General features: G+C 37.2%; 3 protein-coding genes across 10 annotated transcripts in view; 2 read left to right on the forward strand and 1 right to left on the reverse strand.

Annotated features, from left to right (window-relative positions):
* The window catches only part of GSPT1 (G1 to S phase transition 1), a 19,298-nt gene extending 15,899 nt beyond the window's left edge, over nucleotides 1–3,399 (reverse strand). Inside the window, exon 1 of the mRNA XM_079320678.1 lies at nucleotides 2,932–3,399. Within this exon, the coding sequence (XP_079176804.1) occupies nucleotides 2,932–3,232 (301 nt within the window). The 5' untranslated portion in view covers nucleotides 3,233–3,399. The remainder of the gene's footprint in view (nucleotides 1–2,931) is intronic.
* A 1,703-nt stretch (nucleotides 3,400–5,102) lies between these two features.
* Nucleotides 5,103–17,400, forward strand: TNFRSF17 (TNF receptor superfamily member 17). Of its 6 annotated transcripts, XM_079320679.1 has the most exons (7): nucleotides 6,573–6,817; nucleotides 8,795–8,876; nucleotides 11,128–11,309; nucleotides 13,365–13,424; nucleotides 15,425–15,559; nucleotides 15,703–15,834; nucleotides 16,576–17,400. In XM_079320679.1, exons 5-7 carry the CDS (start codon nucleotides 15,445–15,447, stop codon nucleotides 16,830–16,832), a joined length of 504 nt encoding a protein of 167 aa, XP_079176805.1. In that variant the 5' UTR covers nucleotides 6,573–6,817; nucleotides 8,795–8,876; nucleotides 11,128–11,309; nucleotides 13,365–13,424; nucleotides 15,425–15,444; the 3' UTR covers nucleotides 16,833–17,400. The 6 variants fall into 6 exon arrangements, 2 of the variants coding, with proteins under 2 accessions (XP_079176805.1, XP_079176806.1); XR_013776206.1 differs by lacking the exons at nucleotides 15,425–15,559; nucleotides 15,703–15,834; nucleotides 16,576–17,400 and adding exons at nucleotides 7,040–7,149; nucleotides 8,004–8,094 and having other exon boundaries at nucleotides 13,365–14,958; XR_013776208.1 differs by lacking the exons at nucleotides 6,573–6,817; nucleotides 15,425–15,559; nucleotides 15,703–15,834; nucleotides 16,576–17,400 and adding exons at nucleotides 6,832–6,958; nucleotides 7,040–7,149; nucleotides 8,004–8,094 and having other exon boundaries at nucleotides 13,365–14,958.
* Nucleotides 17,401–18,127: 727 nt separating this feature from the next.
* On the forward strand, nucleotides 18,128–120,970 carry SNX29 (sorting nexin 29). 3 transcript variants are annotated; one of them, XM_079320707.1, is made up of 21 exons: nucleotides 18,128–18,289; nucleotides 23,787–23,851; nucleotides 24,742–24,794; nucleotides 25,227–25,351; nucleotides 26,468–26,648; nucleotides 28,110–28,180; nucleotides 29,004–29,252; nucleotides 31,008–31,377; nucleotides 32,070–32,188; nucleotides 35,336–35,417; nucleotides 35,904–35,986; nucleotides 43,045–43,108; nucleotides 44,343–44,471; nucleotides 51,457–51,539; nucleotides 54,441–54,547; nucleotides 57,652–57,768; nucleotides 58,577–58,632; nucleotides 59,585–59,666; nucleotides 72,061–72,201; nucleotides 86,229–86,368; nucleotides 120,934–120,970. In XM_079320707.1, exons 1-21 carry the CDS (start codon nucleotides 18,283–18,285, stop codon nucleotides 120,953–120,955), a joined length of 2,346 nt encoding a protein of 781 aa, XP_079176833.1. In that variant the 5' UTR covers nucleotides 18,128–18,282; the 3' UTR covers nucleotides 120,956–120,970. The 3 variants fall into 3 exon arrangements, with proteins under 3 accessions (XP_079176833.1, XP_079176831.1, XP_079176832.1); XM_079320705.1 differs by lacking the exon at nucleotides 120,934–120,970 and adding an exon at nucleotides 112,684–116,439; XM_079320706.1 differs by lacking the exon at nucleotides 120,934–120,970 and adding an exon at nucleotides 91,732–94,622.
* Nucleotides 120,971–140,456: the final 19,486 nt, after the last annotated feature.

A 140,456-nucleotide genomic window follows, 5' to 3' on the forward strand; every position in this document is an offset into this window, starting at 1 on the left:
TGGACACAATTTGATAAAAGCAAGTCTTCATAGCTACAACATTTAGAACATACTGGTTTTAGTATATTCCTTAGGTTCAAAAATGTAACTAATATGCTTTTCCCATATAATCAAATGATAATTTCAGAATTATTTTGGAATTAAATTAATTCTGAACAGAAGTTATATTGGTGGGAAACATCAGTCAGCTTTCTTCCTAACAAAAAATTAGCAATCAAAAGCAAGCATGTGTAAACCAGTTCTAAAGTAATCTATTAGGAATGCAGGTCTCAGGAGCTTCCCAGTTTTAGAAAGTTAACATCTAATTCCATAGATGGCTTCTGAGAGTGCTCCTTCTGTGCTCTAAACAAAATGACAGAAATTTTATTCTAATTACTAGAAATATTAAGTTAATGTGCATGAAAGGAAACACTATTAGACATTGCAGCTACACAATGGAATCAGTCCTGTGGAATTTTTATATGCCATGCTGCTACTACACACTTATCCTGATCTAGAATGGCCTTTGAATTACTAAGGAATTTAGACTGGAACAAAACCTCACCAAGAGAAAGTTCCAAGAAGAAAAGTACTACTAGAACTTTAAGCCACTGAAATTCTTAAAGTGACACCCAACCTTTCAGTTTTCTTAAGGTTTAGATTAATCAAGGCTAATTTAAGTTCTCCCACTATGAACCATATAATGAAGAATGAGTGTCACAGAGCACCTAATTCCCTATTGGAACAAACACAAACTGGGCTGCTAAAAAGTAACCAATTCAGCACTATTGTCTAATCACATGTTGTTCTGACTTATTTTCAGAGCAACCTCCACCTAGTTCTTCCAGCCAGGAAAGTAGTTGTCACCTTACACAAACATCTGCAAGGAGAAGACTGTCAATTATCTTCTGTAACCATGCACATCAGACCTGAAGGAGTACAGTATCCCAGTTAGGAGAGAAATTGATTTTTTTTAACTACAGATTTTTGTCTGTCAAATCTCAGGGGCATTGAAGCTACTTAGAGAAACTCAAAATCCTAAACCTTAAAGAAGATCTAGTAATCAAGGTGAATTCAAGCCAGGTAAATCATAGCACTATGTTGGAAATGTACTGAGCAACAAAGACCCAAAGCAAAGCTATCCTGATCACTCCAGATGATCAGACAGCTTTCAATCATCCCTAATTTCTGGAAAGAATTTTTCCAGAATTCAGGCTCATCACAGGCTGCAGAAGTAGCAAAAGAGTGAAGAAAAGAAGAGTGAAGAAATAATGAGTAGTTGAGGAGATGCAGTTTAAATTCCTACCAAAAAAAAAAAACCCAGAAATTATAAAAAGCTTTCAATGACATCTTACAAAAGCAGTCAAAATTTAAAAAAAAAAAATTATCCTAATAATATTCAAAATACTAAGAAAGTTTTCAGTTATAGTATTGATTACATAGTTAAAAAACCCCAAACCTTCAATTCAGATACCAATAGCTGAAAAATACAGGAATGGATTTTGAAGATTATTCAAAGGTGCACTATGTGTTCATCACAGGCCCAAGATACCCACTCTACCTCTACTTCTGTGACCTTTAACATATACATTTATTCTAAATGGAATTTGAGAGTTTGCCCATACCTTCTCTGAAGTTTATTTTAATGCACTTAGACACTGCTTGCCTGCACAGTAGATGAGCTACACTTCTGCTAAAAATCAGGAGTGTTGAACAGCTCTAACATAAAATATAGGTTAGTATATTGTTACAAAAATATTAAAGCACCATATAGAAAAGTTACAGATCTTACTTGTTAAGAACTATTAACTTTAGATACTAGGGAGATCAAGACCACTTAATATATTAAGGCAAAATATAAGAAATAATAAGACAGCCAAAAGGAAATCATGCCAAACATAACGTAACAAATAATGTCTTTAGTGAAATTAAATTACTAGATAAATACCTGAAACACTAGATTGTTTCATATTACACTAATAGGGATACAGAAAATTATAGGAAAAGTTAGGAAGATCTCAAACTCCTTAGCTGCAGGAGTGACATTAAAACACCACCACAAAGTTAAGCAGTATATCTGATGTTTGAAAGAACCTTCAGTTTAGAGCTGGAAATGGAAAAGTAGCTCTCCTTTAATTTCCCATATGCAAAGTAAATCTAGTATAAACATTGGTTGCGTACACAAAGATCCTTTTAAATTAAAAGCAGGGTAAATTTCAGGTTATTCCATTAGCTGAGGCCAGCTGGACCAAACTCCTTTCCCTACTAATCCTTTATCGGCATTATGTTAGGAAAAAAAATTACTTGATATAATCTTCAAAAAGACATTTGAGATACATCTGAGCCACTGGTGGCTGAAGCAGTGCTTTTCTCCCCAGCAACACTAAATTTATTACCTCCAAAATCTTCAACAACTCCTAGAGTATTTAATGTTGCATATTATATACATTACATATATTGTATTTATTTTATATATTATAGGAAAAGCAGAGCTGTGTGTTTTTTCTCATCACGGGTGACCCTTTGCGAGCAAAGGTCCCAGCGAGAGGCAGAGGGGCTCCCCGGGGAGCGCGGGCAGCCCAGTTCTGCTGCTGCCCGGGCAGAGCACCCGCGCCCGGCGCGGCCTCGCAGCGCAGCCCGCAGGGCCCGCACCCGCCGGGCCCCCGCCTCGGGGGCCGACAGCCGCTGCCCCGCGCTGCCCCGCCGCCCCTCGCCCAGCCCCGTCCCCGCAGGGCTCCCCCGGCCGTGCCCCTCCCGTCCCGGAGACCCTGCCGCGGCCGGACCCTGCTCCCGCCCCGGGCCGTGCCCCCCGCGCCGCCCCGGCTCCTCGCCCGCCCCGCGTGGCCCTTCCCCGGCCGCCGCGGGCCCGGCACGCTCGCCCCGTTCCCTCCCAACATGGCCCCCATCCCTCCCTGCCTCCCTCGCCCTCCGCGGTGCCGGCCCCGCGGTTACCGAGCAGCGGCGGCGGCGGGAGGCCGGGCGGGGGCGAGGGCGGCGGCAGGCCGGGCGCCGGGCCGCCCCGCAGGAAGGACGGTACGAACTCGGCGGCGTGGACGTTGGGCACGAAGGGCTTGGCGTTGACGTTCAGCTGCCGGCTGAAGGCCGCCCCGAGCAGCTCTTGCTGCGCCTCGGCCTCCGCGGCCGGCGGGGCGCAGCCCGGGCCGGCGCCACTACCCGGCTCGATGTCCGCCTGGTCCCAGCAGTCGGGAGCCGAGTCGCTACTGCTCCCGCTGCCGCTCCCGTTCGCCTCCATTTCGTGGCGGCCCCACAAGGCTCCGCGGCCCCGAAGCGTCTCCCGGGTGAGGGGGGAGCCGGCGGCGGCACCGACTCAGCACTCGCTCCGCCGATTCCGCGTGTGCTCCGCCGCCCCGACGCGAGCGCAGTGTGGCCTCTCGGGCCGCCGTACCCCCTCCCGGCAGCCTCTCCTACCGCCATCGTAGTAGTTTTTATCTGCCCCGGCCCTCCTCCTGCTGCACGTCCGAAGTGCGGCGCAAGAACTACAATACCCGTCATGCTGCGCGCACGCACCAGCGGCCCGCCTCCCGAGGACAGACGGGAAATGGAGTTGCCTGCGTTCCTTGCGCGCTCAGGAACTGCAACTCCCGGCGGCCCCCACGGGCGCCGTGCGTCCCTGCCGGTCCCGCCCCCTCTTCCAGGGAGATGCGGGACACGGAGTTGGCGCGAACGCCTCAGGCGAGACTCGAACCGCCCGGGTCAGCTGCCATCGGTGCGAAACCACACCGAGCCCGTCCTGCAGGGCAGAGCTGCGCAGAGGCGGGACAGGAACCGCCCGGGTCAGCTGCCATCGGTGCGAAACCACACCGAGCCCGTCCTGCAGGGCGGAGCTGCGGAGGGACCGGGCTGTCTGTGGTGGCAGCAGTGCTCCCGGGAAAGCTGTGGGATCACACGGCCTCCCACGGGAGGCAGGAGGGAACGCTGCCCTACCTGCCCAGCTGAAAGTGGACAGGCTGCATGGAAAGTTCCACTTTTGGTAATTCTGTAGGACACTGATTTCGTTGTTACCATCTAAATAAACCATCCACTTATGCCAGAGCCAGTAGGACTTTCCAAACACTGAGGCCCTCCCTCCACTGTACGACTCCTAGAAGTTTTTTAAAACGAAACCTCGACAAACAAACCCAAAAATCATTGCTGGAAATTAAGTATATTTGGAGTAAACAGCGTGGAACATAGAGGAAACAAGAAGATTTTGTTACGGGATTGCAGGAGGCTGTGGCAGCATTTTTTCTTGTAAGGTACAGTGTGTTTATAACTACACAAAGCTAATACTTGGGAGTTTCTTGGAGTGCTGACATGCGATGACTGAGCCATCTGCAGCATTATTCATATTAGAACACTGTGGGACTGCTTACAGAATTGTTTTGAGCAGGTGGTCTTAGAACTAAAAATGAAAAGTCTCCATTTGGTACAGAACCCAGGGCAGTTTTTTGGTTGGAGAACAAAAGTTCTCCTGAAGGGACACTGGTGTAATGTAATCCTGACACAAGAACCAGAGAGTTTCTGGCTGCACACCAGCAGCAACACGTGAGCCATGGACAAACAAAAACTTCTACATGTGTTAATGGAAATACAGGCTTCCAACAAATCACATTCAGGGAAAACATTAGTGTGCAGGGTAGCACTTACAAAAGAAAACAAAAACAAACACACTCCCCAAAAAACCCAAAACCCCATTAACACCATAGAAAGTTCATTTTGGAAGAAAAAGTACTGCTTATAATGAGAGACTTGAAACCTCTGCCTGAGTGGAAGCCTTCCCTTGAAGCACCACCAAGAGGTTAACTCTTACCCTATTCTCTGGCACAGAGGTGCTCTACATTTTTCAGATATTGTCAGTCTCTATTTTTCAAATTGAGTATAATAAAGGAAAAGTCTCACCTGTGCTACTGTTGTAATATTTGGAATTTTGTAAAGCTACAAATAAGTCCCAGCTGTATGTGGTAATCACTTTTCTGTTTAACAAAATGGAAAGAAGTATGCAGTGCATTGTTTGGGTTTGTTTTCTTTTAGTCCTAACCTTTGCTGGTTAGGTGACCTTTACTAACCGAGAAGTGTCTGATACATTTCATATAATATGGAAACAAGGTAGCACAATTATGTTGAATTATAGATAACACTCCAGTGGAGAGCAAGCTGCATACACTCTGCTGACAGACTTGCTACTGAAGACATTTTACTGTCATTATGAGCATTTAACAGCTCAGGTTTATGAGTGCAACGCCGTCCTGCAAGTTTGTGTTTTGTCTGAGCCCTGGCACAGCCTACAGGTCTGGAAAGCCTTAACTGGAGGCAGGTGCTGCCTTTTCAGAGCAATTAAGACATACCTTAAGATGACCAACACACAGAACACAGACACAGCAATTCTTGCACATATTTTTACATCTTCTTAAAGGTGTTTGAAACTGAGCTTCTTTCTGAAGGCTTCTGAAGCACAGAGTTGTGATAATTTTTTGTGTTTCTGTGTGGGGAGTAGGGCCAAATATGTGTTTGATGACAGGTGCAGAAGTGCACATTACCACTGAATTCAGGGGGAAAGAATTAATTGTGTTTCAGAGCCTCTCCTTCCTTGACAGGTACTTATTCCTTAGGCACTTACTAGGATATAAACAATTAGTCCACAGAATTTCAGAAGATGCCAGATGTCCTTCAGAGTGCACAAACCTGTTTTGCAGGCTGTCACACATAGGAATTGTGTAAACTCAAACACTAACTTTTTAACAGAGCTAGTAGTTTGTTTTTCCACTTTGGAACATCTGGTAATCAAAACAAAAGTGGAATTACGATAATTTTACTGGCAAAATAACTACTGGGGTGTAAATGGTCCTGTTTGCTTGAGGTTTTAAACCCTTATAAAAGCTTTTCTTGTTTAAATCTCTTCTGTGTCAAAATGTTTAGAATAAATATATCAGCTCTTCATTTAATAAATACTAAAATACTTTTCTTATTGAGAAACACCCATATAAATCCATCCTCACATAGTGACTGACTTAAGTTATCAAGACTGTCTAGAAAAAAATCTGGCTTAGGGTTAACCTATGATGATTGAGGAACAAAGAAATTGTTCTCCCACAGCTGCAGTTCTACCATCCTTGTGCTGCTTCTGAGCTGTTAGATTGTGCTGATTCTGTCCAGCTTATTAAATTTAGTGACAGAACAATCCACTTTCTTTTTCCTCCTGGGCTACTCAGATGAATCAAATAAGAGGCAATTGTCAAATGCCAGGGCTGGTGTAAAGTAGGAATGGGGTACAGGACTTACTTTTTGGTGAAAGCAAGTTATTGATACAATAAGCTGTCCCAAGGCAGCTTCACCACTAATTTGCAGCTTGTGCTGAGTCAGTCCTGCAGCAGTGACATGGAGGCCTTGTTGATATGATATTGTGAATAGTGGTCTGTACTTTGGTAATAAGTTGCACCCAAGCTCTCATAAGCACTTTGTAGCCTGGCAGGGACACCCATGAAATACCAATGCTTTAACCATATGAAGCAGAAGAGAAAGTTGTATTTTACCAGAAAGCTCCAGATAGGTTAACAGCTTCAAGAAGTTACTTACTCACCACCAGCAGGTAAGTTTTTAAAATTCCATAAACTACCAACACCCTTAAAATGGAAAGAGAGTTGTTTTAGGGTGCTGAGTTACAATTGAATTGACTCATTTTACCTTGACATCAAGTAACTTCCTGAGCTAATGCAACATGGGAAAGAAACATTTTGACTGAGACTGGGAGGAGCAGGAAAGGAATACAACTTCCCTTTCTGGTGTGGCAGCCAGCTGGGATTTGAGTGACGCACCATGAACTGTGCCCTGAAATTTAAAGGTATTCAAATACATACAGTAGTTATGCACCTCAATGAGTAGCCTGATATGTTAAATTTCTTTGAAGTCAGAAAGAGCCTTTAAAACAAAGCCGAAGGAGCAAGTTATTTACTTAGGAGAAAGAGAAGACAAGAGGTAAGAGGTAAATTATTAGAAGTTTGAGTAGGTGCCAGGAATTTATAAATTTATATTCTTAAACCCTGGCAAATTCTTTTCTGGGTAGGCTGTGGAGATGTAGCTGAGAACTAGAGAATAGAAAACAACTATGTTTCAGCATGATGTCTTCATTAAGAACTAAGTCAGCTCCTAAGCTTTACTTGTGCTCCTGGAAGTGTAAGTGAATAAAGAGGCTTTTATATTTACACAAGACCATGTCAAATCCAAACTAAGATATCTTGCCCTGGTAACATCTTTGTACTTATTTGTTGTTCCAACACTGCTATTAAACAAATGCTTTTTCTGGCCTGCTCATCTCCCTGTGCTGGACATTGGCAGAACTGTAGTCCATGAATTCCCTCACAGAAATGTATTTGAAGCTATTTCATTGGAAGAATTTAAAATAAAAAGATTCTTTGGTTCTCCAAAAGTAGCAGCAGAGCATAAGCTCTATTTCACAGTCCAATCATAGAATTACTCCACGTCTGCAAAGGAATTTAGAACTTGTCTCACATTTCATTGTGGGTTGGCAATGAGTACTTTGAAGCTGGATTCTTCTTTTGGAGGGCTCCAATCTAGAGTTAAAGCCTTTTTCAATCACTCCTTTGGAGCAATTAAACACATACTGCAAGCTTCAAAAAGAGCATAAAATTAATTGCTTTTGCTTTAGATAGCAAAAGAGCTAAATTAATTGCTACACCAAAATGCCAGTTTATAATTCTCTGTGTCCATCTTCTTAGCTCTCAAATCCCTCACATGCTCAGCTCATTATTTTTAAAAATAGTCATGTGTGGTTTTCACTTCTGTGTGTATATGCAACCCTTATTCCCCTTAATTGTGTGTCTCTAAAAATAAAGATGGAAAGGTCCTTTTTGCGAGTCCCATCCCTTCTTTCAGGTGACTAATTGGAAGCTCAGAATTCTCAGCTGTGTGATCTATTGCTTAGTTACCCTGTATTGTTTAGATCTCAGAGATCTGTAAGGTGGGTTCTTATTAATATTTGTTCATGATGCCTTTCTTTGAATGCACAGGCAGTGCAGTTCCTCCTTAGACAGAATTTCTTCTGTGCTTTGTATACCGTGAGACTCCTGACTGAAAAACAGGAGAGGTAGAGTAGTTTAGGTAAGTAGTTTTTCTGTCAAAACTGTTATGCCTGTGGGTTTCTTGCTATCAGTGCTCAAAAGAAACAAAGATGGAGATTTAGGTGTGCACATTGTGAAGAACCTGTGCATATTTATAAACCTTATGACAGTTAAAACATAAATAGCAGAGGGATTGCTTAATGTGGAAGGAATGTGCTGAGCAAAGAACACGCATCCAAGGAAGGGAAGATGAGATCATTTAAATGATGTAAACAGTGCCTGAGTTAGGACTGGGAAGATTAGAGAAAAGAGGGAATCTATTTTGAAGAAAGGCAGAGACTCTGTGGTTTCAGAGAGCTGAAAGGCAGGTGTAAGATTGGTGGAAAGATGCATCATGTCAATCAAAATACTGAAGCAGCTGAAAAGAAATCTTGTGAAGTACAATGCAGACCTCTAATTATCTATTTTTATGCTTTCTTTTAGATCAGCAATATTTTGATCAGAAATTTAACCTTTTGCTTCTTTAGAAGCAGCATGGCCAGCAGGACCAGTGCAGTGACTGCCACTGCTGAGGCCACACCTTGACTGCTGTGTCCAGTTCTGGGACTCTCATGACAAGAAGGACATTGAGGTGCTGGATCATGTCCAGAGAAAGGCAACAGAGCTGGGGAAGGGGCTGGAGCACAAGTGTGATCAGGAATGGTGAGTGTTAACATGCTGTTCACTCTTTCTGATTGCAGGGACTCTCTGACATGGAGAAGCTCAGAACTGCTGCTGGATACCATAACAACCCTAGGCCAGATCTCCTGCTTTATAAATATGGTAGGAGTTTTATAACACTTCAGTTTTATATGGAAAGTTTTATATGCTGTCTGTCTCAAGGGAGGGGGGAATAGAAAACTGGTTCCATGTGGGATTTTCATGTGCTTTCTTTTCACCTTACTAATTCTCTGGAATTCCAGTTGAGGGAGCATGTTGTCCATTAGAGATCCCTTAAGATTTTAGTTTCAGTAATGACTAAAACAGAATGGCATTATTGTTAAGAAGAAAGAATAACAGTGTCATGGGATTTTTAAAGCTGTTCTTCTATGGCTAGTTAACATGTTAACATTCTTGCAGAAAATAATTACTTCATTATGGAATTTTGAGACTGAAATAGTGAACTTGCTTCTAAATAGACTTAATTACTCTAGAAGTATTCTGTGCCAGTGTTCTTATTCCAGAGACAGCAATTTGCAAGGGGAATGATTCTGGAGTAGTGGTGGTTAAATCAATTACAATTTCTCTCCTGTCTTGAGAGAGAGCACACATTGGCACTGTGATGCTGTACATGAGAATTTGAAAAATGTGAATGTGTGTTACTCAAACCTTTGAATAGCTAGAGAATTTGGCTAAAATTACCAGAACAAAATTTTTTGCTAGACTTTAGTGTATGCCAAACACTTCACATAATTCAAAATTTTTCCTGCACATTTATTTTTGTTGTAACTCCAATACTCCTGTCTCCATCTTACCACTGATGATTTTTAGTTTATTTTGTCCACCTGCAAAATCACTAGAATAGTGGCATGTAGGAGATTATTTTTCCAATACAAAATGTAAGTGCTTACATTATGAAATAAATTATGTTTACATTCTGTAAAAACTATTGTACCAACATGAAAATAAATGTCACTGGCATTCTAATAAGCATTGGCTTAATTCAAATTTGCTTGCACAATTCCTCTTTCATGCATTGTTCTTAGTAGTTACATAACTATTCTGGCACATGTAGAATGTCAGAAAAGTGAAAAGGTATCTTCTTTCCTCCAAGGGTTTGCAGTCTATTAGCCCAGCTTTCCTGGGATGTGCACTTCCTCTGTGCCATAAACTGGTTCCAAGCTAAGTCAGCTTTAAACACAGTGGGGGATACAGAAGCTGTCTGTGATTTAATTGACTGTGTTTATACTATTGTTATTTCAATCACTATTTTAAAGGAACATTTTTCTCCTCTGTTGTTTTGCTCTTTAATCCACTTTGGAAATACTCAATGTAGCAGCAGCAACATCACTCTTTTCAAAGCTGTGGTCTAATTAAAATGTGCTGAACCAAACAGGCAAAATCCACATTGTTCTTGTTTTTGCTCTGTGTGCAAATGACATTAAACAATATTTTGTCTAAGAGCTGCATTGTTCTGTGCAGCTTGTAAAAGTTAACATGATGAACCCTTTAATAACTCCATTCTTTTATTTATTTGTACCCCATTCCTAGAACAACTTATCTCCTCCCTGCCATACAGTCAAAATATGCACTTCACAAAACATGGATTTCTGAAAATAACTGTTTTGGAAAGTTTTAACACTGTTTTAGGAGATGACTGTCTGTAAGACTGCTCTTCCTTGAAGTGCAATAACTTTTGAGAAGAAAAAGTAGTGTCTTTTTGCATGTACATTGGTCTTACTGATTTTTAGGATTGTTGAGGTGAGGTGATTTTTACAAAACTTTTTTGGGGGGATTTATTCTGTAAATAGCTTTAGAGAACTGGAGAGGATCAGAGCAAGCCTGTACTATAAGATTTGACAGTGTAGGTCAGTTGCTTTAGTGAGTGGGAAAAAAAGAGCTGTGCCAGCACAAAACCATCAATGTAGAAGCAACTATACAACCAGAAGAATTCCTTTGTCAGCCTAGCTAATGTTGTTTGTGAAGGGAATGTTATAGTCCTAGCAGAAAAACCTCTTTCTCTTGGTAAGTGCTATGTAATTATGCCAGCAGAATTTCTGAAGTACAGTCAGGCAAAAAAGCTGGCATGAGCTTGAACAGAGAAACCCTGAAGCAGTGCCAGAACAAAACTTTGTTGTTTAAGTTATGTGTGGTAAATAGACCTCAAGTTATTGTTCTGTCACTGATGAATTTCAATCTTTAATCATTGACATGATGATATTATTTACTTTGATTTTCAGTCCAGTGTTTTCATTTTATTGTTTTGACTTAGACACAACAGCTTTTATCAAATTAAATGGTGAAGAATAAAATTTTTCTTACCTTTTCCAGGTGACTGATTTCTGTCACATAATATAAATTCAACATGTTACAGATAAGAACTGACAAGGATTTCTGGAAGTCTTCAGTTTCTCCAGATGTTTAATGAAACCAACAGTCAAATGTGGGTTCATGGTGGGAAATGCTCTGGCTGGATGTTCAGTGCTTGCTGTGCCTGTATTAGGCTAGAGCAACATGGAACTGGAGGTGTTCTGCTCCCAGGGGAGAAGGCTGTAAGTCTAAAACATTTGTGCATGTTTGTGTACAGCTGGAAAGCATCAGTTCCTGCTGTGTGCTGGGCTCTGCTCCCTTCACCTGTGCTCCCTTCACCAGTAAAAACAATTTGATTTCTTGAAATCCTGTTCAGCAATTTGAACTATCTAGAACTACTAGAACTAGCAGTGCTAAAAGCATTATTGTAAACAACAAAAAGAAAATATAGTTTCATACTGGTCTTTATAAATTGTTCCCAGATGTCACTCCTGAGTCAGACAGAAACATTTTAGAAACAAATCTAAGAATTGGTTTTCCTTTTTCTTCCTGTTTTTTCTGCAGGTGATACTTCTCTTCTTGCACTTTCCCCCCACTGTTCTCTGTAAGGATCAACTCCAGCAGGCCAACTTAACTTGTCTGAATTATTCTTAGGGGATATCTTGGGGAGTTTTTGAATTACAGTTACAGTAGTGTAACTGCAGAAATACTTCCCTGGCAATCCTTCATGATTTATGGTTAAATGATTGTTGTAGTTGATAAACACTTTCTTATTTTGTCCAACTCGGCTAATTTCTGCCATACTTTTGAAGCAAAATGAAATTACAAGAAGAGAGCATTTATTAGCATCAACATGTAATTATTTGGAAAGCCAGTGCAAGCTCTGTAAGTCCCATAACTGAACAAGAACTGAAATGTAACTTTACTGGTAAATAAGACATATAATTATTATTCCCCAAAGGTAAATATTACTGTAGGAGGACCATAATTTCAGTAATCTAATTTTTTTGTGTCTTTGCACAATCTACCTATAAAAAAGCAGTGTTCTGCTTAGAGGATTTAATGTGTATTACACAAGTCAATGGATCAATTATTAACATAACATAACTACAGTTTCTAAGTAACAATATCCTTTTCTTAATGTCACTTAATGAATTTATTCTTAATGCCACTGTTTATTGTTTAATTTGTTGGCTGAATTAAATATTTTACTTTACAAACAGCTTCTCAATTGAGGTCTAAAACATCTCATATTAAAGTCAGTTGGTATAGTACACTTCTCCCAAAAAAGTAATTGAAGGGTTGCTTGTCTGGGTTTTATAAAATATTAACTTCCTTCTATCAAAATTACTCAAAAATGAAGGTTGTACAAGAACCTTGTTAAGCCAGAAAATGTCTTCCTTACTCCTGACATAGATTTTGAAATAACATATGCATTAGTTGTGTAGTGAGATCTGTCAGTGGGAACTATTGCTTATCAAGAGCTATTGACTACGTTTGCTTTCACACCCTTGAGAGGAACTTTTGGATGTTAAGATGTGCAGAAAACAAAGGCAAAAGGCCATGACAACCATAATTCCTCATCATTTTTTGAATAATTTGTTGCCTGTGTTTTGTCATTACATACATCACTGGCACTGTGTATAGCTAAGGGTAAAAGGCTGGGACTTAAATGGTGGCTGCTTAAAGGAATGACACATTAGAGACCCTTTACTGTCATTGCTCTCCAGTTTCCAATGTGTGAAAAATATATTGCTTAATTATCAAGAATTTGTGGTTTGGGGTACATCTGTCAAAAAATTAGTTCATCCTTAAAGGCTGTAAGCTTTGGGAAATAGCTGTCCAACCACAGAGTGAGAATTATTGCTGTAAGAGACAGCAACATTCTCCAGAGCTCTGATGAAATTAGCAGTATTGTGCCTTTTACTTGGGGGGAAGTTTCCTAGAGTTTGACTAAAAATATGAGAGTACTTGGTATTTACTTTGTGTCTTATGAGAAATATGTTTGAACTCTAAGCAGCCATATAGGAAAATGTTCTGTCCAACTGAGAGAGAAAGCATTTTTGCCACAATATCTTATCATCTTATGCATACAATTTCAAATAATTATGCATAAATTAATTTCTACTGTACTTAGAGTTTTACAGGACTTTTCAAATAAAGACATTGGTGCATTAGTTCATCAAATGTGGATTTCTGTGGTGGACTTAGTTGCACATCCCCCATAGGTGATCATCTGTTTATCTTTTTTTTTCTTCTTTTTCCCCCCGTTTTGTTTCTGGCCTTTTTTCTATGCCCCAGGACATAAAAATCCAGGAACCGACTGGATTGATGAATTAAAGCTGCTTGTCATGTGGTCAGGTAAGCCCTCCAGCCCTTCCTCACACTTGAGAGTACAGAGAGTGAAGAGCAGGACTATCCTTTTCATGAACATCAAGACATTTAATCAGCTTATCTGTATATAATTTAACCACATCTTTGGTGACATCCAGACATAGGCATGTTTTGTTATTTCCTTGCTTTTAGATCAACATTTCCCTTATAAAGTCCCTTTATAGTTTTGATCAATAGTACCAATATCATATCAAGTAGATATCAGTTATAGGATACATCACAGCAACATATAGAGCAGGAGAGCCTAACACAGTCCACCAAAGACAAATGTAAGCTATTGCACCCCTGAAAAAGTAATCCAGGAGTGCAGCAAAAGCTGGGATCTTTCACTGGAGTCAGTGGATAAAAGATGGAAGAATTGGATCCAGCTTGCCTATCCTGAAATTCACTTACTGTACCTGTGGATACCACGAAGATACTTTCATGAGTCTCTGCTTTCTTGAGATCATTGTTGAGAATCTGATTGTCCTCTCCATGACTGAAAAGGCTAAACATCATCTTAAATGCAAAACCTGGAACTACTCTGTGCATAAAGTACCAAATGGTGCTTCATCAGAAACATGGATGATACTGCAGCCCCTGAGGTTTCTTGCCCCAGAGTGTGATTGTATGGAGCAAGGCAGAACCAGTTTTATGGCTTCAGCACCAGCACTGACTTCCTAGTGAAACTTTTGGCATATCCCACAGTCTCTACCCTTATTTTCTTTTATCACACCTAAATCAGATTTCATCAATTCCTATTTATCCACTAATCCTGAAGAGGGAGAAAAGCCTGTGATAGCCTTGAGGGGTGCACCTGGCCCATAGAAACAAGTGCAGAAGCCACAATAAGCATTTCCATCTGCTAGAGACTAGAATACAGATCTGTTAGACTGCTCCACTAAAAACAGTTTCTGAATTCCCACATGGTGCATTTAGTGGGAAAATGTCTCATAGTAATGTGGTATGAAATTACAACTCCTTATACAATGTTTTCCTTTTATATTTCTGTAGTCAAAAAAGTAACTAACTTAAATATGGTAAAGAGACAGCCTGTGATTCTGATCTGTTTGTTGCAGTGATACTGGATAGAGGCAGTTACTGCTACTTGCTTGAAATTACTTATTAACTTTGTATTTAAAATAAACTCTTTTTAGAATAAAGCACCAAGACACAAGTTAGCTGTGTAAACTATTTTCATTGTGACAATCTGTAGTCAAAGCTTTTTATTTTTCCTGTGAGGAAACCAAATACATTTTCAGAAATGTTACATTCACTGTATATATATCTTCCTGGCTGGGAAGAAGATGTCCTATAAACTTATTTTTCCATGCTGTCTACTTCAGTTTTAGCCCAATGACAGTTCTGTATTATGGAAAATAAGTGAAAAATGAAGATAATGTTTTGGATCAAAATTGTAAAATATTAATATAGCACTTTTTAAATGATTAGAATGTAATCTTATTAAATTTCTCATAGAAACATGAAAAGAAAAAAAAAAAAGAAAAAAAAAGAAAGAAAAAAAAAAAAAGGTAAAACCCCCAAAATGAACTGCAAAAATGGCAACCAAGTAGATGATAGGCTAATTCAGAATTGAGAAGCAATCACCATGAAAAAAAGCCCCAAAGTTTTAGAGACAAGAAAAATTATTATGGACTCCTGTTTGGAGATCTGTCTTCTCTACAGTTTGTAGTATTTAGCACCTGCTCCAGAAACATCTATAAATAACCATTTTCTGTTTCAGACAAAATTTACATTGAAAACTGTCTTGGTGCAGCTGCTTAGTTATTCTACAATTGTGAATTGCCAAAAAAGGAACAGCAATTCCTTGGGGACCTCAGAGTTAAATCCTTTTCCTGTAACATGATCCAATGTAGTGGAGCTGTGATGGAAATCCATTCTTACTGCTAGCTCTTCTTGGAGTTGCTCAGACTGAGAACCCTTTTGTAGATGATCCTCACTATTTTACAATTTCTGTGGCTTTGTAGTTCCATAATTAGTGTCTCTGATGGCACAGTGCCCCAGAAATGAATACTTTGATAATCTGCTGCTCTCTTGTACTCCTTGTCACCTCTGGTGTTCCAGTGCACCTCCACCCTCATGTGAAAGCTACTGTGAGAAGAGTAAGTAGATTTCTGCAATACTCTCTGCCCGTGCTGGGCATCTTCATGCTGTATTTTACATTCAAGTTTGATGTGTTGGATGTGTTTACTGTACATTAGTTATTGTTTATGATTAATGTAATGCATCTCTTTTATTTCATAAGGTACTGATTCAAGTGGAATTCTTTGGATTTGTTTGGGCATAGGGTTGATTTTAATACTCACTCTATTCATCTTAATGGTCTTGTTTAAATGGAAGCACCTAAAGCAAGTAAAAGAAAAACTGGATAACACAGGTGAATAAATAAGATTCTTCATCAAATAATTTCAGATCATTGTACATTTAAGCTACTCTTACCATATAAAAACAGTGTATGTAGTCCAGATTCTGATGACTGTCTTCATTGGATTGTTTGGTATCCCTCAAATATTCTCCATGAAGTTATCATAGTTATTAGGGAATAAATATCCAGATGCTGACTTGCAAAAACAGCAATTTTTCTTTGTTTCCTGTCAGGGTTGTTGTATATTCATACCTGGCTTACTTGCTGCTGCTTGAGAAATCATTTATGTACACTCTAAAGCAAAAACTTTATAAGGGTTTCACCCTCATTGAATGCAAAAGAAATTCTTCCCAGGCAAAGGATACACATTCAATATTAGCTTTCTATTTTATAGTACTTTAAATAATTTTATTTAATATTGTAATCTGTGAGAAGCATATGTGGTATATTTTGTGAAGGTGAAAAAAGTTTTTTTCCATTTTACAAATAATATATTTGTGAGTTTTCAGACAATAAATAATAAGTAATTAGAAAATGTGTAGGATTATTTCAGTGCTTATTCTGAAATAGAGGGTTATATTGTCATAGAACAAAATATTATCATATGTAGCTACATCTTAAAACTTTCACTATATCTTAAAATTTTCACTGAGGTTAGAACATAGTTGGGCCATAATGAAATTTGGATCTTTAACAGCTCGTTGTTTAGTATAGCATGATGTATGTACTAAATGAACTTCTGTATATTTACAGACTCCTCTGTGGAGCCGAATAATACTCTCAAGGCTAATACTGAAAGCAGTGTGAATACAGAAGAAATTAGACACACACTCCCAAGTGAAACATTAATGTATTCAGTGGAAGAATGCACTTGCAGTGACTGTGGCTTGGTAAAACCTCAGACTGGCCGTGAAACTTCATTTCCATTACCAGCTACTGAAGAACGAGCTACTGTTCTAGTTACCACCAAATCTTTTGATTATTGCAACTATGTTCTGGGTGTTGGATGACTGGGAGAGAAGCATATTTGTACTGAGTATTAATAAATGAGTTATTCCAGAATAGCTGTTGACCTTAATACTTGCAGTCAGTGGAGAAGGTAGTACATCACCCTTAGAGATCTCCCATTGTGCTTGCATTAATATTGTCATATTATTTCTAATTCTATTATTTAATTAGTCAAGTATTTCTAGGCACTCAACTAGTTACTGGAATCCTAAATTTCAGAAAATCCTTACATAGGACAGCTTTTTTTTGCCTTTAGAGATTGTACCTACTTACAGCAGATATACACAACATAAACAAGTTTGCAAAAATATATATTCATGTTAGACTCAGATCTTGTGCCACAAATTACTTGATGGTACATGAGGATTGTTCAAAGAGGCATAAATAAAGACATACAGTACATCCTCAGTCTTGGAAACAGTAATTTCAAGACTAGAAACAGGAACATTCTAAAGATGGATACCTTGTAGAGCACGGAGGCGCCCGGGCTCAGACGGTATCACTGGGTCACCCTAAAGGAGGCTGCGGTGCTGGGGAGCACAGACCATGGAATGACAGATGTCCTGAGTCAGAAGGGCCACTGAATTCCCCTCCTGGCCTTCACTGCAATCCCTGCAGTCACATGGATCTCCTGCTGCTGCAGGTTTCCTTTCAGCACCAAGTGTTTTCAGACTGAGGTTTATTTCTCTTTTGCTCACTGTTTTTACTTATCCTTGTTATATTTACAAGGATGTGTGATTAGTCATGCTAGATTACTCTGTGGCTTAAAATTAGCAATACATTTCTGTCACCTTGCCTTCCAAGCATTGTTACTTTCCCAATATTAGGCCACAATTTTATTCCGGGAAAGCTGTAACAGAAACAACAACTACACAAGCAATCACAACAATGGTTTTTATTTGTAGCTAACATTCTACTTCAGTTCCTGCATGAATGACGAATTAAATATTTAATTGCACCAAATCTATGACTGATCAGTTACAGCATCTTTAGGAGGGTGACACAAAGTTTGGGGTGAGTAGGGAATTAGGTACTCTGGGTGGTTTTGGCCACACAGGGCCAACACCTCCCAAATAGGCTTACAGACTTATGACATTTCTTATTAGCATCGCTTTGTTTTTTTGTTTTTATTTAACGACCCTTTCCGAGCTTTCCCCTGTGCAGCACACGCGGCAGAGAACCCTTTGTCCCACCTTTCTCACCGTTCCTTTCGCGGAGTCGCGCTGCTGCCCCGCAGCTGCCTCAGCCGGTGGCTCCGGGTGCGCGCTGAGGGCTGAGGGCAGCGCCGGGGCCGCGCGGAGCAGCCCCGGGCCGGGAAGCGCTCCGCGGCGCTCCCGGGCCGTGTTCACCTTCCGGGGCGCCGGGCGGGTTCCGGGGCGGGCGGTAGCTGCCGGCCCGGCCGTGGCCGTGCGGGAGAGCGGCGGCTCCGGCGGACGGAGCCCCGCGGGCACCATGAGCGGTGAGTGCCGGGCCGGGCCCCTCCGCCCCGGGCCCGCCGGGCGCTGCGGGGGCTGGCGCGGGCAGAGCGTGCCCCGGGCCCGGGCGGGAGTGGCGCTGCCCTCGTTCCCTCGCGCTGCTCCCTGGTGCCGTGCTTGGGACACCCGGGTCTCGTATCACCGCATCCCGTTCCTCATTCCGGCTCCCCGAGTCCCCCCGAAGTGGCGTTTTACCCCGTTTTAAATCCTAAACCCTGCCCTTGAGCGTGGCACTGGCTTGCAGCACAATTGATGCTGGGCTCGGGCATTTGTGTTGCCTCAGCTCTGAAAAATCACAGGAAATACTCCTGGGGAAATAAATGACCAAGAGAAAATAAGAGTTAAAAAACCCCTAAAAATATGAACTCAGAAGCATGCAGTCGGTGAGAGAGGGGAGAACTACGGCTTGTGGAAAAAGGGTTCCTGTTGCTGTGTCCCTAAGTGAGTCCCGGTGAGGATGCGTCTGTCAGCATGTTGTCATTTCTCTGGTACAGGGAAGTGGTGCGGAGGGTGTGCTAAATCTTGAGGATAAATGTGTGCTAAATCCTGAGCTTTTTGAGGTGTTTGTCAAGGAAATACTTGAAGCTTTGCATGAGAGCTGTGACCCATAAACTGGGTCACAGGGCTGGAGGAAGCAGATCCTCTTGAATGGGCCAGCGTGGAGAGTTACTTGTTAGCACAGAGTTGAAAAATTAAATAGACTTCTTGTAGATGTAAAGGATAAGTGATATTTATTTCATATGCATTAAAACACATTGGCAAGGATTTGTTTGGGGCTTTTTGGGAAGTGAGGTTCTTTGGTAAAAACTTAGATGTGTCTCTTCGTATATCTTCAGCAATGCAAGTTGCAGACAACACTCTGCACCTGAGAATTGGATCATGTATTGATCTTCTCCTGATCTAATACATAGTGATCTTTGTTGCTAAAGGCAGTAAGAAAAAACCTGATGATTTAACTGGAGTAATTAAATGCTATGTGTTTTATGGGGAACAGTCATTTCTGAAAATGAACTGAAAAATAAAACCACTTCACTTGTATTTTCTCTGTTTTGTTCTCACCTTTATGGTAGGAAGAAAATAGAAGATTTTTGTGGAAGAGATGAGGCAAAAAAAAAAAGATTATTGTGGAGAAGCCTGTTGTGAAAAATGCAAGTAACAGTGAAATCTTTTAAAGCATGGGAAAAGAAAATTTTTGCATTTCTCGAATGCTTCAGATCTTGACACAATATAGACTAAATCATAATTGCAAAATTTGTAAGAGTCATTATTTTCATATGGAAAACCTTGGCCCTTCAATGATGAATTCAAACTGGGAATTGCCTTGTGCAAATTTATGCAAATTACAGCCTAAATCTTCCTAGGAGACTAATCTTTGAGAGCTCCATTTGGATTCTGTGACTCAAAAGTCAAGGTAACACCTCATGTGGCCTAAAGCTTCATCGTGTAGTTATTTTTATTACCTTTAATACTTTTTAAAGACAATGAAGAGATACATGTTTATGAGAATAGAAACATTTAATTACTTAGAGTAATGCCTGGGGTGACATTGACAATAGTGGTTCAATTGCATGGTAACCACCCTTGTATAGCCCCTGCCAAGAATTATAAGGTTTTTGCAACAATTTCGATTAGACAGCAAGGTAACAAAAAAAACCCTTAACGTTGCACTTTGACGAACATTAATGTTATGCAATGCTGAGCAGTATTTTTCTAGAATAATATAAGTTAAACTGATCAGAACAGAGAAATCTATCATTATCGTGCTTGGTTCAGATAAAGGAGATGGCTCATGTTAACATCTCGTCAATTTTAACCATATCATTCTTTTAGTGCCTGTTATAGCACTGTCTGTACTTCTATTCCCAGTTTTAGCCCTTTTAACTAACAGAGCTGTTCCTAAAATATAGATGAAAGAACTTCTTAATGTCTATAATTATGTTTTATGTTTATTTTCTTTAGTTACAGTGTATTTCTAGTGGATGTGAAGGTATTTCCTGTTGATGTAAGCATCACCTTAATATTACTAATGCTGCTTACTAATTACATACTCATATTTTATTGTGCAGTGCTGAGTAGGCTAAACTTTAAAGGCAAATAATACAAGGATACAAGATTTATGTGATTGTCAAGAATTGGGGGTGTTGTCATTTGTTTAATGATGGTTTAAAAAAAACTTGAAAAAGCAACTCGTGGTGGGGGGGGTGAGGCAGTAGAATCATAATAATGTAGTATAAGGTAGCATTTAAATTAGGTCTGTGTTTGTTTTATCTTAAACTTGTGCTATCAGAACCTGAATTAGAGCAAGCAAAAGGGATTGCATCTGAAATGTTGCATTCAGGACATATATAAGAGCAATATGAGATTCATTTGTTTTACTTATATGCTGCATGTGGTGCTGGAGAGGGCTTTATCTAGAAAGAACTGGATGAAAATCCTGCTTTCCTTTACTTGTATGCCAGTTTGCTGCTGCTGTAGGTGTGGATGTTTGTGTCAGAGTATGAAGAGAAGTTTGTTTTAAAAATAGGAAAGCATGACCTTGAACAACAGAAAATGAGGAGGGTCAACAGAGGCAGGTGCAGTACCTGAGCCTATTTTAAACCCTTTTTGACTTAGTAGATGTTGGTGGGAGGAGTCTCTTTAGGTTTCTTAGTTTTTGCAACCTTATGTTTCCACAATTATTTTTAGAGTCACGTATGAACTTCCTTTTTTATTGTTATACTCTAAATACAGCCTTTTTCTGAGTAATTCTGGTTTTAAGCATTCTGTATTTTGTATTTGTATGTTTGTTTCTGCAGTTTTTTACTGTTATTCTGAATCAGGAGAAGGATATTTTAGTCAGTTTGTAGTACACTTTTAGTCTTTAAATCAGCTGGAGTTGATCACACTTAATTGGTGCTCTTGTCTGAAAATATGCTTCTTTTTTTGTTTTCTAAAGACTTAGTTTAGAAAATGAAAATGTGAAAGAACTGAGTCTTCAATAGAGCTAGTAGAGATTTATTTTTACCTTCCACCTACTTGAAACAAAACCATTACTAAATACTACCATATTTTCTAACCTTGTTACAAAGAAAAATATACCCTCAGCATAAAATAAGAGACAAAGAAACTTTTTTTTTTTTTTTTTAATTAGACTTTGTGAATATTCTTTTTCTTCTACCTGTAAAACTTCTGTTAAGCAACAGCAGTAGAAGAATTTAAGATGTGCATTGAAGAGAAACCTCAGCAAAGCCCTCAGCAGGCACATTACATGGACTTATAGCCCTGTTAATGGTAAGGGTGATCTGAAGGGCTTCTGGAATTCTTGGTTGTTACCTCCTCCAGTCATGATTGTTAGTAGTGCAAATTTACAAGTAAAGAGAAAATGCACATGGCACTCCCCCTGTGTAAAGTTGAGGTTGTTTGGTATCACATGCTTTAGTGGTTTAGAGCATTAATTAGTATAGCGAACATCAGTAGGTATTCTGTTTTTATGCATTTTTTTATGTTGATCACAGTTTGGAATCTAGTTGCAAATCATTTCTGTTACTAAATAGATACAAAGGGTCCAACGAAATGTAAATTTAAAAACTTGCATGTATTGCATTTGGATGACAAACTTGGCTCACCTACTATTATTTTCATTTGATAGATGTTTTTCTGGTCATGACATTATTAATTGTATGCATTTGTTCTGATGTTGTCTCAAGCTATTAATATAAAGAGAGATATTGTGTTATGCCTCTTCTTGCAGGTAGGTGGGTAGTGTAAGATTGTGTAGATTGTGTTAGATAGTGTAAGAATAATGTGTTTTGAAAAACAGAGAAAATCTGTAGAGTTGTGTATATTCAGTGTTACTAAACATGAGGAGTTACTCTAAAAGTTGGGATTGTTATCTTTGTTGTACGGTGATGTGATTTATTATAAAGCAAGTGGATACATAGGCATATATACATCTTCATTTTGGCAATGTATGTGTGGTAAGAACATTGAATATTGTTTAATAAATTGCATTCTCTGAAGGAGCATAGTGTGGAATGGTAGGGATTATATGAATTTAGCCTTATCTTCACACTGGCATAACTGGCATAGCTGTTAGGAAACTAAAACCCATTTGGTGTGGGGTTTGTTTCTGGAGTCCTGGACTGGCACTGAACATTGTTTGTGTGCACTGGAGTGCTTGACTAACTACCCCAGACCTCACATATCACATGTCTGCACAGTTTGAGTCAGAGTTCAAAATGGGAAGCACAGCTTCTTGAAAATGCACTGTAGTCAGCAAAATCAGCGTTGGGAAGCTTAGTTAGCAGCTATGTTTGCACGTTTTTCCTGTTGTGTTTATTATTCTGCCATACTGTGGGGGGTTTCTTCTATTTAATGAATATATGAAACCATATGGAATATGAATTCTATTAGTATATTTATAGATGAATATGGATTTTTATAATACATTATATCAATGTAATGTGTACTTATGTATTATATGAATATATACATTTAAACAAGGGCAGAATCATTTCAACCAGACAAATTCTCTCCTGTCCTGCTGGTCCTGTTTTGAATGGGATTATGAAGATAGGAAATTCTGGGATTTGGACCTCACAGTGTCAGATAGCAAGAGGAAGCACATATTTTTGATCATCTCTCTTTGCTAGAGGGCTTAGTGTGTGGTGTTTGATTTTCAGTCAGGAGGAATTTGCTCATGCAGAGTTTGGATAATTGGCTTTCAGTCCATATGTACATTGGTTGTATGTTCTTTGAAAGGAGAATAGAATGACTTTAACTCCAGAGATGTCACAGAGGTTTCTGTTGGATGTTTTGAACTTAAGCTGAGAATAAAGAAATTACACCGGCAGTGTAGGTTATCTAAAAGAATAAATGTTACCATATTAGTGGGAGTTTATAAAGAATATTCCAAAAAGTAAAGTATTATGCTGTTGTTGAAACAGCTTGAGAAGTTAGTCTTGCATAGCACCTTATATAGTAACAAAATAGATTTTGTAGGTGTTAACCAGAACAACTATGCTGGTAGTTAAATTTAAGGGATTTATTGTAACAGTTGCTCTCTGTTCACCTGACTTAAAACTCTTTCTGCAGTAAGGTTTGACAGTAAGAGGATATTCCTGGTGTGTCATTCTTGTTTTCCATTCTTTTCTAGTGATGTGATGCTGTACTACACCAGTACTAAGAAACTCAGGGCAAGCTGTGCATCAGCTTGAATAATTATTCTGTGTTTGGTACTGGTGAAAATATCTTCAAAATATTGCTAAAATAAGAATCTAGATGATATTTGAAACCGTATTGCTTCCTCTTAGAGAAAGACTGCTTGAAACCTTAAAACACAGTTTGTACTGCATCCTTTTGCTTAGAGAAAATACTTTAGTTAATTTAGTGGAATAATTATCATGGGAAGGAAGTTTTCAAGGGCCAAAAGAAAGAAGTTAGTGTTGGCCCAAATGTATTAAAAAAAATATTTTAACATGATATGATTTTGTTGGTTTTCAGGTTCACAGAGCAATGACACTAAAAGACAATTTCTTCTAGAACGGCTGCTGGATGCAGTTAAACAGGTGAGAAATCCAAAAATCCAACACACATGCAGTGGCTTACTCAGAATTGTCACTACTAGCAGGGACTGTCTTTGCTTTTGTTTAACAAAGAGAAGGAAAAAGAAGAAAAGGAAACAAAGAAGAAATCGTGGCTTTCACGTAGTACAAGTTTTTGTCTGCTAGCAAACAACTATTGTGCAGTATTTCTTTAAAATTCTTATTCTGGACAAGTTATATTTATAATATATCTATTTTAAATATATGTAATATTATAGAATATATATTAGGAATATATGTTCTTGTAATCCTGATATCACTGAACTAAATTGCAGTGTACTACAAAGTCTTACTTTTAGAGTAGCATCTTCTTTTCTTTGCACTAGATTTTTAGTGAATGGTTAAAATACATGTAAAGATGTGATTTATATATTGATGTCTGTATTTGTGCCAACATGAAGTTCAGTGAATACAATTTAATAGACTGGAGTTAATTTGGGACAGCTTGGGAGGCAAAAGAATGCCTCAGAAGTAAGCCAGTGAAATGTTTTATAAAGAGTGATTCTCTAATTGTAGCACTGACCTGAGTAGGAGCAAGGTTTGGTTTTGTGGGTACACATTTAAAACTCAAAAGTAGTAATTTCCACACAGTTTTCAATTTACTGAAGGACCTGCAGGTGTGTTGCTCTGGCTAGTGAGGATATATTTGTACTGCAAGAGCAGCCCATTAATGTAACATGATGCTCTAGAGCACTTTTTGGATGCAGTCTGTATTTTGAAGTGCTCTATTTTGTGCTTCTTCTTTTTTTTTTTTTTTATATGACTTTGCTTCATATATAGAAATAGTTCAGAAAACTGAATTTATTTAGCATAACAAAACATTATTAAAATTTCTTAAAATCTGTGTATTGCAGTGTCAAATACGATTTGGAGGAAGAAAAGAAATTGCTTCAGACTCTGATAGCAGGTAAAGTAGTCTAAGATTAATGTGCTTAGATTTTGCATCATAATGACATAAAGCATAGCACAAAATATTTGACATGCTTAAAAAATAACATTGCATGAGAGGTAGGAGAGCTGAAGCTGAAATAACATGATTAACAACCCCTCTAGCAGGTGAGGGTGATTTCTCAAATTTATTGCCAATTCTTCTAAATGTAACCTGTGCCTCAGCTTTCAATCATTATGATGAGAATGTGGGCATAAGTAGATTAATACTGCTTGCAAATAAAGAGATTACTGCATAGAAGGGATCTTTCACTGCTTACAAGATAATGCTTCACTTTACATTCCCTATTCAGAGATCTCAAATAAAGTTGCTGTATAGAAACATAGTTGATTTTCACTATGATTTTTTCATAGTTCCTTTTACATGAGTTCATTAAAAATTCTGTTGCAGGGTGACCTGTCTGTGTGCTCAGTTTGAAGCTGTTTTCCAGCATGGCCTGAGGAGGAGCCGGGGATTAGCACTGACAGCAGCAGCAATCAAACAGGCTGCAGGTTTCTCCAGCAAAACTGAAACAGGTAAGTTGCTAATTGTAACTAACCTATTTTAATTAGTTCATATGTTCAGTCAACTGGTATAATTTCTAATAGAAGTTTTAAGCATTGCACCAAACTGCAGACTGTTGGTAGGATACTTTACACTTGGTGTGTTGTAGAAGTAGTAGTGAAAATGACTGTTGCTTCTTAGTCTAGTTTAACTTGCATTCCAAGTTTCTCTAGAATAATTGCTGTTAGGAAATCTGCACTTCCTCCTGTTGCATCATGTGTAGTGGAAAATTTATTTTGAATTCTGGTAGGGGATCAAGGTTGTATAATTGTGCTGTTAAGTTTTTAAAACAATGTTTTTGTTCTTGCCCTTGTCTTACTCAGTTCTTTAAATGCCGTCTGCTATGTACGTCAGATATGTTTGACTTCTAATTATTGATGTACTTTTAGAAAGAAAAATAATATTGCTTGTACTGGTTGGGTTGGTTTTTATTACTTCCTCCACATTCAAAGAAAAGATTACTTTATTTTTCTCTTCACCATGATGCTTTTCTTTTTTTTTTTAGTCAGAACTATAGGAAGATACTGATCAGTTTTTATCAATATTTGGGAAAAGCACACAGAAAGTGTTTTAGTGTAAAGAGATATTGTTGCCATTTAAATGCAATACTTTTGTTTTCTAAAGTAATATGAATTTGTCAGATGCATGTCTGCAAATTCTGGAGCTACCTGTCCCTTTGGGCTTGCTTTCCAACATTTCACATCAGTGGTAACATAGAGTTCTAAAGAAATCTTTTCCCTTCCATAATGTTTCCAGTTGAACATAAGAACTTGTGGATAAAATACTAGCTTAAATGTGTTTTTAAATGTGAATTCTATGTAAAAATGTCAGATAAAATCCTTTAATTTGTGTAGCTTTTTAGCGAAGTGAAAAGTTCTAAGTGCTTAAATAGCCCGACTTCTGGAGGAATAAATAACTTATTTTGTTGGTGCGTTGCACAGAGAGGGTAAATGATTCACCTTTGTTCAAAGTTATATTGTTACCTGTTTGCTTTATAAATTTACATGTAAATGTCTTCAGGTATGAGCTTAGTGGCTTTCTTGGTGGGGTGGTTGTCATTATTATTATTATTAATCATTAAATTCCAGAGCCAGTGTTCTGGTATTATGTGAAAGAAGTGCTGAACAGGCACGAGCTGCAGCGCTTCTACTCTCTGAAGGCCATCACCACAGACATTGGCAGAGGCCGGGCCTGGCTGCGCTGTGCTCTGAACGAACATTCCCTGGAAAGATACGTTCACATGCTGCTGGCAGATAAGAGCCGCCTCAGGTACTGTGTCTGATACCTCTGTAGTGCAGGAAGTGTACTGGCAAATGTCTGAAACCCAGGCAACATGTGATCTCTTCCCTAAATCCATTCCCTGTTCTTTCAATAATTTTCCTCACTGCAACTTGGACACCATGCTTTAAGGTGCCTCTCTCGTTCCACTAAAATAGTGCACAATTGCAGCTCTGTGTGATCAATTCATCAGTGGTAATTGCCTGTTGCCTTTTGGAGATGCTCATCCTGTAATTGCAAAACTCCAGCAGTGCAGCAGTGGGAAGCTGTGGCTACAGATCACTGGGAAGTTGTTTGGTAGCAGTTTGTGAACCTTTTGTTACAGTTCCTGAGAATAACTTACTACACCTGATGAAATCCTAAAGTACTTTGGAAGTGCGAAATACACTTAAGTTCATGAACTGAGTCCTGCCTTTTTCTCATATCCCCAACTCCTTTTCTTTATGAAAACTTGAAATGTTTTCCTTTTTGTTATCAATAACTGTTGAGCTTGCTTAAACCACTTGGTCAAGTTGGTGGATTCAGCAGAAAGGCGTTTTATTAATTGGCATTGATTAATGGATCTAGTGGATAAGATTATTGCCTGAATTCATTAATACCACATTCGTTTCTAGTTTGTTCTAGTCATCTGTAGCTTTCTTGCAAAACAGATTTTGAATAAATCAAATAAAGGTAAATGAAATAAAGCAAAAGGTCTGGAAACCATTAGGAGATTAGTGACTTGGATTGCTATTTACTCTCATGTAGCAATTGTTGCATAGTATAATGATTATCAGCACACTGCATTGTAATGCTATTTCTGAAAAGATTTATTCCAGAATTTTGAAGACTTAAATGTTACGCAGATTTCAATGGGATTTACAGAGTCAGTTTACACCCCAATTATATGTTTTGGAAAATTTTAAATGAACCTGTCAGAGTTGTTTAATAGGATTTTCTTGCTATCTGTTTTGTTGTTTAATTAATTGAATGCTGATAGTAAAAATATAGCATTCTGCTACTAGAAAGAACCAGGCTTAGAACAATTAAATTTATGTGTTCACAGTGAAAAAATGTGGGTTTTTTTACATCCAAGTTCATAGTTTACACTATTTAGAGTAATTGGTGTGGGTTTGGATATTGAAACAGGTCACAGAATCACGGAATATTGGAATTTGGGTTAAAAAGGACCCTTAGAGATTGTGTAGTCCAACCCTCCTGCCATGGGCAGGGACCACTTCCACCAGAGGAGGCTGCTCAAGGTAAAGGGAACACTTTTGTTTGTGTTCATGTATTCTGGACTTCCCAAAACATGTATAGCAATAGGTAAAGAGAGATGTTGTGACTGCTGATGTGGTGTGCACCCCCAGGCCCTGAGTTTTCCTACTTATTCTTCAGAGTTTTCTTGTCTTTCAGAAGTGAAGTATATATTACTATAGGATTGCATGTCCTTTTTTTCCCTTTAAATTGCAGTGTCTTCTATGAAGACTGGTCTTTTATGATGGATGAAGAACGTTCCAGTATGATCCCTACAATGGCAGCTGGTAAAAGTTTCTTTTCAGTTTAACTGCTCTTGGAAAAATATTGCATTTTGAGATGTTACTTCTGTTTCTGGTTGTGAGGAGCTTCTCCAATACACTCTTATGTGGAGAATGTGTGTCAAATACACAACTAGGGTGAAAAGTCAAGGTATTATGCCAATTTATGCTATGAAATGATGGATTCTTAAAATCCTGGATCTGGTCTTCTTACAACTCAAAAATCTTGCACATAAATTTTTTAACTCTTCAGCTGTCAAGGTTAACTTAAAACCAGTGGAATTTAGAGAAAGCAAAGTGGGTTATTCCAGACTAAAAAAGAGTAATGATGGAATTTTATAGTAAGGTCCAAATTACAGGTAAATACAGGTAAGGAGAGTAAGAGTAAGGAATGATAACAAATAATTTACTTTTCTAGAGTTCAATCACATCAGTGATATTTTATTATCTTTTATACCCCCTTTCTCAAATACATTGTCACATGCTTCATTCTGCAAGACAAGGTTCATGGGCATTTTTTCTAATAGAATATAGGAACCAACAAATACTAAAGTTGCACTGGGTTTAAATAAAAGATTATAAATAAATGAGTTCACACAGCCATCAAGAAGAATTCAGTACTGATTGCATCAGCTTGAATATAATCTAGGAAGGATTGAATGCTACATGAAAGAATAAGAATTTGTACATTGGGAACTGTGGGAAATTTTTGAGAAAAATGTTTTCCATGTCATAGCTTTGTTAATCCTTAGCTTCTATGATCATAACTTCCATGTGGAGTATATGGTGCATTTCTATTCTCTTTTTCCCCCCTTTCTTTTATCTGAAGGTCTGAACTCCATTCTTTTTGCTATCAACATTGATAATAAGGATTTAAATGGGCAGAGCAAATGCACACCCACTGTGTCAGATTTGTTAAAGGAATCCACACAAAATGTAACTTCATTATTGAAAGAGTCCACTCAGGGTGTCAGCAGCCTCCTCCGGGAGATCACTGCCTCATCTGCAGTCTCCATTCTCATAAAACCTGACCAGGACTCTGACCCACTGCCTGTTCTGTCCAGGAATGTCAATGCAGGTAAGCTTTTATCAATGTTAGTGCCATTCAGAAGCTTGGAAAGTATTCAAGTGTGTTTAAGTAACTTTTTATGCTTTGAAGTTTGTGATGTAATGATTTTTCATTTTTAATGTTGTCTTTTGTCACCTTGCCAGTTGGACATACAGTGATGTATATAATTTGTTATATATCAGATACAAATCTTAGCTTGTAATCTGCTTTGGGTTGGGAATATGTTTACAGTCTGTATTCCTATGCAAAGCAGATAATTACCAAGATGAAAATTTACTCATACACTCTTTACCTTTAGAGTTCTTGGTGTTACAACCAGCTTGTATGATGTTAGTTACTAACAAAGACCCAAAGTCTTAATCTCTTACTATTTGAAATCAGTCAAGCAAAATGTGATTTTCATTATATAATTTCTGTTCCAAAATTAACAATGTAATATTTTATTATTTATGTTTCTGGAAGTTGAGCTAAATGTTTGTTTTGCTTTGTAAAAGTACAAAATTGCAGGAAGATTTATCTGCTTTTCAATTAAGAAACAAGGTTTGAGGTTAGATAATAGATTGTTTTGGTTTGAGAAAAAAGCCCCACATGAGAATCTGGTAGGAATAGAAGGAATAGAAAATCTGGTTTTTATTTGCATTTAAAATAGACTTTGCCTTAAAACACAGTGTTTAGAAAAAACTTGTGGTAAAACTTTTGTTGTTTAGCACTTAAATGACATTAAAATTATAGGTGATACTGACTTGGGATAACTTTGTTAGTATAGAATAGCCTTGCAAGTTGAAACAAGACAATAATTGACCATATGGTGCATATGACTCCATAACATGATGTACCTGATGTGTACAGCACATGTGTATACAGAACATGAAAGGTACAACATCTAATGAAATGTCACTTTGGACAAATTGAGTTTGTCCAAATGCAATTATATGTGGAACACTAGAGCAAGTCAGATGTTTTCATTAAAGTCTGTTTTCTTCATTGGAATTCTATTTGCAACCAGAATGGGTTTTAACAGCCTTTAAAAAGTATGTTAGTGTGTTTTGTGGATATATAACAGCTCGACTTGAATTAAATAAAGCAGTTTGGTCCCAGTGTGACATGTCTTGGTTAGTAAATTTCTGATATTTCTTGGAGTGCTTCAGCTTTGCATTTAGCTTCATGTGATATCTGATTCAGTGAGAATAGGTAATAGTGTAAAATAAGTGCTGTCACTGAACACATCTGGTGTAATCAGAGAGAATTTCAGTGTATTTCTCAACCAAGAGCTAATTAGCTGAAAACTGACTGTTCAATTTTTAGAATATAGACAAAACTATTTGATTGGAGGGTGTGGATTTTGTTCATGTTGTGAGTTTGTTCTTTTCAGTTTTTCCTCTGAAAGGGCTTCATGTTTTCTCTGTTGTGCAGATCTGCTCTGCATTATACACGAGGTGTAGTCTGTGGGAGAAAGTGACAGGAAGACTAACTATTGATTTTTAAATTAAATTTTAGTTTGTAGAACTTTTTTCCAGTTTCAATTGAATCATGTATGAATGCATCTCCACAATATCTTCTAAAATCTGAATTATGTAAGGCATATAAAATAAAGATGGTAAATAGATTTAAAAGTCTGTGTATGGAAAGATAATGAATGCCATGTAGATCTAAGTGTTTTTTCCTCGACTAGAGTGATTTAGTACATGAGCTCTTTCAAGAAAAAAACAAGATTTCATATATTATTTCTTTTCTAAACTGTGTAAAACTTTGTATTGCTACTAGATTTAAAACACAAAAAAGATCGAAAAAAGAAGAAAAGAGTGACTAATATAATTTCATTTGATGAAGAGGAAGATGAGCAAAACTTGGGGGATGGCACAAAGACTGTGATTACAGGAGAAAGTTCAGAGGAGAGTGTAGACAGATCTTCAGTTCTTGCATTGTCCTCATCTGAAAGCACTCTTGGAAGAAATCTGAATGGGAGTGAAAGTAACCATTCGTGGAAGAGCAATTCAGTATTCATGAATGGAGAGTATGAATACCAGAAACTGGATGTGAAGAGCATTGATGATGAAGATGCAGATGAAGATGAGCTGTATGGAAAATCATTAGGAAATAAAGGCACAGAGGGTGGAACTGAAACTTCTGAAAAGTAAGTATTGGTGCAGGAGATAGTGGTAAACTTTCCATGCTTCCCCTGCACCTGTCTCTTTCCTTTCCTGAACTATAGATTTTCTCTCTCTTTTTTTTTCTTTTCCCTATTTCTTCTCCCCCACATTTTTCTCCCTCCTTTTTTTCTTTTTACTGTTTAAAAAATATAGGCCACTACAGTGATATTTTGCTTCTAAGTTTCACTGAAATTCCAAATTTTGGTATTTCAGACTTCTTGTTCTCCTTGAAGTTCTCAGTTATTAAAACTATGGCATAATATAGCCAGGCTATAATTGTGGCCTACTTGATGTTTCCTTATTCTTAGTATGATAAGAAATCTATTTTGGCTTCACAATAAAAATGTGTGTTTTAAACAGAGTAAGCTTGTTACATCAGAGGTTAGATGGTTCAACAATGCAGGAAGAAATGGAGAGAGAAAGAATAATTTTAGATACTAACATGCTTTCTTTATTTCTGACAGAAATTCATTTAGAGAAAAAGGCAAGCATTGCCTGTCTCATCTGCTTTGGAATGTCTGGTTTTTAATGAATTAATGTATGGCTGACCAAGAATTGGCAAGCAGAGCATAATAAAAGGTTTTTTTTGTAGTGGTATCTCTGAAAGAAATATAGGCATTATGAACAGTAATGCTGGCTGTATAAATAGTTTGGTTTGTTTGTTTGTTCTAAATAGGCCTCACGAAATAGTCACATGCAATTCTCAGATATGCAGTTGGAGTCCTCTGCAGGTCCTGAATGATGACTCAGATGTTCTATTTCCTGTCAGTGCTGTTGGCTCTTACTCCCAAACAGGTGGGCATTTGAATTCACAGAATTCCAGCAACCTTTATTCTAATATGGGACAGTGGTATGAAATAACAGGATTGTACAGACACAAGAGATACTGCACAACTGGGATAAAAAGCTCAATTCAAATTTATTCTAATTCTGAATCATGGTTCTCCATTTGAGTAGTTAGTTAAGGGGGAGTTATCAATGTCAAAATAAACCAGGTCCATTTGTTCAAGCTTGATCTTGTATTTTATTGAAGTTTAGGGTAGTTCTATAAAAAGTTTCCATATCCATATTCTAGAATACCACTAAGCTGCAAAAAGCTCCAAGTGTATTTGAGAAGCTGAATTCAAATTAACCTTGACAGATTGGAGAGCAGCTGGAAGCAGTTCAATAGAAGCTGTTAACTGTTGAAATACAGGATAAGGAATGACTGACTGGGAAATATTTGCTCAAAAGAGGGTTTGGGAATTGAAGAATGGCTTGGAGAGAGATAATTTCTCTCTCAGAGATCATTTATTCTAAGACTGGCTGTCTGAGCTGTGAGCACCAGTTGTCAGCTCATGTCTAATTTTTCGTGTGCCAGTATCCTCAAGTAGTTTTCTGCAGGTTACAAGCTGATAGTGACTTAACAGAGCCGTGCATAAATGAGAGTGTCATTTGTAAATGTGAGCTCCATTGGCTCTGCTGTGACATCAGCTGCAGTATTGTCTGTAGTGAGGGGCACTTCAAGAATGATGTAGACCATTGGAAGCAAGCAATAAATATGGTCAAAGGAATGGAAAAGAAGACTTGGTGCTTTTACAGTATCTGTATTAGTACCAAAACCAAAAAAATTCTATTGGCTCTCCCCCTCACCCTGTTGATATTTTTCTAGCTGTTCATAAAACACTAAACCTTGGGTATACTCATTTCAGTGACCATTAAAAACTTTTCTGTGGTTTTCAAATAATGTTTTAATTGTAGAATATTTCATGTTTTTTGCATACACATTATATGTCCAAGAGTTTAAATAGATTGTTGATTGAAGACCTGTGAAAAAGTGTAATTCAGTTGTGTAAGTTCAGTGACAAAAATGTGAATCATAAAATAATGCTACACTGCCCTCTGCTGTATTTTAAAATATGTACCTCATTAGAAATGCCAGTGGTTAAAAAAAAAAAAAAAAAGAAAAACGAGGATATTTTAATTTTTTCTTGTGCTCCTGTATTTTTTAATTTATGAAGGAATGGATTTAGAAAACATTGAGTAGTTTGTGGCATTGTGGTCGCTTCAATGTAAACCAGAATCTGTTGGGGAGCATCCACAGGTTGAAATCTGGAATACAAGAATACATTCCTGTTCATAGGGGGTGGTGTGTGGAGTGGGAACTCACAGTTGCTGTCAGTAGGTGTCACAAGGCCTCAGGAGCCTGAGCTGGGGATTTTCATCTGAAATCAAAAATCAGGAGTGCAAGCCAAGACTTAGTTCTGGAGGCAGATGACTGAAGAGGACTTCTGTATATATCTGTATGCATCTTATCCATAACTGTCCCAGGACCTTACTCTTACTAAGAAGGCACCAAAGCCCCTTGTTTTGTGTTGCTTCATCTCTCAAGTGTTTTGAATGCAATGCTCAGCCTACTAGAGATGAGCGGCAGGCGCATTCAGATCCCTTCTGGGCACAGGACAGACACACTCCTTCTGTCCCTCTTTGTCATGTGAGAGTGATACAGGGTTGGGCTGGTGAAAGGCATCAGTTAATCAGTGCTGGGAAATCCCCCCAGACCCCACTGTGTGCTCTCCTGGTCTGAGCTCTCTGAGCAAGAGGAGCTGATGCAGTGTGCAGGGAGGGCTGCACTAAGTGCCCACTGCACAACCCAAGTGCCAGCTAGTCAGGGACAGGGATACACACAGATCCAGGCCTCCTCTCCTCAGCCACACTGACAATTTGCTGAGATTGAAAGCTGCCTTAGGCACTGGTTTGCTTGACTTTGGGAGTTGCACTTGTGCTGGATGAATGATGTCAGAAGGAACATGCATTAGTTTATTCTGAGGGCAGTTCAGCCCACTAATGGCAAGCTCATTATTATCCTGGTGTTTTTGTTAAAACATCCTTAATGAGCTCTTATAAAATACAGTTAAACCAAATATTTTGGTTTCTAAGTCTTAATACCAATAAATAACACACACACTCACATTTGAAATAGCATAATCTATAGAGTTGTATGTTAATATGTGTTTTCAGTATTAATCTGTTGCAGTGCTCCAGGGATGTGTCAGGGCATATCATATCTCATGTAACTAGAAATGAGAAAGCCTCCATCAAAATGCAGTTGCTTGGAACAAAAATGGAGTATATATTTTAGGAACTGAACTTCAGTAAACTCTACAGCTTCACAAATAAATTTTCTCCTCCATAGACTTTCTGACATAACTCTATTTCCCATTAACTTATTTTCTAGAATTTCAGCTTTTTCAATCTGTTCTATTTAGGATTGTCTTATAGTAACTTTGTAGCCCTTATGTAGTAAGATGCAGAACACATCAATAAACCATGATTTTTGTTTGTTTCCATTTGAGCTTCCATAATGACAGGCTCAGTGATGTGGATGTTTTGTTGCCGACAGTTGTGGATCTGTGGACAGATGCGCATTATTCATGCTTTTTAAACAATATCTCATCTGTCTGATTCCTGATGCTTGGTACAGAGATGGAAGGAGCCAGAGAAAAGCAGTGGTGCTCTGTTGGGAATACAGAAAGCACTGGTGTCTTTGCAAGGTTTCATGTACTGGGGACTAACCACAAATTCTTGTCCTGCAAGTCACAACCAGATTTGCAGTGAGCATGAGGTGTCACGAGGTGCTTCAAGTCTGGGGGCTTGCGCAAGTAACTTCTGAGGAAGTCTCCTCACAGCTTTGCAACTCTGTACAGATCAAATATAATTTAGGAATTGTGCAACAGGAATTTCTTTCTGATGGCTGTGTTCCTAAGAGTCTTGACAATCCTGCTGGCATTCAGGGTCAATTTGCAGAAAGCCAGCTTTGGAGACAGAATTAGAAGTGTTAAAAAACTTTAGCAAGTTGAGTTTTTCTGTTTAAAAATGTAACTACCTAACTTCTGGATTTATGTTTTTATTTCATGAGTAATATAACCCAAAGGAAGCTAATGTTTGTGCTTTCTACTTTAGATAACTTGGAGAATGGAGAGGGGCATGAACATGCTGTTCATCCGGTAGAACTGGTTCCAAGGAGATCTGATCTTCCTTACAGGTATGTGCCAAATATGTTTGTACTAAACGAAGGAAACCTTTACCCTCTAGCTGCCAACTTATTGTTACCTAATGCTCTTAGTACTGGAAAACCAACATTGGGTACTTCTGCATATGTTTGAAGGACAAATGCAAAAGCCCTGCAATTGCCTTTTTGCATAGTTTTGTGCACTGAACTTTTCCTAATTATCTTGAAGGAGTCACTTAGTCATGTCAAATAACAGACTTAGCCTCCTGGTTTTGAAAATAGGTTTTGTGTTGGTTTTTATGTTATTTTTTGAGTATATTCTGCATGGCCTTTTAATTAGAAAATTTTGTGTCTGCTTAAATCAGACTCCCAGGAAATATATTAAAGCCTTGTTCAGCATATTTTGATTAAATATGGGTGAATAGGATAACAATTCTAGTTTCTGGAATGCTTTTTTCTTAAGTTTTGAATTCAGGATTTTGGTTTCATATATTGATTATACTGTGCTTTTATTACTAGAGTGGAAGTCAGTCCTCCAGCTCAAGTGAATACTTTAAGCAATATGTTGCCTTCAGCCACTGTGCCAGAATCCATGACAATTAGTAAGTACTTCCTTGATGAATCTAGATTGATGGAAATAACCTTGAAAGTCCTGTAACTCTCTTTTTGTTTCAATAAAATCTGCTTAGAGAGTCATAGAGCACTTAATTTCTGATGTTCTGGTTATGTTAGTAATAACTGCTCCAAAATGATGATTGTATTGGCAGGTTATGCTTCACTGCAGCTGATAATCCTTATACTAAATACAGCTTCAGTAGTTAAATGAAAAATAATGATTTGATTAGCATCTTTTAATTTGTACAAGTTCTGAACACACTGAGGGTTGGTTCTGATGTAGTCTTGCTTATTTTGCCTGTTTTCATTAATGGTGAGTCAGAAACAAACAAAATCCACTAATTCTGTGGTTTTGATAAGAAAATCTGCTCCAAACATAGATATGGGCTTTCATATACAAAAACTTGAGTTAAGATTAAGGGGGAGGACAGTCATATTTCAGTGATATTAACAGCAGAGCTAGACAGTATAAAATTGTCTTTGCTGCAGAGATAGATTAATAGAAGCAGAGGCAGTTTGTTTATCACATATTTGATGTTTTTTCTTTGCATACACTTATAAAACAAAGATTCAGCTCTTAAAATGAGTGTCTAAGCTTGTAAGTCAGTATGTGTTTATAGTTCTCACTGTACAGAATGTTCTGTAACTGAACTGGCTTTGTTCCTAAAGCTCTTGGGTGTGTTTGTTTCTTCTTATAAATTTCAATATGTACAAGTTTTAAATTATGACATTTGAGAAGTTAGAAGTGATGCAGCCAAGATTCTTTTCTGCAATTGATTAATGCAATCATCAAAATGAATGAAATCTTAAGATATTCTAATCTCATTTTCTAACGTTATATTCAAATGCTGTATCAACCTGTGTTAAAGGAGATAAAACAAGCATTTTTACTGGACACTGTTTCAGGCTTTGGTCTGCTGTCTGAGCTTTACACAGCTGAAAAGTCTTGCACAGTATGTCATGAAGTGGCCAACTAGTTTGAGACTTCTAGGAGTTATAATTGAAGTGTGGAATGGCCTTGCTCTTATTAGCTACAGTGCTACTTTGGCTACTAGATATTTTCTGCTAATGTTATTCCTATAATATCATTTTGTTCTTATTTATTTCTCAGAGAATTGCAGAGGGCAGTTTCCTGGTGCCCCTGCATTCTGTTGGTTCTGCTGTTTGTAGGGGAGTCAGGTACCAGCAGGGGCCGCAGTTGATCTCCTTCAGTTGCTCAGTTATTTCCCAGTGTAGGTAAGACAGCTATAAAGTAGAAAGAAAATCTGGAGATTTTCAATTCTGAATACTTAGAAATTTGTAAATGAAACGAAAACACAGGATCAACAGAAGAATGCACACTGTTTTAATTTCCCAGTTCAGAGAAGGCTTTGGTGAAAGGAAGGGTGGAAAGCATGTCAAACCCATCTATAAAGCCAGCAAAGCACCTAGTAAATAATAATAATTAAAATTCATCTGACTATACATTTATAGAATGAGGTAATACCTTTACAATGGATGATCCTGGGTATGTTGAATAAAAACGTTTTTTTCAAGTTTGTTGTTGTTGGTTGTAGGTTCTCTACAGGAAGAAATCATTGCTATGACGAAGTCAGACACTGAAGCTCTTTTTCTCTCTTGCAATTAGCAGAAGAATTATTAAAGGCTGAGGCTTATAGCTTGGTTGCATAGCAACTGATTGTAACACATCAGGCACAAGAAATGGAATGCAGTAGTGCAGTGAGAAAAGCTGTGAGGTCTCCAGTGACTGGATTTTTGTGTTTCTTACTTCTGAAGACAAAGCCTGAAATGGATTTTTAAAAAATTATATTTTTTTCCTGCTTTTGGTCCAACCCATTAGTATAGTACAAAACTTTCCTTACTCCTTTTGATATGCAGGCTAGAAAGTTGTGTTACGAGAAGCTGTGACTTAAAATTTCTGCCATTTTAAATTATTTTCCTAAATTATGTCCCATGGATTTGTAAGGTATAGGTTAACTTAGCAGTAGATACATCTCAAAGAATACTAATAGCACTCAAGGGAAATCCACAGAGCTTTTATGTTTATGTCAGGCATAATTTGAAAACTGGTCCTACTTTGCAGATTGTTTTGTCATAACTAGGTTTTTAAAAAGTTAACCTGGTTAGAAGTTTTCTATTTATGGATCTACTCCACTATATAATTTTCAGTTTTTTAAAAAGTTGTCTTTATCTTACTGTACCTGAATCACAAACAACACTATTTCAATAGTTGGTATTGGAAGATCGAATTTTCAGCATTGATTTTCACTAGAACAATCTGTCCTACCAGCACAAGTCTCCCCATTTTGTTTTTGCAATAGAAAAAAAAAAAAAAAAGTTCAAAACCTTTCATTTTAGAATGATGTTACTTGTGCTTTTCTTTACGAGGTTCTTTTATTATAGTACTATTCTTAGGAAATAATCTGTAATTTAGTTTATTCACTATTGTTTTCTTTAGTTTTCAAAATTGGGCTTAACCACAAAGGTTAGGAAAGGTTGTAACATTGTACATAATTCCAAATTTTTTCATATATTCTTGAGACATTCCCAAGCTTTTCATGATCACTGAAGAGCTTTACTGAGTAATCAAACCCCCATGTCATATTTTTATCCTGGTTGTGTAAGTGAATAAGGTGTATGTTTTTGTACTTTCTGTGCCCTCTAAATAGCTGCTGACCTGTTCTGTAACCCACTTGCCACGGGTCACTTGTCTTTTTTGAAAGCACAGCTATGAAGGGAGGGTGTTTGTGTTTCATCAGGGAGAGGAAAGCTGCAGTTCACTTTACACACTTGGTTTTCACCAGGTCTCTTCTATACAGTAGAAGGCCAATACAATTTGTTTCCTACTAAAATTTGCCCTGTGAATAGTGACATGACAGGATAATACTTACAAGATTTTTGAGCACTAAATTAAGCCTTAAAAGGGAGTGTTCATGTAGGCAGCTTAGGGAGCATCAAGCTCTTTATGTCTTTAAAGGTCAGATTTCTGATTTAAGATGCAACTAGTTTGCTGAAAGTCTTATTTGTCTCTGAAAATATCTGTGTATATTTTCACTCCTGAAAATAAAAAATAAATAAAGATTCCTGTAAACTGCTCCCACCCTGATATTCTATCTGCAGGATTGCAGAGGAGGCTACATGACCTTGTGTACTCTGAGGGATGATTTCACTTACAGCTCATTCTTCACAACAGGTGATTGCAAATCATACTTCTCCAGTCTTTGGCTAAATAGCAGAAGAGTTGTGAAACTTATGACTTTTCTGGAGGTTGCTGGAGACTGGCAGGTGTTTCTCAAAGCATTATATATCTCATGCTCTGTGACCTTATGAAAGCTTTCTAGAAGCTAGATTTTGCATGAAGTGTAATGGAATGGAATTAAAAAATGTTTTAGAGCAAATATTTACTTTGTGAATAATTAGGCACCATAGATTAATTTCAGCAATAAAAGAATATTGTTAATGTTTGAAAATGTGAGGTTTAATTTGAAAAATTTAGTTAGTACATTCCTTGATTTTTTTATCATCTTTTTTGCTGATAAGGAATAGGTTGGAATTATTGGTTTGTACACAGGAATTCTTTTTTCAAGAAGTTGTTGCAAAACAATCACTTAGGAAAAACTTCACTAGTTATAATCTTATCTCTGTCTTTATGGAACACAGGTTATCATTTCAATTTTAGATATGTTGGTGTTGAATGCTGGTCCTTAATAACAGTATTGCCTTTCATTAATATTACTTTACAGAACATAAATGTGACCAGGCACAAAACAGCTCAAAAGTAGGACATAAAGTCTAACATCAAACACTTTTCTGAAGTAGGAACACTTGGCCATCCTTCCACTGTTTTATTAAAAAAAGTAAAGAAAAGAAAAAAAAAAATAAAAGGGGGGGAAAGAAAGATTGAGGTTACACAGTCCAGAAGTCAGAAAATGCCAAATTTATGGTTGCTGCCACAACCCTGACATTTAAAAAAAATTATTCCTGTTTCTAACCCACACAATGTATGAGCTGTAAGTCTGCTGGAAGATTTTAGGCTATGATCATACACTCGTCTTGGAGGCAAGTGTAACAGACAGACAAAAGCTCATGAACTGGGATGTTCTGGCAGCTTTGAAGGGAACCTGCTGCAGTGTATGATACTGGATTTCTTTTACATTCAGCTGACTGCTCTGACATGCTGCTGCAATTTTTCAGGAAGCGTAAGTGAAAGTAAGAAATTGCAATTTTTGAAATTTTTAACAATTATACCTGAATTAAGTAGGATGGTTTTATTTTAGTTCTACTCAGTTCCTTGCTTCAAAAGAGCATGAAATTAAGGTTCCTGATTCTTTTTCTTGGTAAATTTTTACTCGTTTAACAACACTAATGATGTTTTACTCTTTTGCGTTTACTGTGGATAGAGAGATTAAAGAAGTGTTGATGATAAACTGTATAGTTCTTGTGTTTGTTTTGAGTAATTTATAGATAATATGACTCCTTAATACTCATCACTTCAAGAAGAAAGAGCAGAACTATAGCCATGGAACAATCTTGGTGCTCAGGTAGGCATGGGCTGGACCAACATTCTTGGAATTCTGGTCTCAGCCCAGACTGGTGGTTTGTGTTGATGCTTTCATCCACACCTCCGCTGGCACCTGTAATTGAACTAAATTTGCAAGAAATACTGAGTGTGAAATGTGCTTGCATTTGTGATCTTAAATTAAGCATTGATTTTTCCCTTATATGCGATAATGAAATTCGGAGTTTCTGCTTTGTTATGTCTCTATGGTATTGTCAGTTCCATGACTCTCAGAAAACTGAGGCAAATGGAAATAAATAAGTGATTTAAAGTGTTTTATTTCAAGAGGCTTTTTTTCTTTCTCTTTTGTGTAAACCATGTTCTTTAGCAAAATCTTGCTTTTGTGCTCTGCTTATGTGTGTGTATGTGAGAGAGGAGCGAGAAAAGATGGAATTTCAGGTCTCAGCTCATGCAGAAGATTCTGGATGGAATAAGGAAAAGGAGATTAAGTTATTATGCAGGTTAAGGTTACAATTTGAATAGGCTGGTAAAATTGAAATAACGAAGACTATTTATAATAGCTTAGCTGTATAAATGTTAATAAATCAGTACACATTAAAGCACTGAGTACACACACAGGCAATTGCTGTGGTGAGCACCCTGTGCAAGATCACCCTGTGCAGAGCCCTGTCTGAGCAGCAACAGCTTTAATTTATTCAGAGTTAGAGACATAATAGCAACTACTTGTTGATCATGCACTATCATATTTTAATGGCACACTTGAAATATTTATATACCATTGGCTTGATGTGTCCTTGAGGAAGATTCTGAATTCAACATTATAGTTCTAGATCTTTATTTTGTTATGGAGTGTTACTGTACAGAAAGCTTACTGTGGATCCTTTTGCTTGTGTTATTTGTATGGTGGTCTGACACTTCCTGGATTATTCCATTTTCCTCATCCACAGAGCAATTGTTTCTTTTGCAGATAGGCTGATGGATTGTGGTCACTTGTGCTAGTATTTAGTACCCAGAAATTTCATTATTTCACTTCTTGTTTATCTACAAGATTTGGATTTTTTTTAAGGGTTGCATAAAATATGCTAAGTTAGTGTAGAATACTGTAATTATTCTTTCTATGCTGAATTAATGAAGTGCAAACTCCCTCTAATGGCCTACTGAAATGTTTCTTGCTAATGTCATTTAGCTCTTAAGGTGTAATGTGGGTATTATGGCATGGACAGAAAAATTATCATCTACTTTCTCCCTGGCGGAAGACACAGGAATGTTTTGGAAAAAAATCTAGCAAGAAGAAATTTTGGTTGTCTGATTTCAAATGATATGAGGACTGCTGTACCCTGCAGTCCTGCAAGGGTGGGATTTATCTGCAGATTACCAAGGCCAGACTGGAATCATGATGTCTGCAGCACTGATTGATCCATTTGGTTGGCACAATAAAATCTTTTCTACTTTATCCCCTACTAGAGTTTGTCAGACTCCATACGGCCCATAGGACAATTTTAATTCTTGTTAAATGGGCAAAAGCTTCTGTAACTATAGAAAATATTAAGAAATACACAGGTAATTCTGTGAACTAAATGTAAAAGGGAAAAAATTGTCCAATGGTTTTGCTTGCTTGAAGAAATCAAGTAATACCAGTTCTGTTAGTATGTTTTCAGTAAAAGCACACAAAATTTACTGGCATCTGCATTGAATACTTGTGGAACAGAGTTGGCTGATTCATTATGTATAAACATTTTGCTTAAATGTTGGGAGGGACGGTTTAATATAATTGTGTCATTGTAGCACTCATAAAATTATTGATTAACACATGTGAAATTGTTAATGAAATTGTTTGAGCTGGCACTTTTTTGTATGGTATTTGGCTGTTCTGATATGTTAAACTTAACTCGAAGGAAATCTTTAAAAATTCTAAAACTCTGTCAGGTTTTTTTTTGTTTTTTTTTTTTTTAATTTTATTCTTGATTTAATGATGGGAAGTATTTTTAACGCATTTGTAAAAAATAGAAAGGATTTTATAGGAAATGACAAGATTCAGAAATTCATCATCTTTAGAGCTGAACTTGAGAAGCAAAGCCATGAGGAAGCAATGACATTATTTCTACTCCCATCTCCCTGTAGCAGTTATTTCCTGTGGCAGGATTTATAGCCAGGAGAAGAAGCAATTTGGAGAAGCTGAACAAGTAGCAGTGTATCTCATTAACAGGCATGTGGTGAAAAGGTGCATTCTGCCCTGCATCTGTGACAACAAAACAGCTGCAACCACAGGCACACTTGTAAACATTTGTATTAAAGCCAGATGCAGACTAATTTGATTTGATCAATACTTCTGATGCGTTGTTAAATAACACCACTTTTGAAAGATTGCTCAAATTAGTGATGAGATTAAGAGCATTTTTATGTGCTTTGCTGAATAGCAAATGGTGTTGGCATCATCTTAAGTGTGCTGCCTGTGTACATGACTTCTAGATCTGAAATGAGCAAGAATGTACACAGACATTAATCCTTTTTGTTCCTTCTTCTCAGATGAACTTCGTCAAGCTATCGTGGCCATGATGAATAGAAAGGATGAACTGGAGGAGCAGAATAGGTAGTTTGCTTTTTTTAGTCATGAGGGACTATAATTTAAAAAACCCCCTGTTTTCTTATACAAGCTGTTCTTTCTGTAAAGCTATACATAATATTTATGTAACCTTTTTGATGTATATATTATTTTTCCTGTGAAAGGTTGACTTAATAATTCACTATTTAAATGTTGATACTGAAATATGTTGTTTTGAGGGCAAGTCTTTGCTTTTAGTTTGCATCAAGTAACTCTTTGTACCTTGGGAGCTTTGCAGTTGTATTTTGTTCAAAACCAAACCTCATAGCCTTAGGATTCTGCAGCTCTCTTAAGATAGCTTTCCAAATGAGCAAAAGTTTCTCCTAATGTAAATATTCAGAAAATTTCTGTTTTTTCCCTTCTGGTGAAGAAGTGATGTAGGATGGGTGACAATGTAATGCTAAAAGTGATTTTCATTTCTGACTGTATTTATGTTCACTTGGGGAAAAATGATGATGTAAATGTAGAAAAGATCAGTTGCTTATTTAAAATGCCATGAAAAATAGTTTGTATTTATTTAGTTTATTGAAACATACAGTTAGATGAAGGAAAATCCAAATGTATTCAATGCTTTAGTAGGGCTATTTTCATATTTTCCTATAGGTATTTTGGGTTTTTTTGATGCTGAGCCTTCCAACAGATCCTATTTTCCTTCCTCCTATTCTTCCCACTGCTGTAATTGCAAGTTATTGCCTCATTCAGCTTTGTGGGCTTTTTTGGCAGAAGGACCAGGATGCTTTGGGTTTTACCATTATGCATCATGCTGACCTTTGCTATCTCATCAAGGGTTTTTACACAGAGGTCTGTGGCAGTGCACTTGGCAGAGACAAGAGCCCTGCCTGTCTTGCTATAAATATATTGCTTATAGATTATTCCCAAGATCTTTGGACTTGCACTAAAGTACTGAAAACAGCTTACAAGCTTTTTTAAAAAGCAAATTTTTTCTGCATGCTGGTACAGTAGATCCCATAATAGGTTGTGCTTTGGGCTTGTTGATGAGCTAGTAATACAAATTCATAGTAAACATTTGCAACTGCTTTTTTTTCTTATAGCTTTTCATATCTTTGTATAATCAAATCAGGTGAATTTATTAAATTGAATAATGAAATTTTAGGATGACATCAGTGGTATCATTCAAGCAACTTCCTGTGGGATTCTTGGAGTATGCTCTAATTACCAGGTAGTGTGTGCAGTGTTCTAAAGAGAGGCTGTTGCCTTGCAGGTCCCTGCGAAATCTGCTTGATGCAGAGATGGAGCATTCTGCAGCACTGAGGCAGGAGATGGAGAACTGCAGGAGGAAGGTGGCAGAACAGGAAGAGCGACATGCCACAAAAGTCCAAGCCTTGGCAAGGTAAGAAGTGCTGAAAATGTCTCAAAAAGTAACTGCAGGGGAACAAGGGAATAACAGAGTCTGTATACAAGGGAAATCATTGTCAGGTGGCTAAGTTTGCAGAACAGAAGTGATTTAGGACTAAAAATCCTATTGTAAGCAATAGCTGTTGCTAAACATTACCAACAAGCAAGTACCAAGTTCTGAAGTGGTGCAGCTGTTTTTCCCACATCTCCAGGAAGCTGGAACAGAGTCTCAGGACCATTTCCAGTCAGGTTTTGAATATCTGCACACTTGGAAAGTCCCCAGCCCCTTTGGGCAGCACTGTTGGCTGTGACTTGTTGGCAGTGCTGTTCCTAGCGGGGTCCAGGCTGCTCTTGGCTTGCTTTGCTACAGAGGGGGTGTTGAAGGCTTGTGCTCACCTGCCTGTCCCCCAGGGCTCCCAGATCCTCCTCCACAGAGCTGTTTTCCAGCCCTCCAGCATTGCCTGAGTGTCCCAAGCTATTGCTCTCCAAATGCAGGACTCTGCATTTACCCTTGCTGAACTTCACAGACATTTTCTGAGTCCCATTCTCCAGCCTGTCACTGTCCCCCTGGATGGCAGCACAGCCACACAGTGTCTCTGCTCCTCAGTTTTGTGTGGTCTGTGACCTTGCTGAGGGTGTGCTCTGGCACAGCATCCAGGTAATGCTCAGGTATTGAACAGCATTGGCCCCAATATTGAGTTGCCTCCAGCTTGACTTTGTGTTAGAGTGAATTTAAGAGAATTTTAACCCTCTCCTTGTCTAAATGGGATTCAGCTTAAGAAAGACTTTTGAAGGTAAACACTGCTTTAATAGTGTTCTTTGCTTCTTAAAATTCAAAATAAGCTCTAGAGTAATACAATGATGTGTAAGATCTTGGGGGTGATTCACATGTATAGTAAACAACAAACAATCCAAGAGTTAAATAATCTACCTTACTCTGAGAGAGGTGTTTGTTTTCTGCATGCACAGGCAGAGTGTGTTTAGTGTCAATCACGAAGTATCACAGCTGAGATTCCTTCAAGCTTTTTATTGCCCATTTCAAAATGGTAAATATAAAGCTTTTTAAAAAATAAAGTTATTTAGGACACTAGTAATTCTGCTTTTGATGACACATCAAACCAAACTACTTGCTTTGAGGGAGAGAGAGATATGAATAAGTGGGTTTGACATTCATCTGCTGCAAGGCAATAGGGACAATGCAAATACTCCATCATTTAATATTCATGTTTCAGGTTATAGGAGTTGTATATTCATATTTCTTTGACTCACTTCCCCCACAATTTTAGAATTTGCAGTGACATATGGGTGAATCAGATATTTGTCATGCACATACCTCTTTAGAGACTAGAGAAGGAGCTTTTATAATCAGACCTGAAGAGATGCTCACTTAGACTAGCAAGGTGTTTTTAAACAAGTCTGTGTAATTCCTCTTATTGCTATATGGGTGTGTTGTGTTCATTGCTCTTCTGAAAGTCAGTTTTCTTTGTCATGTGATAAAAACATTGTTGGGAGCTGCTGAGGCATGTTAAATTCATGTGTCACCAGTTACTTTAAACTTGGGAGGCATTTCTTTAATGATTCATTGCAACTCATTTTCTAACATCCTAACATCCTTCACACGTAGTTTCTTTGGAATATAGGTTTCTCTTCTAAATTTTTTGTTGGTCCACTTTGTGTGCTGTAGGTGATGCTGCTGCAATAATAAGAGTAGTACATTTTAAAAATAAATAGTGTTTTAAATCAAGAAGTTGAACAAGGTAAATAAAGAATTTGAAGTAACAAAAAGTTTGGAATTGCTTTGGGAGTGATGCATAATATACCAGGTGAGTAAGAGGAAACTAAGTTTCAGATATTTTGAAGCAGTGAAATCTCAGAGTTTCCCTTGAAAACTTGATCACATGACCAGAGTAGAAAATTGTCCTCAGTTGTAATGTTCAGAATATTTTAAGGCAAGGGAAATAATTCAGTAACAATCTGCCTGTTGGGATTTGATGAATGAATATTTTTCAGATTATGAGAGCTGATATTTATGAGTGTCCCCAAAGCTCTTTTGAAGAATTTGACATAAATAGCTTCCTGAAGGCTTTGAGAACACAAATTTCAGTGACACATCAGTCAGTGTTGAAATGATGGCTTCTGGAAATCTGCAATTCAGCTGTTCTCCTGGACTCTCCCAAGAGTCTCTGGCCTCCCAGACAAAATGCAAGTTTATTGAGAGACATTTTGCCACGTTTCCCAGTTTCTCTTTGTAAAATGGAAGAAGTCTTAGGTCAGCTTAGTTTCAAGTAGTGGTAATCTCATCGTTCCACGTGAAATACTTGAATAGCTCATTCATTACAGTTGCTATATTGTACCAAAAGGAGCAGGCTTGGGTTCAACCTATTTGCTAGTCTTCTGATAGAATACACTCAGTAATCCCTCTAGTATAACGTTGTCAGCTGTTTTTTTAATTTTATTTTTTAATTTCTTTTTTATTATTGTTTCATTTTGGTTTTGGGTTTTTTTTTTCTTGTCAGTGAACCTTTCTCAAATTGCATGGACATATTGTGCCAGTGGCTTCTTGGCAATACTTAAGTTTTTAAATTGAGATTCTTTTTTTCTCTGTGGAATACTATTACATCCCTTTGCAAGGCAAAGGAATTTATTGAAGTTGACTGTGAAATTGGATAATCTCAGATTGCATATTCTTAGACTATATTCAGCAATGTTGGAGGAAAGCATATTACAAAGGACAGTCTTTGTAGCAAGAAAAGCAGATAGAGAAGATGAATATGCACAGTGTGGGGAAATGGGGGATGAGAATTTGGCTCTACTTTCTTACACTTCTACATACCTCCTGTTTACTGTAGATTCTGTAGCCTAATATGCCTCCCTATCTGCTGTCTGTATTACTTAAACCACATTGCTTTTGGATTTGGCATTTTTTGTTATTGTGTTTTACAACACTTCTTTCACAGCCATAGCCTTTCAGTGATGGGTGAAATGTTTGTTACATCTTGAAATGATTCCATCACTTCCCTTAAGCAGCTTCTTGGAGAGAGGAAAAAATATCTCTTGTTCCTGCTTGTGAAAACTAATTTGAATATTCCTACATTAAGTGACTTTTCTTTCTGTTTAGTTAGTTGGTGACATGTCACAAGTCATCAGTAGCTCCTATACACAAGAAAAAGTATTGGATGTGGAAGTCAGCTCATTTAGTAAGGGACAAAGGAGCTTCCTAGAGGGAGCAAGAGGAAGAAGTGGATGAGGAAGAATATTTGACAGCAGGGCATCAGTGATGGCAGGAGGAGGAGAAGCAGCTGTAGCATGAGGAGGAGGAAGGGGAAGAACTAAACAAGGTGAAAACCAGCCAGCCTTCATCTCTGGGTGAGCCACCAGCCAGGAAAAGGGTTTCAGTGATGGCCCTGCTTCAGCTCCAGCCCAGCCCATGGCAAGCAGTTATGTTTAGCACATTATTCCTTGTTTGTGTTTTCTGGAGATTGGTTTTATTATATAATCTCATCGTATTGTATATCCAGTTTAACTTCCACTTCTACGAGTAACAGTTCTCATTTTCCTTATTTAATTGTATTTAGTGCAATTAACTGTGATCTTGTGTCTCCTAATAGTAGAATCATTCAGGTTAGAAGACATCTCTGGAAGTCCTCTAGCTCAACCTCTGCTTTACATTCTCTATATTGTTGCAGGACATTGTTTATTTCAATTCATTCTTAATTCCTGCAGGTTCTTTTATTGTTTGGATGTTTGGTATTTTTATTGTGTCTTCTGAAAACCTTAATATTTTATCAAAACATAGACATCTGTTGGATTTGTGTAGTTTGTTTGTTTGTTTGTTTGCATTTGTGAATTTTCAGGAGTAAGCTTCACAGAAAGCACTAGCTAGAATCTGATATTTGTGCCAAAAATTAATTGCATTCAGGCTACTATACTTGAGATACATGAGAAATTACTCTCAAAAATTCTTTTCTTACCATGCTCATTTTACAGAAGCCCTAAAAATTTTTATATAGTTTTAAAGAAGCAGATGTGTGGTGGAGCTTTATTTGGGTTTGTTTCTTTCTTTTTTTCTTTTGAGGTGTAAAAGGTAAATCCTGTAAGGCCTCTTTGTCTGCAACAAAAATTGTATTCTCTGTGTTCATTCACTGGATGTAAAACAGGCAAATATGTGCTTCCTAAACACAAGCTTGTTTTATCCTGCTAAACAAAATTACCATTCTGACTGAAGTTCTGATTTTCTTTCAGACAGGGTTTCCTTAAATGCTAATTTTAAAATAATACAATAGAGAGGAAGTATCATTTTTTATTCAAAATTAGGCAGAGAATTGAAGGTATTTGACACCTTACATTTATGATATAATTGATCATTCCTATATATGTTCTATAAAGCTTAATTAACAACACTCACTAGACCTGTGCTATTTGAACAAAAAGAGTAATTTGTAGGAATACTACATTGTCATCCTCTGTAATTGTCATTTCCTCCTGTATCAGCTCATATTACCATCTGTCTTTCAGCTTATTAAATGGAAGAAGTGATCAGGCAGGGAAATGTGGTACAACTGAGGTTTTGGAGAAGGATGTGCTTTTAGTGGTGTAGTTTGGCCTTTGTTTTCCTGGCTATTTCAGCCTGTTTTTTTCCTCTTTTCCTCTCTATCCCCTTCAACTTGTACTTACAGTCTCGTTGCTCATTCTTCAGCACTAAATGTGGAACTATTTGGAGCACTTTAAAGATGCTGAAAATATTGTGCTGATCTCATAACAGGTGAAAGTTCTGCTTCAGGTTAGGTGTTGTAGTTTGGATACATTGCAGAAGTACAGCAGGGCCTGCATATAGAAGCATTTAACATCCTTCAGTCTGCACATCTGACCCTTAACTTCTGGACAGGAATTAATCTGTGAAATATCTGTTAGGAATATATCTGATAAAATACCTCTTGAAGTCATTAAAGACTTTTCAGTGAGTGCTTACTAATTTTTTTTAAAATATGCTCTGAGTAAAAGAACTATATAAGTTCATGTACATCAGGATGGGCCCTCTGAAATCCAGATTAATAGTAGTAATGATAAAGAGACATCAAAGAATGTGAAGTAATAACCTGATAAAGAGGCATATTAGAAAATTGTGACTGGGCCATAGTATCCTGTTTTGAATTTCAGTCTTGTATCAAAAACTTTCAAGTCTTTTTAATTAAAGTATTTTTCAACTTCATCTGTACTGTATCAACTTTAAGTCAATTTTAAGACAAAGTAGTAAAAAATAGATTTAAAAAAATGCTATTACAGTACTGACAGAAGGCACTGAGTCTATTCTCATGTGAAGAAATGAGGTGATATAGAGTTATTTCATGAGAATCCTTAATACTCAATATATTGTAACTGTGCACAGTTATTTTCATGCAGACATTCTTATAATTCTGGTGAGAAACCTTTTAGTTTAGTTGTCATAGAAATTTTTTTCATGAATGAATTATTTAGGTTTGTTTTAATATAGTATATAGGGTGAAACTATATGTGTTTTTTATGCTTTTTCCCTTTAACCTGGGTATCGGTGTCTGTCTCTGGTGGAAAAACTGATTTGTTCTTTGTAGTCTCAGAAATGAAAAATATCATCAAATGCATAAAATCATCAAGGACTCTTAAAATTCGACTGCCAAGCAATCAATAGCTTCTCAATTATTTAGCAACCTCCTGCTAAAATGCTGAATAAAATTGAGGTTACAAAGTTCAGCATGCTGACTTGAAAGCCATAGGAATGGGAATATAGTGCCCATCAAGGTTTCTTACAGGAGCAGTATAGCATTGCTTACAGCAGCAGTTTGTGTGTGTGTATATTTGATGTGTGTATATATCTAGTATGATAAGGACCATCAAACATACTTACATGTTTTTTTTAATATCTCTAATTCTTAAATAAATTCTCATTAATAAAATGCCATCTTTTTGGGGTGTATCATCTATTTACAGCTTTCTGTGCTGTGTTCCACGTCCAGGTTCTGTTGTGCCTGGAGCATGACCTTGACTGGCCCAAATTTTCTCCTCTCTCTAAAGGCTTGTGGGGTTCTCTGTGTGTTGTGCTGTATTTGTGGCACTTACATATTTCTACTTCCATATTTTCGTAAATCAGGGTGAAAGTTGTTTGAATTCGCAGTCTGGAAACAGATTTTTGTTATATTTCTTCAGTATAAATATTTCTGTTGTACTCACTTAACTGAATGGGCTTAGACAGATAATTGAATTTTCAGATATGTAATTTGTCATCTTTGTTTAAAATCAATCAGTCAGAGCCCTTTTTACTTCCCTCCAAAAATAAATGAAGATGCTTAATGTTGTAAAGTGGAGCCATGGTACCTGGTTTGAATACTTGTACATTCCACAGAGATGGGAGACAGGCACAGCTACTGAAATATGTCAGCTGAAGGGATTACCTGAATTTCCTGTCCCATGATTTTCATTTAGGAATGGTTTGTGGAAACTTTACCCTTGAATATTTGTTGCTGAGATGCTGCCCTTTTTCTTACAATGCTAAAGTCTGTTTCTAAAGCTGAACTATTATTTGTTTGAAATTAGATGCAAACTAGTAAAATAATAGTATCATTTTACATTGGCCATTCTGAATTTCCTTGTGTAACATCCCATCCTTATGTTCCAGTTGATTGTTGATTTAGATAGACTGTGTAGTTTGTTTGCCTTCAGTATACCACAGTATAGAAAATCTAAACTGAACAATGATTGAAAAGTTTTTGATTATGAGATAATCTGTTTCACTGATGTGCTGATGTGATTCTGGAAAAGTAATTTTCCTGCTGCTCTGCTTTTAATGTATTATTTAATATGTAAGTATTTTTTTTTCCTTGCATCATGGTGACACAACTTAGGTAAAAATCATTATAACAGAGGGTCTGTTTGTTTACATTGAAATGGACTTTTCAACTATTTTGAGAAAACAATAATAGTTCTTTATTCTGTTTTTTTGTCAATAGAGAAAATGAGGTGCTAAAAGTGCAGCTTAAGAAGTACGTAGGAGCTGTCCAGATGCTCAGAAGAGAAGGTCAAACTGTGGAAGGTAAGGATAAAATGGAGAGGGGAAAAGAATCCAGGGTTTGCTTTTATGAATGCTGCCATTGAGGGAGTAATATCTCCCAAAAGTGAAAATAACATATTTGATATATTTTCATTTATAGAAAAATACTGGTGTGGATTTTTTTACTCGTTTTTACAGAGCATTTTCTGGTAGATGAGGTAGTCTTATTGAAAAAAATAAGAAATTTTCCAGAAATAGCTGTCAGATGAAAATTTAACTTAAATAAAAATATGTGAATTAATGTGATATTGGAATATAAAAATAAATGTAATATCTCCAGATTATATACTGTTGTTTTGGAGATCAGTATTTGCAGACTGTTTGAAATAGACTCTGTACTGTGTAGTAATGAGCAGATTTTATATCTGAAAGAAATGAGTAAAGTTATCAGCAGTTTTACCTGTTTATCTTCTGTGGTCTGTGAGAGAAGCATCCATGAGGGGTTGAATTGATGTCTTGATTCTGAATCCTCTCCTGGTGGGACCTGGATTTCCACTGGTTACAGAAGGTGTTCAGAGAGCTAAGAGGGGTTTTCAGAAATTGCCACCATCTGTTTAGTGTTTTTGAACTGAGAATATTTTGGTCATATAAGTGGCTGTATGAATGAATACTGCTCTTATTAAGGGTTGGCCACTGTGCTTATCTGGAGCTTCATTCATCCCTAAAAGGATATTTGTTAGTGAGAACACATGTTTTTACTTCTGACTTTGCTGGAGTATAGTGATTCATATTAAGAATTATTCACAAAAACCGTGGCTTAGTCTTCCTATAATAGCAGAAATTATCCTTCATTAGGTAGTGACAGTTTCCATGATGAGTATAATTATAGGAAAAGAAAAAAAATATTCCTAGGCTAGCTATATTCCACCATGTAAAAATTATGCAGATTAGTGAGTGATAAGAATAGAAGCTGAGTAGGATGGTCAGATTTTATAGATGAAAAAAGGGGATGGAACAGTACCAACATTTCTAAAAATGAACACATATGCTTTATGCTGGAAAGATATTTAATCAATCCACAGCAGTTTTCTATGATATTTATCACTAGTGACCAGAATAAATTTCAGGTACATGCAATATATGTAATAAATGTTTTATACATACCAACTTCACACACTGAATTTTTATAGAAGTAAATTTTTTTCCTTAGCTGCCATTGAAAATTTTGGTGAAATTTTAGTAGTACTGGGGTCCTTGACTCAAAGTACATAAGCATATAAATAATCCCTGAGAACTAGCTGCAAAAAGGGAGTGAAACAAAAGGAATTTTTTCTTTTACCAGATTTATAGAAACTATTGCACCCATGGTTTGTATACATAATGAGTAATTTTAGTTATAATAAAACTTATGAATGGTATGAAAACAAAAGTCTTAAATGCATTGTAGATTTTAGAATACAAATTTTTTGCAACTCTGTTCAGTAGTCAGAATAAATTTGCCTTCTGCTGTTATTTTTATCACTATAAATAATGAAGACTCTACATGTTTGCTGCAATAATCAGATCAAATGCTATTGAGTATGGCTTTTAAATAGTTTCCTAAAATAATAAATGAAACTCAGCTTGATACTTTGCCTTGTGGAGACTTAAAAAGGCCAAAACCCCCACTCAGCAAATGTGATTATAAATAAATTACCCAAAAGTCAGAACTATCAGCTTTCAAAATGAGTGATCACTGCTATAGCCTGAGCAGTTGGATATTGGTATTTAAATATTTAATAAATGAACATATTGATTTCTCAGCCATCAGCAGGAGTTGGCTCTGTACCATATATTTAAACCTGCTTAGACAGAATATTTATATAAAAATGCTGATCTTAGAAGTTTGGCTGAAGAACTTGAAGCAACATTTACAAGAAAAAGATATTAAAATAGCTTTCAAATTCACTTAAATAATAATAAACATCTAAATTCTTCCTCAAAGTAAAAATCAGCTCCCAGATTCAAGAATATTTAGCCTGATAAATGATGATCTTTCCTATCTACCTTATAGTGGTTGTATATAGTTCAGATTTTGAAGATTGGTGAAAGCATTTATTCAACTTCTATTATGGTTTTACTTTTATGTGTTAACTTGTTTTCTTAGAAATTAATGAGCTGTGAGGAAAAATTGAGTTGGATTTTGTGTAACTTGGAGGAGATTTACTTAGAATAGGCCTTAAAGTGATCTTCAAATACATAAATGATAGCTGGGAACAGGAAGACAATGATCTGTAGTTTTCATTCACTACAGATAAAAGAAGTAGTAATGGGCTGACAGGGCAGGTGATGGAAGTTTGATTAGCTATCAGGAAAACCTTTGTGAGAAGAATACTCAAATTTAAATAGGTTGTATAGGGAAGGATGATATCTCCCTTCTTGGAAGTTTTTAGGAAGAAATTAGATAATATCAAATATCAGAAGTATAACTCCAGCTGATTCTGCTTGATGCAAAATCATGAAATACTGGATGAAGTATCAAATGTTCATTCTCAACCTTATTTTGTGTAATTTCTATGATATGTAAACAGACTGTGCAAGTAATATGAAATGACATTTTGGAAGCCCAGTAAAAAAAAAGGCTTACAAGAAAAATGCAAGCTCAGTTTTAGAAGACTTTGGGTAGGAGTTGGAGGTACAACATACATTAGACAGCTGTGGTCACAGAACAGCCAAATACTTTTGGTTTGCATTTTTTTCTCTTAAGACTCCAGTCTAAATATTTCTTACCAAAAAAGGTCCCTGCAGAATCTGTATTTTAGTAGGTGTAATAGTGTTAGTGTAATATTATGGTCTGTTCTGATGTTTTTAATAACTGATTCTTATAGAACTGTTATTTCTAAAAAAGGATGTCCTGGATGTTTATGGAATTGAATTTTAATTTGAGATATCTCTTTGTTATAGTTCTTCCAAACATTTGGAGCACTGATGGTGAATTTACAATTCCAGAGCAAAAGCAAGTAGAAAACAATGAGGAACTGGCCAGCTCTTATGAAAGAAAATTGATTGAGGTAACGTTTATACTGCACAGATTTTATGGAATCATAATTGTAACATGAGTTTTGAAACTTAAATAGTTTCTTTCCTTGGTTGTTATTTTATTTCCTCAGGAATGTAAAAGAGAAATCTAATTTTTTTCTTCAAAAATAAAAAATCTCAGATAATTAAAATTACTTTTCTTAACGGAGTATGCTTTTATATGCTGTTTTAAATTGAAGGTTTTAATAAATAAACAAGTTCCTTCAGGTTTTAACTGCTGGTGGTGAAGTGGAAACCATCACAGACAAAAGATTTGAGGTTTTGTGTTAATTATAGACATGGCTGTGTTGGCAGTTGAACCTTATTTAATATGAGGACATAGTAAATCTGTAGCTTTTTCTGTGTTTTCATGCTGATTTTCTGATTGCAAACCATGTTTCATTTTTGTATTGCTTATTGAATACTGCAGTAAGGAAATGGCTGATAGAAGCTACTACTTCTGTTGATATGACCATGGTAGAAAAAATTGAAAAGTTTTTATTTATTTTATTTCTATTGTTGCATTGTTTGTTAAATGTCTTTTTCTGTGTCTAGAAATGTGTCCTTCCAAGATAGATTGTATTATTAGATGCTGAGTGAAACATTTCTAGCCCGTTTTAAGTTAACTGCTTGGTCCTTTGCTGTGAAACATGAAGTGATGTTTTCTTTGTCATTTCTCTGGGGACTGCTCTCAAGTGTGGTCATGCTGGGCAGTGTAACTGCAGTGCTCTCAGGCACTTAGGTTTTCTTCTGAAAACTCTAAAGAATTCTCTTAGTGTGGAGCCTCAAGTGTTTACTTTAGCCTCACTTCACCTTCATGAGAAGGATTTAAACTTTTTTTCTCATATAGAAAGGAGCAAATCTAAATGATCTTCCATCCAAGGGAAACTTAGCTTATTTATAGTTTATTTTTTTTGCTTCAAGCATATTGTTATGAAGAAAAACAACTGTGAAGATGATTGAAGTCCCAGCAGGGAAATTTATTTCTTAAGCTTCAATGTGGATTGAGAAAAGGAAGATGTGATGACATAAAATGTAACTGAAATGATATAATTATAAGGAGACCTCTTTATTGTTTTAGGAGACTTTGATGCAGGAAAACTTAAAGGAACTTGAATTAAAATTGTTATTTATTGCTCCTTTTGATTTGCTGTGATTATAATGCATTTTTCTTTGACAAGGAAAAGTATTGAAGTAAGTTAATTGCTAATAAGTGAAACCTGTCAGTTGTCCTTTTGATAATACAGAACAAATGATTTGGTGTTTTATGTGTTATTTAATTTCCTTTTCATTGTTTAATTTTGCTAGGGATACTTACATGTTTTTGCATTACTTGTAGTATTTTGAAAGAGTTACTAAATTTACATATTAATCGAGTCTGCAAGCAAAAACTTATTTCAAGGACATCTGAATTAGAGGGAGAGAAAATAGTTACATATCAGTCTGGATTTTGTTTTTCTGATAGACAGATGCTGAAAAATCAAACATGAATTCAGATATATAAACTACTGAGCTTTGTATCCACTCATAAATTTTGGTATTCTTTTACTAACCAGTGGTATTGCAGCTTTTCTCTGTGAATTTGCAGTTAGTTGTGTGCCGTGTCTCTGTACCTCAAATGCAAGGAACTTCTCCCTTCCAGCCCAGGCTCTGTGGGAATTACAGTGACCTGTTAATATTAACCTGGTATTCTTAAATGTTGCACCACCCACTTTAAATTGGAATTAGTGGTTAAGCTACTATGGAAAATGATTAATCTAGAGTTAATAGTATTATATTACTGTTTTCTCTGGTATCTCATTGGCACAGTTTAGCTCTTTTTTGCATATATGTGGTTGAACATCCAGTGATGTATTCTGGATTTGAAGGACTCCCTGTAATATAAAAAGAAATTGGAAAAGAATGCTTGAAGTTCACCTTGAGAAAGTGATTTTTATTTTTTATTTATAATCAATGATATCAGATCCTGGCTTGTCAAATTGAAGCTGTTTTTTTCTGTTTGCTTTGATTCTATGAAGGATGCAGGTTTATGTGTAAAAAAGCACAAAATTAAAAACAGACACTAAATTAAACTGAATTCAACTGCTTTATTTTGGGGAACTTCCTTGGGGAAGAGGGAGAAGGCAGAGTAGTTCAAGAAAAGGAAGTCATGAAATTCACAGATGGTAATGAACTGCTTCCAGGAGGGAAACTATGAACTCTTAAGATATTTGGCCAGTAGTTCAAGTTCCTGTGCTATTGCTGAGGTGCCTGGATTGAAATTCATGTTGTTCAGGTGTGTTTTCATGCTGTTACCCTGCTGCCTCTGCTGCTCTCTGGCTCTGGGTGGGGGTGTGAGGAGCAGGAATCATTCCAAGAGCTGCTGTAAGTGAGGAACAGTCCAGTGGGGCAGCCCACTGAAAGGGGCCAGCAGTACCCACTGTGTTCATCTGACTGCTGGAACTTTGCATCCTCCTCACTCCTCCAGAACATCTGTATCACTTGCTGCTCTCTTGACTTAAAATGCAGAGCTCAGCCACAGCCACACTGGGTGTCCAAAGAGCCACCCTGTTTACCTAGGAGACCAACCTGTGCCACAGCCTGACTCTGATATTTAGACTCCTCTGACCTCTCACAGTTTTGCCTGGAGTGATTGATTTCTAGCTCCAATCCTGTTGAAACTCCAGCTAAGAGTGAAGAATACATCACTTAAGAATTATTGACATACTTTAATGCAGTTTGTGCATTTTGCAGTATTCCCAATTCCAAATACTGTGATTAGTTTGTACCTGTTGAGTGCTGTGTTCATCAAAGAATTAAATGGAAAACAGAAGTCACTGAGTGTTTTATTAGATTCAGTTGTCATATGATTTTGAGTGATAGGAATAAAATTTGACATGAAGTTGTATTTTGTCCTGTTGAATTCCATATCAAAACTACATTTTGAGGCATGAGTCAAAATTATAGCAATGTCTGTTCTTAATGATCAGTTCAAACTAATGCATTAGCAGTACTTGGAGAGTATGGTACAAAGAAATTAATATAGATGTAAGAAATTACATAGTGGGATTTTTTTTTTCCAATTCAGAACACAGTTATCCTTTGGCTTTGCTTTCAGGTGGCTGAAATGCATGGGGAGCTGATTGAATTCAATGAGAGGCTGCACCGTGCTCTGATGGCCAAGGAAGCTCTGGTGTTCCAGATGAGACAAGAGCTCATTGATCTGAGAGGGCCGGTGAGTGTTTGTTTGTTCCACTCTAGAATATCCCTCTGGAATAGGCTCAAACGTGCTACTTATGATGAAATACATTAGCTTGTAAGAAATAAAAGATCTGTGATGAATTGCACAATTCCTTTCCTCTTAACTGTTCTAGATTGTGCTTTACATTTTCCTTTTAAAGGAAAGAAGATAGGTTTTTATGTTTATTCTACCTATAAAGTAAGATAAACAGCTATTTCTGTTTCTGTTCTAAATGCTCTTGCAATCTGTTTTTCAACAACTTTTTTTAACAACTGCTGCTTTCTTTGATTCTGCAGGTATTATTCCATCATTGCATCATTATGAACTTTTATACTTATATAATGTTTTGTAAGAGCACACCTGAAATAAAATGCTCATGTGCCCTTCCCTTAATGGAATATTGGTTGTAAAAGAAAGTAATCAGTAGGTTTTATGTGCTTTGTATTTCCCCTTAAGTTGCTTATACACACAAAGTACTTTGTTTTAGCATCCTTGCTCATAAAGCCCTAATAATGATGCTTTTTCCTGCATTTTCTGTGTCTTTCACAATTACATACTTTTACAAACCCCAACTTGTTTCTTTACAAAACTGTAGCAAATTCTAACATAAAGGACTCACAAGGGTGATATGTTCACAATCCTCTTACAGAATTTTGTTTTTCTTTTATTGCTTGTCAGTAATAGTTTTTATTGGCATTTATAAAATTGACTGTTAAATTGTAATTTCCTTATAATATTATGCTTTCTTAATTGAAAACATAATAGCCACTGTGTGGAAATTATTTCTGTTTTGTAAATATAGGTCCCTGGAGATTTGAGTCAAACATCTGAAGATCAGAGTTTATCAGATTTTGAAATGTAAGTTTCATAATTCACAAATTTTTCTCTTCATGCCATCTCTGGGTTTGTGTTGTGAACAGCAATAATTGTGAAAAGCAATAATTTGCTTTTTCTATATTATTTCAAATAACTGCATGCTTAGCTGTGGTGTTCCATTATTGAAAAGGATGGAGAGCTGCACAGTCCATGCTCCAGTGTAGTTAATAATGCTGAACTCTGGGAGTTAGATTTAGGGAGATTTTCTTGGAGTCCTTTTTAAGTATCCTAGGTCTTGGGATTCTGCCAGAACACCAAGAAATGACTGGTTTTAGTGTTTTGGGTTTGATGGGTGCTGGTTGCTATTCATCATGTGATGGACTTTCTAATTTTTACAGAATTGATCCTAATCAGTTCTTGCAAAAAACCCCAAACTCCCCACAAACAACCGACCCCAGATCATTTTAGGGTGTTGTGATTTGGAATTTTGCCTTTAGTAATCAAACTAATGAATCTTGCTTTTGTGGATGAGAGGCTGAAAATGTAGCTGATGTTTGAATCATAGAAATTTTGAGATGGATGACAGAGTGGATGGAAATGGCTTCTGCATAATTGTGCAGTGCTCTTTTGTTATTTAATGAACTTTAGCTAAGGCTTGTGGCTGAAAATGTTGGATTTGTTGAAGTGAATAATTTTTGCTTCATGTGTATAATCAAATGTTGTCAAATGCATGCTGTGGAAAAAAACCCCAAACCCCAGAAAACCTGCAGAAGGAATTGTTTCAGTTGGGTTAATTTTAGGGAACATTTTTAGATTCAGAACATATAAAAAGTTCAGGCAGAACTCCAATCTTACTCCAATGTTACTTCATTTGAAATGTTAAGTTGCTTTGTTGATCACTTTGATCATTATCTAAATCATTGCATGTAGTTGCTTTGCAATTCTTATACATAAATATGATTTCCTATTTTAAGTTTTTCTCTCTGCTCCTCAGATCAAATCGTGCTCTTATTAATGTTTGGATTCCCTCAGTTTTTCTGCGTGGTAAAGCTGCCAATGCATTCCATGTTTATCAGGTAAGTGATCCAGTTTTACAGGGATTTTGTGTATAAGTTGCTGCCTGAAGTAGCACATTTTAATAATTTAAAGCTTTCCATATAATTTCATTAGAGATCAGCTAATGAGCAGCAGCAGCAGTAAGTTCATATATATGCATCTGTAGGATTGTGTTGATTATTCAAACAGCATATTTTGAGGATTGACTTGTAGTAGTTTAATACTTTTAAAGCATGCTAATGAGATGACTCCATTGGTCAGGGAATGTAACAATTCAATATTAATCAGGAAAGCCTTCTTCAGTGTGCATGTACATGTTTTGCTTCAATTTTGGTGATAACAATGACCAGGAGCATTGCTTGACAGGCAGATAGATAGTTTGCTCTAGTAGCTCACTTGAAAACATCTTGAATAATGAAACAATTCTTCACTGTGTGTTATTGAACATGTTCACACTATGTTCTGATTCAGGCAGGTCTGAATTTAGGGGTTTGTATTTCTGCCTGACTTGAAATTTTATACTCTTCCTTGGTTCCTGCATTCTTGGTTTCAGGGCAGTGACACCCCCTGCAGATAGAAAGGCAGGGTGAACTTCAAACACTCTCTAATGTGCTGTCCCTAGGCTGTTTATATTTCTTTATTTGTGGATTGTTAGCAGCTGCAAAATTTCTCCACTTTCATTTCAGCCACATGTACTTAGTTCTGAACAAGATTGGTGAAGCTTGTTAACATTCCTCTCACTCTGAATGATGTTTTTTTGTAGAATTTTGAATCATTTATGAAGTGTTGGCAGGTAGTTGAAAAATACAGGAAAACACCCACCTTTAGGCCAGTAAAAGACAATGAAAAATAAGATTTGAGGTAGTGGAAAGAAAAGCCACCATGATGGGAACAGTTAGTAATTTGTTCAAAAGCACTGAGTAATCAATCGAGATGCACAGGTGTGTGAAAACCTAATTTGCTGACAAGTGTAATTATTTTTGTCTTTCTGGCTTTCACATGTTTCTCCACTCTGCTGTCACTGGCTACAGGTTCTCAAACCCAGACACAAATCTGCCAACAAAGAAATTCTTAAAAGCATTGATATCTCACCCCATCTGTTACTCAAATGATGTTGCAGTTCCATGTCCACTAGAGGAGCTCTGATTTTTACTGCTTCTTTCCTAAGCTGCTCTGTGTGGTTTTTCATCTGGCTTGAGCAGAGGGGGGTGGACCAGATGTCCCACTGTGGTCCCTTCCAACTTTACCCGTTCTGTGAATTCTTTGAAGAATTTAATGTATTTTTAATTTTACTTGTAACTTAGTATCAAATTAGGTTACTAAAGGCTTCAGTATTTGTCATGCAGTTTGACTGGACTTCACTGTATTAAGTGGGGTTGTGGAAGCCTGCAAAGCATGCAGAATTCACATATACTGTAGGTGTTCTGCACATTCTAAAGGAAAAATGTTGAGATAAATCAAGCTTCCCAATTTGCAACAGGTTCAGAACTTTACCCAAAAATCTGCTGAAGTGAGTAGAGAGTTAGATGTCACTTGTCTTTAAGGGAAATAAAAGAACTTGTATTTGAAGGCTAAGCCTTTTCAGACCAGGAAAAAAGGAAGCAAAGTATTTCCAAAAGACCAAAAATTCTGAATCTACAAAAATTTTTTCCTTCCTTATCGTTTATTTTTCCAGTGACAGAAAATTAAAATGCATGTATAACACTTTGGATCAGCTGCATGAGAAAGGACTTGTGGTATATCAAATATTACAGAATGTTGATGTGAGTGAGATTATTACCAATAGCTTTTGGAGTTCATATTTCTCTGGGAGAATTTGAGTGAACAGATGTAAAAACTGACTTTTGGTTGTGCTAGTTAATGCTGAGAAAAAGACATCAAATGAACTTTGGAGAAAGCTAAAGTGTGCCATCTGGAGCAGGCAAAGTTTGAAATTTTGGTTTGGTGAAGCGGGATTTTTAGATATGCTAAATACTTGCAACTGTACTTCAGGCTAATTAGAAATTAGCCCTCAGCTGCTTAACCCAACTGAAAATCAGATCATACATGTGATACTATCAAGGTAAGATGCTGCTACTAAATGAGGGTACTGCAAAAGGGCATGAGCCTTGGCCAGTGCCAAAGGCAGTTCATGTTAGTGTATTTCTGGGATGGCTTGATCTCTTCTGCATTTTCTGTTATTAGAAAGCTAAAGAGATTGTCCTTCTCCCCCCTCCTCTGATGAGCCACCTTGTTAACCTTTGCTGATTTGGAATTGTGTGTCTCTGGAGCACTTCACTTGATGGAGAGAGCAGGACTCTGCCAGGGGAGACTTGCTATGTCACACTTATTGTTGATGCTCTTTAGAATTGTTGTGCCCCTTCTGTCCCTTTTCGTTTATAAATAGGTATTTTGTAGCAGAAAATAAACTACTGTGTACATATCATTTATCTTGGAAATGGTCAGAAGAGGGTAGAAACAATTGCAGAGCATCTCAAGTAGTTTGGAAAACTATGAACCTATCAGTTCCACAGTGTGTGTTATCTGTTTTCATGGACTTAAAAAAAGCTTCTGAAGAATATAAGAATTAGGAGAAATAATTATGGGTTGCTGTGCCTCTTCAAAATCAATGGCAATTTTGCACTTCTGCTTCTTAAATCAGGAAAAGAAATTAATAATATGTTAATTTGGTTATCAGGAGGGCCTGACCTGGACAGGATAAGAAAAGACTTCTGCAGGAGTTTTCTTATTATGCTTGCTTTTTAAAATTTAATTTTATGTTTTTAAATTTAATGTAGATTTGTAATGCTGTTTTGAAGAGCATTTATTTTTGCATCACATTAACATCTGTTTTGGATGCTCAAAATCAGTGCATTTTTCTTCCTTAAAAAAACCCAGATGTTGCTCTTCAGTAAATATAGCAGGAAAAGTTTTCAGCACCAGCATCCTTGTCACATAGTTTCAACCATCAAGTAGTTTCTTTAATTTGTCTTAAAGATTAAGGATTCTGGACAAGCTCTGAAGTAAGGCTGTGGACTCTGAAACCAAGCAGCATTTTATAATGAATCCTATTAGATGTGGAAATTTCAATCAGACCTCTGTATTTGCAGAGTTACACTGCACTCTTGCAGTAATGTTTAACTGGCAGAATTAACTGGTTATGAATCTTAAGGATTTCAAAACAAGCTCTGGAAACGTAGCCAAATTTTATGCTCAATTTGAATGGCTGAGTTCAAGGGGACAGTTGTGAGCAGCAGATAATTCAGTGCCCCAGTTTAGCACTTTATCTTACTGTCTTAAAAATAACAGAGCTGTGAATCTGTGTCTTTCAACTGTAGATGTTACAACAATTAAAGGGTGTATAAATTTTTAGGGGAAAAGCTATTTAGAATTGAATGTGCACTTCTGTGCAGTTATTGAGTTCAATTAAAAATATTTTTTCCCTTGTTTTCTCAGAATATAAAATAGTAACAGAAAAATGCATATTTTATAATCTCTATTCACCATGGAGTTGTTATGGGTTATTCTTATTCTGGATTATTCCTTGTGGAGAATAGCAGACTGTCTGTTTTAAATGAAATGCCAGTAGCAGATCTTATTGAATAAATAAAACATAAATCTCCACATGCAGTGCACCAGGAATTCAAAGGTGAAATAGCTGAAAAGTGACAGATAAATAGCTTCTGGCTTGCATACCACAGATTTTAAAGTAGCTAATCTGACATAATTTTAAAAAGAATTTAAGGAGGTCTAAAACTCAAGTTGTTACAAATGATTAGGAAAGGGATAGACAAATGGAAAAAGCTGTTGTGCTGTGTATAATCTCTGGTTTATCTGTGGCAGTTCTACTCCTCTCCAAAGAAATATATCAACTGCAAAAAATATGGGTGAAAAAAAAGATTTTTCACTGAAGGAGCATATTAGAAATTCTCAGTCTGCATGAAAGGCAGCTGAGAGGGGAATACAACAGCAATATTTCAAATAATGAAGGAAATGGGAACATTTTTAGCTGTTTCAAAATGCAGATTGGAACATCCACTGACATTATAGCCTTGCAATTTCAAAATGAGTACATGACAGTGGTTTTCTCCACAATGTATAATTGGGGGTAGTACTAAAAGTTTTATGGGTCTAGAAAATAATTGAGCTAAGTTGAATTGAAGAAAAATCAATCCAAACACAAGGATGTAACTCCTTTTTAAGGAAATCTCTGGATGGTGATATTTTGGAATAATAAATACCACTATACCTTTTGTTTATATTTAAGTATTCTGGATAAAATATATTTCATAATTCTACAAGGAATTTTCTGAACCATTGAGATCACTGTGCCTTGCTGTAAGAGCAGGGTGCAAGAAACTTGGAGATCTTTTAACCTAAACTTGAGTTGCCTTTGTAATGTTGTACTAATAATGACTAATTTAGTCCTAAAAGGAAATATTAGGTATGATGACAAAATATCTTTCCTTCCAACTAATACTTATCTTCTGTGCATGCAATGTCATTCTAAATATTTTCAGAACACATCCTCTCTCTTTGTACTTGCTCAAGTTTGTTTTGCTTCAGGTTTAGATCTTGACTCCTGTCTTGCCATGCATTCACACTGACAGATTACAAGTACAATTAATTCTGCACCTGAGTAGAAAAATTAATTGGATGACCAATTGATGTCTTTATTACCAATCAACAAATCATAAGGATTGTTTGGACTGCAGTGGATGAAATTATCCAGGCTGTGACTGGAGCTCGGACTAGACACTCATAACCATGTCTTACAGCAAGAACATCAGGCTGTTATCCAGAAGAAGGTTCAGAGGTTTATTCTCTTACAAAGTTTCTGATGGCTATTACTGAGTGTCAGACTGAATAGTTATAAACATTACAGGATGCAGCCATATATGGAGAAATTAATTTGTTTTGTACAAAGTGGCACTTAAGGAAAGCTAGTCTGTTAAACAGACAATTTAAATATTATGTGACTTTTGAAGCCAGGGTCATGGTGGCAAAAGTCTTCTCTTCCAAATAACTTTTCTCTAGTAGAGAGAAACAACCTAGTTTCTCTGGGTTGCTTTCTGATGGCTGCTACATATGATCTGTGCAGTTTGATTCCCATCTCTTTTGTGTCACAGACATTGGCCAGTCAGCCTACCACTAGAAAATAATTTCTTGTCTAATATATTCATGGGCATACAGACAGAATCCAAATCAGAATTAAAAACAATCATTTTCATTTTACCTCTAGATGGTGATAGTTAGATGCAGTTTCTTCAGTGTGTGAAGCAAGTTGATTATTGCAGTAATATTATTTTGTCATATTCCTCAACTGTAGAGTATCTTGTTTTCTGTATATATGTGGATTCCACTTTCCTGTGAAGTGTACAGCAAATGCCATTAGTCATGCCTTTTGTTGCTATAATTACCAATGCCTGACACTTAAGATAATGAAACTGAGATTTTATGATTCCTAAAATGATATCAATATTTAAATGGCTTCTTGCAAATCCGCCTTGTTTGCAGAGCAGTGAACACTTTACATTATAAACCAAATAAGTTTAAAGATTAATATGCTAATCAGACAAGACTGTTACTATCTGCATATGAATAGGATACCCTAAGACTATAATCAATAAACATTTCTTAATTTTTTTTTATTCCTTTTACTGTCTTCAGTTTTGCTGTTTAGTACTGACTGACATATTTGCTTGCAATATTTCTTTTTATATTACTTTAAATTATTTAAAACCTGATGTTTTCCTCTGCATTTCCTCTGTGAAGGAAGAGAAATACATTTTCCTATGAAAGGGCTTTTATCACAGGATTATTTAGATTGGAAAACAACTCTAAGATCATTGAGTCCAACTGTTCCCCAGCATTGCCAGGGCCATCACTAACTCAGGGTTCACCCTGAGCCTCTTTTTTTTCAGGCTGAGTCCCTTCCACAGCTCCACTCCCTTCTCTAGACATACTCCAGCCCCTCAGTGTCCTTGCAGCGGAGAGGGAAGAATTTTCACAGAAACACAACATAAAAGATGGAGGAGAACAGTATTTGATACCCATAAATGTTTGAGGAGGACAGTGCCCGGAAAATACTTTGTGTGAGAGATGAAACAGGGAAAGCACAGTCCAGGATCTGCCAACTTGAATTTAATCACAAGCCAGCATGGCCTTGGTATTTCCTCAAAGATTGAAAATGGAAGGCATCTGAGAGTTGAAAGGCAAGCAACAAGCTAAACTCAAAAAACTGAACCTAAAGTTGCATTTTATTTTCCTGATACATGATGAATTGGATGACTTCAGCAGCTGCAGCACTAAGCAGGCAAAAAGGAGAAATAAATAGTCTTCTAATCATATTCCATTTCTCTGCAGCTCAGGGCAAGTAGAGAAGAAAATGAACTGGAATGATTGGGAGAATTTGAAAGAAAGATGTGGCTCCTGTCATTCTCAGAGTTTTTTGAGAGTGTATGAGCCAAAGAGATTGAATATCCCACTTTTTCTGCAGTGGGACCCAAGGATGTATCAAAGAAGCATAAGAGGAAGCATAAAACAGAAAAAAATTTTAAATAACTAGGATTGAAGGAGTATACAAAGATGAGATCAGTCCTTGGAGATTTCTGTAATTATTTCTTTTTCTAAAGGAGACAGAATTACAGCTTACTGCATTGATTTGTTTATTGAAGTGCTGGATGCAAAAAATCCTAGGAAAGTAAAAGTAGAATTTCTATTTTCAGATTATTTTATAACTACTGCAGAAAGAAGCAGAATTTATATTCAATAAATATCTAAAATTAATATTAGTTATGTTACGTATTTTAGAAACTGACTGATGAGATAGCCTCCTTTCCCTTGCCTGAGCACTCACCATATTCTGTTTGGAGAAAAAGGCAGCACTTTTGTAATTTTACCTATTTTCTCTTCTGTAGAAACTTCTTTCCCTGAGTGGTTGTCATGCATTGCAAAGACTGTATGGTTCAAAGTGCATGTTTGTGAAACGACGTTAATTATCTTGGGTTATTATAAGTCATATTTCACTGTCAAAAGGAGCTTATTATGCTATTGAGTGATTTTTTTTTTTTTTTGTTCTGATTTGATTTGCATATAAAAAGAAGAAAAAAATATTGATTCCATGCAACAAAAGTGGAGGCAGTGCTGCCTTTGTTCTCTAGTGGCCAGTCACTTTAGTGCTGTTTTGGTGAATAGAAGCAGAGCTATGGCTGCAGAAGCACAGTGATCATTACACTGCGTGTCTGTAATTGAGTGGATAAGCCTAAAATGTGTGACATTTTTCTCTTTAGTGGAACAATATTGGCTGTTTTTAAGGTTCCTGCTTTGATGTCTGTTGTGTCATATATTTGACACTGTAGTTTTCATTTTTATGAACTAAATAACAGAAACTTGAAGATTTAACATAAATTACATTCAAGTATCTGTAGTTTTTGTGCAAGTGGATAAAATGGTCATATTGAAATAAAAGCTTGTTCACTCTAATTCCTGTTGTGTCTCTATGGCACACAAAAAGCTGCTACTATCACAGCTGAAAAGTTTCATTGTTCCATTTGTTTTTCATTATGCAGAAAATTCTTAAATTGAATCATTTTCGAAGGGGGAACTTAACCATAAATGCAGGCCTGCAGCTGTTCTCAAAATATAACTTGCATTTGTATTCATTTCTCACACTTCAGAGGTAACTTTGTAGAGTTGAGCTTGAATTTATATTCTTAACAGAATCCCATTGTCCTGAAGTAAAATGAAACTAGTTCTTATTTTTTTTCATGAATACTTTTTGCTTCTTCTGTATGTTTTGAGTGCAGAAATACATACTTTTGATAAAACCTAAATAGATTAAAATACATTATTCCCATTTCATAGTGTGCTTTTCTAAAGGAAAAAAGATATTTCCAATCCCCTGAAAACAATTATTTCTTAAATGGTAAACTTTGATCAAAATCTCTTTGACTTCATATTTCTGAATAATCGAGATGTACATTAAAGTTGAACCAGAGTTTTAAGAATTAAAAAAACCTTTTATTATCCAAAGTGTAAAGCTATAGACCAGTGGTATTTGTTGTATTTATTTAAAAGCAAATATAAGGGAAACATTCACCAGTCAAATTTAGCTGAGTTAACATCAAAAAATAATGGTGCCAATTAACATGTTCTGGTTTTGTGTTCATACTGATTGGATTGTCCCTACCAAAGCAGTTGCTGAATTTCCTTTTTGTTATCACATGCTTGGACATTGATTTGAAAGTATGTAACAAACAAGAGGCTCTCCAGAAAACCCTTTCTTATTAGTGAGGGAAAGGAACTTAGAAATACAGTAATACAAAGAATTACAGTAATTCAGAAGTAGTAGTTTTTCTCTCACCCTTTTTTATCCCCTTGTAATGCCTACTTAGCTGGTAAATGTCACAGGAGCTTCCTTAGTGCAGATCAGTCTCCTTTGCAATCCTCATGCTGTCCATCACTTTTTTCCAAGCTCAAAACTATGTAAAGCATAGGATGCTTTACAAACATTCCCAGTATTCTCTCTGTCCTTTGGAGTGTTCTACTGCTGAAATATCCTGAATTTCCTTGTATCTTGTGCCATTTTTATATGTGATTTAGTAGAGTTTTCACTGCTCACCTTCCCTTTACATTATTCCCTACCCTCTTGAATGGTCCATGAACTCACAAGGACTTTGAATTCAGCAGTTTTGTATTTGTGGAGCTCCCATCAATAGAGTTCTCTGTCTCAGAATTTATTTTTCATTATGTATTATTACTTCCAGGAAATGTGAGCCATGATTGCAGGCAAGATTCAGGAGTAACTTTGTTTAGGGAATATCTGTCCTGATGCTTAATCTTGGAATTCTACAGCCATGGATGTCATTGTAACAGGAGAAGGCTCTATAATATCTCAGTATCTCTTGCTGCCAGCTATACTGGAGAGAGGCACAAAAGTGAATACTCATATACTAATCTATATTTTGCATCAGAAAAGAGAAGCACACACATGGGACTTCTGCAGATCAGGATGAGTGTTGATGACAGGCAGTTGTCCTGTGTACACTGGAGCTGGAGCAAGTTGGAATTTTGGCATTTGTCCTTTATTTTCCTCAGGCTTTCATATGTAAATGTTGATGAACTATGTCAGTCTATTACCTGGACTTGCTAACATCATTTTTGACTCAACTGCTTAAAAGTTCTTAACCTATTTTGGTAGTTTGTATTAATTTATTTTTGGTGAGGAAGGAAAAGAACCAATTATAAAAATAATTTCCCTATAAAGACCTTAGCAACTTCCTTTAGACCTGACAAAAAACAATCAATGGCTGATTTTCAATATTGACTCACTATTACACCAATAAAAAAGTTAGATATGCTTTTGTGAACACACATCTTAAAACAAACAAACCCCAAAACCTCATTTTTCTTCCAACTAAGTACACATACCAAGCCAGCTGGGCAGGAACTGCTGCAGTTTGGCTCAAACTCCAGGACCACAGGAGCAGGATTTTTCATTTCACTATGCAATTATAAACTTGCACTTCTCTGAAGATTTTTGGCATTTCAGTAACATTAAGTTAGCAGGTAGTAGACTGATAAATACTGTTAAATTACTATTGTTATTGCTATTGCTTTCCAAATCTCTTACATCAGACATGTTTGTGATGAGAAAATAACACACTAATTCATTAAACATACTTATTGACTGAAATTTTTCTTAGAGCTGCTATAGCTCATAGCTACAGGAAGGTTACTAATCAATTTTTACACGGGAGATCCAAGTGGAAAATACTTCTAAATTACAAACAGAAACTAATTAACTAATTAATTTTTATATATTCAAGACAATATTAAAGTGAAATCTTTTGTCTACACATAAATATTCTAACGGTGATTTTGATTTAGTCTGTACATTTTCATCACCCTGAAAATTATTTAAGTAAGTTAGGAATTGGATGATATCAGAAAAACAGGGGCATCAGAAAGGAAATGAAATTATTTAGAATTTATCTTTTAAATTGATCTGAGAGTAAGCCTGAGAGTAGTCATTTCAACTTTCTATAATATGGCCCTAAGATAACTATATGCCTTCAGTCACTAGACTAGGATAAGTATATAAAAATAATTTTATATTTAGTGTTTACTTAGTTTGATTTCCCAACTGAATTTGCATTAAGTGCGTAGCAATCCCTTGGCTTGGGAATAGTATTCCCCTCTGAGATAATAAAAGTTGAAATGGGTGCTGCATCATGAGCTTTAATATACCTTTCATAGTCTATTAGTTGATTGTCAATAAATTCAATATGGCACAGGGCTCCAAATGTTGCATTTTCATTTCTTGCTGTCTAAATGAAATCAATACCTATGTACATGGAAGAACAGTAAGAAATTTTCCAATAGTTTTATCTAAGAAATCAATCTATGTTTTTGCAGTCCTGAAAATTTTCAATTACAGTGTACAGGATTCCTTAGTTAGTTAACTGGGAGTTACATCTTAACAGGTAATGTTGAACTGCATGATTCACCAAATCACATGTGCAAAGATAAGTGCTTAGTCAAATTAGGATTTCCATATTAAATAACTTTGTTAAAAATAATTTAAGCTTCTTTTTTTTGTCATCCCTGCTCCACCCCTCCCCCCCTTCCCCAGAAATTGACACATGAATGTATACAGAATTCCAAACAATATATTGGTTGAAGTGAGAATAGGTAGGGAGAAGAGGGCTTAGAGCTGGGTGAATAAAGATTTAATATAATTTTTACTACATTAAATAAATTTGTTTAGAATTATGCAAAATAGTTGTATTATATATATTCCTGCATTTGCCTTCAAAGATGTAGTCAATTGTTAAAACAGATGGTTCTGTAGGTGTTTAATTATCCTGGCTTTATTTTCAATGTGAAAAAGAAATCTGAATACTTCTTGCAGACTTACTATTGTGATTCCATCGTGACACTATCTGAATTCTTGTTACCAAAACTAGTTGAATTTTTGTTTACATATGTGTGTTTGTAATTCACAGTACACTGAATATTTTAAATTCTTACATGTGTTAATTTTGGAATTATAGTATTCCTTTTTTTGGAATTATAGTCTTCCTGTAGAAAATATATTAATATTTTCTATACTGAAATATTCTAATTTGACAGAACTTGCATGGTGTTCTGCATAATATATTGTATTTTGTTGCAAAGAAGCCTCCTAGAAGTTGTAGAAACTAAGTGTCTGAAGAGAGAACTTCATCTCTGAAATACACCAGTCTTAAGAAAAATTGAATTTTTTCTCCTAAGGATTTGCAATATCTCAGGCAGAAAGAAGGACCATGCTTCATTCACCAGGAAACACTGCAATTTAGCATTGAAATTGGCCACATCAAAAACCAATCTTTATTTTTATCTAGTTTCCACAAAAATACAGTTGTTACTGCCCACTCTTTTGTGTGACAGTGGTTGGTGTTACTTTTTTCCATAAGTGTTGTCCTGGTATTTGCCTTAAAATTTACTACTAAATTACTGGGGGTTTTGGAACTGCAAGGGAAGGCAGTGTCATCAGTACTGTGCCAGTTTAATTCCTGGTGTAAAATATTGGAATTATTAACACACATGAATAAACTACAGATTCCATTGAAGGAGCAAAAGGAAAGGTCACTCTGGATCTTCAGTTCTCATGCTTGGTTTATAGTTTCTGACTTGTGCTGTTTCAGCATTCTTTTAAACTGTGTCATTCCCTAGGAGAGTGAAATCTCAGTTTTCTGTAAGTATATTTCACTTCTGCATGACATTTTCCTAGAGAAAGCGAATATTTAGCATGTAATTGGTAATAGGCTCATGAAATAATGAGCAGCAAACAAAAACAGAATCACAAAAACTACAGCTGTGTTAAATTATACTTAATGTCCTATACAAGCAGAAAGAATGAACTGTGTTTATTTTCCAAACAATAAAATTTCTAGTTTAGTTTTCAATGTAATTTTGTTAGGAAGTAAATTAAGTTTCATACTTCAGATAAAATTAGGTTTTGCAATTCTGATGCTGCAAAGCTAATTTACAAAGTTGAAAAACTGTGTTGAGGACATAGAAATCAATTTCATAGTGGTATTAAATGATTTTTCCTTTGGTCACTGGGTAGTAGAATATGCTGGAAACCATGGTAACGAGAAGTGCTGCCATGGTTGCCCCAGAGTCATGTTAAAATGAGCAAGCTGTGTTGATTAAAATAGGAGAAAGAGAGAGAAATAGGAGGAAAAGGGAGGAGGGAGAGAATGGGGTTAAATGACCTGTACAACAGCAAAAGCAAATGCAGTCAGACTTGGATCTGTGGCTGTGGGATCCTGGAGCTTGTGTTACTGCACATGAAGGTGCTGAGCCAGGGGGATTTAAAAAGAGTGAAGGACAAACATCAGCCCTGTTTGTCTTTATATTATTCCCTTCCCTGTCTGTGTTTTGCAGGTTTATATCAGGATAAAGGACGATGAGTGGAATGTCTACCGAAGGTATGCAGAGTTCAGAAGCTTGCATCATAAATTACAGAATAAGTACCAGCAAGTGAGGACTTTCAACTTCCCACCAAAAAAGGCCATTGGAAACAAGGTACTTGAAAGAACTCACAGTATCAGTAAAAGCTGGGGGAAAAACCTCTCTTATCTATACACAAAAAATGAGGTGACTCATAAATATTTTCACACTTGCTAGTACCTGCTATTTTTATAGGATTTCCCCCTGCCAGCTGGAGATTCACTGATGTAGGTAATGCATTGGTTTTTCCATTTACTGAGAAGTTTTATTGAATGAAATATTGATGATGTACACAAATGCACAAACCCTCAAAAGCTTTACTGGACAGCCCTATATGTAAAATGAAGTCTCTTCTCCATTTGTCTCAAAAAACAATGCCAACAATCAACACTGGTGAGTAATTCTTTAAATAGTGCTGTAAATTTCAAGAAGTATCAATCTGAATTCCTTAAATTTCCTGCACTCTTCACCAACACTTTTAAGTTCTTTAAACCAGCTTTTTAAAGACGTTTAGGTACTTAATCCCTGTAATCTGTGTCTTTGTGTCTCAGCCCTTCCATTTTAAAATGGGAATTTGTGGTTTCCTATCTATAAGGTTTTGAAATAAAACAGTAAATATTGTAGTATGTATGTAGTAAGTATGTAGTACCATGTAACTAAATCTTAGTCATCAAAACTTTAAACTGATCAAGAGTGTAAATGCACATTGCAATGTACCCTACAAGTCCAGTAAGGATTAAGGAGTAATTGAAGCAATTTTCCTTTGCAGCATAGGACTCATCTGGAAAATTTTATTTAGCTATCAGAAGTAAAATCTCCAATATATTGTGCCTATGACTAAAAACATCTTTACTGAACTGCTGGATTATTAAATTAGAGTTTTTAAGGTTAATCCATTTTCTTAGCTTTTACACAGGATTTTCTCTTTTTACTGTTTTTTGCCTTTTTATCACTGAGTTCTTATATTAAATATCTAAGAATCTCCAACCATAGTGGTCCACGTAGTCATCAAAAGACAGCTGACATAATAGTTGCAGAACTCAGATCTTCATGGCACTGTGTTTTGTTTAAGACCACAGAAACACATATATTATTAAAATGCCACAATCATCCTTCATCTGTGTTGGAAAATAATTTCTACTAATTTGTATGAAATAATATAAATTTTCAAAAATAAATAGAAGTTAGAAATTCCTTACTGGCATTCAGATGTCAGTGAATGTGGATTTTTAATGTTTAAAGATAGTAACTTTGACTTCCAATGATTTCCCAGGTATTTTGTAAAAAGAGTAGTTAAGTTTGGCACATGTGAAATGGCAATGATGCACCCAATCTGGGGTGGGTGGTGGTGATAAAAATATAGATGAAATTTATCAATAAAATCCATAGGTCTGTTTGCTTGGCATAAAGTCCAGTTAATGTAGTTCATTGCCTGCTGCTGAGGAAATGGAAGTACTTTAGGGAGCTTTTCTGCTTTTTTTCATTTGAGAAGATCATGCATTTTTCATTTAATTTTTAGTGGACAGTTTTGTCATGGAAACCAGGCATTTTCTTCTTTGTTATATAACGAATTCTCCTTTTTTGAAGTGATGGAGTATCAGCCACTTCAGTAAATTACAAAAGACGCCTTTTAAGCTTTTTTTTATACTCTTTCATCCTTAATTACTTTAAATACTAATTGAGTTACAACTTCAGTTGCACAATTGATGCATACAAAATTATCAGTGGAGCAACTCAGGAAAAAATTTGCATTGTTTATTCTTTTGGTGCTTTAGCTTTGAGCCAAAATTCTACCTTAATCTTGCATAAACCCACAACCACTATCAGATCTCAGAAAAAGGGTTTTTTCTTTACAGTAAGAAGTGAGTGCCATCCCTGGCTCTCCTGAAAGACTCCTGTGATGAGATGTGGGGCAGTGGTGTGGTTGTGACCTGGCAAGTCTCAGAGTGACACACCTCAGCTGAGCAAGGCTCAGTTTGTCACACTGCAGTTTATTTGCACAGCACATTGTGCATGAAGATTTTTGTTCTTTTAGAGGGGCTGTTTTCTGTGTGTATCACAGAATGTATTGCTCTTTGAAATTTGTACCATTTTTTGCTGTAGTCTGTGGAAAATAATAATTGTGCTGTGTGACTGAGATGGGTTAAAGGCCCTGAGATGGCCCTGCTTTCCACAGCCAGTTGAAGGTTTAAAAGGAAGGTTTCAAAATTTAGTATAAAATTAATTAATTCATGTGGGAATGTCTGTCTTGGAATTCTGCAGAACTTTCAGTTTAGGATGAGGATTAGTGCAGAATGTTACACATGGAAATATTTGGTAATCAACATTAGAAGATATATTGCCAATACTACTTTTTCAGTACTGCTTTTTAAATTTAGTGGCTACCAAAGCACATCTACCTTTAAATATGCAGTTGGATGCCAATGGATATTTTTTCTCTGTGGTATTACTTTTGCTGGTTTTAATAGAATTGGAGCTGTCTTGCCATTTCTAGATTAATCAATACAATCTTAAATCAGTCCTAAAGAATGTAAAGAAAGTTTCAGTAACAAAAGTATCTCTTACATTAATCAATGGTTTTCATATCCTTTGCAACTCCTCAGTGTTATTAAATGCCCAAATAACATGTTGGTAAAAAACAGTCCTCCCTGTGTAAATGGCTAAAAATGATAATTTTGAAGCTTTTGGAAAAGCATTGATGCTTTTATATCCTTCAGATCAGTAGCTGGATGAGTTTATTCACTGCATCCCTTCAATGCTCTCTGTACTGTGGGGCTAATGAAGGTGATGTGCTTATTGTAAATGACAGAGGCATCAAAGGTCTTGCTGTAATTGAAACCAGCACTGAAATTTGTGTTCAGTTACATGTCCCAAATTTAGGGAACCTCCAGGATCACAAGAGGACACCATATTCTGCAGGATGATCTGGAATCACTCCTGCAGACTGCCAAAATACTGTCCAGTGCTTTGCTATGCAAAGTACTGGGGCTCAGAGGAGGGAACTTAACTAGAAGAGAGTAATGCAGAATAAAATACAGAGAAGTATTAATTTTGATGCATATTTTTCACATTTACTGCAGTAGAAGTCAGGGAGATCATGTTCAAATGCAAAGTTGCATTGGGGACATGCAAAAAGAAAACAGAATTTCAGCTGAATGAGGATTTTAAAAAGTCATAAAATCAAATATTATTTTTATATATATTCATCAAGTAGCAGTGAAATTAGAAAATATTTAACAATTATAAGCCATTATTATTAATAATAATATACATTTTGATCATTATATTTGTAATGTATTTTTGCTTTTCATTTGTTTGCTGTCGGTTGGGACAATTTATCTTAAAAGTTCATGTTCATGGTATTCAACAAATTATGTATGTAAGATTAAAAACTGGCTTTAATGCTTGAGGAAACCTAAATTTAATATACAGAAAACCAATTAATTGAAAAATAACTGAAAAGAGGGAAGACTACTGCTTTGTACAAGTGACCTTTTTTTACAATTAAAAAGAAGAGTGTGGATTTGCCTTTCAGCTTGTTAACCTCATTTTCAGCATATTAGTTTAACATTGAAATTTAGTAAGTTAGAGCTAAAATAAAGCAGAGAAGAGAATAATTTGTTTTATAAGTGTTGCTTTGAATCAAGTTAGATATTTACTGAAGGAAAATAATAATTCTTTCAAGAGTCCATGTATTAATTTTCATGTATTTTCCATATTTTCTATGCTGTGTATCTTCTACTAATGATCTTTCAGTGCTGGTAACAAATAGTTGTCAAAGTCTTTATGAGTAATCCTGGCAAAAAATAAGAGTTCCGTCTTCAATTCATCCATGTTGTGTTTGAGTAAAACAAGAAATACATTTGTTCCCTTGTGTTGTGTGTATAAGGGAAATGTCTTTACTTAGCATATATTTTAATTATTTTTTAACCTGCAGATCAATTTCTTTAAAACCCACAAATTTCAATTACTGTATTGTTAACATTTGAACTCTTTGGGTTTTGTAATTTTAAAACATATTCCCCATGTGTTTGCCTGGCTTGTGATTTGCTCATGATGTGATTTTCTATGTAGCTGTATATACCAAGATTTTCTTGCATGAGATAGATTTTTTTTTTTTTTTTTTGCAAGCCTTCAGATACTTTGGATCTTTTGAATTCATCCATCCATTCTCACAGTTTGTGTTTGTGACTGCTGCCTTGCTGTCAGGAGTGCCCAGAACAGGCTGGGCTCCATGCACCTTTATACAGTCACAGCTCTTGATTGCATAAGGTTCCCTGTAGGTTTTTGCATACAAATATAATTATTTTTTTCACTTAAGATAACATTTAGCTTACATTTGGCTTCTGAATCTTTGCTGGTATTGTTGTCTCTCAAAATTATGATTAAATATTAATACATGAATATTTAGTGGACTGACTAGTCTAATTTTTAAAATATTGCAACATCCTTGAAATCCCAGTTGCTGCTTCTACGTTGGGCAGGTTATAGTAATTGAGTAGAGATCTAATTAAGAATCCTCTTGCAAGAGTGTTGTCCCAATAGAGGGCATATCAAAATAGAAATGGTTCTTTAGTTCCACTGGAGACCTGAATTCAGTGGTTGTCTAAGTGAGGAGAAATTGAATCAGGTAGCTTTGCACTGAGTGCTGACTTGACTGCATGATATCCTCTGCTTTCCTTTAAAACACTGGATACCCCATATGGAAAGAATACACAGCACTTTGCTGAGATCAGAAGAGTGACTTTGCTGTGACTTCTCAGTTGCTTTGGGGGAACAATACAGAACTCAAAAATAAGTTTCTGTCTCGGAAAAAATGTTGAGAGCAACATAATTTATCATTTTAAGCCATGCAACTGAAGCCTGTGAGCTGTATCTCCAGCCATAGCTTGTTTCATGATCCAAAGTTAGTTCAATAAAACAAATATTTTTACCTGTCTGTGACTAACCTAAATTGTAGATTAATTTAAATATGTCCCTATTTTAAAAAGTTCAATAATATTATGTGCATGTACTTAAAAATATTCTATTTATATATACACATATGCATGAGCATGCATATGACAACATCAGACAGCATTTGAGATATATATGAAGTTGACTTCTGGAATATATCTTGTGGTTCTGCAAGTTCTGCTCTCCAGTAGCTCTGGCTTTCTCCCATTTATGTCAGTGGAAACTTGCCTTTCCTCACAGTGTGCAGATGGATTCCTTTTCTTTTGTTCCCAACAGCAAAGCTGCCTTTAATCAGTGGTCTGTTTGCCTGTTGCTGAAGGTAGTGAAGAGTTTAAGAAAGGCTGCAGGATAACTAGTTTAGGGTTCAAAAGCAGAGAAGATAAAGATTTTATTGCAAGTAAAAGAAAACAATAGAGCTTGCTCTTGTGCTTATAAAGTTTATTGATTTTTAAAGAAGTTTGTCAAGTAAAGAGTTCTCTGGCTCTGTATGTGTATCTATATACATATAGATATGAAAAAATTTGAAGCCATTCAAATTAGAGTTTGAGTGTTAATATTCTTGCTGTTAAGAGTTTTACATGGTGTCCTTGCTGTGTAACGCCTGTCATGCACTGATTGCATTTTTGGCAAGATGAACCTGTCTATTCACAGAGAGTACCCCCTTGAAACTGCCTTTAGACCAGATGATGGAGGAACTAAAGTCCCTTTGCAAAGGGATGCAAGGAGAAGCAGCATGATAGGAACAAGGTTTTTTAAGGAACACACACACTCCTCCCACGTAAAATATGTATTTGAAAATGGGAAGTATAACAATTCCTGTTTAACTACATAGACAATAACAGAAGACATATGGAATGTTTGCAAGAGGATGGTGCAGGAGAAATCACAGGGGAGGAAGTAATTTTATTTTAGATTTGGGTGTTTTTCTGTCCAAATTCAGCAAAGCAATTCAGGGCAACCTAAAATTTAAGTGTGTCTTTGGCATGCATTAGAATCAGAAGTACCCCTATATGCACTTTTGTCCTCTGTGGGATTTAGGAGCTCATATCTTTCATCAAATTAGTATTTGTCCAAGTGAGACTGTCAAGGGGAACTGAGAAAAAAGCATAACTTGTGGTCAATACACTTGGGACAGGGGGCTAAATAATGTTTCTTGGTACTAACCTTTAATATCCAATGTCTTCGAGTAGAATTGTTAGAAAATTATGACTTCCTGATGTTTCAGAATTGGGATATATTTATTAAAAGAGAAAAGCTTTGAAAATATAAATCCTCAAGTTGTATATTAAAAATTTGAAGTTAAAGATTGCTTTAATTAATGCTATTTAGGTCGATTTTTGGATGATGTAATATAGAATCTTAAATTCTGTATTATTCTTGATTTTCAAAGTAAGTAGATTTTAATTTTTAACCCTCTTAGTGGACTTAACTAGTGTATTGAGTTATTTTCGTACAGACTTTTGCCTTGTGGGTTATAGAAAAAACTGTAGCTTATGTATATTTGACAAATATGCTTGTTCTATTCTGTGGGTAAAAGGAAAAGAAATTGATCCATTTGTATTGTGTTCAGACAAGGAAAGGAAATCAAATTAATCTCATATATAGCTGAATGTGATTATTCTAATATAACACAGTTTTTGTGTTCTAAGGCTACAAAAGAAGCTTTATCCTGTACATTCACTGTTTTACTTCATAGCTGAAAAGTTCAATTCTGTAAGAAGCTTTAAAATAGCCATTGGGAATAAATGGATACAATCTGGTTTTCAAATATGTGACTTAATTGTATTGTCATAAAAATAGAAATAAAAATAATGTGACTCCTGGCATAGTCATTAAGATTTCTAGTCACAGCTCACCTGTTTCCAGGCACTGTCACCTGCAGACTAAGAGGGAATGCAGAGTATTTCAGATTTTAAATCCAGATCCTCTGGGTTTTCTACTGCATAAGACTGCAGTTGATATTTTATGTATACAGCACTTAGAAAAGAGCATTCAGTTCTTCATTTCCATTTTTTTTGTCATATCAGTATCCAAGAGAAGAGAAATAAGTCAGCAGGAAATGGTTGGCTTTTATATAACAAATGCTTTATAGTAAATGCTTCCCATTGTGTGGTATGAAATCTCTGGGTTACCTGAAACTTGGCATGAAGGTTAAATCAAGCAGAGTGCAGAGCAGCATATTTCATTTTCAGGGCTTTAATTTAAAAGGTAAACAGTTCTCCAGCTCATGCTTCTCCATCTCCATCAGAATGTCTCACTGAATTAATCTGTTCATTTGGTGCTCAAGGGCACCATTTCAATGAAATAGTGAATTGAATAGTTTTCTTTTCAAGTTACAAAAATTTCCTGCTAATTGCTGCTGAAGTTTAGGAAGAAGGAATACAGACTATTTAGGGTCTACAAACCACAACTTTGCCTGTCAAGAGATGTTTTTATTCTTTCTGTCTTGTAATGCTATAATCAAGAGAAGCAATTTATTCTAACAAATTATTGAATATAGAGCCCATAGAAACAGTTCAGATGGTGTTGCTTTGCATCATGACATTATGGGCAAAAAAAGGAAAGTAATTTACATGCTGCTTGGACAACTGCTAGATAAAAATATGGCAGTTTTATAACAACTCATGCGTCATTTAGATATTCTAGTAGCCTCCTGGTATAAATTAAAAATATAAAAATATATTTTCTATATTTATTTCTTATTGTGATGGTGATGCTAAATTGCCAAGTTACTTGGATTAATAAACTTCCTTTCAGAGAAATCTTAACAGGGACACCTAATTACAAAAATAAAAGTAAGCCATTCTTCTTTTGAATTTGAAATTTTACCCACATTTTTCCCTTTCCTTACATATCAATGTGCTTCATTTCACCTGTCTTCTGCTTCCCAAAATATATTGTTTTGTAAATATTGGCAAATTTTAATCTTACTTGCTCTACAGCTTTTTGGGCAACTGCTAGTGCTAAAGATATTTAGTGTTAATTGTTTAATAAGAGAATGAAATATTGAATACTTCAGATCATGTGAAATGCTGGAAGCACTTCCTTCATGAAAAATCTGGTTTTCTTCATTGTATCATGTAAAATACCTTTGCATGAAGGCACAATAAATTATGGGCATTTAATATCCTCATTAATTCAATTTACATTTTAGAAAGCAGAATCATCCCATAAATATATCTGACTAAAATTTTTGTTAAAGAAGAATAGACTTTTACATGAAAGTAAAGTTTTTATTTCATTATTGATTTTTTTTAATGGAAAGAATCACCTAAGCTTACTGTATACATAAGCTTACACATTGTAAGCACTATGTATGTACCATGTTTCTAAAGGGTTTTGAGGTGGGTTATTTTGTTGTTATTTTAAATTTAGAGTCAGTCTTTATTGGTCTTCAGGGCATTTTCAACCAGATTAAAGAATGAAATTAAGAAAGAAAACTGCAGTGTTGGAGAGAAGCACTGAACTGAGACACATTTTAACTAATATTGTTGATAGTTATTACTGTAATATAGGCTAGTGAAAAAATGGATCTCAATTTCATGAACTGTTGTGTTGTAGTTTGCAGAATTTCCTGAATAAAATTATAGGGTAGACTGCTAATACTTTATCTGAAGAGAAAACAGAAATAGTGTTTTCCTATTCAATAGCTGAGCAAGAGATAAGCCCTAGGGGTCTTGCTGCAGTTTTTTATTGATGCTTTTTAATTAACAGTTGATTCCTGACCAGTTGACAAATTAACACAGGGTTGGCATATGTCTTTAAATAACAAAATATTTCGATGTCACTGGATTATATTAGCATAACATTACCGAGTTCTTTTTCTAACAGTGACATTAAGCACAACACTAAAAAGAGATCAGTTTCAGATTTATTCTCAAGCTTTCTTTTTTCTGTTGGCATATTTACTGATTAAAATGTTGCTTTGATTAAATTGGTGCTTGACTGAGGACATTGCAGGACTGTAGCTCTCCCTCAACACATCTGCTACTGGATGGGTTTGCAGCAATGCCTTTTTCAAACTACTTTATCTAAAAGCACTTTTTTGGTACCATTGAAATGAACCCAGAGCTGGAGATGGAAATTAATCAGCTATTTTAGTAGAGAAACAGAGTAATAATTACAATTATGTAGTAAATCTCTGTTTAGAGGAAAATAAATTTCTTTTCAAATCTAACGGTTCCTTGATTTCTTCTTTATATCTCATCCTCTTAAATTCCTGTTTGTTCCACTGAACAGTAAATGTACAAAAAAATCGCATACTGGGATGGGGAAAATGGCAATTTCATGTATTGTATATTCTTGTTATGTTGTATAATGCTGGACTGGTTCTGCCATACAGAAACTGGCTATACAAGTAAGATGGAAATTTTAAGCTTATGTATTTAAAATAATTTTGAGATGATTTTTGTATCATATGATGGCATCTGATATATTTAGGATTGGAAACTGTACCTTTCTAAAACTTTTATGATGCAATAGTTACTGAAGGACAGATATACTGAAGTTACATTTTACTGTGACCTGTGCAAAGGTGTCTGTTAGCCTGTAAAGTGAATATTTGCTATATAACTTGTAATTACAAACTGCTGAGAATGACTCAGCAGTTGAATATTTAATTAGCTCACATCTCAGCTTCTGATTTCCAGCTTCATTTTGAGGTTAGCATTTTGTGCCTCATAAATAGATAAAAACAGATATGATAATTTTGCTAAGACCCGTTGACCAAGATGGTGGAAAATATTAGGCTACATTAGAATAACTTGAATTTATTTCTGCATTTGCAGGTTCAACTTTGAATAGCATGATTGTCAGCTTAATTTAGGATGGGATGCATTGTGTGGTATCAGTGGCTGACTAAAGTCCTAAAGCTGTATTTTCTTTTATTTAATATTTCCTTTTATCTTAATTGAGTTGGACTGAGCCTTCAGCTGTTTTGTTTGGTTTTGTTTGGGTTATTTTTTACCCCAGTGCTACCAGCAGGAGATTGGTTAAATGCTAAGTAATGGTTAGAACCTCAGGAACAGTGATGTTGATTGCACCAGGCCCAGAATCTAAAAGTGTTTTATCTGTCCCTAAATTATGGCAGGTAACCATGGCAATCATAACATTTCCAAAAGCTCCTGGAAAATATTTGAAACATCTTAAGTGAGCTGTCCCATTAATAATGAAGAATACCAATGTTTCACCATCTGTTCCATACTAACACTGTGTATAAAAGACCAGCAGTTGTGTGAAACAATTTAAACTGCAAGTGGGAATGAACTTGGCTAGTAATGAAAAACTGCAAAACAACATGACATAAAATATGGTACATCAAGACTCTCTTCTTAGTTTTACACCTTAGCATCATCCTTCTAATATATGTTGAGAGTCTATAACTCTTCCATTATCTATTACAATTTTTAGAGATTTGTAATTTGCTACTAGCATTTTGGGCAGAAGAAATGTGGCAAATTATCAGTCAAAAATAATCTCATATAACATTTTGGGAGACATGAATTTCAAATTAAAATATTTTCCCAGATGTGTTTTGATGCTTCTGTAATCTGAAAGAGTTTTGCTTGTTGACTAAAATTTTGTGGTCTCTTAGTCAAAACTGTGTGTTCTTGAACTGTGGGCGAGTAAATCACTTTCACTGTAGTTCATGCAGAAACAGCAGCAGTTTTATTTTTTAGAAAATATGCCTTAAAAACTTCTGTGAAATCTTAAAAGTGGGTCTTTATTTAAGTACTGTTACTTTATCTATTTGTGTGTTTGTTTCCTTAAAAATGAAACTATGAAATCTAACCTTGAATCATGTGAAAATGCAAAGGTTTTTTGCAAAGCATATATATTTGTAATTTTAACAAAATTACTTTGTCCTCAGAATACATTCACATTGAGTGTACATAAATATGTATATTGAACCCTAGGGGAAGATCTTTACTGTTTTCTGTGTGAGTTCATATGCAAATTTAGGCTTGTATTGACTCATACAATCACTCATACAATCACTGAAGACATCTACTAAAAGTAGGGGGTGGGTGTCATTGATACAAACCCAAATCAAAAAAATTCCCTTGATTTTTTGCTTGTAAATAAAAGTAGGTGTTTATGAGTTGTAATGTAAAGTACTACCTAGATTTCTCCTCTGCATAATTGGGCCCAATGAAATGAAGGTTATAGGTGCCTTTTTATAATTTAGGACTGAAAAAATTGGCCAGGCTTTGAGCCAGTTGTGTTTTTCTGTTACCAATTGTTCTGTTTACGATATTGTGACAAAAACTCTTTATTACTGCAACAGCTTGGCAGTAACAACTCTGTGCTAAAATCATTGCTTTGAGTAGCCAACCTGCTGTTGCAAAATGCACGTTTAATGATAAAGTGCAGACCTGGAGCTGAATCATTTTGACCTTGGTTTACATTGCTTCTGGTGAGGACAACGAGCCTTAGTACATGCTACAGAATTTCATGGTAGATTGCTTGGTGTTTGTTTTACAGATCAAATTCATGTCAGAGTAAAATAACATTTTTAACTGTTTTCAGGCTGGGTTTTTATTTCTGAGATGTTCTGCCTTCTTCTTGGACAAATGGCAAAAAAATAGCCCCATTATAAGCACTAATTTGATCATCTGTAAACAGCAAAAAGTGCATTCCCTAATGTTCTGGCAGTCTTAATTAGAAAAGTCCTTTGTGCCATTATTTTCTGTAGTCAAGAGGATTCTTTAGAGTAACATAAGGGATAGAAAGTACCTACAGCCAGCATTTGGCTCCTGTATCTAGTAGAGATGTCCTTCCTGTGAAAGATGTTTTTAGTTAAATAGTTAAATACTATTAAGTTAAATACATTTGCAGTACAAAAGTCATTTTAAATGAATGCAGCTTCTGCTTAAGAGAAAACTTAAACATAATTAAATTATTTCACTGAAAATACTGTTGTCGAAGATTAGTGACCAGAAAAACTTCAAAATTGAAAAAGTTGCTGAATGTGGTATTTAAAAATGGAATCAGAGAGGAAAGAGGGGAACACAAGGCTGTTCCTTGAGCCTCACCAAAGAATCCAGTGGGAACACGAATCTTAGTGAAAAGAAAAAAAAATAATAACATAGGTGTCAATTGCTTAATTAGCATCCAACAACACGTTTGTTTATTTATTATTATAGTTCCATTTTATAGTAATATTATGTGTAATCATAAAATAAAATGTTTGCTTTAGTGTTCCCAATAGCTTGTACAGGCTTCAGGTCCACACCTTTCTCCTCCTGAAGCAGTGCAGGGAGCGAGCTCTGCTCTGCTCTGCTCTGCTCTGTCCCAGCAGCAGCTGCTGTCAGGTGTGGGAACTGAGCAGGTGACCCTGCAGAGGGGTTTGGGGGGAGTTCCAACCCTGCAGCTTTGATAGTTTAACAAAGGATGGGTTTCAAATCACTTGCAACACAACTGGTGTATGGAGTGTTAGATAAAAATGCAATAGAAAAGTGTATAATATTGTAGGGTTTTTTAATTGTCATTTAGATCTTGATTGAATTTTTTAATGTGAATAGTGAATACATTAATTAATTTTTGCATTACATTACTATATTGAATAAAATGTATTAATGTAGAACTGGAATGTTGAAACAGGACTGGACATGTATGTAAGTTCATGTGTAGAAAACAAACAAAAAAAATCTGTATATATTTTGGAATTTCATTAATTTAATAAAACAACATAAGCACTGCTTAAGTTTTTTAAAGTCTGTAAGTGTGGATGCCTTCAGTGATTTCTTACATCTTACTCTATTTTGTCCCCACAATTATATTTGATTTGTTATTCCTAAAAATATTCCTGTTCCTGGTAACTTCTAATGAGACAGAACAGAACAAAATGTCAGTGAAGGTTCTAGGAATGCTACAGCAAATTCCTCCTGAACTCGAAGGAGCATCCCTGCTTTGATGGTGTTGTACTGTTCTATCTAGGAAAGGAATAACCTTCAGATTTGCATCCCATGCATAGCAGCATGGGCTGAACCTTTTCCATACAATGAATTTATTCAGTGTTGTCAAATGTATTTATGGTGTTTTGTTGGTGGGTTGGATTTTTTTTTTTCCCCAAGAAACAAGAATTAATTTCAATTCCTTTTCTTAAAGACATAAATGATACAGACTGGATAGATGTATCTTTTATATAGTGGTTGTTTTTGAGAGCTGTAGTTGTCTAATAATAGGTTTGGCTTAGTGCCTAAAGAACATACTGTGACATTTAAACCAGGTGAGCAGTGCCAGCACTCCTGAGACAGAACACTCTGGCTGGAGCATAAAGCATCCAGCACCTGATGCCACTGTAAACCTGTTAGAGCTCCCTGTTCCTGAGAAATGGGTCACCTTTAGATTATAGTCCACTGTAATCATGATCCCTCACAAGGAAAAGGTTTAAACTACATGTAAGTTATGGGATGCATGGCATCTTGCTAGTTGTGGTAAACTATGAACTTCTAAGTCCATCAGAAGGATGTGGAGTTTATAGAACTATTCTATTTATTTGGATCAATGTAGTATAAAATGCTGGATCTAAAATGCTGCAGAAACTTCAGTAAAAATTTTTAATAAGAGTTGTGATACAATATTTTAAAAAATCTACTACATGAAGACATCATCACAAAATAATAATAACATAAAAAATGCTGGACAAGCACTTATGCATTATGGAATTTGTGTACCCAACATCTGAAAAGTATGGGCAGTCACTCAGGAGAGTGACACTAAAGTGTCACTGGAGAGACACTGTGGGAGTAAGTCAGCATTTCCTCCTGCAAAGACTGGTAATTCTGGATCTTTTTGTGCAACAAAAAAATGCATGAATTGTTATGCCACAGCCTCTGTGCTGCTGTTCTCTTCTGCCTAAGATTGCAGTGGTTTATGGTCCAGAGAAGACAGATTCTGCCAGGGAGAGGATCTGACATCCTGTCAGTGGATGTTTTTGTGAAACAGGTTTTATTAGGATTCATGATTTTCCTTTATCTCTAAGGGTCAAGGGTTTTTTGCATATTGCCAACATATTTATATAGCCATAATAACAGACATCATCAAAAGATCGATTTTTATGCTTACTAGGACTGTTTAGTTATATTATGAAGTTGAGATACATGTTCTTTGTGCCATTTATATTTTTTCCTCTCTATTTTTAGGATGCAAAGTTTGTAGAAGAGCGACGCAAGCAGCTACAAAATTACCTAAGGAATGTAATGAACAAAATTATTCAAACAGTGCCAGAATTCACAGCCAATCCCAAAAAAGAGACACTTATTCAGCTGATGCCCTTTTTTCTGTAAGTATCTGTCAAGTACTCAAGAAAATATTAAGGTTTTTTCATCACAGATTAATTTAAAAAATAATGCCAGCATCTCCAATATCTTTAAAACAGTGCTTTTTTTTTTTTTTTTTTTTTTAATGGCAGGCTTCTGTTTAGATTGCAGCTGCTTTTGTTATATTTAAAGGACTATATTATATGTAGAGTATTTTTTTGTTTATTTAAAAGGTGATTTTGAATGAAAATCACAGTGTAAAGCTTTCAGAAATATTTAAGTGACTTTTAAATCTGCATCCATACATGCTCTTCAAACATTAGATATTTTCAATTTCTTTTATTTGGCCTTATTTAGTTTTGTGTTGTTTTTGCTTATGTGGGGTTTGTATTATTTTTTTAATCTTTGTTTTGAGGGATGAGGGTAGAGCACTATTAGGGTCCTTATTAACCAAATACAAAAATCAAGCTGTTGAACTCTTTTTAGCTGAATTTGCACTCTGCTGATGCATGTTTTGATTTTATTATATTTAAGTTGAATGTATCCAGAAATAATTTAACAATTGTCTGTTAAGCATCTCAAACTCTTTGATATACATAAGGGGTACAATCTGGTAAAGCTGTCCCTTTTCCCTTTAAATTTCTTTATATATTTGTAAATATTTTAAATTATTTAAGAAATAATGCTAATGCAAATTTGTTTTTGAAAGTCATATTCTTTCACTAGTAATTATTCAGCATAATGTTTTTTCAGTATTACACCTGTACAAATTATGTATAGATTGAACACTTACTTACAGTAAGTTCTCATGTGGAATTTGCTGTCCATGAGCCTCTGCACAGGGATTGTGCATCCATGGCTGTGAATCCATGGATGAATTCATTTGCAGCTTGAAGACCAATTTCAAATGGATATGTTTCATCATAGCATACATATTTAGTTGTGTTATTGCCTGGTCTTTTGCAGAGTGTGTCAGATTTTCAAGTTGAGATTGCATTTCAAGAAAACTCTATTTATTAGAAAATGTAATAGATATGTAATAGATGAGTGGAAGAATGCCAAGATGCATTTCGTGGCATTCATGAGTTTCCAATTTTTCTGTGGATTTGAAATCAATTTGATGAGACATCTTGCTGATGGTGTTATAAATGGTGAATGTTTGTGGGGAAAACTTCTTAGGAAACTTGCCCTTTGCTTCCTAAGAAGTTATTGTCTAGAATTTGACTGAGGGCTGTAAAGATGGGAATGATTTAAAGTTGAGGGTCATGTATAGTTTTTTGTTCAGTCATTTTAAAAAAGTAATCCTTTACATTGTACATAATTTTTTTTTTTAGAGAAGGGGGGGAAATAGAGAAGACATTTGCAATTGTAAAATGTAACTGCATATGCAATTATACTCCCTTTCCTGTGTTTTTTTTTAATCTTAATATGCTGTTGTTACAGAAGTAATTTATTACACTATCTTTTGTTCTGAGAAATGCTGTTTCAAGAACAGTATATTTATAATCTCTTGACCGCTTATGTCTAAAGCAAGAAGGGAAAAAAACTGTCCTCTTATTCCTCAGCCCTAAATAATTGCTTTCTGATACTTAGTCTTATCTCTTTCCTAAGTGTGTAAATAGAATTTAGATCTCATGTTTCTGTTTATTAAAGAAGTGCCAGGTATGGGGGCCTGCACAGGACAAGATTAAAATCACAATCCATGTAATGTGTTCTACCACTGCTGCACAAAGCTGAAAACATTATTTAGCTGCTATAAAACCCTCCAACTCTATTTCTTCTGATAAATGTAATGTAGGGAGAGATTCAATTAATTTCACAGAAAGAGCAAAGTTTTATTGAGAAAGCAGCACATTTAAGTTTCAATATTCGAGGGGTGCAATTTAGTTAGTGAAGCATTGTGGAACAAAACAATGCAGTTCTTGCTAAGGAGAAAGAAGGAAATTGGCCAATACCATTTATCACCCATTCCTAGATACCCCTGTGATGCACTGCACTGGTGCTAACCCTGGTGTGGGTGGGCCCCACATGGCAAAAAAACTGTTTATTTCTAGAGTTTTTTTTTTAATTTAGCAATTTCATAATTCTTAACACATTGCATGAGGCAATGGACTGGAATGTTCTGTGATGTCTGGACATTATGGCAGAGATGATGTTCCTACATGTATCTGTGAATTGTTTCCTGAGAACTTTTTGTTATATAACAAATGTATCAGCATTCCCTCTTGGCTAGAGGAATAGTTATCTCTGGGAATACTAGTGGGATTCTGGAAAAATTCAGCTGTTGAGCAAAATAACTAGATTCCTCATCTACAGCAGCAGACAAAATAGCTTTTAACTACTGAGCATTTTACTACTGAGATATCAAACACTTCTGCAGCTACAGCAGCAGAGTCAAATTAATAAAAATAACTTTTCTAGAATGTGCTCCTTCTATCAGTGTCTGAATGTGCCATCATGTCTAGGCTATCATTTGAACTCTTTATGCCCCTTATTATCTGAGAGTCATGACCTGGCACTGCTGAGAGTTTAAAAAAGTAACTGAAAGAAAATGCATTTCAGTTCCACTTCAGATTGCCAACTTCTCCTGTATTATCCTTCTGTAATGGATTTTGAGCTTCATCAACAGAAGACCTTAAATATCTTAGAGTCTGTGAATTGTTTATTACATTAATAATTTGTAACCTTTGTACTGTACCTGCAATTCTTCTGTTCTGTTAGATTTAATAATATTTTACTGTAAAACACTGTAAATACAAGAATTCAGATATATGTAATTTTTCCTCTGTAGCACAAACATATGTGATACCTCAGTCTGGGAAAAAAATTACAGTCTTGATATGCATAAACAATCTCCAGAGCATTAGATCTGTCTGTTAGGAGGCAACAAAATATAAAATTTATAAAAATTATCTGGTCTTAAAGAGTTTCCCCTCATTGCAAACTTACATGGCTAGACTTCAGTAGGCAAATGAAAAATCCCATAAAGGCTATGTCTGATTAGGCATCCTAGAGATAGAAATTACAGGGTCAGTTTTAATTAATCACTTTTAAAACCTGATTGCAGTCCTAGAATATGATTATGATGAACAGAACATAAGATTAATAGCTCTAAGACTGAATCCACTGTTAATTTAATGCCAGAATGAATATTGCCTAAAATTTTTATTGTGAGTTTGTTCCTTTGGGAATTCCTCCCTTTCAAGTGTTCCATACAATCATGCACAGATCTGACAAGGAAAAACTTTTAAATTGGTCTGATGGAATAGTCTGGCACTCTTACAGAGGAAGGAATTGCTTTTATTTTGAAACTCAGATAACAGTTTGCAGTACAATAATGTGAATGAGTTTGCTACATTTCTTCCATTATGGTATCAAAAGCTCGTGGTGACTTGTGGAAGTGCATCTTGTTATGAATCCTTGTGCTGTGAACTGTCATTAATGTATTTTCTTGTTTGTCAGTCTCTACCACTTGTAATCTCAGTTTTGATACTACATTATCTCAGTTACAGGACTGGTTTCCTTTATAGTCTACTTTCATGTCTTAATGTAAAAAATAGATTCTGACTCTGCTAATTTGTCTGTTTACATGCTGAATAAAAAATTTTTGCAGTAATAAAATTGGCATCACAAGATAAATTTTCCAGTCCATGTGGAGCAGAAACTAAATCAAGGATTGGCACTGCTGAATTAGATTGCTACATCTGCTAGCTGGTGAAGGCCTTTCTGCTAAAATGAACATTTATTTGCACTTATGATTGGGTCATTATAGATAAACAAAGCTGGTTATAAAAGGTACAGTTGTGTTTTAATCACATTTTTATTAATTGTAAAAAAATTATCACTCACACTTAGCTCTTTGTAAATATATGTAAAACCAGGAGCAATCTTTGGCAACAAGAATCACAATTCTTTGGACCATATAATTGAGTCTTTCAATACAAATCATCATGTAGACTGCATGATTTCAAGTATGTAAGAAGCTAAAAGCTGTAAAAAGTTGGGAAAAGGGGTTTTAAAGTGCTGTGATGGTCCAGTTTTCTGTCTCTGTGGTTTCTGTATCAATTGTCATTTTTTAAAAAGAGCTTTTCTTTCCATCATCCTCATAATGGGCACAAACTGAAATGCAGGAAAAATAATAAAGCCCCCTTTATTTTCCACTGTGAAGGAGATGGAATCCTCTAGCAGTTTGCCCAGAGGTTGCTGACACTCCATGCTTGGATTTGACAGGACACAGCCCTGGGCAGCCTTGTGGGGATTGGCTCAGTGATCTCCATGGATGCCTTCCAATCTCCAGTCATCTGTAAAATTAAAATATAACCTTAACTCAAGTTGTGTTTTGCACCCACCCTGCATAAAGAAGCTGCTCACACAATGTTTGTTACCTGTGAGCAAAACAAAGTCTGAACCTGGGAAGCTCCTACATCATAGACTCCCCTTGGTAGCTATGCAAAGCTATTCAATAGCAATAGTGCCACTTTGCTGGTTCTTTTGCATTGGCAGTGCAAATATTTAAAATACATGCAAGAATGGAATAAACAGAATTTGGTGAATATTTTCACAGGTTGCTGTGCTAAGTACTTTTTTATCTCATATTGTAGGCCACAGGTACATGCTACACTGGTTTCTAAATAGCAATTTTTATGTTCTGCTGAGCTGTAAAGCTGGACATTTATTCCCTTGTGGAAGCTGTTCAAATAGATGCTTTAACAAAAGCAGGGAATCTGCTCAGTAAATCATCAGCAGGTTCTGTTGTCTGAGGGATGTGTTTGAACACCAAAGGAGTCATCAGTTTTTAATGATGATTAGAGGATTGTAATTTTCAAAAAATATGTTGTCTTCATTTCCCCTGGGTGACATTACTGGCAGCATATTTTATAGCAGAAGTTGTGTTCTTATGTGTTTTGTGTCAGTTGTCTTTGAGTCACCAAGTTAAATTGTAGTAAAAAAAAAAAAATCACTATTTCTACCTCTTTGTTATTTTGTAAAATGCTTCCACCCTCTTAGAAGGTAAATTTATGAGAAATATGATAGAGAGAGACTTGTAGGCAAATTTCAGTGCCAATAAATCAGCAACTCAAAAAAGAACGTCATCCTGGGAATACTCCTCTCAGATTTATTTAGCATTAAACAGTGTTTAAAGCCAAGTATCTGTTTTTGGTCTTGCAGACAACAAAGTTAAAATATTCTGGAAGAATAGATGTTTGTTCTGAAGGAATTGAAGGATTTTGGTTTGGTTTGGATTTGGCAGTTTTCTCATCTCTATTTCAGTTGCTGTCTGGGTTTGTAAAGCAGGATGTAACCAAAACTATATATTCTATCACCATCTGTTGAAACCAGGTGGGGCAGTGTTCATTATCTTTTCCACAACCCATCCTTCCTCCAGGGAAGTATCTTCTGTTAATGGGCCATTGAGCCCGACTGTGTGACTGATAAAATTACATCATCCCATTGGGAGATGCTCCAGCCAGGAGGAGGAGACAACCATTTCCTACCTAGATAAAAACTGAGATTTGGAACATCAGAGCAGCCTTTTCCCATGGGATTCCAGAGGAAAACAAGACCCTTCTGCATCATCACTGGACATTTTGAGGAAAACTGCACCTTCTACAGGAGCACTGCTTCAGCTGAACCACGTCTGTCACTGCAGGAGGATGCAGCCACCATTTAATGGGACTGCTTCCAACACCCTGACTAATGGGGTAACAATTGTTACTGATTACTGACTGTTTTACCCCAATAGAGAGTAAGTACAACCAAAATGCAATCAGAACAGGCTTTTTTCCACTTTCTCAGGCCCCATGTTGGGTGCCAATAAATAATTGTCCTGGTTTAGGGCAAAAATATTTCCTCTGAAGTGGAAAAAAACTCTATTTAACAGACAAGCACTTCCCAGCAGAAAATGAAACAATACCAAGCAGCAAAATCTCTTGCTGCTCTGAAGAGATGACAAATTCAGAAGAGTCCCTTCCATGGGTCACAGCCCAGCTCACTCAGGCTGTTCTCAGTCCCTCCATGGGTCACAGCTCACTCAGGCTGTTCTCAGTCCCTCCATGGGTCACAGCCCAGCTCACTCAGGCTGTTCTCAGTCCCTCTGTGGGTCACAGCCCAGCTCACTCAGGCTGTTCTCAGTCCCTCCATGGGTCACAGCCCAGCTCACTCAGGCTGTTCTCAGTCCCTCTGTGGGTCACAGCCCAGCTCACTCAGGCTGTTCTCAGTCCCTCCATGGGTCACAGCTCACTCAGGCTGTTCTCAGTCCCTCCATGGGTCACAGCCCAGCTCACTCAGGCTGTTCTCAGTCCCTCCATGGGTCACAGCCCAGCTCACTCAGGCTGTTCTCAGTCACTCTGGCCTGGTGGGCCACAGGTGTGTGCTCCCAGTGCTCCCCCTGAGTTTTCAGTCTAGAGCAAGTTCAAGCAGTTCCAAGAAAAAGGGAAAAGAGCAGTCTAGGGGAACTCCTTTGCCTCAGCTAGCCAGAAAAAAAACCAACCAAAAAGCCAAAAGAGCTCTCTCTGTCCCACTGTCCACTGCAGACAGCCCAGTCTGTGTGAAGAATGTGGGGGAGCAAGTGCTGTCTCTGATAACAACTCTGCACTTTTTCTCTCCCCTTTTCACTCCTGAGACTGGTCTTAAAGTTGCAGAACTCAATATTCAACACCAACAGAACAGAACAGATGATTTGGGAATACAAGCATCATAAAATCACCCCAAGACACCAACTGGGCACTGCATGGCTTCAGTGCCTGCTTACCACATCCCAGATGTGTTGTGTAGCAGGAACAAGCTCTCTGATAGAATATAGTAAGCACTCTGGAATAAAATTTACATGAACAAACTGGAAATAGCATTTGCTTAAATATGGGACTTTTAATTAGTAAAGCACCTTCTAACGCCTGAAACATGCTAATGAAACTAATTTATTGCTATGTTAATTGATTGATAGAATGTAGAGACATTACACAATATTTATCTTTCCACTGAACTCTGTTGCCAAGCATTGATGATTGTTGAAGTAAAAATATCTTAGATATTTTAAGTTTGATTATCACGTTCAGATAATGCAGGAAGTTTCAGTGCAAAAATGTGATATTCTTCTGTGGAATTTTTGTTGATGGTAGAATTAAAATACTTGAATTTGAGTGAATTGTTTTTAACAAACATAGAGTTGTCTCACTGTTATTCTTGGGTTCTGCATTCCTCACTTTGTAACTGACAGTTTTGGTTTCAGTCTTTTATAACCTATGATGCTTGACATCAGACTTAAAAAAAGCATCATGCTTGTTTTGATCTAAGTGAAGAAGTAGGGCAAAAATTGTTTGGTCAAAGTAGATGAAAATCAAACTTTTATCTCTTTTTTTCCTGCCAGAATTGTCTGTTACATTGTGTTTTGTGGTTTTGCACATATTGACATTGAAGATGTATTTTACATGGCATTCTTCAAATATCTTAATTTTTTCCTTTCCCTGCTCTGGCTAGTTGGGAGGGTTTATGAATGTTAGAGGGAAAAGAGGAAAGAAAAAAATACATCAGCAGGAAAGGAAACAGTGATAAAGTGGGCAAGAAAATGCAGAAAGAAAGAGACATGGGATGCTTGATGTGAAAAGCAAGAGGGGTTGGATATAGTAAGGAGTTGTGGATAAACACTTTAGGCTTACTAGAACCATTTGGCTTTATACAGCTGATTCTATCCAAACATATGAAGATGATATGATTGTAGGTTTTCATTTTACAGTAGATATATCTGGGCTTTGACAGTGATTTGTGAAATAACTAAAGCTTTGTATTGGACATGAAAAACTGTCACACATTCCCATTGATTATTTGAGTCAGTCAGGGAGCTTTTATTGCAGTTCTGCTGCTCCTTTGCACAGGGTAAAGAGCTGTCCTGCATCCTCTGATTTCGTTCAGAGCAAAGGTTTGCAAAATTATTTCTTACCAGTGGTTTGTCTTTTTAAGTGGTTGGAATAGGTTCTAAAATCTCTGACCTGAGCTAGGGAAGTGTGCTTATCACAGTAATACCATTAGTAGCAGTCACAGTCTTCAGACAGTTGCTGTATATAGAAATATATTCCAAATATCCATCAGCACTTAAGATATTTGCTGATTTCAACTTGGTTCTGCTTTACAGAAGTTACCAGTCAAATAACTGCTCACTGGAGTTTAAATGACATTTTTTAATCTGGAAGAATGTTTTGCATAGTCCCTAATGATTTACATGGGGCATATAAAATAACCAAGATATGCCTTTTGTATAATGTAATGTAATGTAATCCTTTACATGTCAGATAAAAATTAAACAAAGTTCAAATTTTGAGTCAGAATATATGTTTTGATATCTTTAAAATTATTTTTGTACTTGCTGATTTTATTGTTAATTGTTAAAGTAAAAAGGACTAGGAAATCTGTTTGGTTTTCTTAGTTCTTTATTTCTCTCAGTTGCATTAGTATAGATTGTTTTTTTTTTCAAAAGTTAGTCTTATTAAATTTGCTAGCAGTGCCCAATTAAAATAAGTTTTATTCAGGTGAAAGAATCTGTTTATATCTTTTAACTACAGTTTTCTTCCTTTTGTCCCCAGTTTCGTGCTGTCACTTGCATTTTCTCAGTCTTGCAGTTTTAAGACACCACTGAGTCTGAAGTGTTTGAGTATTCAGAAGTACAATTGAAAGGACTTTGTCCTCCAGAGGTGGATAATAGTGCAGGTATTACAGAAACACATCCCTCTAATATCACCCTAATGAAACAACTCAGTGTTGCAGTGTTCCAGGACTGAGACACCTCAAAGAAAAGTGTTTGTTGTTTTTGTCTTGGTGTGATGCTCAGTAAAGCTGGGGTGCCTTTCAGCAGCTCCATAGTGCTGAAGGGTTTTATGTATTGTATTTATTGCTCCACTATTGAGCCTTACCATTAAAAAAAAGAATCAACTTTACTTTGAAATAGTGTGACTTATACCAATTACCATCTCAATAAAGACAGTGAGACTTGCTTTGCTGAGTTAATTGCTTTGAATTGTTCAACAGGCCTCATAAATAGGTGTTTATGAGCATATTTCCATCAATTAGATTTTTATCATGCTTCTTTATATTCAGAGTGACCTTTACAGTGCTTATGAGAAGAATAATTGAGTGCATACTGTAGAAGGATGGAATACTCCAGTCACCATTGGAAACATTTGAGGGCTTGAGATTTTTACAGTCGCCTTACCATAAACTCTTGTTTAATGCTGCCTGAGAAAATAAGAATTATGTTTAAAATTACTGAAAAAGTGACGGAGAGGCTATGCTATGATATTTATTTTGCTTGTGTAAAAATGAACAGGAAATGCTCTCCATTGCATTGGTTGAAAAAATGGGTCAAAAATAGAAAGCAAGTAGATTGACAATTACAGTTATAAAGCACTTTGTGTGTTGCTTACTGGTTTATATTGGTTTCCTTTATAATCACACAATTTGTCAAGCTCTGGAACAAATAGAGATGATGTTGAAAACAGCCTTGGTCAATGTAAGAGCAAACTTCAGTTCTGTAAAAAAGGAGCTTTTAACTGTGCTGTGCATTTTGTGATGTTCGATTCCCATCTGTCTTTTGCAAGGGACTGGCTGGATCAGAATGTTTGTGAAGGTTTGGGTTTGGGTTTATTTTATTTGGCCCCATGAATTCTATCATCACTTTCTATCCTTTTTTTTTTCTCTGAGTTAACAAAAGGCTTTGTAATGAAAGATCATTCCAAGGGATGAGTTGTGATTCTCAGCAGCACATTCTTCTTCCTTGGTCCTTTGCTGCTTGCCAACAAACTCAGCAAGTCCTTAGCCAAAGACAGGGTTTCTAAACTCTGGAGTTTGTGTCTCTAACACACTGAACTTGTAGCAGTGCAAGAAGAGGTTAAGATTTTTCTGAGAAAAGAACACAGAGCCAGTTAAAGTTTTGTGTCATTACAGCAGTGATCCTGTTTCCTTGGTTACAAGTCACATGCACTCCCTTGTTAAAAAGTGAATTCTTTATATATTTAGGCATTTCTGTACTGAGCAGGTGTTTCTGAAATTGGTAGCAAAAAAATGGGCTCTAGAGCCAGGAGAAAAGTTTTGATTTGGAGGTTGGGCACACCATTCCTGTCAGCATATTTACTGCACACTCATGTCTGGCAGGGAGTTGCCAAGGTGGATTTGATTAGCTAAATCAGAAACTGTTTCTAATTTAGAACACACAGAAAAGTCCTGCTTCTGTTTTGTCCATACCTAACTCATAAACAATGGATCCAATATTTTTTAAAGCTCCTTATGCCATTTTTAGAACTGGAACAAATTTTTGCATACGGACTATGAAAAGTAGAATGCTAGAAATGCTAATATAGTGAAGTGTGCAGGACTTCAAAGTTCTGTCCTCATTCTTGATAGCATGAAAGCACTTTACTGTGGGATAACATATGGAGCAATCAGTTTACTTTTTTTTTTTTTTGCTTTCAGCTATGTTGACAGCCATCTTGAGACTCTTCTTTGTAGTGTTGTGTGGTTGTCCTAAGTGAGTAAAAGAATGAAGATGTTCTTGTCAGACGAGCCATGTGACAGCTGTACCTGACATTCAAATGTAGAGTTGCTGTACTTGTGCTTTCTACCAAGATTCTTGTTTTATTCCTTTCTGATTATCAGCACTGGTTAATATATTAAATTAATGACATGCAGGAATAGAATTTAACCCAAGAAGATGTCATTATCATAACGTGTTAAAGTGCACAGCTCAGTGTCAAGATGTTAGTTGAAATTAAACAGCAGTGCATAAGACCAGAAAAGTCCAGATTTCAACAGTCTGCAGTTGTTCATCAGAGTCATTCTTTTAACTGGACTGACTTAATCAGTAGGAGCTTTTGAGTGAGGTTTTCAGCCTGGAGTAGTGTACTGAAAATACTCTAATTTTTCACAAAATGTATTTGGGAAAGTAGAGCAACAAAATAAACATTTGTCAAATACTCTGTAGGATTTGCTCACTGAGCTTGGGCAGTGTCACACTGTGATTGAGGTCTGGGTGGCTGAAAACCAGAGTGAGTCAACAGGGACTTGAGGCCTATATTGTAATAAAGGAAATGTGAAATGAGGGCAAACTGTAACATGAACAGGTGAATTGATTTGAAAGAGATAACTTGATGTTGTTCATGCAGGAGGGAATTGATTTCCATGGGGAGCTGTGGGAATGATGATTTCTGGACAGCAGAGGTTTGACTCACCAATGTAGAATCAACTTAGCACAGAAGTTTGTGGAGAGGAGAATTGGGCATGAACAGGAGCAAACAATAGCTGGGTTTTAGTGGGTAACAGTGTTGTGGCTGTCAGTGTGAATTATTATAGAAAGAAAACTGGAGAAGGTAGGGAATACAAGAATAAATGAGCTGAATGAGAGTAGAGGAGGCTGTAAAATGTAATAGGAGGAAGATAGTGAATGAGACAGTTTGGATTGATTGAAGAGAATATACGTTAAAATGAAATGAAGAAGGGAATATGGTGGAAAAGAATGTAAAAAAAGAGAGCACTTACACAGGATTTATTTTCCTTTGCTGCATATTATGTAGACATAGAAGAAGCCATTTCATTAGAAGGGTGTTGGGATTTTCTTTCTTTTTTTGAAATGGCAATAGTAGCTGCATTTGCAACCAAAGGTGTTTACAGGGTTTTTATTTAAACACTATGTGGAAAGTATTTTATCTTCTGAAAACAGACCTTGAAAAAAATATATATGGGTGGTTCTAGTCTTTTAGAATATTCTTACTGTGTATAAAGGTTCAGCTCCATGTAGGATCTTGAGGTGAGAAGTCTGGTGCAATGAACATTCTGCATTCAGTGTTCATTCATGTACAGAGCAATGGAAATGCCTGGCAAGAGAAGATCCCTCTGCTTTGGTTGTGTGACCAGCTTGATGGGCATTCAGTGGACCTGTTCTCTGTGTGCTGGGACAAAACTGCCTCTCATCCTTTAATCCTCAGCTCTGTGAGCTTCTATTCTCTCCATTTCATACTCTGAATATATTTTTGTGAAGTATCTTCAGCATAATTCAGAATGATTTTTTTTTTTAATGGAAACTTGGAAATGCACAAGCAGTCATCTTCTATCTTCAAATTCATTGTCTGTGTACTTTAAAATCAGTTTTTGCTCATGTAAACGTTTAGTAGATTCTGAGGTAATTTATATGTTGATCCTCTCCATTCAGCAGTGTATGTACTCTACCCATCCTGAAACCCAGAATCTGGATTTCCTCAGTAGAAAAAAATTTCTCTGTGGAGTTCTAAAACTCTTCTGTCACTGTTCATTGGTATCAAGATACTGTTAGTGGATATATGAAATTATGAAATGTGCATGTGTGTGGCATATGCAAATACTCACAAAACTAAATCCAGGTGGCAATTTTAATACTTAAAATGCAGATATTTGTGATATTGTCTGTGCCAGTTTACTGTGCTAATTCTCCAGGCCTAAGGGATGAACTCTATGGAAGGATATAGGAAGGAGATCCACATGCCTTGGAGAGCCATCCCCAAGGGGACAGGGGACCCTCTTGGGCAGGGCACCTTGGGCTCATTGTGGTTTTGCTTTTTAGCTGTAGCTGTTCTCAGTCTGTACCAGCCTGCCCAGAGCCTCAGTCTGCTGGCAGCCCCAGTTCCCAGTCTGTCTGTGTGAGATTCACTCTCCCTGAAGGCTGGGGTGGGTGCTCTGTTCTGCAGCTCTGTGCTGGGTTAATGAGTTCTTTGTGCTGTGTTTGTCTCCAGAAGCAATGCCACACTGTTGTACCTAAATCTTGGAAAAAACAAATGTATGTTTGAATTCTCATACAAAATAATGAATCAAGAGTTGCAAAGCATAACCATGAAAACAGTCAAATACAAATCAATGTCTGTAGACTTGCTCTCCATTACCCTCCTAGTCTGCACCTGGTTACTGACAACTGTAAAACATTGACATCAAAATTTTCACATTTGAAAGAATTTGACATCTCTACAAGATTGATATAAACTTTCCCTAGTAAGCACATAGAATGTATTTCTACTTGAATAACTAAGAAACATAATGGGGCATTTTGTTTCTTACTCCCTTCAAATAATAGTAATTATCAAAGATTCAGATTATTTTATGTTCAGTAACAAGTATACATAATTTGTACAGGAAGCTACATCTAGTAGGTTTTCACTAGTACATCTAGTACATCTTTTTACTATCTTTGCAATTGTCTAGTTATTTCTTTTTACTATGTAAAGAAGTTTCTGATATGCTTGTTTGAGTATAATTATTTTTATAAAATTGTTTCAATGATACACCTAATTTAATGAAAAAAGAGTTTTATTTTCTATGTGCTATCCTACTTTTTTCTATTAAATGGAACTAGACATGTCAGGACAGTTTATTTCCTAGTTATCCTCTCTGTCTGTAACAATTTGCTCCATTATGATGCTGGAATAGACTTTTTCAGAGGAGGAGAGCACAGAGGAGTTTGCAATTCAGTCAGTCAATAGCTGAGAATGTGCTAAAATGCTGGAAGTGCAAGCAAGTGCAGATGCCTCTGTGTTCTTGCTGTCCTTGCTGTGTGAGTGTCTACCTTCCAGCATGTTGGAGCTCTCATACTTTGAACTACCAAAGCTGTGTCTTTTTGTCCCTTTTCAATCAAAGCTCCCAAAATTATTACAATGTTTTAAAATGGGCACTGAACTTTCAGTATAAAAAGCCCACAAACATACAGAATTATCTTGCATCCTAATGCATGTTTTTATGGAACATCCAGAGATGTTCCAACATCAAAGAGCACCAGACAGGCAAAAAAAAAAAAAAAATTCAAGTGAATATTTAATTTGGTGTGAAGGTAATGTTCTTCTCAGTATATTTTTTTAAGTTGCTGAGCAGGTGAGAGTACACTAAATTGCATCTATAGTGACTGCATAATAGGACATGTGGATTGAGCCATGGTTGTTCAGGTCTGGCTCAGATGCCTCACTGTGTCACATGCACACACCACAGATACCTCTGATGGAGGTGTATAATGTTGGTTTCACAAAATTTTCCCTTCTTGAGCCAATTTCCTGGCCTTACCCAAATCTACATGAGTTCCCTGTAATGAATTTGTGATTTACTTTTTGGCCTACTAAATTCTGCAAAACAGTTTGTAATATTTATTCTACAGCTGCACTTAAACTAGCTGATCTGTAATTGCTTGTTAAGTTTCTCTTTTTGGTGCTTATTTTAAGAAAATTGCCAGCTTTAGATATTCACACTCAAATCTCAGCATATGAAGGTTGCATAACAGCCAGTTCAGGAGATGTATTTTGGAGAACTTACAGGTAAGGGAAGGGAACCATCTGCAGGTCCCTGACAGAAAACAAGTTTCCAGCAGAAAGTGTTTTGAACACTGTTGATGTGAACATGTTGTTTTGTAAGAAGCCATCTGGTCAGTCAGAGCAATCTGTGTGCCAGTGCAGATGGATCTGGGAGCTGGGGGATCCAGAGCCCCCAGTTCCTTCTCCTGACAGGACTGCCCTGTGAGGATGTGCTGATCCACTGCATCCAGCCAGCCTGCATCCCACAGCTCAGCTCTTGGTGGGAATGGCACAGTGCTGGAAGGAGGAGAATTCCCCAAGCCCCATTCTCCATCAGCTGAAAGCAGGGTGCAGGTAGGTGGGATGGCAGGAGGGTTTGAAGCAGATGGGATGGTGAGCTTCCCTTATTGTTAAGTTCTTGTAGCCCACAACTCTTCTAGTGATGTTTTTGAAATTAGAATTTGAAATATACAACTGAAGAGGGAATTATTTCTTTAAATATATGTTCACAGAATGAATAGAAACTGATTAATGGAACTGAAAGAAACCAAACAAAACAATGCAGTATTTATCATATATATTGTATTTATAATATATTTAGAATTTGCATAGCATGCAACTGTGGCAGTTAAAGATGTTTTAAGCCATACTGTTCCCACAAAGAGTGAGGTTATTTCTACTCCTGATTTTCTCTGATTTGTTGAAAGGAATTTAGGGGCTTCTTACTCACTTTAGCCAGTCTGCTTGACAAAATATATAACTTAAACTACCCTAGTGTGGCCTGGGGGATGTGACCTGCACAAAACCCAGTCTGGAGATTTGTAAGTTTAATTCTCTACTTAGTAAAATCTTACATAGAGTCATGAAACAGATAGACACAGTTATAACAGATGACTCCTGGTACAAACCAGTTGCTGAAATTCAGAGTCTGTGTTCAAGAGAAAGACTTTAATTTGACATTTTCAGCTTGAATTCTATTAACAGAGTAAGCTTAATAGAGATACTTGCCAACAACACAGATCATAGAAAAATCACTTTTCTTCTATGAGTTTCTAGAATGTGGGAGAAGAACTCCCAGACCAGCATGTCTGCATTGGATGTACAAAGGCAGCACCTGCAGTGAGAACAGATTTAGGGGATTTCTTGTTTGGGAAGCAGGGTCTGAGTTCCATGGTCTACCAGCTTGGCTCTATCTCCTTCTGCTCAGGGCATAGAGCACTGCTCTCTCTTCAGTTCCTAAACACCCATTGTCATGTCACCAAACTGCCTTTCTGGCACTCTGTGAAATGGAAAATGGCATTTCCAAGGTACCTGGTGCACAAAAACTGAATGGCCCCCATAAGTCCCTGCCTGGTGACCATCCCAGTGGGCACTGCTGGGGTTTGCACCCTGCACATCAGGCTTTGTGCACAAGGAGCTGCTCTGCATTCAGCCAAGGCCTTTTTCATATTGGTGGTTCTCTGGGACATCTGCACACACTTTTGGCACAGGATGGCATTTGCAAACAGTTTTGGCATGGTGGATTTCTGTAATGCATTGTCAGAGATATTGCAAGCTGAGCTCTCAGACATGAGTTTATGATGTTTGCTCCAGATCCCCTGAAATGTCAATATCTCAGAGCAATTGCCCTTGAGAAATCTGTTATGCAGAGGAAAAATGGAGAATAATTACTGAAAATACACTGTTCTTTAAATCAGAATGAGTGTGTGCAAATGTATTCCCATATGTAAATTTTACATAATTGCTTGAACAGCAGAATTAGTGGAATAAATTTTTAAAAAATAATTTTCTAATGAAACAACATTTTTTCCTCCTCATCTAACTGTTAGATTTGGAGTTTTGCAAGAAAAACTATTCAGTAATGCTTATTTCACTGGGAATAAAACCAAAGATTAAGTTTAATTACTTTTCCACAGTGGAAGAGATTTTGAGGAATGAAAGAGGCTATGCTGAAGATGGAAAATAAACTTTATTCCTTTCTCTTAGCCTATAAAGCAGTAAGGCATACTCATGGAACTGTGGTTTAGAACAATCTGTCTATGCATCTTGTATTGCAGTCTTCCAGTGCTTATTCATACTTCTTTCTGTGCAACACTGACAGTAATGGATAAATGGATGCATCCATTCAAATACATAAAGCAAATTATCTTCATAAGGGAGGTATCTTTGTACTTGTGCATGTACTTGGCTTTAATCCAGACCATAACAAGCTTGTTTATGCCCAACTGCACAGTTTTTCAAAAGGAGGTGGGTTATTTCTTTTTCTCATTTGAACTTGTATTGAAAAACATTGCAGCAGCCATCAGTTTTTCCTGTGAAAACAGCAGGAATTAGCTACAGGCCATCACTGAAATTCAAAACATCCTACAGAAGCTTTGTTCCTTGGTTTTGCTTATCTGCCAGCTGTAAACATAATCCATTCAATTCTGTTTTATTATGGATCCTATTTTTGTGGTGTATTTTTAATGTTTGGTACTTGTGTGGTGGCAGCAGAGCCCATGAACAGTTGGCTGAAGTATCCTAGAATAACTTGATGTAATTATAGGTACTTGTCTATTAATAACAAAATATTCATAGTATGCAGCTTGCCTTCCCTGCCATAGCCCTTTACATCATTAACCAGTGAGTAAAGAAAGTGATTTTTTTGCTGGTTTTTTATTGCTTTAGACTGTTTTAGAGGTCTCCAGATACATCCTCTGTAGATACAAATGAGGACAAATGTCAGTTCAGAAATGCCAAGTGACCTGAACTCTTGAGGTCTGTGCAGAAATAACAGTGGCAGCTTCCTCAGCCAGTGCTGGTCCGTGTGCAGCAGCAGGGATGGCACAGATTTCCATCCTCTCACTGCTTCCACTCCTGTTCCTGCATGCCCAGGGACAACACCCAGCAAGAACTTTGCATATTTACAGCATCAGTCTGACATCAGGCTCTGCTGCTCTGGGAGGATGGAGCCAGAACAGCTGCACATTTCCTAATGCAGATCTGCCTTATAGCTAAACAGGCTTCTTTAGTTTACTCTTGCTCGAATAACCTGATTTTAACAGAAATTCCAGGAAGGATTTGTACTGGGATGGGTGGGATCACCATCTCCAAGAGAGGACCAAAGTAATTTTTCTTCAAATCTTCACATTAATTACACAGTGCTCTACAGTTTGATTACCAACAGCAGTATGAAGGTTTATTTTTAGACTGAGTTTTTAAAAGTGTAACACAATTACACTTAAGAATTTAGTAAAACTCATGATGTGTGGTAAAAAGAGACCTGCTAATTTTTGGGTCTGAAAGTTAGAAATATGGGCCTTGCAAACAGCAGAATCCATTCTTACTGTTCCATGTCTATCTGACTTCTGAAATCTTGTTTCTCAAATTTTATTCTTATCTTTAAGAACTCATAAATTAATTCTTTATGAGAGATTTAATTTATTAGTTTAATGCAATAAATCTGGTAAATCGTATATATACACTGAACAGTTCTAAATATCTGTTAGAAATCTTTCAGTAGAAGACTCCTACATAATAAAAGAGATAAATCCTAAGGCATCAGCTATTGAGAATAGCCAGGTATGACCAAAGGGAAAGAAAATGGTGTTGGTTTGCATTGTCAGGCAGACTGAATATTTTATCATATTTTTCCTGTTAGTGCTACAGCTGAGTCAAAATGCATCTAAATCCAGAAGGCTCCAAGAAAATCCATTGCTGAGCATTGCTGAGCACAGGGCAGGAATAAGGTGAAAAGGTTTCCTGTGCCTGTGGGGCTGTCCCTGCAGTGGGTTCCGTGTGTCACCTGGGCAGGGCACAAACAGCCTCTCCTGGCTGTGTTCAGCCAGCACAGCACACTGCAGGGGAGCTGTGGGCACACACTTCCCTCCTGGCTGCTGGGGCTCTGCTGCTGCTGGCAGAGCACAGTGACCCCAGCAAAGAGAAAATTCCACACAATCTCACAGCCTGGTACTGTGCACGTGCAAGTGTAATACTGACCAGTGACACAGGTGCTTCACTGAGCTTCTAAACCAGGGAAAGGGACTTACTATTTACTTCAAAGTTTACTTGGAGCCATGAAATGTTCTCTATCAAAGACTGTTCTTCCTAATAGCAACATCTTCATGTGGCCAAAAGCCACGAAACTCAAAGAAACAAGAAGGGGATTTCATAGGTAAATGAGGGCAGTGCCTGTATTGTCCTGCTGTGATCCTGTCATAGCTTCCTCCTGGGATAAAACCCTGGCCTCCAGAAGCAGATTCTTTGGGCAGCAGCAGCCATTCCCAGGCTTCTCCAGGAGCTGGAACTGAGAAGGTTCAGCAGCTCCCAGCTGCCAGGAATGTCATTCCAGCCTTGGAGCTACACTGCAGTGGCTGCCAGCAGTGGGACAGTCACGGCTGCTCACTGGTGTCTAAATTGATTCCTCTCTGATGTTGTGGCAAAGGAGCAAGCTTATTGCAAATCTGATTTATTTTTATTTCTAACTCTTTGGTGAAGTTCTGAATTACAGAGGGACCAAGATGATACACTTTTTAAAGGCTCTGAATCTGATGATACCTAGAGAGCTGACCCCAAATTTCAGGAGCTCCTGGCCAGCAATGCTCCATACATTGAACTCCCACAGGAGTCAGTAGCAAATTTTGCTGCCTGTTAACCTAATTTGGAGTCATAATGAAAAAAAGGGATGAGCTGCATTTATCACAGACCTTTTCATTTTACAGAGAAAATATTTAAAATATGATTAAACAGAAAATGTTATTTTGGTTGCTGATTACTGTGGTCGTTTTTTGCTGGCCAGCCTGATTCTTGTTTAGTTTCTGTCTAACCCATCAAGATTGTTGTATCCTAAGCTGGCTCCCATAGTCATTTACTAGGCAGTGTCATTCTTCCATGAGTTTCCTTTTCTGTCTTGGATTAAATGTAAACATTAGTCCCTATCTTCATTACCAAGAACAAAGTCAGCATTTCCCTTGTTATTCTGTTGATGGTACTCATTTATTTACATATTTCCCCATCTTGATTACTTTGTTTATTTAGAGAGTACAGATCTAATTCCACTATGTCAAGTCTCAACCCTCTCCTTGTGATTATGTTGCCAGGTGCAGATATGTACTATTTTCTATGGGCTTATCCAACTCAGTGGGAATTTCTTTTTTATCTTAGGAAAACGAAATAATAGGCTAAAAGGAAGAATAATTAAAAAGCTCCCAGGGGTTGAGATTCTGGCCTATATTTTTGAGGTTTTTAGGTCACGGTTCACTATTAGTATCAAGCTTTGGTTGGAATGCAATAATATGCCCTTAGTATTTAAAAAATAAAACTCTGAAAGAGTGATTGCTGTAGAGCAGTGTTCTTCATGTTATTGTTACCATCATCTTCCAGAAATGTTATGATTCCTGTTTTTATGTTTGTTAATTTTCTATATTAATGGCTGTTATTTTTAATGTGACATTGATTCAAATCTAAATCTGTACCTGAGAATGGTCACGTCAGCTCTCTCCTGCCTTTTGCACATGTTAATGTCGTGTAATCTTCATGAGAAATGATGATAACTTCAGAGAAGCAGCTGATACCTCTTGAGTGGATGGAGCAATTAAAACTGAAGCACTTCCTTGGAAAATCAAAACAACATGTTTTGATCACAACTTTTCTCTGTCGTTCCATTTGCTTCCGTGGTAATTTTAAAAGGAGGGGCTTGTCCTTAAAAATGAAAGAATGATTATAATTGTTTGTGCAGGTTTTTATGGTGGGCAATTTACTGCCAAAACCCAAAGCTAGGTTGCACTATTCCTTTGGAGACTATTGAAACTCACTGAAGCTGCACCTGTCAGGGCTTTGGGGCAGATATTCCTGCCTGTCTGAATTTGAATCAGAGTCAGGGAGCATGGAGGGAACAGAGCCCCTCAGCAGGGACAGCAGCAGCAGCTGGCCCCACCAGGGCCATTGCCCAGCTCAGAGCTGAAGCACCAGGAGCTGTTTGCCCCCAAGCCCATGGAAAAACAGGAGACTGGAAACTACTGCCCTTCCAAGCTGCTGGAATTAGGTGGTGTTGGAGGCTGAAAGTCTGACGTGGTAAAGGCAGAATTATGCACCAAGTTCTTCACTGCCATTAGCCTCAGTACATTAGTGAACTCAGGATCAGGTAAATGATAGGGATGAACAGATAGGAAGAAATACTTTAAACTTACAGATTTTCCTTCTCTGTGGTTCTGGCAAAATTAAGCAAATTGGGGGAGATGATAAATCTTTCTTTCTTTATTTCTTTTAAATTCCTTTTTCCTAGTGCTTGGCATGAAACATAATTATTTGCATTTTGTGTTCTGTATAAACTAGAGGTGGAGAGCTCAGGGGTGTTAATACTTAGCTCCTTCTACTGGCTTCACGTCTCCTGGTGTCTGAGAAGGCATTTGCTGTAAACTTTGTTGTTATGCCCAATGCCAATTGTATTGATTATGTGCTGTTTAAAAGCTAATTTGGTAATTAAAATTGTCTGCCTTCCATATCTAAATTGTTGTGTGCAAACAGTTTGTGAATATGGAGGAGGAAGTGCCTGGCTGGTTGCTGTAGTGCACTGCTGCTGCAGCACGTGGAAATTGCTACTTGCCAAACAGAAATGTTAGTTTATTTTCATGTATGTGATGCTTTGTGAATCCTAATGCAAGTCTTCTGTCTTCAGTTACCTGAATAGTTTAAAGAAAAAAGTATTCTAGCTGTCTGTGCTTTTCTTCAAGATAATTACTTACTGGCAGGAAAATCCAAATTCAGGTTTTCACTGAATGCTGTTCTTCTGAAAGCAAATCCAGCCTTTTGTTTTTACATAATCAACCTTAGATCTGAACCACTTGTTCATCCCCTCTGGCTGAGTGTGGGGGATGGTGCTGCTCACAGAGTCACCCCTGACAGGAGGAGAATGAGTAGAGCTGAATGCTGGTGATTTCCAGATGGAAATGGACGGAACAGCCAAACTTCTTGCCTTTCAACTAAGCACAGGAATACAAAAAAACCCAAATATATAAGTTATAAATAAATATAAATCTGTGTATAGTAGTTTCTGTCTTTCTAGTTAGCTCTGCAGGGTCATTTGTCAGTGCACAGTGTTCATGAATTCCATTGTTCTGTCTGGGGCATCACAAAACATGGAGAGTAACCATTCCCAGATGGAGAGGTCATTGTGCAGGGGAAAGCCAAGGAAAGAGAGTATTAAATAGAAGTATTGCTTAGATGGAAACTGATGAAAGGTCACCTTTGCAGGGTTCTGAGCATTTCCTGAGTGAGTATGTAACAGATATTATTCAGTTATAGAACTATTAGATACAGTAAAACCATCTTGTTATGCCAACTTCAAAATTAGGTTAGTGGGGGGAAATGTTGTGTCATCAATTATGTACAGTATCATGGTTTACAGAAGAATTCAAATAACAATGCAGATAATGACAAAAGTCTTCATGATGTTATGAAAACTGAATTGTAGCATGTGAGTGTTCAAGTCAGGATAATTTGAATGGCAACAAATGGAAACATGATTCTGTGTCATTATTTCACTGCAAGAAGAGAACGAATACGTCATGAAGGAGAAGTGTGTGTGTGGAGCTAGAAGGAGCTGTACATTAACCAAATGGTTGGACAGAGTATTAGAATTAATGATTTTCATTTCTTGAAATTTCATTTCAGATCTAATCTTGATGGGAAATGATTATTCAGTTTGTAACCTGACAACTTTGCTCTAATAGTGTCTTCAGGACTTTCAGTGTCGGAGTGTGCTGTAGAGGGATTCTCTTTCTACCTCTTCTGTTAATAACTGACTCTTTAAAAATCCTGATCAGACATTTGTTTTAATAAATGGAGATCACAGTTTCTCATTAATAATTATATTTAATTTCTACAGAATTGGGATTAGTGGCAGGAGATGTGTCTCCAATTATTTTTACACTTCACCAACTGGAAACAAGGATTTTACCCAGTTGACTGCAAAGCAGGAATTAAAACAATATGTGAAATAATTTGGTGAATTCAGAATCTTAGTTAATAATGTCACTAAATAGGTGTCATCTGATTTGAACTGGCAGAAGGTGCTGAGATATGTTGCATTGTCAAGTCAGAATTAGTTCTCAATTCTCAGGATCTCCTGATATGGTCTGGGCATTGCTTAACAGGGCCTTTTTTAGGATCTGCCTGCCTGAACACCACATTAAGTGTTGAGGTTATAACCAGAATTAGATTATGATAATGACTAACAAAGAATTAATAACACAAGAAGCTGGCAAGAGTCACCACATTTATCTGGCAGTGAATGTCTTTTTTCATGAGGTGTGTTTAATATAACTCAAGTAAAACTAGAATTATGAATGTCTCCAGAGAGGCATTTATGTGTGAGATAGATCTATAGATAGATACATGAAATGCCTGATCCTGAGCTTTGCTACACTCCCAAGATGTGCTTATTACTTCTGTTCTCTGATCTCTGGCTGATACAAAAGTATTTCCAATTGCAGATAGGTTATACTATTTTTATCAGAAACTTCTCCCTCTAATTTTATCCTGAAGAATAGACAATGAGATGGGAAATCAATTTCTTCATGTAAATGCTCACAAGAAAATACTGCAGTTCCATATACTGGCTGTGTAAAGAAAATCCCACAAAATACAGTTTACATTTGGATACAGGAAGAGCAATAAATCAAAGATTATGAATAAACCAGCAGCTGATGAAAAGGACCGGTTATTTTAAGCTATTTTCTATAGATGCACCTCAGGCAGAACTTGACACCAAGACAAAATCAATGAAACTGAGTCGTTTGCCAAACAAATGCTGGGCAGATCAATCAGGAATGCTTAAAAGCTAAACAATGACCCAGTGGGAAGGAGGAATTGATTGCCTCAGCAGTTGCTTTTTTCTTCAGAATGGGCCAAGGTGAGAATGTAGAAAAGAACTTGAGCCTTTAATAGGTGGACATTCCACTGCTGAACAGGGCAGTGCCTGGCAAGCTTCTCTGCCAGGCCTGGCCTGGATAATTGGAACCTGCTAAGGCTTCTGTGGCTCAGAAGGAATAGAATGAAAAGTAGAATGTTTATTAAAGCCAAACAGGTGCAGCTGGGACAGGTGAAGGCTTAGATCAATTGCAAACTTACCTCAGGAGCTTGGGGGGGCTGAACTGGGAGAGTTACTGCAGCACAGCTACTCCCTGGTTTAGATTTAGGTATTTTAAATTTGTATTTTAGTCTGATTTAAACAATCAACTAGGGGTGAACCCTAACTCAGCCCCCCCCCCAAGTAAACTAGGCACTATTTTTACTGAGTGTGATGAATGAGAGGATCTGCAAACCTTGTAGATAATGACTTTTTCTTCCTTTTCCATCCCAAATAAAAAGGTGGCAAAAGGACTTGTCTCAATTCCATCTTCATGTGCATTTGCCAGAAATACAGTCAGAATCATTTTAAGGTCTTCATGCCTCTGCCCAAGAGTTTGTGGAGTATTTGACCAGTTGAACTATCAGTACATTTAGAAAATGTCTTGTTTAGTGCCAGAGACTGTATAGATATCATTCAACCTCTAGGCCACAACTAAATTATTAAATTTAATAACAGGAGACAGAAGAGATGGGAGATGAATCTTTTCCACCTGTTTGATTACCATGTGTTTTGGGGGTTTGGTCATTTTGGTAAAAAAAGCCAGAGCTGAATCAGGCAAGTGAGATGGGTGCTTCTCCCATCAGGTTTGGAAAAAGGGAGGATGAAAAGAGACTGAAAGACTCTTAAATTTATGACTCTTCTTTATTACTTGAAGCTTCTTCCCTCATAGAACATCTGTTTCCATGGAAGTTGATCAATTCAATTTCAGCTCCAGTTTTCTTTTCAGGCTGGATGCATGAAGATGTAATTCCTCAGATATACATTGATTTCTGTAAACCTACATTAGATAATGATGTGTCTTAGATTGTCATTATAAAAATTAGCTAAGACATTTAAGATAAATTAAACTCTAATTTAGTTATTAGATATATCATGTTGTGGAGTAGCATCATTTAAATTAGCAGAATTACTTGCCATTTCTGTCCTTTGCTCACAGACATTGGTGTTCATGTAATTACCCTAAATGACCTGATTACCTCACCCTGCCTGGTAGGGCAGACTGAAATCAATTAATCTCTCTCCATTTTAGGGGAACTCCTTCTGCCCCTTTTGCCCTTTTCCCTCTGAGCAGTTGCTCCATTGGGCTGGCACTGATGTCGTTTTGGGGACATGCCAGCAGGAGGAGCTTGTGCATTAAAATGTGCTTTCCATAAAGCAATCACCAAATTACAATAATTGCACTCCACTCGTGCTCTCTGCTGCAAGGTAAACCACCTTGGACCTGCCAAGGGTTCCTGTGTGCCTCAGACAGCCAGTGGCCATTGTGCTGGTGAATTAACACACTTTAGATTCAGCCCAGTAAAGTGAACATTTAATTTTATTCCATTGTATATTTGATATTTAGATTATTTTGTGTTTACATGTTCTGAAAAATACATATCTTAAAATCACAACCCTCTGAAGTTAGTCACATGCTCTCTTTTACAAGCAGTACTTTATCAACACTGCATTGCTCAATTTTATAAATAGTATAAAAATTATGAGTAATAATATTCATGTTACTAAAAGAAATCCATGGTAATGAGCACAGCTGAAATTGGATTCACATGATCAGAATTCTCTACAGCAACTTAGATAGCATTGCTTAGTTTTAGAACAAGAAATCATAGGGCCACAGTTGGAAGTCCAGTTATCCATGGCTATCTAGAATTAACAACATAAGCTAAATGAAGTTTTAGACATTGTATTTAATGACAAGGAAAATAAGGAACTAAAGATCTAACCTGTTAATGTGGTTATTGAAGAAGAAGAGGATGTATGCCACAGGTATTTTATGTATTTTTTCACACAAAGGACTTCTTAGTTACCTTGGAAGACTCTTCCCTCTGTGGGGGTGGCTGTGTGTGCACTGTAGTTCTGCAGCCAGTGGCCAGGCAGGACAGCTGCCCTTTCCTGCAGAAGTGCTCTGCTGCCTGCAAGTGAATTTCTTAGTCAATCCCAGCACTAGTTAAAGGCTTTTGCTTTGCTAACATCTCTCCCATGTGCGTGCTCCAAATGCCTTGATGGGGCCTGATTGTGCCTGTGGCTCTGGCAGGGTCACTCTGCAGGAAAAGAAACTGCACAGAGAACTTTGGGGATTGTTTTCAAATATATCTGGGTTTGTTTAATATGGCCAGAAGTGCAGATGAGCAATTTCTCCTTTCTGGACTTGTTATGACATTCTGAAGATAAGTATTATAAGGTTGGGGTTTTTCACTTAAGAAAATAAGCTTGGCTTTGTATACTGTGTAATTTTATTGCTTAGCTGAGTTGCTAAATGCAAAACTTAGTTCTATTTATTGATCTGTGTGTAAGCAGTTTAATTAAAAACCATGTGGAGTCCTGTAAAAGAATGGCAAAAGTACAATGCTATCCCTTTATACTGTAGTTTTCCGAGGAGTCTATAGCCTGAATATCACCTAGGTAAGCTGGAATTTTCTGTTACTGCTTGTTTTTGAACATAATGTACTTCTCAGGGTCTTTTGCAAAAGACTCATTCATGTAAGACTGTAGTATGTTGTGGGTCAGGAGAGATGAAGAATCCAGGGATGTATTACCAATGTACTTCACCATGTAATGATACATCCATCCATGACTAGAGGATTGTTAATTGAGCACCATCCAAGCTCGTGTCTATTTTGCTTGTACTTTTGTCACTTCAAAATGCTTTTCCCACCATTTCTGAACTGCAACTCATAGAGATCCGCTTTTACCCTGTAACTTGCAATCTTCCATAAAGTATTGAAAGTTGTACTAGTTCTCATTTCTGAAAGAGCCCATTTTGTAATTCACACTTGAGACGGCAGCGGAAAGAATGCAGTTCCGCGGTGTCGAAGATGTGTGCTGTACTTCACAGTCATGTGCCAGGCTCTCATAACATCTGCTTTGTTCATGTTGGAAATAACTACCCAGCAATTTACATATAACAGAAATTAGCTGTTCTGTGTTTATTTTTTTGTCTCCCTAGTGATATCCCACCCTCTGGAGAAGCAGTGAGCAAAAGCAGCCGCTCGAAAGTGACCACCCGCTTCCCCAAACTGTCGCGCAGCCACCCAAGGGAGCCCCGGAGCCTGGAGCCTCAGAGTGGCGACCTCTGAGCCCCTCCTGATTGCCACCATGGCCAGCACACACGTCAAGTTGTTCTGTGATTCCTTCCTAGCCTATATTTATAATTTAAGCTCCTGAAGAGACTACAGCTGCATCAACTTAAATCCTGAAAAGAGACATTCATTACCAAGGGTCATATCCTGATTAACTACTTTGGAAGGCAGTAATCACTTTCTCAAAAGAATATGAGGGCTCTTCACCAGAGCTCAGCAAACTGATCCTTTGTTTTGTAAAGCTGCACTGCACAGATTCTCCTTTGTTCCTCTGAAGTCCTGTCACAATGAATTCCTTGTTTGTATTATGTTGTCCCTTTTTCCATGTACAGTTTTCTGTTCCAGAGAGACATGGGGTTCACGTTAAGACAATTTTTTTTTCCTTAGAAGAACCTTTATGCTTATCGCTACTTAATATGTCAGAAGGATGTGCTTAAAAGAACCTCAATAATTTATTACCTTTTGTAAATAGAAAGACTGGGTTGTTTTGTTTTTCTTATTGTAAACCTCTGACACACAAAGGTTTTTTAAAAACTTGACAATGTAGATGATGAGAAAAATTACAGGTGGAAAGATAGCTTTTGTACATTTCTAGTTAGATATTCTCAATAGCATTCATTTGTGGGAAGTAATTCTTTAAAATTGGAAAATGTAATAATTTTTTTAGTGAAATTTTAGTCTTCTGTAAGGCAGGTGCAATATTATTCATTTCTACAAACCATCACAAGGATATACAAAATTAGCATGGTACAAAACAGTGCTTTAAAGTCTTGGATTATATTTTGTTATTAATTTGTTGCTTATGTTACAGAACAGTCCATTATTAACAGGGCAGAGTGGAATTCTTAATCTGATTTTGTAAAACCCTTCACATGGTGATACTTAAAAATTGCCTGTAATGAAAGTGCCTGTTACCCATCACCTCTTATTGGAAAGTAATTTGTAATACTACAGCAGTTAAGAGTAACTAAAAAATTGTCAAGAATTATTACAAGTGATGGAAGTCCTGACATGGATTAACTGGAATCCAGTTCAGTATCCATTAGCTGCACTGCCGTAGGCAGTTAATTATGGTTTAGCTATCTTCTTCTCTTCATTAAGTTTAAGCAGTGTATGTTCAAATTTTCTATCAATTGTGTTCTGGTTTTCCTTTATGTAAGAACATCTTTCCTCTCAGAAGTTTCTTTGGATAACGTTACTTAAATTGATGTATCTTGTAATTTTATTATCCATTCATTATATTAAATTTTCACATCTTATTCTTCTGGAAAAAACAAGCTGATGATGAATAGCAGGCTTTGTACCTCAGTGCTTTACTAAAGTTCCAGCAAAGTGGAAGTTGTGTTCTGCAGTGCTGTGAGCAGTGAGTGTTGTTCAGGCAGGTCAGTGGTCAGTCATTTTCAGTGGCACCTCTCAGGTGAGCAGGGCTTTGTTACCCACAGTGAGAGGCACCAGCACTGCCTGAGCAGGAGCCCCATGTGCTGCATTCCCACCACTGAAATATGGAGCTTCTAGATTGCACTCAACTGCAAAATGTGGCAGAGAGGAGTAGGATTCACTCTCCAGGTCAGAAATATCAGTAGGGGAAATACCAGGAGGTAAAACCATGTCACAGAAATGAAACTGTATTTCCCAGTCACTAAGAGATCTCAGTTACCACACAGACAAAGAGAAAAGCCCGAGGGCCAGCCTGGGAGCTGGCTGCTGTGTGTTCATTAACAGATTAATTACTGTTGGTGTTTTGTGTTAGCTACAGTGAGACACTTACTTAAGAAGAAAGGAAAGTGAGTAGATTGGCAGTTAAGTAGCTTCTCCAAACTCTTCAGCCTGATGCACTGCTGATGGTTTAATTTGTCTTTGTTGGAAAGAAAAGTAGCTATAACGATGGTCCCACTTTGAAACAATTTTAACTCATTTTTCAGAAAGTGTAGATTTGGTTAGTAGAAATATGGCATATGTACTAACACTGAATTGCAAGTAAATTTGAAAGAAAACACAGTGTGGAAACCTTTGTGATGTATCTGTTACATGAAACTGTATTCATTTTCAAGAAATAATTCACATATTCAAGTACTTATTCAGCAAGCTGCAAATGGTAAGAAATTTCATTTACTGCAGACTGAATTTCTTCTTAGTTGTTTAAAAGGAATTTTTTATATCTGCATTTGACTCTTAAAATTATTTCATTCCTGATTATCTTGCTGCTTGTAATTTTTTACAGTATGTATGTAAATCATATAAAAATACTAAACTTGTTTACCGTGTACAAATTGCGCTTTGTTAACTTTAGCTGAATTGTGTATCAGCTGCTAAGATTACAGTCTGCAAACAATGTTCACTTGGTGATACAAGATACCATAATGGGTGCATTACTAATCCATTTAAAAGCTCAGCTGTGGTTTCTCTAAAATCCAGGAAATAATCAAACGAAAGCCTTTCTTCTCAAGGTGGCATTCCCACTTTGTAGCCCTGGTTGTGTTGAACGCTACAGAGGTACCTGCATGAGTGTCAGTAGGGCCTAGTGACAGGAATGCCCAAATTTGTACCATTTTTACCAAAAGACATTCTGAAAGGCCCTGTCCTAGAATCCTGTATCTGTTACAAATCCCACTTCTGTTCATTCACAGAGCCAGCAAAGCCTCTTGAAGAAGGTTGACCCGTTGCTATTAAGAATCCCAAGTAGTTGCATTTTTCATTTAAAGTACCTGTTAGTGTAACAAGCACTCTGCCAGTGGAATGATTCTATCTGCTCATCCTGTTGACCAAATTTCATGCAGTTACAAATTTTGTACAGCTCTAAACTTCCTTTGGCTGACTCACAGCTCCTAAACCCCCATCCGTGCTCAGTGGGCAGTTCACAATGAGCTGCTGGGCTCATTACTAACGAGTTACTAATTAATTCATTACTGCCCATTCCTGCTGGCACCAGTGGCCAGCGCTGTAATCCCAGGACACAGGACTTGGGCCAGGCTGGGCCCTGGAGCTGTTCCTGGCTGGTAGAACCAGCCTAGAGCAATTTGTGGTTTTGTTTGCATTTCATTCCTGCTATGGCTTTAGATCCAGGGCTTCTCCTCTGCATCCTTTAGTGAGTGTTCACAATAAACTGGAAAAAAGTGGCAACTTCTACTGCACTGCTGTTGTCTAGTCACCTCCACCATGAACCCTTCCCTAAGAAACAGAGCAGGCAGAGCTCTTCCAGCTTTTGCAGATGTCTCCATCAGTATTCGCAGATTGACTGTGGTTTTTCAGAATCTCATTTATTTAGAGATTCTCTCAATAATAGAGAATGCAATGTGTCGACTTGGCTTTTTGCAAATTAAATCTAAGTTCTCAATAATAATAATAATAATAATAATAATAAATCTCCAAGGTTTATATGAAGCAGGATATTGACATAGTTATAAAGGTTTAAATAGATATCTCCATTAAGTCACATATTCTTAGGAAGATAATAATTTCAAAGCCAGTCTTTTTAATGGAATTTATTGTAGATGTGCTAGTTGTAATCAAATTATACTACCTTACAGAATCTAGTGCAAGTCATAAACCATCGTGATTGAATTAATACAAGCATTTAGAGAAAGAACAGAATGGTATTAGAGATTACTGGCTCAAAATTGTGACCTATTGCTAATTTTTTTTTTTTTTTTTTTAACAGTCGTGATTTATTGTACAGAATTGTATCTGCATGGTAGCTATCAAATTAATTAATACAAACCCACTAACAATGGGGTTGGCTGACTCAGAGCAGCAAGCTAATAATAAATGAGACTTGGTGAACCCCCAGTGAACTAATGATACTTCTTCCAGGACATATTAATGTTTAAGAACCTGGTATTTTGTTACCAGAATGAGTAATTGATGCTTTTTGATATTGATGTAATTCTTCTTTCTTTCAAAGAATGCAGGGATCTCAGTTCTGCTAGCACTTCAAAGGTTCAAACTCCCCACCCCAAAACATTTTTCATCTAATGTCTTGGAATTCTGAGAACAGATAATATATACTGTGGATATAAATACAGTGACCTGCTTGAAATTACAAAGAGAAATCTGTGGAACAGCTGTTTAAAAGAAAAAAAACCAAAACTTTTTGACTAAATCCTGCTGCAATACACTCTTGCATATCTTGGAATCAGCCTTGGGCTCCTTGAACTGGAACTCTAAGATATATGAAAAGAAATCTGTTCCACACAAAACCTCATTTTTCTCCTTAGAAACAACAGTAATGCTTCTGAATTGGATCTTAAGTCACTTCTGGAAAAGTGATTAAACAATTCAAGAAAGGATTTCTCTCCTTCATTTTCTATAGGTTAGGGTATTTCAGTCAGCACCCTGCATCACATGGAATATTAACTTGACAATTATTTTGTAAGTTTGGTAGTTTCATAGCAATTGGTATTGAAATAAGCACTTTACTATAGGAAAATACCTATATGAAATACAAAATATATTTAAAAATATCAATTCACCTGCTTTGTGTTTCACATATTGAATGGAAGATAAACTACTTGTTCTACAGTGGTGTGACACTACATTTCATTTATTTCTCACTCTACACTAACTGTACTTTTAAGATCCGGTTACAGAGAACTTAGAATATTTACAAATTCCTTCTAAAAAAAAAATGAGAGCATACTTCTAATCAATATTAATGGTTTAGTTTTTTGTTCATAATGGCATGAATTTATTCTAGACAACAGCACTGAAATGTTAAGAAAGGAATGACTTCTCCAATTTACAAATTGCTGAAAATAACTGGACTTTTAAAAAATTCTGTTTTTTATCACATCAAAACAGAATTTATTGCACTTCCCTATAGGAAAACGAGTTCCTTTAACAAGATTTCACAAATTATCTCCATGCCACGACAGTAGTTAAACAGTGATAAGTGGGTTTTTTGAGTATTAATCATTTAAGACACTAAACATTATAAAAATGTAAATGTGGTTGAAAAGACAGTTCTGTATTTCAAAGGCTGTGCTTTTCTTCTTAGTTAACACAGATGAAGAACTCATTGTCTTGCATGTGGGACCAAACCTGTTGGCAACTGAAGAAGCTGAATTTCCCTTTTGACTTAGGGAGGGATTTTTTTGTTGTTGTTACTATTAAACTGTAGAAAAGATATTATTAATTAAACATATATATGTACAGTATTCACAAAAGTATTAATAAACTAATATTATTTTAACTTGCTATGCTAATGTTTACATAATAGAATTTTTGAGTAAATGTATATATATAAAATTTTATAAATAATTTCTTGAGTTTTTTTAATATCCTGTGGTAATTTTATTGTAACCAGGTTAAAATATGCTACTTTACCAAGAAGAAAATAAAAAATAAAAAATCGAAGTAAAGTGTTTATGCATTCTATTTGTCCCATTCAGCAGTTTTACAAAGAAGTAATTACTTCTTTGATTTATGTTCATTTTTTCAATGTGTTTCTAGAATGATGTATGTACGTAACTGACTTTGTTGTAATCTTATTTCTTCACATGAGAAGTAGTATTTATTGAAAGCCATCTTGAACATTTCAGTTTATAATCACGTTAGATAAATCATTCAAATGGGAAGGCAAACAACAGTCAGTGCCACATTTGTGGGGTTTGGTCTTTTTACATTCAGAATCCACATCTGAATGTTTTATTTCCTTTTATTGTGACAGGATATAGTTGGCAATTTCATATCCAGTTCATAACTGGATGCTTCCTTATCATGTGAAAAAGGAAGTTTTAAAAAGGAAGCATTACATGCATTTTATCAATTTCCACCAGACAAAGCTGTAGTTTAACAAAAATAAAGTGTTGGTAGATGGCTCATACTCACAGAATAACCTGCTGGTTAATTCAATTACAGTTCTCCAAGTCACTACATTATAGAGCAATCTAATTAGTTGAACAGTTCATGTTAAAAAAAGACAGACACTTACTGTAAAATTCACTGTGATCTTCATCTTTTAAAACCTGCAGCAGGTTAAGTGTCATTACAGAAGTTAGATGACAGAATTTTTAATTAGTCTTGACAGTCCTTAGGATTTTGTTTTTGCTTTTCATATCTCAGTTACTTAAGATCATAAAGCAAAATTATGCAATAAACTTTAAATTAACAGTTTCAGACAAAGGTTTTTTTTTTCCTTTTCTGCTTGAGGTACTAGAGCACAAATAGCCCCAGGCTGTGGATGGGGACTGCATGGACTCGAGATCTCCCTGCCCCAGGGGGGGAGTTTCAGCCCTGCAGAACAAGTGTCTGATCCTGGTGGGTGTCTCTTGGCCACTTGAGCTTCATTTCCTGCCCACCAGCACATCTGAGCCCTGGAGCCGCTTGGGAAGAGTAAAATCTGATCATTGGGCTGGAGAAGGCTGGGAAGGGTTTGTGCTGTAACCCTTCATGTGCTGATCCCACTGCCTTGTCCAGCTGCTGGGATGCTGCTGTTTAGTTGCCACCTCTAAAATCCTGGGAAGAACAAGGTCATTTGAAGGGTCTGCTGATCTTTCTGTGCAGCCAGGCAGAGCTTCAGGTTGTGTTTGGAAAATTGTAACAGCTTGGCATTTTTATGTGGACTTACAGAGTTTAAAGTTTTTCTATTCAGGAAAGGACCTGTAGAGGATTTACTGCTGTTTTACTTTTTTTTTTTCCTTCTCCCAAAAATTTTAAGGAAATAAGGAAAACGCTTTGTACAAACGATCTGTCAGAAGAAAGAGCAAAGATATTTTTAAGATAATGTTTAGAGTATGATTTTTGCTACTGCAGTTCAGTCTTTCTGAATGACCTTTTAAGTATTGTGAGTGAACTTACTGTATTCCCAAATTTAAAATAGATAGCTGACATTTTGATATATTGCAAGTCGTGCTTGATTTTGTTCTAGAAAATCATCATGCAGTTTGTGTGTGTGTGTGTGTGACGCCTATTTTCTGAATTATTCTTGCCATTTTTTGACCTGCACTGGGACAGCAGACTTTTATTATGTGAGATTTATACGAACCATGGTGATAACTTTTATTTCCAATTCAACAATATGCATGCCATTTCCAACATTTCTTAATTTCCCAGTATTTCAAAGATGCTCAGCAAGTGCATGTACCTTATCCCATACACTGTCATTGCTAAGTGTCTTTATTTTTAATGCCACCTTCTAGCCTTACTCATATGGACACAAGCAAGTGTATTTCTTAACTGTAAGACTAAATAAAAAAATAATGTCTTTTATATTTGAGCTGCTGAGCAGTTTGAAGGATCTGCTTTTCAGATCTGAGCTTTAGATACACACTAATGCTTTGTAGCATACAATTTAGCTACTCACTCAGCTTCATCTTGAAGCAGCTCAAATTCTCAGTGAGCTTTTGTCTAACACAGTGATGGAACACACAGTTCTTTGTGCACCCAAAGTGATACGTATGGCTTCAAGCAGTTAAAAACATGAGAGGTATTTTTGTAGTGGTACTTTAATTTCAAACAATGCAATAGATGTAATTGTCATTTTTGGAAACCATCTGGTTGATATTTTTCAATGGTGAAAAAAGAAAAGTATGAATTGGCAGATGAGATACATCAGTACCTCTGAGCTGTTATACTGTATTGGCAAGTACAAGGTATTTGGATGCTAGAAAAAAGGAAAATAAAAGAAAGCACATGTTCTGACCCATCAAGAAGCAACAGAAAAAGTGACTGAGGAATTCAATGTAGGAATACATTAAAATGTTTAAAATTGTACTACATCAAATTGCCACCATATGTTCCATAATGAGATAAAACAAAGTGGGTAATGGATCTGTTACTGAGTCTGTCAAGCCATGGGACCCTTTGGAAGTGTCAGTAATTAACAAATAACATCTGCTGTCAACTGCTGTACTTAATCAGCATGGGCAGGGCTCTCCTCCCTGCGTGACAGAGGGTACACTATGATAGTCTGCTTTTCCTTAGGGATTGAAAATGTCTTTGACCACACTGCTGTATGCAGAACTCCTGCTGAGATGTAATTAATGGGAAATCTGGATGTGCAGAAACAGCAGAACACAGCTAGATTGGCACTATCAGTATGGACTGAGAGCTTTGACTACCTTTGATAATTTTTCTGTCAGATAATTCCTGACGGCTGTAATGCTCTACTGTGTTTACAGATTGCACCTTCAGAGTGGCTGAGCAGCCTTTCAGATATGCAGAGAGACTAATGATAACCCAGTACCTCATTTAAAGATGCAGAACAGGTATGTTCTTGTTTTTGTTGATAACGGGGACATGAAAATGTGTTAAGGCTTGTTAATTGACTCCTTGGTTACAGAGAAACTGTCAAATGCAATGCACCTATGCACGTTGAGAATCACCACCAATAGATGGGAAATTAAAATATTCTGAAAGTCTCAAAAGAAGTGAGTTTCAAAACTTCTCTGAGTTGCAGCAGTTGATCTGGTTATTTGATCTATTTATCCTACCCATTTCTGAAACCATCCTGTCCTGAGAACTCACAAGGTTCCTCCAGACCAGAGGAATATTGGATGTACTGGAGTAGCTCTATGCCCTTTAAGTGCAGCTGATACAGAGAAATGGGGATTTGCAAAGCAAAGAGTTGATCTTTCATTCATATCCACATATTCAAGAATGGATTTAAATACAAATCTTAGAAATCTTGTGCCAGAACAACAATTTGAAATAATGAGATTTTCCTTTAATCTTCATCAGGGTTCATTACACAGATAATATATGATTCATTACCTAGATAATGAATATCTAATTAGCTAAGATACCACTCAAAACTATCTAATAAAAAGTGCTTAAGTTGGTAAATAATTTTTGTCAATTTAAGTAAATTTGTTTAATCACAATTGGTTGTTGATGTAGTGTTGATGTGTGCTGATGCAATGTGAGTTTTAAGCATCCCCTCTGCTCTGATCAGACTGGTCTGGATTGCACAGAGTAATTTGGTTTCTGTGATTATCTCTTTGCTCTTCCATGAATTGTGATAACAAAACACTAACTTCAAATAATAATTGTTTTAACTAAGACAATGCAGTGTCAAGACAATCATGGGGCTGGACAGTGTTCACAGCCCCATTGTGAGGAGCAGTGTTCCTTTGTCCCTGATTGCTCTGCTTTGCCAGCACAGGCAGCCCTGTCCCTTGTCTGTCCCATCCAGGTGGGTTAGCAAACACCTAGTCAAACCTCTTCTTAACCCAGCACTGGGAGCAAAGGCTGAGAATCTGCACTCCAGTTTGCTCTGCCACCATGTCAAGAACACAGACCCCTTATGAGCTGCACTTTGCTTGCTCAGAAAGAAGGCATCTGAAATATGAAAAATATCGTTTGACCTGACAATGTAGTTCTATTTAGGAAACAGAAAATGTGCTGGATAATATATGCAGACACCTCTGTCATGAGGCCTCATGGGGTTTCACATCCAATTATCTGTGACCACCTCTGGTTACCATGGTAATTCTCTCTTAATTAGAAATTCACCCTCTGCTCATGGCCTATCTGTGCTAAAGCATAAAATTCTGTTACACACTTGGGCATTTTATTTATTTGTTTATACACTGACTGCAATTTACTGTGTCAAATGACGTCTATATCCAGTAGTGCACTGGATTTTTGGCTCAAACATTGATTAGAATGGTAATTTTTCAATGTGTCCTTGACCCATTTTCAATCTGTCTATCAGGGGCAGGCCACCAGGAGAGAGAGCAATGATGTTGGAGGTGTTAATACATGAAATAATATGGTCAGTAAGGTGGAAGCAGCTCTGACTGTTGTTCAAGAGGAAGGACTCTGTGGAACCTTCCACCTGCACTCACACTCAAGTTGGTTTTATAACATTTTCAAAAGGAAGGGGTCTCTGCCCATATAGAATATTTGATAATGTGTGAAGTTGTCCATAAGGTGGCAAAAACCTCCACAGGGTGTTTTCATGACAGATGTAAGAGGTTTATTCCTTCTCTTAGAAAATGAAGATGAGAGGAATGAAAATGCACTGTAAGAAGGTAATTCTAAAAGTTTGGCATCATATCAATGCTCAAGGCACAAGCTCAAAAGCAAAGGGTATGATCCTAACCACTCCTTCCTGTAATCCTGGGGAGAGCAGAGATCATGATTCTTGGAGTTCAGACCAAAACTGTAGTATCAAAAATCTCTGGTTTCTGATGTAAGTATACAACTTCAAAGTACAAACACCTCTTTCTAAGATAAACCAAATCCCCAAACAAAATGTTACAGCATGGATCAGTTCTTTCAAGGGAACAGGACAAGAATAGAACATGAATCAGAAGTGTACTCAGATAGTGCATTTATAAGACCAATTTAAGAACTTCCTAAGCAGAATAGAAAAGTAAAAGACAGCCTAAAACAAACGCATGCATTGCAAGGTCCAGAGAGATTGGTTTTAAATATTTGATTCTTTTGTTGCAACATCCAAGGACTACAGGCTTTTACTCTTTAATCTGGAGTTCTTGGGCTGCAAGAGCTTTAGGACTGTACTTTGATATGAGAGAACTGAGAGAAAGAACATGAACCATTCAGCTTCAAACAGAAGGTTGCTCCATCTGCTATCTTTCACAAAGATCTCTACTGATATACAGCAGGCCCTGACATACAATGAGAGAGGCTTTAACATTTATGTAAACTCATCAGCCAGGTTGGAGGGCAATGCCACATAGAGAAATTGTCACTTACTGTATGCTATGAAGCTCATATAAATTCTGTTATATCTTATTAATATAATACATTAATATAATACATGCTGAAGAGCACAAGCAAAAGCAGTCTTACCTTCTGCCATATATTGCACCATGTCTCCAAATTCTCACGTAATACAGTTTTTTGGTTATTACTCAGAAATGCCCCTGTTACATATGAGCAGGACCAGACAAAAAACAGCAGAAGAAATCCAAACCAATTTCAGCTTTGTGGTCATGATGTGGACAGGAGACATCATCCAGGTGAAAGCTGAGCACTGTTAACTCTATTTTTTTGTTTAGTGATTCTCACAGCTTATTCAAACACTAGATTCAGAACTAAAATGCAGTTGTTATTTTTTCTGAACATTCCTGGCATAGAAAGAAATAGTGTTTTTAATTTAATCTGTCTGAAAACATTTTTTAAATGAGTAATAAATAGTTCTTAAAAAGCACAAGTATATTGGGCCATCAGCATGTATCTTTAATTACAATTTTGGCCTTAATAATTATTCTTGAGTCAGCTGTACAATATTATTACCATAAGCAAACCTGCCTATTTTAAAATCTAATGTCACAGTGCAATTGATTAAGGTAAAAAGAGATTATCCAGCACTAAAAGCTTCAGTGACTACTCAGGGGAGCAATCAGTATGTACACATATACATTTGCCAACATTCTCAGTATAAACTAAATGACTCGTTATATGGTATCTTTGTTGTGCCTGGATTCTGATTTTCTATGAGTCATTCCTTGATTTACTGAAATAGAATAAGATGAGTAAGAGAGTCAGTTTATAGGGAAAAAAATCTGCAAGCTATGTAAGGTCCAACAGAGGGTTTATTCAACTTCTCTGTGCTCTTCATTGGCTCTGAATTTCATACCAGAACCCTCCTGCCATTGGATATCTTCTGCAGGGAGGAGTTCTATAAAAAACCTCATGAAGAAGCAGGGTCAGTCTTTATTACTTCATAGACTATAACAATTTTCTTTCTGATGAACATTTTCTATTGAATTTGGATTCATCTGTCGCTGCAAAATTGCATTACATGTAATGCTGTAAAGGCACATAGCATGTCTATGTGATGAAGGGGATAAAAGTAGTTTTCTATTACCACCACATTAAGTTGGGATTGGATTTTGCATTATGAGTTATCATCTTATTTTGCATATTGCTAAACAGAATTTAATGTTCCATTTAGATGTAACTGAGCTGGAATGTGAGGGAATTCTAAGCATTTGTATAAGGACAAAGAGGAGGGAGCACATCTGACGTTTAGATTTTTAGGTTGTCTTCATTGTATAGCATCCTACAATTTTATCATACTGATATTTTTCACTCAGAAAGATAAAAAACCCCTGTGTAGTACATTTGACTATGCCATCAGAAATAGTTTGAAAAATCCTTAATTGCAGCATTAAGAAAACGAAATAGCGACAGTGTCCTGCTGAGAATGTCAAACCTGAGAATCCTCTGGCTGTGCAAGGGGTGACCACATACTGATACAATTCTACAAAGCCTAAAGCCATACTACAGGGATATATTCTTAAGGCTGAAGCTTTTCCTCAAGACTGACTCTTCTTAAATAATTTAGATTAAAAGGATACTAAAGAAGTTATCTACTCAATATCAGAACTAATGGATAAATGGTAATGCTAAAGTTGTAGTTTTACAGTATTTAGTTCAAGGTAAGCTACTGTGAAAAGCAATTAAAAAATAACACTTAACAATTTACCTTTGCTTTGATTTGTAAAATCTTTGTCTATTTGTGTTTCAACTGTTCATTGTTATGTAAGTGTTCCCATGGCCCTTGGAAATCAGGTTCAGTCTGAGGTTAAATGGTGCCTTGTCGAAGCAGGCATGTGACCCAGGATGAAGGACTCGTATGACTCTGTTTGTTTTCCTGCCTTGTAAATCTTCTGCCTCTGCATACATGGATGTGTAGGAAGAGGAAAGCAGATGTGAGGGAAAGGTCAAGGATGCTGTGAAGTCTGTGAGGCTTTCCTTTTATTTTCTAGGAGATTTAGTTGACTCCGTGCTGATGCATGGAAACGTTCCTCAGTGAACATCAGTGTTATTTTTAGTGAAATATAAACCAGGAAAGAAAAGAAAGTACAGACCAGGTAGCATGCACATACCAAATGCCATCCAAATCCAGTGTTGACTCACTATCAGTATAATATTCAACTAAAAAGAAGATTCCCTCACATATAAACATATTTTCTATACCCCTACCAAAGAACTGAATATCTGAAATTGCTAAACTGAAACAATTTGTCTCTCTGTGGGTATGCAGTTTTAGTAAATCCAAATTACAAAGTTTTCCAGTGCACTGGAGAACAGAGAATTATTTCTTTGTTAGATTTTAGTCTAGTAAATGGTTCTGAGTTTGACATTAAAACAAAGGATAATCCTATGAACAGTTCAAGTTATTATGTTCTATTAGCTATAAGCAAGGGATAAACTGTGACCATTTTCCCATTAGAGGTGGGTTAGTTCAAGCTGTAATGGAGTACATGGTATTTTAAAATCAATGCCACAAAGATTAACTCTACCTTCTGTTGAGAGACCTTGAAAAGGATTCCCAGTACTTGGTTTCTCCAGATATGCCACATTCTGATGACAAACACCCAGGAAACTCAATTCAGGGGCTGAGCCTACAGCTCCTCCCCACAGGTAAAGGAGACCACTCAGAGTTGCCTTGTCTAAAGGTGACTCTTTGGCTGCTGTGACTCTTGATCTCCAAGTTATCTTTGTTTCCTAGTTATCTTCTTCTGCCTCTAGGTTAGAGCTTTACAAGGGCATCCAATTAAAGGGGAAAAAAACCCCCAAACAGCTGTGCCCTTGGTTTATTGTGATGTTCAAAATGTGTCCCAGAGTCAATTTTCCTATTTCTATGTGTGTTTCTCTATGTCTGGCAAACATAAGTGCCAAGTGATCATTTTGGAACTGGGTATTGTCTAATGCTTTTCTCACTCCAGTGTCAGGTTTGTACGTACTGTACTCACATTTTCCTCTGTTTCAGCCTGGTGTTTCACAGCTTGGAAAGCAATTTGTCTGGGCTGCTGGCTGGCTCAGCAGTGCACACAGTGTGTGCTTCCTGGCTGGCAGCTGGCAAGACATCTCAAGTCATACCTGTTCTGCAAGGAACCAGAAAAGGTTGTTGTTACTGTACCCTTGGAAAGGAAGGCTGGTAGCAGACATGTTTGCATGGTGCTCTCTCTTTGTGGTAGTGCAAGAACTCAAAATGGGCTTACACCTGTACAGAGAGTAGGAGAGACACTGCCATGGACTACAGCTGCACATAGGCAGTTGGGCAGACCCTGTTTTGGAAGGAGGGAAACGATATTGGGTGAGTCAGTAATGGAAAAGATGACATAGAGCCCAAAGTTTGTAAAATAAGGTAATTCCAACTCCATCCCCTCAAGAATATGCTCATTATGAACTTATATGCAAATTTTCCTTCTTACCTCACAGAAACAGCCATTTTTTATGGATGATGAGGAGTCTAGTTTTGACCTAATGTATTCTGAAACACAAGTGAGTGTAAGCTTGAACAATCTAGGAACATTTAACTGGAAATGGCTAAGTGGGGAAGAGACATAATTGTTGTTCAGGTGATGTTCCCTTCTTTGCAGATCAGAGGTCTCATTACTGTCAATTAGTAGAAGGATGGAAATGAAGACAAACAACTTTCACTATTTTTTTAACAAAGTTGTGCCTGAGAAAAAAGGCATTGACTTCCACTGGTGAATCTGTGCAGATATATTTCTGCTTCATTAGGCCATTGGTGTAAAGGAATTCCAAGGTATTTTCAAGGAGTTTTTAAGAATCAGCTCATGCTCTGAGGATAAGCACACCTTACTTTGAGTGGTTACATACACCCTGTACTGCCTGGTAGCTGACATGAATGGCATGAAAGAAAGTAATTCAGGGAGAAAAATTGTTTATTCAGCAGTCATACAATTCCAGCATGGAAGCCACTGGCATAAACAAATGAAAGCAATTTATGTATGTACATAAAGAACATAGTGTGAAATTCCCATTTGTAAAGTGGTAAAATGTACTACAGAGGCTTTTTAGTGTGAAAGAAAGGCATCAGGAGCAATTCTGAAACATATAAAGCTGACTGATTGTCTATAATGCTCCTCAGAAAGAGCCATGTGAGAAAACAAGGCATCAATAAAGGATATTGTAGAATATATTAAAGCAGCATACCAACAGAAAACCTGTTGTGTATTTAGTCCAGTATTTACAAAAGGATTTTTGCTCCAGAATTACAGTCAAGCAGTAAAACTTTGCGACTTCATTGTTCCCCACTATTCTTGAAGAAGTAATCTTTCTAATTTGACATATTAAACCCCTTTTAAAAACCCAAAACTTATTCAGGCAGTGAATTCAGATACTATTCAGATAGCAAGTTATACTCAAAAGCATTCATAAGCAATTGCTCACTGTGTGAAGCAAATAGAGTTTCATTCAGCATGAGAAATGGAGGCCTTCCCTCAAGAACTACATAAAAATAAAATCAGGAAGTGTCACCTACCTTTCATCTATTTTTTGTATTCCCCAGGTCATCTTATTAACACAAATAACACAGGACTAGTTCTTTCTTGGTGGAGATCTATAAAAGTAAGCATCATTATTTATTTCTTCAGGATTTGGTGAAAAGCACATATAATGTTTCTGCTTGTGATTCTTGCATTTTCATCTTCATATTAAAAATGGTCTATTTAGAGACAAGTTTTCAGCAAGTAAAATAAATGCATTGAACCATTGGGCAAATTCTGTAAGATTCAAACTTCTCACAAAAATAAAAGTTCATATTGTAAAAATACAAAATAGATATATACTAGAAATAACATGGCTTAAAATGTTTTAAATGTATTATGAAATAAAAATCAGATATACATTGCCCAGTATGTAAGATTTTGTAAGTGAATTAAGCTTCATGACAATAAAACCTCCATCTATAATTCATTTTTAGTAAAGCAACATAATCTGTGTATTAATATTTTAATATAGTAAATGCTTGGAGAGACAAAGGAATGAAATTTGGTAGGCAAGGATTTGGAGACACTACATTTGCTGGCCAGATCTTAGCTCCCCTTAGGGTTCTGATTTTTGTAGCCCATTAAGCACATTCTTGGTTTTCACTTTTCCTAAAGATCATGGCACATAAACTCAGCCTGAAGTTTGAGGTAACACTTTTGTGGTTTGTTCCTCTTGAAATTGTTGAGTCATTTCAGTGTGGTTTTATGTGGCTGGTGAAGGAATGGATCTGTTTTCAGCAGGAAGAGAGGAGCTCATGAGTCAGGTTCACCCAGAACCACCTTAGTGCAGTGCTGCCCCTCCTTCCCTCATGCCAAACTGATTTGACTTTGTGTGGATGGCAAGTTGGTCCTATCTGAAATCTAATCATCTACCAGACACTAAGCCAAGACAAGATGCCAGATTTGATGGCTTTTGTACTGTCAAAAAAAACTACTGCAAGGGTCTGGAAGTAGCAGGAGTAGCCAAAGTAGAGAAGGCACATCCCTGCCATTTATATTTGAGTTACAACTTGAGTGACAGACTCGAAAAATGTCATGGCTGAGTGACTGAAAAGCAAGGACTAGGAATGCACAGGACAAGAGGAGCATGTAATAATTATGACTGGTCTGCATAAAAACTGAAAAAACTACACCATAGAATTCAATCAATCTGTTGTATAAACCAGAAACTGCCTTGAGCAAAAAGAAAATGGAGTAACTTACACATTAGGGAGCTTAAGCTATAATTTAGCAAAGTTAAAATTCATGTAATCCTATCATCCTTTATAAAACACTGGAATTAATATTGTTTGAGAAAATAAAAAGTTAATCAATATCGCACCTACGAAAATTAATACTGTTCACACAAATAAGATCAGCCAAAGGCAGCATGTACATCTTAATCAGGGAACACAAAAGCAAGAGCTCTGGGGGAACCTGGAGTGGTTGTCTAGGAAACAGCAACAAAAACCCCAGTATATGAATTCTGCTGTTAACAAGCAGTCAAGGTTCACAAAGACAGCACAACTTTTCAAGGGACAAATTCTGAGAATTAGAGTCTCTTCTGAGAATTCCCAGATAGCATAATGTTTCAGAAATGTCACATAATTTAGACAAATAGGTGTGATGCAATGGACAAACCCTGCAACATTGTAGATAGCCTGAGTCAGTGGCCACACCTTGCACCCAAATATTACATTTTTATGGTTTGGTTTTGTGGTTGGTTTTCCTGAAACCATCTTCACATTCACATGTAAATAAGCACTGATAAGAGTCTGACAGTGACATATTTATTGTAGGTGTTAAATCTGTGCATTTTACTTGTAAGACAATGTTGAGAACCACCACAGAGTATTGTACTTTCCCAGATGTAACTGGCTGGTGGGATGAGATACTGGCAAAACATTATTAAAATGCTTATATTTACTTGTTTTTAAATTTCATGGACATCTTTGCTTTCTGCAAATCAATCTGGAATGTCAGACAACTGCAACACATCATATTCTTTCATATCAGATGTCCTTGGCTTTTGTTCCAATCAGTTATTGGTTTCACTTGTAAAAAGCAAATTGAGAGTTCATAAACAAAAATTGAATCTTCAAATTATGTAACTGTCCTGGATATCTGCAGTGTCCAGGGGTCAGCATTAAAGGATGAACTTTGTAAATTGCCTGGTCTAACAGTAAAAAAAGCAAAGTGTCTGGGTTTTTTTCTTCCCCTCCAATTTGCAGCAGGGCAGTATTACAGCAAGTTGAGAAAATTGAAGTGCTATTGATTGCAACATTTTTTTTTTTAGTCATCTTCTTTGACATATATTTTGGAGGAAGGATATTGGTACCTGAAAAGAGTCTTTTAACTGTAGTTAAGGACCAGCTACCTGGGTAATATTACAGCCCCCGAGTGGCCTCCTATCTCCGTGGCACAGGAGGAAAGGCTGGTGTGATAAGGAGTAATGCAACTTCTCCTGACACTTGTGTCATTTGACACAAATGTCAGTGACACTTGGCATTTTGTGTCATCCTCCTAAATTTCACCTCCTCTCGAATACCTGTCAGCCTCCCCCCAGCGAGGCAGGGCTGAAACCCGAGCAGAGGAGCGGGGGCACAGAGCGATCCTGTGGCCGGAGGGGGCCCAGGCTGTGCTGAGCGCCCGTTCGCAGGCGCTCGGTGAGCGGAGGTGGTGGCACAGGCGGGGGCACAGAGGGTGGCACAGGTGGTGGCACAGGTGGTGGCACAGGTGGTGGCACAGGTGGTGGCACAGGCGGGGCACAGAGGGTGGCACAGGCGGGGGCACAGAGGGTGGCACAGGTGGTGGCACAGGTGGTGGCACAGGCGGGGCACAGGCGGGGGCACAGGCGGTGGCACAGGCGGGGGCACAGAGGGTGGCACAGGTGGTGGCACAGGTGGTGGCACAGGCGGGGCACAGGCGGGGGCACAGGCGGTGGCACAGGCGGGGACACAGGCGGGGGCACAGAGGGTGGCACAGGTGGTGGCACAGGCGGGGGCACAGAGGGTGGCACAGGTGGTGGCACAGGTGGTGGCACAGGCGGGGCACAGGCGGGGGCACAGGCGGTGGCACAGGCGGGGGCACAGGCGGGGGCACAGAGGGTGGCACAGGCGGGGGCACAGAGGGTGGCACAGGTGGTGGCACAGGCGGGGGCACAGGCGGGGGCACAGGCGGGGGCACAGAGGGTGGCACAGGCGGGGGCACAGGCGGCATTTGGCTGCAGTGAGGTGACAGAATTGCAGACAGGTGAGCGCTTTCCCGCAGGGAGCCGAGCCCTGCCTCAGCTGCCTGGAGCAGCCTCACGTGCCCTTCAGCCGCTCTCTTTGCCAGCCCAATTCTCAGTTTCAGGCTTTGCCACAAGCTTTCCTCCCTGTACAAAACATCTGCAACTTTTTTGGCTGCGGAGGGGTTTTCTCTGAAAGGTCACCTCAGCTCCCAGCGGCCACTGCTGGCTGCCGATCAGCGCTGCTGCGGAAACTTTTCGCTATTCATCAATCTAAAGTTTTCCCATACTTTCTTCCCGCGGGGTGCCCTCCTCCAGCAACCTTCTGTAAATTAAAACCGGGATGATTTTCCCGTGCTCACCGTGCCGCAGTTAACACTGAAGGGCAGCGGCTGCCCCCGGCCAACCCCGCCTCAGACGCCGCACCCGAGCTGGGTGAGCCGGCGGCCTCCGCAGGGGCTGGAGCTGCGGCGTCTGCTGTGCCAGCACCTCCAGAAAACGGCTTAGAGCGCATCGCGAGGCTCCCTGCTCGCAGCGTCTCACGGGCGGCGTGGGAGTGTGCTCGCGTTTCCCTCACAACCGCCTGCGTGCCGCGCCCGGGTTTGTCTCACGGGGTGCCCGGTTTGTCTCACAGGGCCCGGTGCTATCCCGGGGTGCCCGGTGCTGTCCCGGGGTGCCCGGTGCTGTCCCGGGGCGCCCGGTTTGTCTCACAGGGCCCGGTGCTGTCCCGGGGTGCCCGGTGCTGTCCCGGGGTGCCCGGTTTGTCTCACAGGGCCCGGTGCTGTCCCGGGGTGCCCGGTTTGTCTCACGGGGTGCCCGGTTTGTCTCACAGGGCTCGGTGCTGTGCCGGGGTGCCCGGTTTGTCTCACAGGGCCCGGTGCTGTCCCGGGGCGCCCGGTTTGTCTCACAGGGCCCGGTGCTGTCCCGGGGTGCCCGGTGCTGTCCCGGGGTGCCCGGTGCTGTCCCGGGGTGCCCGGTTTGTCTCACAGAGGCCGGTTCTGTCCCGGGGTGCCCGGGTTTCCCTCAGGAAGCTGTTCCCGGCCCTTGTGGCGGCCGGCTGGGTACGGACCCCGTGCAGTTTCAGAACGGTCTGAGGGCCCTGCCCTGCCCGCCTCCCCTGGCATGGAGGACTTTAATAGCAGTAATATTTTAAACCACAGCTTTTAGCCGTAACGTCTGCGCTGCCCGCGGGTGACCCCCCAAGGTTCAGCGCTCTGGGGAAGAGCTGTGTGGGGAGCAGGAGCCGCCTTGTCCCCAGCGTGCGCGCCTGGCCGGGGTGGCTGCCGGCTGAGCAGAAAGGCAGCAGATGTTTAATGTCTGTCTGCGAAATGCGAAATGCCTCCAGGCTCTTCACTCCTCAGCCCTTTATGGTATTTCCCTTATGGCTGCCTCGCTTCTTTTGTTCTTCCTTGGCAAGCTAAACGAGGAAGGAACTCGTGAATTAATAGAGGAGGAGGTGTCAAAATTTAAATGATTTTTTTTCTTGCTAGTATTTACTCAATTTGCAACACTTGTCACTGAGGGAAGTAATATACTCATAAAAGAGAAATCCGGAGACTTTTAATGTGAGAATTGGTGAGGCAGGAAGTTCTGGAGGAAACCTGCCTTTTCTCCATCCTCAGGAAGGTCAATAGCTACCCTTTGTCCCAAGGAGTTTGAGTCCTTTGCTCACACCATCAATGTTATTAGCTCATTTGGAAAATGGTTCGTTTCTTTTTATAAGATATGTAGCAAAAAAATAATTAACTTCACAATTGGTTTTTGAAATTTAAATTCACAACTCATTACTAAACAGATAGTTGTGCTATAGATGAAAATCCTCAAAAAGCCTGGAGACCAGAAACATTTTATGTCTTCAAAAATAAGCTTGAAACCTTTGTCCTTCTCTGTTCAGTCCATGTTATAGACTCCATGATCTTTTCTCTTTGAGTATATTTGTTTTTCCCTGGATATTTTGCTTCAGCAGCACTCCCAGGCAAATTAATCTGAAATGAAGTTTACAACCATGCATCTGAAGTTTCCAGGCCTCAGAAGGACTTGATTTGTGTAATGGGACAGGATTTAATTCAGCTGTAATTTTTAATACAACTTTAAGTAGCGGCCCTTCATAATTCTTTAGCCAATTATATCTAACTGCTCACAGTTTATGTATTGTAGATGGTTTCAGTTAATTGTATAGCACTCCATCAAATTGGTAAATACAATTGACCTCAGCTTTTGATAGGCTACAGAAGGAGACATAGATACGAATATCTTTCCTGGAATAACAGATGGAACTGCAGCAAGGGTTTGGCCATTATGTTTCAGTTGCACTTAATATGTTATGGATCAACATTACAAAATCAGCCCATTAACACTATGGAGAAAGAGAAGTCATTGCCAGAGCAAGGAGATGAATGTATAAATACCATTTCCTAATCCTTCAGTCTAAACACAAAACCCTGTTGTTGTTAACAATTCAAAAATAGAGAATATTGTTATTCCTAAACTGGCAATCATGCATTTTTATTCAAGGTTTACCTCACATTTTGTAATTATTATGGAAGATGTTGACAAAGCGGAATTTCTTAAAGGAATGGCCATCTGTCGTGGAAAGGCTGGTTTATTTGCAGTGTCTGTGACTCAGTGGACTGATGGTACTGTCACTTCTTGAAAATTCTAACTGGAAGAGACTACAAATAAACCAAATCTCCAGCTTGCCAGTGATAGGCAAGGGATGGCTGTCTCATAAAGGGAAATGGTGTAACTACATAAGTATAGCATTTCTTGTGCAGCCCTGGAAGCAGACCCTATTGTTCTCTTTGTGGGACAAGTGAAATGTGTATCAGATACAGGTAAGTGCATGTTTAGTCTATACATTTCTCTTGGAGAAACCTGACCCTGTCCATCTTTCATTGTGAAGGGTTTTGGATAACTTCTGCCTTTGAAAAAGGAAAAAGTATAAAGTGAATGAACAATAATGTCTGGACCATGAGGAGTTACTTCATTTGCTCTCAAAACATGGAACAGAAATTTATTCTCAAACAATGGAGCAGAGCTCTCCAGCATCTGCAGCAAAGTGGCCTAGAAAGTCTTTCACAGCTTGATCTGCAGCATAATGGCTGTGGAGCAAGAAAATCCCAAGTGGTTCATATTCATGGTGTCTGTTATTACTGGTGATTAAAAAAACCCACAAACAAACAAAAAATTATTCTTGTGCTAATAATTGTATGGCATACTGCAAACTACCAAGATAACGATGGCTGATTTAGTTAGGAAAAAACAGTGGTAAACATATAAAAAAATTAGATAGAAAGATAACCCTTACAAAACCCTAAATATTGCATAAAAAATTATAAAGTGAGTCCAGTGTTGGTCTCTGCCGCTTTTAGAGGTGGGAGGATAATTCATCCATTCCAATTCAAGGAGCAGAGGCAGTCACAGGTCATGTTTTCTCATTGAGTATTGATGGGCCATATTTGTACACATTGGTTGGGAGTGTTTTGGATCATTATAGCTGTGCCTCTTGTGAAGTGTAGGTGTTTGCATTCCTGACTAGCACAGAGCTGTGAGGGCTTGGAAAAAACAGTCTCTGAGCTGGTGTTGAATGTGCGTGTGTGGGGCTTTCTTTAGCAGAACCAGAAATCTTTGCCAAGCTCTCGGGTAATGAATGAACTTGCTGAAAGCAGAGGATGTAAAGGTTAAATGGGAAAAGGAAGGTAGATCAAGGCACGTTTCTTGGTGAGCTATAGGGGAGTTCAGGGATTCAGGCATTAATCACTGGGCTCTGTGCATGTTCATCATAGGCAATTACTGGGTACATCCCTGCTGCCTTTGAAGTGCTGTGTCTTCTCTCCTCCTTCGCAATCACCCAGGGTTGGGTGCCAGTTTTCTTCCTTGTCCTGTGTGAAAAGAAGGTTTGTGCCTTTCCTATGAAGATCATGGAAAGGGTAATTTTCCCCTCTGGCTTTCCTTCTGTACCACTAAAGTAGAGACACTGGGATGACTCCTCTAGAAGAGACAGCTCCACCTCTTATTTCCATACTTTCTATACATAGCAGATCTATTTTCCTGTTTCTCTGGGAGCTTGGGGAGATTTCTTTAATGTTTGAAAGTGAAGCATCATTTTATTTTCTGCATGAGAGGACCCAACCTGATCTTCTGGCTACATTAGGAAAGAAGTGCTATAAAACATTCAGGCATGTGTAATAGCCTCATGATGCATGTTTCCCATGTCAACAATGCTATTTAAGACCATTGCCTGAACCCCAGGTTTGCATGAGTTCTTACTTCCAGAGTGACTTGTGAGATTAGTTCTAAAGTCACTTAGTATGAATTTTAAAAAGATAGGGCATGGACAGAAGCAGATGTACTGTCCTCTGTCTTTTAATATCAGAAAAAAACTGTGTAAGTAGACCATGGAGAACAGAATGGTAATTAAATTTGGTGGGTTTTCCATGTAGCTTTTACATTTACTGAGGTGATTTTTATTGAATAAGTCTCTGCATTAAAAACCTTTTATAAGGTTTGTCTTCCAGGTGTTTGGAGTCAGTGTGGGTGGTTTTCACAAATATATCTGGTGTTACCTTTGGACACCCCATTTCTTAGACTTTTCATTCTTGCTGTGGTTACTTGGTCACTTTGATCTTTCCTTACACTGGCAGTATTTCCAAGCAGTTCTGGAATAGCTAATGCTTATGATTTAAATCTTACACTGTTGGTAATGGACACTTTGCTGAGATACATGATTTAATAATAAAGCTGCAGAACAGAAATTTTTACATATGATTTCTTTTAAAAGAAGCTCTGGTCTTTGTAGGGTTTTTGCAAAATATGTGTACACACTTCCAAATGCTAGGTTTTCTATACTATGAACTGTACAGGGTGGCAGGCTTGCCATAAGCTCTGTTTTCTTGTTTTTCAACAGTAAATAACAAACTATAAAACTGGAAATAGCAAACAAAAAAAAAGCAACTATAAAGGGAGAATATGTGAGGCAAACTCTGGCTTTTGGGGAGGAAGAAGGAAAATGAGAAAGAAAATAAAATATCCTGATTTCCCAGATTTTCATTTAATCCCCTTCTAGTCCATATGAATGTATTGTAAAATGTAAATCTATTACTTCATATTCCTTTGCCTTTCCAGTTGCCTTGCTTTTTATGACACATGCTGAATTCAAATTTAGACTAAGCTTAGTGACTTCTCCAATTTTTTATTTCAGATTTGCATATAAACAGAAAATATACAGCCCCAGAAGGAATGCAAATACTACATCTATGTCATAATTAGCATTAAGACATTTAAGAAAAATGGAAAAGGGATTTATGGTTTTGCTATATGAAAAAGCTGTTTGTCATTATATATCTTCATTGAAAGTTGTCATCTGAGTGATGTTTTTGGAGACTGCATACTAGGGATACAAAGAAATAGAACTGCCTTTCATCATAAGCTTTCCTTATGACAACAGTGACTTGTCTTGCTCTGTCCTGTAGTTTGCTAAGATATCAAATTGGATTTGCTTATTCCCCTGTGTGGCAGTTAGACTGTGAATTGTTTCCATCCATTTCACAGAGCCATTAGTAATAACAAAGTGTTGATATGTTTAATACTGCAAGACAGACTGTCTCATAGTTCCTGTTCTCAGGATGCTGTAGGGTCTGGGAGACTCTTGAAGTGTTCTTAACATTATTTCCATATTCTTTAATGCTCTGTGAGGTTATGCAAGACTTGCTTGGGTATTACTGTTTTTATAAAAAAAGAATCTCATCCTCAAGAAACTTAATGTTTGCTTGCAAATTACAAAAACTGCCTTTTGATAGGGTTTCCCCCTGTGCTTGCTGGCTTACAGAAATCTGAGTTGGTTTGGTTATTCTACGAGGATTGTGTTTCATGTCTTAGACTTTCTGAACTGCTTACTGCCTGTGATGGACCTTTCAGACTTTGCAACATTTCTGTGGTGAAAGTGTACTGGGAGAATATTCATGCAAGATAAATTTCTTTTATGCAGCTTCAGTACATGCTCTGTGGTGAGTATGCTAAATTAATTTGGTTGCTTAGACTCACCACCTGGGGATAATGAATCCCTGAGTGCAGAAGAGAGGCAATAACACTCCATTGTTGGTCATTCCTCTGTTCATTCCTTGGGAGTTCTGGTGTTGATCATAACACCAATAACAGTAAAAATGCACAGAGAATCCTGTTGGGTGACTGCACAGTAGCATCCCTGTGGTATTTGTCTTCTTTTTGTGCTGTTGAAATCTCTTTTCTCATGGCATTGTGTTGGATTTTGAATGTGAGTCTTAAGCATCTGCATGCAGTCCCCCTCTGCTAAGTGAATTCTTATGAGGGAAATGGCTTCACTGCTTATTGAATTCCAACTGTTGAATTTTTCTGGAAAGCATCATTGATAGGTAGCAGGGTTTGCCTATAGCAGCTACTCAAGCTCTGCCATGGTGTGAGGGTAGGGAGAGAAGCATTCCTGTGGCTTCCTGTTGATCTTTTTCTCCTGTGGGGTGGAAAGGGATAATCTGCATCTGTTATGGGCAGGTCTTGGCTGCTGCAGATGGGGTGAGCAGGATCTGACCTAGGAGCACATGTGGGAAAGGTGACAAGAGTCTTGTGCCCAATCTTTGTGCAGACTGCTTTGCCCATTTGATGAACATCCAGCCAGTCACTCTTGGTAAGTATTGCTGTAAGTGACCTAGAACTTTGGTGTTTTTTCATTTATTTTCCTTTTATAATCAGGCAGGCAGAAACATTTTCTTTGATCAGTCATCTTTCTATTTTCTTATTCCTTTACCCGCAGGTACCAGCTTTTATCATTTCCCACAGCTCTGTGCATACAAACACTATAAACAAGTAGTAAAGTGTCTGAGTCATCAGATATAGTTCCTCAGGGAGTCTTGCAGAAGAGAAGTAGATCCTGATTTTTGCTGCTGTTGCTGTGCTTATGTTAAGAGTCCCATGACACTGGCCTGGTACTCATTTATAAGGAGAAAAATTCATAACCAGATGAAGAAATCAGGAAAATCAGAATATTGTAATGTTCTGGTGGGTCTTATGGGCCTGCTAAACAACAGATACATATATAGCAGTAACTCTTTCCCATTGGGTTTTAAAGCAAAACTGGGAAATAACTGGTGTCATTAACAATGACTAAATTTGCATATTCATTATATTATGCCAATGAAGAGCAGGACTGTGAATAAACCAATGTTATAAGTGGCAAGGGATGTTTTTTGGCTGGTGTCTTATGTGGAATCTTATTACTTTGACAATTGCTGATGTGATGCCTTCCCAAATGCTGTTTTTTCAAAATAGCTTCTTCCAGGGAAGCCTCCTTAAAGAATTCCCTCCAGATTTGATAGCTCCTGCCATAACACAACTTATATTTTTGCCTCCATTTCTATACAGCGTTCTTTGTATTTGAGAGAGTATCTGAAGTCATCCATGGATGAAATATGGAAACATTCAGTGAAGGTTCATAACATTTGTATAGAATATCTTCTTCCAATCTACTTCCTAAGATAGGCTTGCAAACCTGTAATACATATGTGTTCCAGATATTGTTTATTATTTCTATCGTTGAAAGATAATTATCGAGGAGAGAAAAATAAAGTCAGCATTAACCCAACAGAATCTTTAAAAAAGTACTTTCTATCTCCAGAAAGCATGGAGACAGATAAAGCACATTGATAAGCACACTAGTGGAGGTGAAATCAGATTTAACATCAGTATCATATAATCATCAGAATCTGGTGTACTGTGAATTATTAAACATAATCTTGACAGTTGCTCCCTGCAGCTTGTGGTCTTAGGGTGATAAGAGCCTTTGGACAGAAATCCTTGGCTTGTAATAATTCTGTAATGGTGCTGGATGTGCACTGCCTGTGGCAAGGGCACTGACTTAAAAAGAAATCTAGTTAAATCCAGGACAGAGCAATGAGGAAAGAGTAATTAATATATCATAACTGAGATTTTTCTGATGTGAGCTGAAATTTACATGAGGCAAATGGAGCAAGAATGGAAAGATTTGCTGCAGATTTCAAGAACTGCCAGTACTGGGAGAGGCCTACCAAAGGATGTGGATGCTTCAGTCACCCATTTGCAGTGAACTGATTTTCAAAGGTCAGCACGAGTGTGACATCTCCATTTTCATGTTGTCTGCGTGGTGTATAAAAACTAAAATTCAGGTTGATACTGGGAGTTTTAGTAGTACCCTACATGTGACTTTGTAGATTACATGAAGCAAACAAACAAATAAATAAGAAAAAAATCCCAGAGCTCTTTCATTTATCTTATAGCATGTATATTTTTTGTTTCTGCAAAATTTATTAGAGGAGAAAGCAAGCCAGAATTTCTTAAGGTTTGCTTAAGATGTACTCTCAGTGAAGTGTGGCTCTAGTCATAGGAACTTAATAGATATAAATTACTTTTTCTCTCGTCTTGACAAAAAGAATTGGCAAACAAATTTTGTATGTCTAACATATAGGGCTTCTAGAAGATGAAATACAAAAACACATCTATTTTTTTAATGCGTAGATTCATGCATTCTGAAAGTTTAGATAGATGGATATTCAAAAGCTGTGATCAGTAGATCAGATTGGCATTCTCTTTGAACAAGTAAGAAGGACAGGCTTTAATGATATGAACAAAAATAACTTTCTAGCAAGTAGATTCTTACAAAATAACATTGTCCTCATTTGCTACAAAGGACTTCAATCTCTGTTTCAAGTGGAATGGAATTTTTGGAGTAAAATTCCAGGTAGCTGTAGATGTTGGGACACGTGCTGTTTGTGGGACATTATGTTCCAGTTTGCCAACTTAAAGACTAGCAAGAAAATGCCTGCAAAATAACATGGCTACCCAGTCTGTGAAGCCAGGTCACTGAACTTCTAATATCACGGGATTTCTTTAATAAAAATGGAACAGTAAGTGGAACTGCAATTAGAGGGTGCCAAAGTAAGATTTTATTTTTCATACATGTTTTACGCTGATTGTCAAGGGAAGAAGAGGTTATGTGTTTATTTCAGCTTAAGTGCATGCTCTGAGCAGGGTCTGGGTACATGACATCCAGAGGTCCTTTTCTAAATACAATTTTCTCTCTTTCAATGTCTGATTGTCAGACAACAAAAGTGTCTGTATGTATGACAAGGTGTCTGTGTGTGTGAAACAAAGTGAATTTTTTAAAAAATCTTTGCAGACAACAATATGCACAAGTAGTGATATTGCAGGAATG

The sequence above is a fragment of the Erithacus rubecula genome, assembly GCF_903797595.1.
Source record: "Erithacus rubecula genome assembly, chromosome: 17".
Classification (NCBI taxonomy): domain Eukaryota; kingdom Metazoa; phylum Chordata; class Aves; order Passeriformes; family Muscicapidae; genus Erithacus; species Erithacus rubecula.

Coding starts and splice junctions, on each gene's coding strand:
- SNX29 (XM_079320705.1), top strand. Junction 31,378..32,069: donor GGAACTGAAACTTCTGAAAA/GTAAGTATTGGT, acceptor TGTTCTAAATAG/GCCTCACGAAATAGTCACAT. Junction 86,369..112,683: donor CAGCTGATGCCCTTTTTTCT/GTAAGTATCTGT, acceptor TTGTCTCCCTAG/TGATATCCCACCCTCTGGAG.
- TNFRSF17 (XM_079320679.1), top strand. CDS start 15,445: ATGGCACAGTGCCCCAGAAATGAATACTTTGATAATCTGCTGCTCTCT. Junction 15,560..15,702: donor TGAAAGCTACTGTGAGAAGA/GTAAGTAGATTT, acceptor TTATTTCATAAG/GTACTGATTCAAGTGGAATT. Junction 15,835..16,575: donor AGAAAAACTGGATAACACAG/GTGAATAAATAA, acceptor GTATATTTACAG/ACTCCTCTGTGGAGCCGAAT.